This window comes from Daphnia pulex, chromosome 7 (genome assembly GCF_021134715.1).
Source record: "Daphnia pulex isolate KAP4 chromosome 7, ASM2113471v1".
NCBI lineage: Eukaryota > Metazoa > Arthropoda > Branchiopoda > Diplostraca > Daphniidae > Daphnia > Daphnia pulex.
The window spans coordinates 3545539-3678776 of record NC_060023.1 but is presented as its reverse complement, the minus strand read 5'-3'; the positions used below and the strand labels follow the sequence as shown (position 1 = coordinate 3678776).

Here is a 133238-nt window from a genome sequence, read left to right as displayed (position 1 = left end):
TCACCTACCCACCACGGACAGGATCCAAGGGAAAAAATGCACGAAACCCGCAATTTGTCCAAAAAAACGACGAAAACCCAGTCCTAATAACACCCCCCAGGATCCTCTTGGAAGCCAAGAGGGAATCAAATTTTACCTTCGTACTACAATTAAATAATACCCTTAAAACATGATTTTTCCCTATACCTTCTTAAAATATCTCGCCTGGGTGGTTAGCAGTGCGTTGCGACATTCCTGAAAAACTCGCCTCTTTTCTGCAATAGAAGCCTGCCAACCCTAAACCATATTGTAACGAAGACGCGCCTCGGTCAAAGGATGAATTGCACGAATGACAACTGGATTCAACTACAGAGTAACATGTCTACATAATCACTACACAATCACAAGATAAATGCTTCAGCTGTAAGACGACTTCATAGGAAGCCTGAGAGCAAGGCCCTGCTCTCCCGGCTCAAATAAACCCATTTTGCTAACTCAACCCTGCATTTTCCGGAATCGATTATCGTTCTATGGTCTCTAACTCCAGTCCGCTCCTACTCCAGTTTCCAATCACTGCGTCTGGCTACTCCGATGACTACTCGTTCACACGCTCTTGATGCGTGACATCCACAATAAGGCCGGGTATCGTCCCGATACAATGAAAAAATTCTACGTAAAACTAAAATAATTAAAGTAAGTTTGAACAACAATACTAGTCCGAGGTGACCAAGCCGTCGTCATCCATGGTCCGTTCATGAACAGAAAGGCGTTCCTTGAGTTCTTCTAGTTCGGCAGCAAATCCCGCGCATCTTTTGGTTGTCCACCATTGCAAGGCCGTCCTGGTTGACGGCTGGGTGAACCGAGGTAAAACGCCCCCTAGCCCTTCCAGTGTGCCATCGTCGTGATGTACTCTTCTCTGGTCCGTTTTTCGTCTTTGAGGAAGATCGCAACGACACAAGCCTTATGTAAATTCTTTTTCTCGGCTTATTGGGCACAAGGTTTTCATGTCCTGTTCGCGTATACTTTCTGCTGCCGTCATTTTGACGAATGCCAACCCTACTCCTACCCGATTAAAAAATTCTTCCAGCCAAGCGAAGGATAGGCTCACCGCCTTGAATGCTGCGTCGATTTTATCTATCGTTTTCCAGTCCCACTACATCTCACGAGAAAAAGTGGAACGAGCTTGCCCAATGCTGGCCATTTATATGTCAAAGGCCACCTCAAGACGCTTTTGGGGAGCTCGAAAAGGCGCTCTTACTTCGCAGGAAAGTTCAAAGGTTTGGGCCAAAATTTTTTTTAAATTCGCAGCACAAAATACAAATAAAGAACATGAAAGGATTTAACTTACTGTACTTATATTTACTGACTCTTGGAGTTTGCGACGGGAGTTTAAACATTCCCGCGCGGCCAGTGCTACGGCTGAGTGTGTCAACCGTAGAAGGAGGCCATTAAAGGCAGATGAAAGTCAAGTGAAGTCATAGAGAGGGTTGAGAATTGGACACGGTCATAAAAGAAAGTCCAAAGTTGAACACGGTTATCAAGAGCAGAAAAGTGGGACCGCAGAAGAAAGGATTACTGGGGGTGGGGCGACTGAATACACATACAGTAGTCGAAACATACACACTTAGACAGCGAATAAGACTGCTTTTTACTCCACGCACGTCCACCTCAGGCCATCCGTAGTATCCATGCTGGCCCGAACCTCCAACACGGTCTCTTAGATTAGTGTGGTGTGTGCCTCCAGTTCATGAACAGTGGCAGACTCATAATCTAATAGAAAACGAAAAAAATGTTTTGAAATCATTTAATTGTAAAAATATATATAATAACCGGTTTCGTTTACATTTAAATCTTCTAAAATATCTTGCGATCTTTTGATTTTTTGTTCGCCTAAGTAGTATACGCGAGTATATACTTCTGACTAGGAGCTGTAGACGTTCCATCCCAAAGTCTCTTAAGATTTTTTACCAACCAAACGATCCAACTTCTGTTAGAATAATGGCTATCTATTTTAGAAACAAAGTAACAAATTTCAGGCCTACAGCAATATAGCTTGGTTGTAGAAAGACTTTGAACGTAGAAAAAAAAGAATGGGGTAGAGGTTTAATTCCATGTTTTGAACTGGCGTGCCTTTCACGGCCAGACTTGTGCTTTGATCACCAAAAGAGATCAATCGCTCGTTCATTGATCATTCCCAAAATCTGATCAAACGCTCGCTCATCGCTCACTGAAAAAAAAGTGATCAATCGATCGATCAATTCGATCACTTTTCGATCACAACATTTAGAAATTTTCTGTTTACTTTTGTATTAGTGTCCTTCAAAGTTGGAATTCAAATGCTATGTTTAAATAAAGCCCAGTGAATTGCAGTGAACTATTTTTTCGATGTTTTTGTGGGACTATCGATCCAACAACGGCAGCATTCCCCGTTTAATTAAAAAAAAACTAGTATTTCAAAGTTGAGATGTGATAATCGAGTTCTTTTTGTGAAAATCAAGCCAGCAGTGCTGAAGACACGTTCGCATGCAGCCGACGATGGCAATGCACTATTATATTCCCTAAGTAATAAGAAAGAAAAATTAGTACATTTGTAAACAATAAAAAAAAGCAAAGAAAGTTACATGAAGATTTTCTTTTGTAGGGAACCTTTGTAATGAAATTAATTTCGTACTCCCGTCGTTAAGGTAGCTCTCCACTTCATTATCCTCTAAAGAAACTCGTTTTTTTGTATCCATCTAGAAACCTGATTTTTTTCTTTGGCGAAGCATCCAAGCGAACCATCACCATTGTTTCTTTAAAAAAATACAACAAATTGAAAATAATGATATATAAATCAATTACCAGTAGGCTAAGGAAATCAAATTACCCAGAGACAGGATTCAAATTAAAAGCCGTATGACGACGAACTGTTGATTTCAACAAAGTTATCAGCTGCTCCTTCTCATTTTTATCCGCCTAAATAGTTTTAAAGTTTGGGTCAGATACTGACGCAAGTCGCATGTGAACGTTCTTGAACATTTATCCAAATCTTGTATAAAGACCAGATATTATTGCCAGAACAAGAGATTCACAATGTACAATCGAAGAATCTTTTGAAAATTCTTTCATTTTTTCTTGCAACAATCTAATGGTTGGGAGAACGCAGCCTAAAGACATTTTCTCTTCATTCTGAAGAACATCCAAGGCTTGAGTGAAAGGCTCCATGATTCTAAGATAACATATTCCAAGAGATTCTTCTTCGGCTTTGGTAAATGGTACACTGTTGAAATGAAGAAATAAATCTGATAACTCATAATTTTTTGTCTCGATTAACTTCGTGACGCATGTGACAGCGTCGCAAAAAGAGTTACAGGCCGTAGCATTATACAAAACAAAAAGGACTCCCAGCTTATCCTTTATAAAATCTGAAGCTAAAGAGCTACGGGACTGTTTATTCCAGATCTTTTGAAGTTTCGCATCAATAAGTTTCTTCTTTTTCTTCATTGTAACGTTATTGATGTTGTTGATGTCAGTCGTGGCAATCAGATTAAGAAGATGACAGTAGCATCCTATATGTTTTGGTAGTTTGTTGCGTTTCGTATGCAAGGCTTGATTGGCTGCAATATTTTCGTCATCTGAAGACTCCGACGCCGTTGCTCTTGTGCTTCACATTCTTTGGAGTATTTTTCAACACATATCTGCAGTGGTTGAAACATGTGTGGTTTTTTCAATCGCCATGATCAAGTTCGTTTTTGAGTTTGAGTATTCTCTTTGAAGTTTCTCAGTAAAAAATTTCCTTTTTTTTACTACTAACTTTCCAATGAGGCCTCCCATCAATTCGACAAATCCTTCCCTCTCCACTTCATTCAGAGGAAGAGTATCTTTTATGATAAAGTTCTAGAAATATAACAGATGGGTAACCAATTGATAAAATGTTTCGCTTTGCTTAAATTACCATAATTTTGTGTCCAGATCTGCTTGGGTCAAGACCTGTTTTGAAAGAGGGGGATCTTTCAGATCGACTAAGTGTTGGTAAAGATTTGGAGTGTCTTTCCCACTGGCACCAACAGAGGATTGTTTCCCAGCTGCAAATGCAACATTGAAGTCGTTCAATGTGGATTTGTGAAATGTCTACAAAAACCCCAAAATATAACATCTTTACAACCAGCAATATTGTAAAGAAAAACAATGAAGACTTACAGTAATATGTCTTCGAGCATTGTTCAGGGAAGAATGAGATACTGTTGTGTGAGATTTGGATTTTGGACATCATAGAAAGCATTCATACACAGTGCTTTTCTCATTTGAGCTGATTTTCTTAAAGAATGCTGGTGGTAAAAAAACAACATATCCATCATTTATAGATTGAGGTCGTTCCCTATTTCTATGCCTAGGTGATTCACTTGTTTCAGTTTACATCTCATTGCTGTTGCTGAAAGAACAAAACCATAAAATCAGCACTCTTTTATTGAATTGAAATTTTTAATTAATACTTACAGGTTGTCATCATCATCGTTCGTTTCACTTTCAGCAGTATTATCAACTTCAATCAGCTCCAGCCATTATGGCATTATCTATTCAGAAATAAAATTGACTTACAAAGCCAAAATCAAGCAGACTAATCGCTGAGACTGAGTCTGACTAGAATTCTCGAAAAATCTTTTCACTCACGGCCCATCGACGGGAAGTTCGAAAATTACAAACTTATTTAGAAACTTGCTTTTAGAGTTGGCAAATCAAATATTTTTCATAAGATCAATTTTTAACCCATATAAAATCATCACAATATAAAATTCTCTTTCTTACAGCTCCATAATAAACCATAACGCTTAGGGACCAAAAATTTTTACAAATCTTTTGCTCCCACTACCCATTTTTTTTAAATATTTCTCACTGGAAAAGTAGTTGGTTTCCCACGTACGCGTCTTGAAAATAATTAAATGAGATTTACTTACCAAGAAAACTAGACGGGCTAATGATGAGCGTTTCACCGTTGGGATCGTTAATATCCGAATCAGTAGGCAGTATTATGGGCTGTATTTCTTTTTGATAAGAGATTATATAAAATATACTGTTATTCCCCAGTCCCATGTCGTCTGCTAATATCCCTCTTATAAAATATAATTGATTAGGATAATTAGTTGCATTGAAATCACAAAAAAATCACCTTAAGGCGGCTCGGTTTCACGCCACAAGAACCAACTCAGCCCCTACTTTTGGTAGTCATAGTTTTCGGCGTTCGCGTCATTTCTTGGTAGAAGAAGACACGTGGCAAGAACGTCATTGAGTTTTGAATCATTTGAGTGAGTTTTCTTTATTTGGCAGCTTTCTTCTACGGTCACTTTGACGTCTTTACTCTTTAGTAGCTTTGGCGCTAATGGTAGAATTATAAACAGCTGTAGCAAAACCCACAGCAATGCCATCGGATTTCTTAGTCCCCCGTTTTAAAGCAAGTTATACCGACCAGCAGGCCGGATTTTTCAGTGCAAAGGTCTGAAAACCAGAATGCACATAAAAGAGAAAAAATAGTTCAAAAATAGGCTGTATTAATAGAGAGTTACTTTTAGGTGCTTCTGAAATAGAGAACACTTGTTGAAATGATTTGCATTTTGGCATCGAAATTTAAAACAGTGGCTCATTTAGCATTTAAAGAGGTTTGAAGTTCGTAGTGATCTCTGCTGTCTTTCATTCTTTTAATGAAGCTAAAATAACTTTTCCTATCGATGTCTGTCACTGGATTGAATTTAATGATAGAAACATCCGTTTTAGTCTCAAATCTTCGTTCCTTCATTCCTATCGGCTTCTTTAATACAGTAGGCTATGGTAAAAGAGAGCAAATAAATTCTAAAGGGAGTATGAAAAATAAATTCTGAATTTTTGGGAGCCACGAGGAAAAAGTAAAGTTGAGTCCGTGTGTGTTTTTTGTGTCCTTCTATTTATTATCTGTGTTCATATTCTTGTGTTATCTTGAGTAATGTTTTTGTCACCTGAATTATAATGGCGTCATCTGTTCAAAGGTTAAAGGTAGGCTTTTAAATAACCGAAAATTACCACAGCAATTTATTGATTCATATAGCCGTGCTATATAAAGTGTTACCTATTAATATCTCTCGTATACTGAACATTTAATTTTTACCATATCCCACTTAAATGTTTTTTCCATATCCCACTTCAATGTTTTATATAATTATATTTATTTCATGTATGGTTGATGCTGCTTTGAAAAAGGATTGAATTTTGGTAAAATCTCCCCCCCCCCCCCCCCCCCAAAAAAAAAATACATGGGGGGTAATAGCGTTTATGACTATTGCCTCTCAGAAAGGCAGCACCCAATCCAGCAGCAGCGGGGGGGATAGCAGTAGTAGAAACCGTTAGTAATAATTACACTGTGATTTTTCAAATCTTAAATAAGTCAGATTTTTCCAATCACCCTGAAGCCTTAAGGTGGCTAACTAAAATAAGCTCTGTGTCTCTGCAACTACTAGACTTACACACCTGGTGTTGGCTAAGTAATAAAGCCCCTTGGGCATGCACCTTCGAGATTTAAAGTTAGTTTAAGTTTAAGCTTTTTTATTATTGATTGGCTCTCTAACACAGTAACACTAAAAGCGAATGCTATTTTTAAAAATAAACAAATAGTTACTCGATTTCAACATTGTTAGTCAAATTGTATTTTTTCCCGCAGAGTGGGGAAAGGGGTGGCTGAAGGGTCTTAACTACGGCGTGTTTCAGTTAGCTGCTTATGATATTATTAATATGGGATTCCAAAGAGGGTTCTAAAGTTGAAAACTTTGATCAGAATTTAATTTTTCAAATTTTTGCTAATGATGACGGCAAAGACGATGGGAGGTTGGTCGAAAAATGTTGGCAATAAATATAAAATAATTTTCATCAACAGATTTTTTGCCTAAGAACGTTACATCTATACTTTTTGCTATCTCGCGTGGCATTAATGAGGGAATACCGCTGCCCAGCGAACCTCAAGTCGCTAATTTATAAAATTATCAGTGGAATCAAATATCTGTACATTAGTTTGGATTATGCGCATGATGATGTAAACTACTCAATGTTTTAATCACTCAACACCAGCGGATTAAACTTTCTGATTTTGGTTTGAAAATGTTTGTTATTTAAAATGTTCATTTGAGGGTCGGGCAAATACATCGTTTAACATGTCAGTATACCAAACCTGGATATAGTCAAAGGAAATATTGGTTTTTAATGATGAATAGCGATTAAAAAAATTAATTCCGAGGTCATAACCGACAAAACAGGATATGTATATACTACAAAAGAAAATAACGACATATTTGCTGGGGGTTGTTCCATTGTATTCTTGGTGACGAAGGGTGGTCATTCATTTGGTCATGACCTCATATCGATCGATTACAATATGAAAGACAGAAATCCAATCAATTTCAAACGTAAATCTAAAGTAAACATTTATCATATATTCGTATGCGTTAGGTTACATATTCTATAAGTTAAAGGCATTTCTTATATACATTTAACAGAACTGAACGCAAAACATGCTGAGTTGTATTTCATTGCGCAAACCAAAATCATCCAGCAACAAAAAAAAAGAAGTTAAAGTGGTGGCGTGAAGCAGTCGTTCAATTTAACAAGCGATCTCCCACTCAACCGGACCGAAATACCGTCTTTTTGGTGGAGGTACTTTTCGGATCGTAATCCGGAAAAGGACTTTAAAAATCCGGACTAGGTCTATTCTGTTCAAAATCGCAAGGCGATTCCAACGGAATTAAGTCCGGATTTTTATCTTTTCCCGTTCACGAGATAATCACGGTTGAAAATCGTGAAATATCACGAAAACCCAAAGTCTCCCCGTCCGACTACATCGCTTTTAGCCGTATATTCGGCTTGTAAAAAAAAACTAATTGATACAAAATGTAGCCCTTTCATCCCTCTTTCAGAATCCAAAAGGATTTTTTATAATTCTTTGAGATGTTTGAGATATCACGATTTTCGTGATACCCCCATTTCGACACATTTTTCAGGCATTTCATTCGGCGTTGCCGATTGCCGTATATGTGACTTCGCCCCCACTCCTTCGCTTTTTCCATTGTTTCCTATGTATCAAGTCCCATCTGTATCGATATACAAGGCCTTGATACATAGGAAACAGGGAAAAAGCGAAGGAGTGGACAGGAAAGGGGGCGAAAAGCACATATACGGCAATCGGCAACGCCGAATGAAATGCCTGAAAAATGTGTCGAAATGGGGGTATCACGAAAATCGTGATATCTCAAACATCTCAAAGAATTATAAAAAATCCTTTTGGATTCTGAAAGAGGGATGAAAGGGCTACATTTTGTATTAATTAGTTTTTTTTTACAAGCCGAATATACGGCTAAAAGCGATGTAGTCGGACGGGGAGACTTTGGGTTTTCGTGATATTTCACGATTTTCAACCGTGATTATCTCGTGAACGGGAAAAGATAAAAATCCGGACTTAATTCCGTTGGAATCGCCTTGCGATTCTGAACAGATTAGACCTAGTCCGGATTTGTAAAGTTCTTTTCCGGATTACGATCCGAAAAGTACCCCCACCATTTCGGTCCGGTTGAGTGGGAGATCGCTTGTTAAAGATGCGCTTTTTTCGTAAATGGATAATTTATTTATATTTTCGTCAAATAATCTTTTTATGCTAAACGGTAAAAATTGAACCGAACATATTCCTTGGCGAAGGATCTTTTGGAAAAATTTACAAAGGGATGTACAAAGGAGTTTATGTTGCTGTAAACAATTTATATTGAAAACGAATCAAGAGGAAACTTAATCGAAAAAAGAGAGGGAGGATGAAAAATTGGGACACGAAAAAGTGTTGAAGTTACTAACTATATATCCTTCTGATGACAATAAAGCTATGTAAGGAAAATTATAAATCAATTTTTTTTTTTCAAATGAATTTCATATTTTTTAAAATTGGGACTTGGTACTTGAATTGTGCAACGAAACACTTACCAAATTTTGGAAAAAAGAAATACGAGATGCCACAATATGAAAGGTTCCTTTACCAAATCACCAACAGTCTTCATTACGTACACTAGAAATATTTAGTTCATAGAGACATCAAAACGGGAAATATCCTTGTATCCATGAGGAAGCGAGTCACAACTAAACTATCTTATTTTGGACTTGCTAAAAAATCTACTTCCAAAAAAGAATTTTTTCATTAGAAGAAATAAAAGGGACACAAATGTGGATGTCACCCAAAATGATTGATTTTTTGAATGATGCATCCATCATTATATCGTCTAAGCTTAGTCTATGCAAATAGAAAATTCATGAACTAATTTCTCTTTGTTTCTAAAGATTTGAAACAAGGGTACCTTTTCGGTTTACGTTATTTCCTTTATGACCTGATTTATAAAATTATTAAAAGAAAAGTAGTCAAAAGAATTCAAATGCCAGACGTCATGAATGAATCAACGAAAATACTATTTGCAAAGTGTAAATTTATTTTCTCTGCTAAATTAAATCGTTTATTGTCTTTATAATTTCTTTTTTTTTAATGGGACAGTTAAATTTAAGTTCTTTTTTAATACAATACCAGAAATGAAAATGGCGTAAGTTGTTTTCATCCAAAGTTACGGGTTCTTGCTCGTGTTTGTAATGATAAAATGAGTATACTAACTTCGATGATCCCTCTCGAACAGCTTCAATCCCTTTTTTTTAATTTATATGAAAACGAGATTAGCCATCTAGCTCTAAATTTCAAAGTAATTGAAAACATGAAATCGAGCGTAAGTGATATCTTTTTTATAGTGAAATTATTTGTAGGACTGAAAGGAACGTGAACTGATTTGGTTATTAGTCTAATTTAATTGTTCTAAAAATTTTTTAAGTAGCAATTTGCCCTCATCTCCAATAGTGGGTTTGTTGTTATCTGTGATGAAATTGTAGATAGAAGACGTCGTAGGTCTAAACGATCTGTATTTACAAGTATAATTTACACGTTGACCTTCTCTCAGAGAGAGAGCGCGAAAGAGACAGGGGAGATAGGAGCCTCACAGGGTTCAGCTTTTCTAGGTTAGGTCGGGAGGAGTATAAACCATTGCCAGCTGGCGTCATTAAGTCATCGTGTTAAGTTACTGATGCAATGTAATGTAATACAATCAATCAGTATTATAGAGCAAACCAACTACGCGTACCCTAGCTCTGGAAACGCAGATTTTTCATTATTATTTAATTCTCCTGGGGTATTTTAGGCCTCCCAATTGTATAAACTAATATTAGCTATAATTTAGCTTCATTTGAAAACCATATTTTTTGCTTTTTATTCGATTTTAATTTTTCATGTCGGTCATATTTGTGATCATCTGGTTCCAAATTTGCTGCAAATGATTTCTTGCGAGCTGCGTTGCCATAGCTGGGGTACGCGTTGTTGGTTTGCTCTTTTTAGGCCAATCGCATCAGTGGAATTCCATCGAACCCAACGTAATCACTACTTTTCGATTACGTAAGTGTTTCGTTTTTATGAAAAGTTTAGTGTGTAATGGTTATCGGTTAAAATAATAACATGAAATTCGACGTTTTATCTCGTGTACTCTAATTAATACGACGCCCCCTGTGTCCTCTTAAACAACGATTCTTTAAGATTTTCTTTTTCTTCCAGGGAGGAAAGAAAAGCAGTATTTTTTTTTTAAATTGCGTTGTTGACCAAAGAAATTATCAATCCCCAAAATATATCAAGTCCCATTTTAATCGATATACAAGCCTTTGAAACATAGGAAAAAGTGAAAAAGCAAAAGAGTGGACCGAAAAGGGGGCGAAAAACACATATACGGTAATTGGCAACGCCCAAAAACGCCTATAAAATAGGTCGAAAAAGGGGTATCACAAAAATCGTGATATCTTAGACTCACCAAGGAATTATTTAAAATACTTTGGGAATATTGAAGAGGGATGAAAGGACTACGTTTTTCATTAACTAGTTTTTTTTCTTAGAACCGAATATACGACTAAAAGCGATGTAGTCTGAGGGGGAGACTCCGGATATTCGTGTGGTGTGGACTTTATTTCTTTATTCTGAACAGAATAGTCCTAGACCGGATTTTTAGAGTCCGTTTTCGGATTATGATCCGAAAACTACCTCCGGAAAAAGGGGGTATTTAGGTCCGGTTGAGTGGAAGATCGCTTGTTAAATGTGGCTCTGCTAAGTGTTAAATATGAGAAACCAACTACCTCATAGAATATAGAAAAAATAATAGCAATGGGATAGCAAGGGAATTGAAAAGGAATAAAGTAATAAGAAGTTATCCTTTATTTATACTCCATGCCCTTGGTATCACTAACACAGCCGCATCTGCTTCGCCACGCTGCATTGCCAGATAAAACGGCTAAATAAAACAGACTCCAAAGAATCCTATTAGGTCTGTCACTTCGCAAGACCACTTTTCATGGCGCTGATTTCGCAGCGGACTCAATCGCAGATGAGTTTCAGCAACCCCAATTTTGATATTTCCAATACTCCTCGTCCTTAACAAAACATCACCTGAACGCATGAGAGTCCTTTTACAAAACGGTGGTGAACTGGCGATGTAAACGCCATCGTTAAAAATGAAGCAAATTCACTTTGTTTGGCTGTTATCAGTTCAAGCGAATTAAAAATTCAAGTGATGAAAATCCTGCGTGAACGGGGAATAAAATAGAAAATTCAATTGATTTTCTTACCTTTTTTAGGATGATTGTTTCAGAAGACAGCAGGATATTTACCACATGAAATCAGTTGATTCGACAAGGGATGCAAAACTCTTGTCAAAGGTTCCGCGGAAACAGTCAATCATTGAACCCCGACATAATCACTAAAAAAATTAATTTACATTTAGATTGGGATGATGAATGATGGAGGCTGCGCAACAGCGGTTGCATCAGAATCATCATTATAATCAAGAGATGAATCTGAGAATGACTCTTCTCCCTACTAACACAGAGGATCCAAATTACATAATATGAATGTACTTTCATCCGTTTTCCATACTCAACCGTGTGAGATGGCCACTGTATGTAACAGTTATGTATGCAATTGAAGGAAATAAAATAAATAACTGACATTCTACTTTGTACATTCGTACTACGTTCAATGAATGTAAAAGGGCGGATATAGTTTTAACCTTTATTTTTCATCCAACAATCCACGTGATAGATACATACAAATCTGGATTATAAAACAATGAATCCGATGGTATTACTATAGTACATTCTCGTTATGTACGAAATCGGATTATGATTCGATGACCCTTTTGATTCATTTTTGTATATCCTCGTTATATGTTTGGATATGGGTTGTAGTATTCATTCTACGTACCAACTCCCACATAAAAATAGCTCTTGTAATCCTGTTTAGGACAGGGAACGAATATTTAATGTACATACACACCAGTTTGTAGTCTGGATCATACAAGACTAATTCATAGTTGGATGACGCCAGTATGTAAAAATTGCTAAAAAAACATGCATGGGCTTAGTTGTTTAAATAGCGTGAGCCATTATTTAGAAACTGTAAAAAGTACAAATTTGTTTCAAATCACGATTTGCATTCATACAAAGCAGACAAAAATTTCAATACAAATTCAATTTACATTAATATTCATTAAAGGATTTACCAAGAACGATCCAGTTTCTGGAAAAGTGTTTGGAACGTGAACGGCTTTAAATTTTACAGATGTTAACGAGTAACATTCCAGGACATTTGACAGACGAGAAACCACTATTTCGTGAAATTGCGATGAGGGAAGCGGATAAGTATACAAGTCTTCATGTTTCAAGTATCTCCTTCCCATTAAAAGAATCTCCCTGTCACTTGTTCTTATCCAGTTTTGTACTAAAACAACTTTGAATGAATTACTAGCATCATTGATAAACACGCAGTTATCTGGTATGCAGGAACTAATAAAAGTGTTTTTGAAAGAAAGTTTTTTTAATTTTTTACAATAAAAAAAAAATAATGGCTCCAACCTTCTACAATTGGACCGCAACAATGACTGTCTTGTAGTGTAAACCGATCTAGATTAATGCACTGTGATTTTCTTAATGACGATAAAACGCGATTCGCTTCGTCCAACCTACGCACGATTTGCAGTAACGGTTACCGCTTTTTTTCAACATGTTTTTTATTAGTTGTAATTTATTTTCATAACAAAAGGCACTGAATTCATCAAGAGAACCGTGATTTTTAACGTCTTCCACCAATGAATAAGACAGTGCACATTGAATGAAACAAATTTATCACCATAAATTTTAGAGCTAACTCTTACAAAGAGTCGCAAGAGATCATTGGCGTAGTTCGCATATTTATGACAAAAATCCTGATTGGACAGCAAACGAATGGCTACGTGAAGCAAGATGAAATGGTCGTAGCACTTTTGATTAAGGTATAATTTATATACTATAGGTCCTAGATAATTCAGATCAAGTCTATGTTCTGTGGCTTTCCAGCTTGGAAAATCTTTAACGGATCTAGGTTTTCGAACGAAGTCAGATGGAACATATTGGCGAAGCCATTCACGAAACATTGAAATCTTTGAAAGCTGTTCTGCTGACATTCTTACGTTATCGAAAGGATCGTTAAACCATATTCCCACCAGCTTCTTGTGCACACCAATGTACACGCAGTGCATTGGATCTATGACGACAGCTTTAACGATATCATCAAAATAGTCTTCAATAATAGAACGAATACCATTTTTATCGTGATGTTGAATCTGCGACCTATTACGAAAAGAGCAATCTGTTCGTAGAATTGCATCAATATCCGGGTATGTTACTCTACCTCCCCTTTTGGGTGCTAAATCTTTATATACGTTACGAACCCAACTGCCCTTTGTTGTACACTTCCGACAACCATAATACGCATTGTGAGTGGCAATATTTAGTAAGAATGTAGTGGCAGGGGCATCACAAGACATACCGGCTACTGAAACTGCAACTCGTGTACCCATAAAGGAGAGGCCTCTTGATTTCAAGTCCATAATGTCATTCCAAAAAGACGAAAGAAATTGATTAACATCCTTAGGTTTTCCGGGGCCACGGTAGATACCAGCAACAAATACGTTAGGGAATCCTGGTTATAAAACGTTTGTCAATTACATAAGTTTTGTGCAGAAATTGTTATTATGTTCACACTCACCGACTGTACGGAAAAGAATAGGCCAGAAATCACTGGAACTACTTTTACTCAATAGAATGCCATCAACATTGAAGAATAAACGTATGTGCTATGGAATGGGTATTCCTTGTGATTTAAGTTCGAGCAGAAATGAAACCAACAATTGTTCGACTCCTATGTGATAATACTTTCCGGGGGGCGCATCAATGAATGTTAGCTTTCCTCCTTCGACTTTAGCAGAGTACTTGTATTAAGAGGAAGGTATTGTAGGTTTGCTTGAGTTTTTAAAATTCTTAACAAAGAATTCACATGAAGATGTGGAATTCGACAACTGACGACCCATTCTGCGATCTTGTTTTTCCACATCAGTTTCACCGTCTTCAACAGCAACTGGTTTCGTTTGGAATGATGAATCATCTTCTTCTTCACTATCAGAGTAGGAATCCCAGTCAATTGCACTTTGGTATTCTAAGCCGACTTCATCTTCTTCATCATCCGACAATATTATTTGAGAAATAGCGTCATCAAATTCATCTTCACTGCTAGGGTCTTTCTCAAAAAGCTGATCAACATCTACAAAGAAAAGAAGAATTAGTTAAGATTTCATGTTACGTCAAACTTTGATCATGAATTTTAACAGTACTTGCTGACATAGCAGAGATATAGCAAGTATTTTCTTTGGAGGCATTAAAACACAGGACAGGATCAACAATTGCATCTACGTAATCCAGATAGTTCAGCACTGTAGCAGCAGAAGTGTCATATGATTTGCTTCAGATGTCGTAACATCTGCAAAGAAAAGAAGATTTAGTTAACATTTCATGTTACGTCAAACTTTCATAATGAATTTTAACAGTACCTGCTGACATACCAGAGATATAGCAAGTATTTTCTTTGGGGGCATTAAAACACATGACAGGATCAACAATTTCATCTCCGTAATCCAGATAGTTCAGCACTGTAGCAGCAGAAGTGTCATGATTTGCTTCAGATATCGTAACATCTACAAAGAAAAGAAGATTTAGTTAACATTTCATATTGCGTCAAACTTTGATAATGAATTTTAACAGTACCTGCTGACATGACAGAGATATTGCAAGTATTTTCTTTGGAGGGATTAAAAAACATGACAGAATCAACAATTTGATCTACGTAATCCAAATAGTTTAGCACTGTAGCAGCAGAAGTGACAGGATTTGCTTCAGATATCGTAACTTTTGCTTGGGTTGAGTAACTTTGCATTTCTGAATTAATTCTATTTCTGGTTTGTCTTTTTGACACTACCTCTTTCTGCCGCCGCTTCCTTTTTATTTCGATCAGAACACTCATTTTAACGCAATTAATTCAAATATTTCTAATTATCACTTTTTATTTGTCAAAACTTTACTTTCTTTGAAAATGGTGAAGACAATGGTGAAATCATGGGAGGGGGAACAAAGATGGGTGGTGAAATATAAGATATCATTGCAGGAAGGACTAACATCAATGGAGTAGACTTGATTGCATTTCTGAGGAAATGAGGTTGATGTGGGCTGAGAAGGAGAAGAATTAATTTTCTCTGTAGTGGCTTGGTTGTTGGTAGTTGGCATGGTTATTGTTTTCCGACAACTGTTGCAGGAAAGTCAATGCTGCCTTGGCCAAAGACTGGTAAATTGACTTCTCCAATTCCCTTTACTAGCCAAACCCCCTTTTGTATAGTTGTAATTGATGAGAAATAAGAACGCTGGTCTGACATTTGATAGCTAGCTCCTGAATCCGAAAAAAATCGCAATTGCTGCGTGCAAAAAAACAAGTAGATGAAGAATAGAAGCCAATTTCTTTGTATTGTTATCTCGATTCTTAAATACAACATCATTTTTGGCATTCCTCTGTCTGTCTTCAGCTTCATGACGCAAATGAGTTCTACAATTAATCTTGATGTGGTTCGGAAAATTGCAGTAGAAGCATAGTTTCTTATCTGAATTTAGAGTGTCGTATCTGCAACTTCGTCCTTGGTAGTAACCTATTTTTCATTTGTATGCGTGATTGCCTCCTCTTCCGCCACACTGATGGCTCTGGGCTGCAAAACTTTGTTCTGGATGAATGGTGTCGACAGCAAAGTAGGCGACATCATTATTTCATTCTCTTTGGCCATTGTACTTTTCAAGTGTTCGGCGTTCTTCGATCATCAATTTTGAAGTTAAAGCATTAACTGTTCTTTCTTGTATTGGGACGCTGTCTCAGGCTGAGCGAAGCCGGTCGAAGCTTGGTGGCAAAGTTTTCAAAATAACCATCTTCAGTTGTTCTTTCAAGACTTAGCCAGGCGTTCCGAGAAGCTCAACATTCATTCTTTTCAAAGTAGCAATGTGACCAGAAATTGTGTGACTTGGATTATACTTGTACTGGAAGAAATTTCCTAGGCTCATGCGTGATCTGGTCTTCTGGTGCCATCAGGGAGTACTCCATGTTGAGTTGATCCCAAATTTCCATAGCAGTTCTACCTCCTCTAATAGAGACTTGCTGATCTTCATCGACGTTGAGCAATATCATGACTCTTGCGTTAATTTTTCTCTGTTCCCATTAATTGATGGTTGCTTGGTTCAATGCCAAGGTTTGAGCTTCTAGGGTAGGATGGGCTGGTTGACCATCCACCGGTAAATTTACCAGAGTTTGATCATGCTGCACTGCAGTGAATACTTGCAGAACAGAATAGAATCTTGAGTTATTGAGATTGCTACTATACTCGGAAAAGTGGAACACTTGAGATGCCACACAAGATAAACAAAAAAGTCATGAGGTTCCAGTTGTATATCTGTACATGAATACATTTATTGTTTTTTTAGGCTTTTCTCTCATCACCATCAGGTGGATTAGCATGTCAACAGATCTTGATCGACCAAGCTCGAATTCTGTACCCCGTATGTGGGTTTACCGTTCATATCATTAAAAACAACATAGTTTTTGCATATTAAGTTGATCAACAGACACTATGGGTTTGACCACATCATGTTTACAAGATTACAAAGGCCTGCATAATTAAGTCTTAAATAACAATTTTATTACCGATTCATGCTTTACACCAATCTTCTTTACAATCTTGTACAGTTTTCCTCCTGTTCGAGCAAAACTAGCATGTTGGTCTGCCATGATGAAAAATTTGCCGTTAAGCTTTGGAAAATATCTAAACTCATGAGTTTTTGTAACGGATGCCAACATAATTCTTTTACTTTTCGGATTTGAAAGCAACCTGGGCCCATAATCTGATAAAGATAATGAGATGTAGACGAGAGACAGACTTTATTTTAGCACACAGAAATAGCAAGAATGTACACGATACACTAGTTTCACGCGTCACACTTTATGGAGACGGCGGCGAACTGGCGATGCAAACGCCAACGTTTAAAATTAAGCAACTTCACTTTGTTTGGCTGTTATCAGTTCAAGCGAATCAAAAATTCAAGGGACGAAAATAATAAAAAGGAGGGAATCTGAACTATGTGGAATATCTTGAAGGCTTATTAGTCAAGGTGTCTTTCTTGAAGAAAGAATCTGCTGCGATCTTCTGTTGTATTAACAAATTTGGAGATGCTACTTCAAAATGGGAAAAACAAATATTACCGACAAAACAGATTTTTTCACTATGCAGCACAATAAAAGCGTCAGTGAAACAGCACCAGAAAAAATGAAGATCATTCTGTAAAATGGTTGACATGTAAACATAAATGATGCAACCGGAATCACGCCAATGCATTATGTCATATGGGAGGACAGCGCCAGTCCACTACGGCGTTTCTACGGCTAAAACTTTTGGAAAGTTGAATGTGTTAAAACTGCTATTAAAACATAGTGGAAACATCTAACAGGAAGACAAGTTCGGATTGACACTCTGTCGCATAGCTATTCATATAGGAAGCAAACAATGCCATCCTGAAGTAAAAAAAAATCATATTGAAAAAACGCTCCGTGAACTAATATTCCGTCCATGCTGTGCCAATAAAAATGCGACAAATAGACACAAAATTGTCAATTAGTAAGTTAGATTGAATTCCGGTCTAATTTACTCGTTTAGAGTTTACTTCCCTACTTCATAAACATTATATAAATGCGCTTCTGTGACTGAAACAGTTTTCTCTTAAATTTGTAGTGTTCTTGCTGCCTTTTCATTTGTTTTAGCAACAAAAAAACGTGTAATATGGGGAAGTGGGGTGAAGTGGACTAGAGCGTCAACGCTCTGGAAAAAGGCAATGAGGCTCTGGTTTCGATCCCCAGCTGAACCCGTCATAAAACTGTTAGCAGTAGCGCCCTTGAAGTTGCACGCATAACACAGGATCCTTGATTGCTTTTAAGGATATGACGTTAAATATACTGTGATGTGTTTAATCACATCTTCCAAATTGGAAACTAAACAGCGTCATTTGATCATGTAGTTGTAAAGTGCGCTATAGAAATTGAATAACCATAACCATAACCATAATAGTTAATTGTTAATATGTAAGGTTAGCAACGGGGAGACCGTCAAGAAACTGTGAAGCATGCTGTTGATTTATTTGAAGAGTAACGAGATCGTTAAAAAAGTTAATGTTATTCTTATGATGGAAAACACTGTCACTAAGTCACGGTATAAATCAAATTTGGGAAAAAACACCATACAACAAATTAACACATAAAACAATTTTTTCCTTTATCAAATTACAGCAAAATCTTGTGTCTTACAATTAATGTTTGGGCAATATATTATTCAGCGATTTTGTCGTCAGTTCTCATCCCACTGTATGTGTGCCACAATGAAAAATGAAAGCCATCCGACGAGAATGATAAAGTGGCAAGTGATTAAAATGATGGCGATCCTCCTTGTGTTGAGCCAGCTTAGATAACTTTTGAAAATTCAGACAAATCTTTAACGAAAATTAAGATGTAACGACAAAAAAATCCGTAGGTTTTATACAGGTCCTGGTAAACCTCCTTTATCTGTCTTAAGCCACGGAGTTGCAAAAAAAAGATTTACAATACGTCAAGTGTTGTGTTGACTGAAACCGTGTAGGGTCGACAGTGAAACCCAGACGGAACTATTTTCATACAAAATTTCGATGAGGCATCATGATTTGTTGAAGTGTAATGACGCAGTTTTTCGATCATTTTTAGAATATCTTCGAAACTTAACATCGCGTTGGCGTTTTTCTTTTTCCCTTTGACGATAGGCGAATCCGGGCACAAACCAGTCTATTTTATAAACGAGTCCACCACTCAAGGAGGCCAGATTTGGGGGTTTGGGGGGTTTTAACTTTTTGGGAAACAACGACTTGGCATTTCAGCCAGTCACCGAATAAACCATTTCATTTCGAATTTTTCCGAAAATCGAATGGTGAAATCCCTTTCTGGCTATTAAAGTTTTTTTAGTTATTTAACAAAATCTAAGGGGGGCATCTGAAATTGCCCTTTTTTTTCTTTTTTTCCATCATTTTCGGGTGAACCAGAAAAAATTATTTTACGGGATCAAAAATTTTGCCCCGTTTCAGAGAAATCTCACCCGTTTTTTTAATCTGAGCTTTATTAACAGAGATATTCGCGATTGAAAATCTTAGAAATTTTTTTCTAGTTTCTAACGATTTTCGACTTCATCCCACCTCATCCTGCTACCATATAGCGACCGAAATTGAAAAGGCATGAGAAAATTCTTCTCTTTGCTGCGAGTATTTTTTCAACACGAATAACCTAGCAATTCTTCAATGCCTTTTCAATATTTAGCAATTCCCACTCATCCAACATCCCATCAAATAACCACTTCGAAACAAAATTAATGCAGTGATCTCCTCAAAATATTATAACATCCTCAACTGCCCAGTGACGAAAGAAGAGATAAAGAAATGCCTCCTTAGAACCAAGAGCATAGCGGTAGTAATCGACCTCATCCATAACTCAATTATATGAAACCTGTTGGAAGCTCGCTAGCAAGACACACCTCAAACAACTCTTCAAAACACTCCTAGCAAACGCATTCGTCCCTCTTTAGAAAAACCAGTCCAAACAGCAGTAGACCCAGCCTCATATCCAACATCATATCACCCAATATCACTAACCTTCTGCCTATTCAAAGCAATGGACCGTTTACTATCCAATCGCCGCTAATGGTTCTTAGAATCCAAAGGATTGCTGAACTAAGAACAAGCGGGTTCTAGAAAATGCTACAGCACCACAGACGCGACAATAAAAAATGCGACAATAAAAAAAATGCGACAATCGAAAATGCGACAGCACTACAGACCACATATCGAAACTAGCATTGGACAACAAATTAGGGTACGGCGACCAACAATCGACGGTGGTAATCTTCCTAGATGTTTTGAAGGCTTACAACTCTTCTTTCTGGTCACAAGCTCTCCTATACAAAGCCGTCAATCTAGGTATCACGGGTCTCATCCTCTCCTGGATCAAAGATTTCATCAAAGGCCGTACTATGTGCGTCAGAGTTGGCGACAAATTGTCACAATAGCCAGGACGGATAATGGCGTCAACGTGATGCTTACCGACTCTTCCACCCACCCCTCCCAACAAAATCTTGCCTCTATACTGACGATGTCTCCCTCTAAACGATAAGCCAAAATCCAGCCGACACCGAAGTAACGCTCCAAACTGCACTAAACAAGATCGGTCGAGATATTGGGATATCGGTCGAGAATAAAATGTCATCTTAAATTTTCACGAGAAAAACCAGCCATACAGTTGTCTTCGCTAGATAACACAATCCCGGACCATAACCAATGCTCTTCATCAATGGGAATCTCATATACCCAGCAAACCTACTTTTGGATTCCTCAGAGTCTGGTTTGACCAAAAACTCCTCGGGAGGACCCCCATACAGCAGGTCTATCGAAAAACAAGCAGGCGTAAGCGGGAACAAGAAACCTAGGGGGGGGCAACGTCATTACGATAAGGTCATAAGTTAATTTTGTATGAATGCGCTCATTACGGGGGGAGAGGGGAGAGGGAGGTTTTTCGATATTTTATCGGGTAATTAATGAGGTGCGCTACCTTCCCAGCGCACCGTGGATTAAAAATTTAAGATGACGATTTTCCCTTAAACGAAGGAGAAGTAAATATCTGATTGTTACTATAAGTACTTGGGAAGCAAAATCCCCTGTTCCGTGAGGCATCAGCAGAAGAAGCAACGTCGTTAGTTTCAATAAGAGAATATGACACTACTTCATTTATAATTTTTGGCTTCAGCCTTCCTTTGTGTTCTAACGGTAGCCAACAAACAACGTTTTTATTTGAAGCATTAACGTAGCTCATTTCTGTTTTTATTTCCCACGTCTTCCAGAAATAAACTTTCCAGAGCCTTGAATGCAGAAGATATAGTTGAAATGTTTTGCAATTATGAGCGGGCTTCATCTTTTATGATTATCATGGCACAACCTTTGCACGTAAACGCCCAGCCCGTCTTTTTTGGATGGGTTTGAGGGCCTTGTGTCTTTAACAACAGTAAAACATATTATAATTATTTGCATACAACCTTGATTGATGATCTCAATTAGAAGGGACAATAACACAATTAAAAATGGGATTTAAACGCGAGGGGTAGCCAGCTGGACGGCAGGGCTTCCTCTTACACTTTCTGTCCGGTGGGATCACGTGGCTCGACTCAACTGTTCTCTCTGGCTTGAGAGACAGGTGAGCTCGCCGGTGTACATGTGCCATACTACATACGGCCAGTACGCAACACGTCCGCATTTGTTACTTGGCTGTTATAACAACAAATTTACAACATCAGATGTCAAAAATCGGATCGCTTATGTAACATTAGAACTAAGAAGAAATGGTATCTGCGTAGATACCTATTCGGCGGATGGCGATCAAAGAGAATAAAAAATGATTTTTCGTACGAAATTCAAGCGTCTTCGTACTCTTAACTTTGGAACTTGCCCTCTATCTAATAGAATAAGAAGTGAAAATGACTCAAATTTGGTAAGAAGCTACAATTCTTAATATTTGATTAATATTTAGAAACAACATTAATCCAGCCGGAGAACCCTCCATTTCACTTGAATAAAAAATGACCCTGGTTAAGTTTTGACAGAAAAAATTCCCGTCCAAGACACTATTCATCATGGTGCAAAACGTAGGGTGCGTTTTCTGAAGAGAGAAAGGGAAAATGAATACCGAGATTTTAAGTGTTGGGGGCAGGGGGAGAAAAATGACAGGCTATCGGAAAAATAAAAGAAAAAAAATCGGAAACTACGGAGGGGGAAACAAGGGCGTTCTAGGCGTCTTTTATTGGATGGACTTGGACCACTTCCGTGCTAAATTCCGCCTGCATTTTTCTACCTGTTGGTCATTCGACAACGACATTTGAGATTGGAAGAATTTAACTTTCTATTTACCTCAAAGGGCTTTAATCTCTTTTTATTAGTTATGTAACAAGTTTCTTCAAAATTATCTTAATGTATGAGTAACATGGAAGTTAGTGATAACTTATTCCCTTAGTTGTCTTTGAATTATTACTACAAATTATCAAGTCGCAGTCACAAGACATAACCATTTCTTTTACTCAAAATAATGTAAGTTAAGAGAATGTCTGAATGGAGTTACGTAAAAATGTGTTTACTTTGTGATCTCAAATGTTTCTTTAAGTGGAGAGAAAATATTTATTTAAAAAGTGTATTTGCATTAATTTCAAAATATTCTTTCATTTTTTAGATTTCATTTGGGAATTTTCAACTTTAATATTGTTTCAAATTTGTTTGGTGCAAGAAATTTAGTTTGCGATCTAAGCGCTAGATTCGCCCCCTCCTAGTTAGGTTCATCGGGAGGAGATGGGTGGAAAAAGCTATACTATGGAGGAAAAGCTCGAAGACCGGCCTGGGGTTAAGTAGGCCAAGGGACTGGCCGCACGTATAGTCCCGGGATCAAGCGAAAATGGGACGCCGGCGAGCTCACCTGTCCTTCAAGCCAAACCAGGGGTTCGTTAAGTGACAACGCAAATCAGCGTAGCACCATTTTCAGGGTTGCCATACTTTTATTTTTTTCTATGTATGAGAATTCACTGTAAGACCAAGGTAAGACTAACAAAAAAGTGGGAAAGAATTTCACTTTCCTTTGTTAGAGTACGGCAGTGTATGGCGTCTTTATCTTTTCATTTAAGACATCACACATGGGAGGTGGAGTTGCCAATTTTTTTTTATTTACAAATGGATAACAAACCCCCAATTGAAGAGCCAAGTAAAAAATCAAACACCCCACTAAATAACGATGAATATTTTGGTGTCCACTGCAAGCATCATCCATCATCCATGCCCTTGGGGTGGTAAAGAACAGGAAGGTCAACTCTTCCGGCTCCGTCTATTGCTGCAGGGTCGTCATTTACGCGGTAATCTTCCGTTCCTTCTGGCGGAATTGGAGCCTAAGTTTGTCCCTTCTTCTCTGGTACACAGGGAACTTTCTGCACGTCAAACTCAGGCGGCTTCTCTTCAAGCGGAATTTCCGAGCGCACCAGCCTCCGCTCTTCGTGTTGGCCAGGCGGTGCTGGCGCTGGTGGGAAACCGATGGCTCAATGGAATGGTTCACCCTGTCTGCCCCGAGCCGCAGTCATACGTGGTTCACCTGGATGATGGTCGCGATAAACATCGACAACGGAACGGCTACCCCGTATCGCACACAATTGCACATGATGCTCAGTCTGTGCCGTTGTCTGCACAATTCGCGCAGTCTTGCCCAACGTTGGCCGTGTCGAACGGTTGCTCAGAAATAATTATGTGATTATGTCCCCGAGTTTTGGTGGTTCTCGTCCCAGCTCGGCTTGTCATGTCCAGTCATTCCTGTTTTTCTTTTGCCCCGTTGTCGGTCCTGATTGCTTGATTGAATAATGGGTTGATTTGTTCACTCATTGCTTGGTGTATCCATTCCGTGTGTCTCGTTTCGTCATTCTCGTTTCATTGTCCCGTCTTCTTTAATCGTCGTTGTCCCATTTCATGCATTCTCATTTCATTTCTGTGTGTTCCCTCTTCAAAATCAGCATTTCATCTTGGTCACTTTCATTCCCATTTCATTATCGCATCGCTCATCATTTCAGTTTGATACAGTTTTTTTGTTTCTCATTTGTTATTTAGAGGAAAGGGAGATGTTGTAATGTGTTGTACTTAGGCGATCACTCACCAGATGTGCCCACCTATCGGTGCGTCGACAGGAAGGGCGATAGCCAACACGGAAGTCATTACACGGCACTATAGCTTTAGCTCTAGACACTACAACAACTTATAACTGCCCAGTTTCAAGAAAAGCTTATTAGTGAATAGTACAAAATAGATTATTTCAATACTCGGAGGCTCCGTCACCCTCTTCTTCTTCAGCGGAAGAGCAGTCTGGGCTCCCATCGTTTTCATCTGATGAACTAGAGGAGCAGCAGATATCATCATCCACTTTCAACCTCTGAAAGGTTGGAAAAGTTAAAACTAACCTAATATTGGGTTAGTTTCAAGCCAACGTCATGCGCAAACGGCCAGCAGTGGCAAACCACATCCTGAAAAAAAATTGCTAGGCAATTTTCCCAATCGTCCATTCGTCCCATTCGTCATCAATATTCCCGTTTGGGCAATAACTTTTTCCTTGGCTGCATCACTCCTTCCTGCGGTGTAAGATGAACCTCCGCAACTATCATTTTCTTTTCTCTATGGGAAAACATTTAAATAATGTGAACTATGATAAAACCTTGCTGGAGTTTTTTTTTCATTTATCTTATTAACATTTTTCATTACGTCAGAATCTGCAGATATAACATAATCTCTAAACAATGAAGACGCGTCGTACCTTAATGAGGAAAGCATCAAGTTTCAGAATTAAATCATCATTGTGTTTTACACTGTACAACTTTTCCAAATTACTGATGAGTGAGAAGCCATCTTAGCAACTTGAAATTTCCATCCAAATGGATGGCCAAGGGAAGTTTTCGACAAGCAGTATATAAGAGAATCTTTACGTTCCTCAAAGAACTTGGGTCACCATCACTCTCCTCTGCCATTCACAGGGTAAGTTTAACAATGTCCTCTTGAATTTTGTGTTTCAGGAATTCGTATTTCTTACTTGCACGACCAAAGTTAGTCCGATTGATAACACCATTCTGTAAAAATTAAATCGTAATTAGTCGATGTGATCAATCCACCACTTACAAATTTTTAGTTGACTCCCCCCCTCTGATTTTACTAGGAATCTCCAAAGTCGTTCTTAACTAACTGTATCTCAGACGTTCTCGGGGTTTCGTGTTTGAGGATATTCCGAAATTCAATTAGTTCAATATTGAAATAACATGATATGGAATTCGTTGTACTAGGGAAATATCTTGACTCGATACAATTTTCATGTGTGGCTTCGCGAAGGTTACCAAACGATTAATAAAAATATTTTTGTGATGTCCTAGCTATCAGCGTAAAAGAGGGTTTTGTGTTTAGTGAAAGCAGTGAGATACATGTTTTCTTTTTATAGTACCCCATCCTGCACCAACATCTTCGGTTCGTTTTCACAATTTTTTCGGATGATATTTTTGCCAAATTTCAATAGAATCATTTTAAATCTTTCCTTCTTCTCGCATTCTTTTAGATCTCTCTTTGAGCATCTTCAGTCATTCCAGACAGAAAGAAGTGTTTTAGTTTTTGGTAAAACAGAAATAAAATCATCATAACACTTACTTGTTGCTTCCTCATGGCAATAAATTTGACAATGAATTAAACCTTAAAAATGTCAAATCATCTTGCCCCAATGCCAGCATTAGGCCTAAATCGTCTGTTCTCCCTCTGTCGTTCTTTTTCTCATATTTCAGGTCTTTGTGGAGTTGTTTTTCATTTCTTAGTTATCCATCGGTCCTCACTGGAATAATAACTATGAAAATACCATCAGTAAATAATTACTAATTTAGGAATGATACGCAGCTGACGATTTGGCCGTCGGTCCCCCCCCCCCCCACCCGCTAGACCTAGATAGTAGGGTAGACCTAGATAGTATCGACTACGCTAGACTTTGACACCATCAGACGGATCTAGTAGCATCTTTCCAAGTTGAAAAATGAAATCCAAGGCTGATTTTACGGCTAATCGTCGTTCTTCTTTTCTCAGAGTGTTTGTGTTCCCCGTATCTCAATAATATGTGTTTGGAAAGGCTACTTCTCAGTAAAAATCGCCCCTCCCCAATGACCACCAAGTCCTTTGGTGATAATGGAGATAAATTCGTAAGTGATCTAGAATATCTGGGAACTGATAACATGAGATCCCTCAAGTCGATAAAAAATATTTTAACCAAAATGCAAGAAAAAATTGTAAAAATAGACAGCCAATACAAGACTTTGAAAAGAATGGAACACCTACTAAACAATTCAATGCAATGTACGCGGACTATGTAACTAACAAAACGAATCTTACCCAATATGTAAGACAAAAAACGTGTGCTTTTGTGTAAGCTTACCAAAAAATTGGACAAAATGCAGTCTTGTCCTTGAGCTTTTTTTCTTTTTTCTTGTGTTGGCAACTTTACTGGGAAATCAGCATACGTAGACCAAAACGTTTTTTTATCCAAAATCTTAATTTGGTCATCGATTTTATCGTGTTTGATCACCATGCCGCGATGAAAATATTCTTTTTCATCGTTGCTCATTTTCTAGATAGTAAACAATCACACTTAGGTTCTACATAATTTCAAAACGCAATGTTAGTTCAAATAACGGTTGCTACCTTCCAAACTTTCTGTAGTCGTGAAATCATTGGGTGTAGGGAACATCGTTTTTATTTCTTGTTTTCATACATTTTAGCCATGTTCTGCACGAAAGTCTTAAATGCAGGTTTTTTTTTCTACGCAATGTCGCCCAACGACTTGTCAGTAACTCGGAAACTGTTAGATCCTCTTGTTTTTCAAAACAATTTTTGAAATGTTTGTAAAGTTGAAAGAAAATTAAAAGCGAAGTACATCAATCTATGACGAGCCGAGGCTCACAACTATATGATGTATGGTAAAACAAGGGGGCTCAAGTTAAAGTCCATTTCTCAAGTTTCTCCTTGCGAGTGTGTTGTTAACATTTATTTCCATGCGAGTGTTCTGGTGAAGGTCAAGCAGGCTGACCAGACCCTTACAAAACTAGCCAACTGCTCTTAAAAATGTGTTAGTGGGAATGCAGCACATTTACAGTATCTCACAAATTTAAAGAAAAAAATGGTTAACTCGTTGTATTTCAAATTTTACATGTTACAGTCGTATTGCTTAAATTGTCTCATTTCAATTTCTCTTCATTGAGTATGAGTTTATTATCTACGTTTTTCAAATGCAAACTTGCCAACTTCCCCCCCCCCCCAAAAAAAAATTAAATTAAGCCAATGGAAAACATTCCGTGCAGGTTATCCAAGGTAATATTACTTAACTGGTATTTTATAATAATTTAATTAAACAAAATTTTGATTTGGTAAATCTACAAGTTTCTACTATATCTTCTGATATGCAGTATCTTGCAAGTGCTGCTGATGTTGTACACAACTTCGAGCCTGATACAGCTGCTGACCACCCTGCAACATCTTGATACTTTTGATCCTTTAGTTGCATCAAGCACCTTTAATTCTGTTACAGCTGCTGACTCCCGGCATCTTGATATTTGTGATTGTTTACCACCTTTGCCATAGTGCTGCCCATCAGCTTGAAGCGCGTTTCTCATCTAGAATGGGAAGCAGGAATTTTACTCGTGCTCAGGAATAAGTTTTACCTGTCTTTTGAGGTATTACTCTACGTCTCTGATGCCATCCACATTTCTTACCAAGAAAGTGTTCAAACAATCCATGTAAATATTTTCTTTTCTTTATTACCATTTAATGGTGCTTGTTAATTGTAAAGTTGCATGTGTTACAGAATAAGCTAATGACGGCTAAAGAGGAAAACTAGCTTTAGGATAATTAATGGGCAGCCGGGGCTGGGCCGGGGGTTAATCGGCAGGGCCAACAGGGTAATCGCCTTAACCATTCAGTCTTCAGTCCCCAAAAAATTAAATTAATTGGAATTGAATTGAATTAAACTATATCCCACCTGGAACTGCTGGATCAGCAGGTGCTGGTTGGAACTCCAGGGGCAACAGGTAAATGTTAGAGTTAGAGTAGTACTCTCTTCTATGCAAGAAGATGATGACAACTGAACAGCGCTCTATTTTGTTTTTAAGAACAATGTATAAATTATTGTCATTTTATGTTGATCAAATGGCCTTCCTGGACCTCCTGGACCGACCGGCACGGCAGGTATGTTTTGGTTTTTGATTATTTCAATCTTTAATATGGTGTTGTTGTTTTTTATTTTGTTCTTTTTAGCCATCGTGAGTCCTTTATTTAAAAATAATGTAATACCAATATCTTTGTATGTTAGGTTCTGCGAGATATAAAGGTTCACCCCCCTCCCGGGGTCGGTGGCTCCACTGCTTCGGCGTTTCCATGCTATAGATAGGAGGAAAAGCTGGCACAGGATGCCACTGAAGGGTGGCGTTTCACAGTGGAGACCATTTTGACTTCGACCATGCACAATCAGCCACTACAATGTTTAGTGACTATTCCAGCTCTGCAACCAAAGCTGTAACATCTCCCAACCCATCCGAAAACGAAGATACGTAAACTAACCGACAGCCTCAATGCTAGTGGCACACAAACAACTCTAGCATAAATACCCAACCACACGGAAAGTGACAGAAATGAGGAAGCTGACCAAGTAGCGTATCGGACCCAGGCACGAAACGATTGAGCATCAAACTGCAAATATGCCTCTCCCCAAGCGAAAAATTATATCTACTTAGAAAAGAACGGTAGCGCATCTACCGAAAATCACTTAAAACTTGGCAAAAGAAATGCATACAATTGAAATCATCCCTAAAACAACTACGATGGCACCACCACAAAAAAAAATGATGTCTCAGTATGCCTCCAAAACTACAGCCGGCCATCACTACCTCAACTCATTTATCCACAGGATTGACCAGGATACCGATCCCAGCTGCCGTATCGGCTGCGAGACCATCGAAAACCCCCAATACATACTGGAAACATGCCCCAAGAATGAACCATTTTGCAGAAAAATACAACAGTTCTTTGCAGATAAAAAACCTCACCCCAGCTACGAAACGCTACTAGGATTCATCAACACAGCGATTGACATCCGCACGCAGTTCAAAATCAGAAACCTAACTGAAAAAATCCTCCTCCAATCCGCACTAACGGATATCGTATAGACTAGCAACAACGAACTCGCATGCACGGGGATGATATCAACGATGTGCACGAACAGCACACGATCATACTGGAGAACAGACTCTTTTTGAGTTGTGGGGCCTTAACTAGACCGGACAGGGTGGATTTGTCCCACCATTATCTCTAGTTGCTTCAAAAATTGTGAAAATATAACTCTGAAAGCTTCAACTCTGCTAGCAATTTTACGTTGCCAGAGTCGCGTCAAAAGTACAAAAAAGTTAGTTCAGTTAGTTTTCTTTTACCTTTAGACAGATGAGTTAGGTAGCTTTCAGCTCGTCACGTGAAAAATTGGCATTGGCCATTCGCTGACTTTAAAATGCCGAGAGCCTCATTTATTACAAAAACTTGGCAATCTAGGATGAAAGCATCGAAAATGATTTAAATGAGCTTTTTTGTCATTTCTTTTGTTGTTTTCTCTTTTGTTATGCTACCTATCCTACCCTGCTTTTATTTTCTTTCTCTTTGGTTAACTTGGAAATGGGTGTTTCATAGTTACCAGTCAGTTGGAAACAAAATTTCACCACGCTACGATGTCTACAAAAGCTGTAAGAATAAGTATTAAGGGCGTTTTTCGTACTTTTAATTTGACGACTGTTGAAATTAATCGTTTATTAAATGGTGAGTTGTGTAATCGCATTATATTTTGTATTTCTTGTGCTACAATGTGTTTTGTTTTAATAGAGAGAAGTTTTGCTGCAGAGTTAGTGGAAAGATCCAGAAACAATGCCAACCCTGCTGATAGCTCTTCCATTGTTGCAGCTGGAAAGTCAACAATTTCGGACTTAAATTCAACCACTGTTGCTGCAGAAAACTCAAATTTGAAGTGTGGCCAAGGAGAGCATACTAGACTCCATGGTCACAACGGAAATAATGTTGGACGCGATCGCGGTCATGGAGGAGATCGTGGAGGATCTATCATAAAGGCGGCAAATGAACGAGGTGAAGCAAAGCGTGGACGAGGTGGAACGAATATTTGACGTGGCCGTTGCGCTACGGATCTTCTGCTTGTTCTGAACGGAAATGATACCGGTGTCCGGGCGGGAAAAAGTAGACGTGTCCGTGTCGTAACCATATCATCAGCCTCTGCCTCTAGGTCTACTTGCCAAATGAATGCAGGTAAAATTTATATCATTTTAAGTAAAGAGAATATGTATAAAGAAAAATAATGTTTGTGCAGTGATCGAGTTAGAGGAAGAAGCAGGCTGCAGCAATACAAAAAAACATCAAGATGAAGGGGAAGAAGAAGATGACATGACGTGGGCTGGATGGCCCGGAGATGATCCTATACCATATATAGAAAACTAGACGGATGTTGAGAGCCCAGGATTTTATTGGTTTACGAATGCCAGAACATTTTTATTATTGGAAACGTACAAGCTCTTAGAAAAGAAATTTTTGGGTGCCCGCCAGCCATTGGTTTTGTGGGGGAAAATTGATCACTTATGGAAGAAAAAGGGTCTAAGGGAGTTACTGCTAGAATGTGCAAAGATAAATTTAAGAACCTCAAATCTCGGTACAAGGCCATCATTTCCCGTAGAAAAAACACCGAGACAAAAGGAGCAAGCAATTGGTTGTTTTTTTATGCAATGAACGATCTTCTTCGCCGTGATGTAGCTGTTAATCTTACCAACATCATAGAAGCTGGAGCAAGTGGCTATAACGTCATTAAACGACGATGGGTATGCTCTTGCTAATATTATTTCAAATACGAATTTAATTATGCTCATAATTTTTATTCATTGTTGAACAGGAAGACGATGAAGAGGTTGAAGATGACAAGTCTCGCAGGCCAAAACGATAGCATGTGGCGACCAATGACATCATTAAGAACTTAGTGATCAAGAGGCTGAAAGAGAAAGATCCAATAGAAGGTTTATGGAGATTATTGGTGATTTACGCCAGCAAGGCTAATAACAAAAAAACAGCTTGTTAGAAAGACTTGTCCTTTTACAAGAAGCTAAGCAAAAGTAGTGCATATTTCAGTTCATCGTAATGTCTCAATTGAATTTAAACAAAAATAAATTTCTTGGGCATAAAGTCTTCCATGACTCATTAACCCAAATATCAAAAGGAAGCTCAAGCCTGACTTTTTAAAAAATGTTCCTTGTTAGACCAATCTAGACAAACAGTAACAGTATACATTCAAAATACAGTCAACTTCCAGCTTAACACAACCTGAGCCTTATAAGGCATTTGCTATTCGGTCGCGTAAAGCAAAAGCATGTTCCTCGTTGAACAGTCCCTCTTCTTCAAACTCGTCGTGTTCTTCATTATTGTCTTCTTTGTCATACTCAAAATCCTTATTCCATTCTTCACCTTCTACGTTCACAACGTATTTTCGGAGTACACAAGCGGCAATAAGGATATGTGGGATGAGGGAAAGATTTGATACATTTAGATACTTGAGCTTTCTCCATTTTCCCTTTAGAAACATAAAGGTAATCTCGATAAAACATCGCTGTTGGCCGTGCAAATGATTAAAATTAATCTGCGCCTATAAATATATATCAAAGAGATTAGAATTTGAAATAGATGTATACACAGAATATATTTAAAATACTTGATTTAAAAAGCCATTATTTCGGTAAGGCTTCATAAGACGAACTCCAAGGCCATATTCTGAGTCTCCAATTATGTAATAGTTCGTTCCACCTAATCTTTCGTGTATAACACGAGAGAGCGACGACATGTTGTATATCCTCGCATCGTGCATGGAGCCAGGCCAACCAACACTCCCATCCAAAAACATTTTTCTTGAATCGTATACGGCTTGTATTTTCAGATGTTGTAGATTTTCGATCAGTATACGCTGCCAGATGTCTTAAAGGCTGTTGAATTAATACGCTTGTGCTATCAATCATACCTGAAATAAAAGAATTTATACTTGAAATAAGACAACGGGGACCAACATGCTATAAAAATTACAGAAAGAGTAAGACTTATTCCTAATTTCAACTTCAAGCAGTACCTATTGTGTTTGGAAGCGTGTGTCTTGCTGCGAATCCGTCCATTTCGTCAGCCGTTGGCCACTTTATGAATTTGGTAGCACTTTCTCCCAAAACTATAAGTGTCGATCGCACAATATGATGTGCATTTCCTAATTGTAATAAAATCTGTTATAACGCATGCATTACATCAACAACAACTTCTATATCATGTTTAATGTATAACTCAAGTGGTTGAAAATCTATCTGCTATTTGACGAAAGGTTTCTTGGTTCCCAAGCCACCAAATAGTCACAAGCAACTTTAGCTGGAATGGAACTTCGTTATGCTCACCACGATGACCCATCTTGACTGCCTCTCAAACTATGTCAATATGTCCTATTAATCATGGGAATGCAATAAAACAATTAAGTTACAGATTATTTGAATACACATTTAACACTAATTTACCTGAAACGTTGCGCGTGACATTCTAAAATTTTCGTGAAATTGAATGTCAGGGTATCTGGGTATTGTGCGATGGAGGAAATTCACAATACCATTTCTCTTTTCTCTTAAAATACGTTGTAACCATATTCTCTTTTTTCTTAACTACACATGTAACGATTATAACGGCGATGTTCGATTAAGCCACATGTGAATTGCTACCAAGGCTATATCTGTCGCAGTCATCAAACAAGAGGAAATTTAGGACACCATCCATCGTTTCAGTGTTTATCTGTTTTTTTGCAGACGGCAGGTATAATAGTCGCTCTTTTCTAAGTATGTTTGGCAACGCCACAATATTGAATCAAAGACAAGAAGAAAAATATTTAAAATCCATTTTTAATATTCAACTAATAGGAAGCTATGAATTCATGGAAATTAGCTGTCTAAAGGTTCATCTAGCCTACCCAAACCTAACTTTTTTGTTATTTGGATGCGACCCAGTATAGACTGTATAAGTCCTTTCTGGACGGGGGGATATCCGATATCCCATCATTCTTTCATAAAAACGTACGCGGGACATCCAAATGACGTGCCATAGTATAACCCAATGTGGACAGACAATGGTCGTCACCAAACGGACATTGTTGGAACATGCAATTTTGAGGGTAAAGATAAAAGAGAGAAAAGGGCCACCCATGGAACCACTACTTCTAATATCGCTTCACTTATTCCTATACGGCACAACGTGATCTGTAGTGGAATGATTCCTTATCTATTACAAAACATAGTTTTAACAAGCGGTCCAATCACCTAGCTATTGTTGTTTGGGAGATATTGTAAAAAAACTGGGTGTAACCGAAATTTAGATTTTTTTTTGTGCAGCAAGTTTTTTCGTCAATGAGTGTGTATGTGCATGTACAGTATCTACCGAAAGTCTTTGATAGCCCGAGAGGACCTTATGCAAAAACGCTGTTTTTGCAGTCCTCTAATTAGTACAGTTTTTAACCAAATTTTTTGAAATTTGGCGTGGAGATAGCTAGAGATAGTGGGACAACCTCTGATTTTTTATAGATTTTTGTTTACATTTCCTGAAGTACTTTTGGCCGGATGTAAAAGTCTTTGGAAAGCCGAGAGGACCTTATGCAAATTAGGTCACTTTGGTCTTTTTTGGGAAATTGCTCTCCATCTAATAGAATAAGAAGTGAGCAAGACCCAAATTTTGTAAGAAGTCACAATTCTAAATAATTGATTCATATTTAGAAAACACATTAATCCAGACGGAGAACCCTGTATTTCGCTCGAATAAAAAATGGCCCTGGTTTACCGCTTAAGTTGTTACAGAAAGAATTCCCATCCAATACACCATTAATCTTTGTGCAAAACTTAAGGTACGTTTGCTGAAAAGAGAAACGGAAAACAAATACAGATTTTAAATTTTAGAGGCAAGGGTAGAAAATGACAGGCTATCGCTATGACCTTTTTTTGAAATCTCTGTATTTGGAAAATTGGAACCTCGGAAGGGGGAACAAAGGAGGAATATCTTAGATATGAAAAATTTCCATTTTTAAATCAAAATTCGAGTGATTTTTCATATAACATGGTGGTCAAAATTATGCATGAGATTACAGAGATTTTTTTCTTAAGCCCTAATGGACCCACCTAGCCCTATTTTCCGCCCCGTTAAAGAAAGCCAAAGTAAAATCCACCCTATTTTGGGCTTTTCCTCTGCTAAGGCAGGGCAACAATGCAACATGCTCTTGCCAAAGGGAGTGGTTTATCCACTTGTCTAGTGGTAGGCTGTCTAGTAGGCTGCTCTAATCAACCTCTAAATTCTTCACAAAACCCCGATTCCTGCAAAATGAAAAGGAAGTAGCCGCCGAGGAAAGCTTCTGTTGCGGACTCCGTTTTATAATTGGGTAATCCTTGTCATAAAATTTTTCAAAAATTATACTTCAGCTTTCATAAATTTTGTTTTTTGAAATAATAGCATACTTTGCGGTACAAGCAACTCGCCCAGGACCAGTAGATAAGATGAAAGTAAAAAACTCAACATCAATTTCGTAGGTTTTTTTCTAATTCTTTGTTCTATATACAGGCTGTATTCTTTTGGTTTTTCTCGTTTAAGCATTGTATTGCCATCCAAGGAGCAATAGGCAATTCCTACTCTAATGACTATTTTAAATCTTGTAATAAATCGACGTACCCAATCAAAAGATGGTAATAACACGACAACATAATGTACGCATCACCTTGAAAATTGCGCAATCATTTGGCGCATTTCGCCAATAAACATCTCGATAGAGTCGCTGGAGAATTTTATGGTATGTACATATTCAAATCCTTCATCCTTCATTGGAGGATACTTTCTAGGTACCACACAGGGCTTTGATCTTTTTGTATTAGTTATATAGCAAGTTTCTTCAAAGTATTCTTGGCAGATGAAGGTATTATCATAGCTTCTTCCAGTCATTTATCTAAAACTTTTCTCTTTAAAACCACTCTGAACACCAATTAAATTTAACCATTGCGATCTTAATGTAGAATCAGATGGAATTTGATGATAACTACTTCCCTTAGTTTTCTTTGAATTATTGCAACAAGTTATTATGTCACACACAAGACCTAACCATTTCCTTTATTCAAAATAATGTAATGTAAGAAAATTACGAAATTACGTAAGCTTTGTCTGCTTGTGATGTCAACTGTTTCCACTAAGTGACGATAAATACAGTATATTTATTTAAACAATGTATTTGCATTAAGTTCAAAATATAATTTTATTTTTTCATATTTAATTTGGGATTTTTCAAATTAAATATTGTTTCAATTTGTTTTTTTAACTACGAGGAATATAGTTTGCGATCTGAGCACTAGATGTGCAACTTCCCAGTTTAGTTGATCGGGAGGGGATGGGTAGAAAAAGCTATACTATGGAGGAATAGCTCGAAGACCGGCCTGGGGTTAAGTAGGCCAAGGCGACTTAGCAGTGTAGCAGTAGTATAGTCCCGGGATCGAGCGATAGGGGGACGCCGGCGAGCTCAACTGTCTTTCAAGCCGATCCAGGGAGTCTAGCTGCGTTAATGAAAAGGATTGGGTCTTACATTCAGATCCTTCGGTTAAGTTGGCAATTCAATATTTGATTTGCTTGCCTGCGTCAAGGGCCATATCTAAAAATCACTAATATGAAATCACACATAAAAGATAACACAATTAAATTAGAAAATAATAATTTAAACATACCCCCTCGTATCAGTTATAGCTACAGTCTTGATATCCATTCCTTCCTCCTTATATATTAATTTCGCAAAAAACTACGTTTGCATGTGCAACACAGGTGAAATTATAATTGATTTCAGGTTGAAACAACCTGGGTATTATGTTCAGATTTATCGTGAGAAGTAGCAATAATTCAGGAAGAAGAAAGAGTGATAAAGCAGATAAAACTTAGATAATAATACTGTCTTTTGCCTTTGTGCCTTGTTCACATTAAAACTTACCAAGTAGTCTTCAACGGAGCTAATCTAGTAGCCAACTTTACATGCCGGATCAATACTCGGCCATCTGAAAAAAACAATGTGGGTGTAGCATGAGGCAGCACAAGCCTCGTCCGACGCATCCGTAAAAGTATGCAGCTCAATCCGCAAGATATTGTCCTCTTCAGGAAATAAACAGCGAGGAAATTCAATCAACTTGAGATTCTCGATCCCATCAAAATGCTGACACCACCAAATTTTGTCATCGGTGGCGACAGTATCATTCCAACTGAGGTTTTACACTCCTAGCTCACGGAGCTTTATCTTCGCTTTGACTATCATTGACGCTGCCGTGCCCAATGGGTCTAATAGGCTGGCTAAGGTGTAGATAATGTCAGTTATTTTGACGCGAAAGCTCAGCAGATCAATTGAAGGTCTCCAAACGATTTAGTGGGTTCTGTTGTAGATTTTGATGTAGATTTACCTGCCAATATTGCAAAGTTTGACTAATGCTGCGTTTTTTTTTCTTTTTATTGGACTCGTATTCAGCTTTCCAACACATATATTGAATTTAAAAGACGACTACGCTCACGCCAGATAGCTTTACACAGACCAAAATAAACTACACGAGAAGAAACTACTTCAGAATTTCGGGAGAGAAAATACTAAGGGCTGCAATATGTTCAATTTGAATTAAAATATTCAACAAAAGGTAGTTCACTTTGACGTGCTATTTAGGGAAGAAAGTACCAATGTTCTCCCTAAGGAAATCTTTCAAAAGGCAAATGGAAACATAACAGGTGCCAACAATGAAGGATTGGTGAGAAAGATGTCTCAATAATCTAGTGTTTTTAGACTTGTCCAAATTCATTCTAGCTACACGAAACAAAAATACCAAGAACGCTAGACTGAAAAAAAAACTGGAGGTTATCCCTGAAATGCTCAATTTTCCGGATACAAATTCCGTTATTTGTTCGACAATTCCTTCGCTGATGGTTCCGATTTGAATTTTTACTAGATTAGTAACCGAATCGTTGAGTGGGAGTCCATCTATAGCTCTTTCTACATCGGATCTTTGGTTTGTTAATGTGGGCGCCCACATTCGTATGATAAAAGGGAACTTTGATGTACGTGGGATAGGTGGTGGTGGTGGTGGTTGTGGTGGTGTCTCACCGTTTTGAGAATTCACAATTTTCTCATTTATAACAGTCCCTAGAATAAATTCATGGAATTAAAATATTAAATTATAATATTTTCCTTGTAGCCAGATTCTCCACCTCCATGTCCGTACACGATGTCAGACAAGTCTCCTATCAATAAATTCTTCAAAATGGCAAGTTTCTCGCTTGCTTTCTTGCTGGGGATGTGGACTAATGCATACCACATGCTGATCCAGGCGAACCAATCTAACGCCCGTCCTGAATACACCTCCAGCTAAATAGTAACGGATGACTTGTCTCCGTTTCCTCGAACATGAGGTTTCTCTCTTCAAGCCAAATATAAATCGATCCATGCATCTGGGGCTACTCCAGAGGCAAGTGGATAAGGATCATCTTGTTGACCAAATTGTGACACCGAGTCCGATGGATTCAACTCTGATGGATCTGAGATGGGAACTTGATCTCCAAGATCCATAATGGCTTGTTCAGATGCAGATAGCTCGGCTTGAGCATCTCGTACACGTTGCTCTGTTGCTGCCAATGCCTGTCGTCTCGTCATCTCATTTGCAGACTCAACCACTTCTGATATGGGGTATCATCTTTCCGTAGAAATAGATAATTCTCGACCAATGCTGAGGAGTCATTAATGAGTGTGGCATATATAAAATGAAACGGTCTGTTGTTAGATAGCTTCATGGCCATCTAACAACACGATGATACGGTCGTTGAGTTCTTCTAAATTTGTTCTAAGTTCTTTTAGATTTCTAATGATTTTCTATTGATTCTGGGCCATCACCAAAAGGATGCACACCTTTTGTTAGAAAAAAACACAATTAAACACCCGACAGTGAATATGTCAGCCTTTTCTTTTGGATAAACATCTTCCATCGCGGGATCATGTCGCGGGATCAGAATAATTGCGGAATCCGTTACTCTATTTTGTCATCAATAGCCAATATTTTTTTGTAGATATCAGGGTTATCAATCGACATAATGGTTAATGATGAATTGACATGGTCCTTCAATGGGCATTTGGAATAGATAACTTTACTCAATCCTAAATCAGAAAATTTAATCTGCTGTTGCTGAGAGGTGATAACATTCAGTGGATTTTTATCGCGATGCGTATATATATCCCACACTGAATAAATGCATGAGTCCGCTGATCATTTGTTTGGTGATTGGGTTCGCTGGGCAGCATTGACCCTTCATACAGGCCATGACAGCGATAGAGAGTAGAAATGTAAGGTTCCAAGGCAAAATATCTGTTGATTGTAAAGACTATTTGTAAATTAATTAATTTATAAATTATTTTGCAACCTACAGCAATCATTTTTGACGTCTTCATCAGCGAAAATTTGAAGAAAAAAATCTGGGTCAAAATTTTCAACGAATAATAACCAATAATTGGAGCCTGTTTTTCACCACGTGTGGGGACTGCAGAATCTTAAGTAGACTGCACGTCACAGATACTCGCCTGTAATTCCCGCAAAATCGTCTACCTTAGCAGATCTCTGTGTGTGTTGACGTTTGTATATAATTTTTTTGTGGGGGGGGGGATGAAGAAAGAGAGAGAAAGAGAGACGTAGAGAGAGAGAGAGGCCGTCATCTTGGCAAGACGCTCACCAAGGAAGAGCTTCCACCAACTGTTGCAACGACTTCTTCTCCTGTTTGTTTTAAAGGAGTGACCCGTTAACGAGTACTATGCCCTCTACCACAGGGAGTCGTTGAGTGGGAATTTTTTCTGCATGTGATGACTTACGAGACACTTTAAGGCCACGTTTCCCACAGGGTAACTTTTCAGCTCCGCTCTGGCAATGACAAGTTCACTTCCAACATGCAACGCCGTTTCTGTATCCGAAGCTAGTCGACCAAGGGGCAAAGAAAAGACGGGATAGTGTCCATGACAGGGATCTGGTGGAGAACGCTCAATAAAAATTTGCTGTTCGTCTTATGTGGGCAGCGCTGCGCAAGCGATCCTTCATCCTCGTCCTGTTTTAACCGGAGAAGTGTAGCGTCTTCGCCCGAGCAGTAATTGTAGACGTAATCAAATCTGTCGCTGCCGGAAGAGACGTTTTGCCCGTTGGCCAGAGGGATGGCGTTAAAGTAGAAATTTGGCTGCATCCTATCCGTCTTTATCCAGTAATTAGCTCCCGGGTTGCTGATCTCGAGATGCAAGATCTCTGGCAGCTTATGTGGACGTCCTTTCGTTCGCCACCATGTCGCAAAGCGTTCAATCCAGCCGATCACCACGGAGGAAGCCGACCACCCAGACATTCGTTTCGCAATTTTGGATCAGAATTTTGGATTTTGTGGGGTAATTCAACGACTCAATAACCCAAAGTAACGGCCACGCCAAGATGGCAGTCTAAGCCATTAAAGAACTAGTCAAAATGAGACTTGACGTCAGACGAATTCAGGCAAGGCCTCATCAAATTCCGAAACACTCCTCGTGAATGTGGACTTTCCCCTGCCCAGATGGCCGGTATTCGGCCATCCCCAACGCTACTTGATCGCAAGGTGGCAATCAACGATGCCGCAAAGGAACGTAACTACCTTTATTACGCGTTTTTTGTTTGATTACAATGCAAGGCTGTGGTTCGTTTTAGTGCCATATGTATAACTTCAACCCAGCACCTTGGTATTTTTCAGCGCAATATTTAAAGCTATCCACCCAGACCACGAGATTTTTAAATTAAGGAGTTAAATTATGTTTGTCAACTAAGACGCTAACAATTTGATTTATTCTACGCGATCCTAGTGTGGAATTTTGGGGATGAAAAACCGGGACAGGACGTGAATCTGGCCGTAAAGTAACGATCCGCACTGAAAACCCCCAACAGTCAGCCATAATTTAATATACATGGGAGGGAAATGTGCGATGCCTCTTATTCTACACTAGTAGGTAGCCAGGTAGCTATATCTAGAACATATTACTTCGTCACGCTCAAATCTAGTCCAGCTAAGATGTGGAAACATTTTGGAAGGAAGAACATCAATAGCATAAGCGCCGTTGATGCTGACGTCCATGAAAGAGGGAAATAGGGCTAATTCTCAATTTGATTTTTTAAATCCCACAGTTACTAATCTTTCTTTTTCTTTCTAGTTAATCATGGACAATTGCCAACCAACAATACTGGGTTGGCTACGTTGGCTGCAAATTTGAAGATTGCGAAAGTTCCTGAGAGAGAAGAAGATGATCGTTTGGATGAAGTTGCCGGCAACTTTGATCTATGTAGACATTGATAACATTCAAGAAGGGCAGTTCCCACTAAGGAATTTAAGAAATTGATGGAATTGGAAGATCAGCTGAGGGGACAAAACAATTCAAAGCAAAATTTGGTAAGTAAAAGGGGTTTTTATAGCGCACTTTCTGCCTTTTATAGCCTTTCTTCTTCTTAAAAAATTTAAACGGCTAGAAGATATTGTCTTAGGTGCTGTTCAGGGAGCCCTTGTGGTATCTTTACGTTTCCTATCTATATTTATTTAGATTATGTAATTTTAATTAACACTTTTGTTCACACAGAATGAAGAATTGACCCATCGGGAACCGGAGCTGATCTTGTCCACCTCCCATAATAATGGAGAATTTAAATACGTCATGAAGTAGTAAGTTTATTAAAATTTTTCGCTACTCTTTTTTATGATTGAAAAACTTTAATTATCTGCCCAACCTAATCTAACTCTTTTTTCGTAAGTAAATATGGTTTCTAACATTTTTGTTGGATCGTTTAGGAAAGGCCAGGATAAACCAGAAGAAATTTTGGCAGCTGAAGTAAATTTGATTCACCCCCAGATTGTCATCAGCTATTATGAACGAAGTGAATAGAATTAAAACAAATATTATAATTTCATATTTTAATTATATTAATTTATTCTAATGACTCTTATGAACGAGAATTCCCCAGGCGGAAAGGAAGCACCAGCATCATAATCACCACCCATGCCCCGTATGACACTACCAACATCAAACCAAACATCAAATATAGAAACGGGCATAGATGGTCTTCCCTTAAATGATTCTGATACTTCTCTCTTAAATATTTAAATCTGGGCTATCTGCGAGGCTGTTATCGAACAGATAACTGATTTCGTATTCAAAAAAATCGAAAGTTAACCAAATGAGGACTTTTTGTAGAAAATAATTTCCAAATGACCATGAAACCTTCCTTATTGGTATTCTAGAATTCATCGTTTCAAAGAGACTGGCGAAGGGAATTTTTTTTTTTTCGAGAGAGAAGCCGTAAACGTCCCATAGTTGCAGTTGTACGACATTTTCAAAAGTAGAAAATTTCACTAGGGTTGTTGGGCATTGGTAAATATTGGACACATACCGACGTGTACCAAAGAATCGTGGAACTGCACCATGGAATCATTAACTCCTACCCTAAAAGGGTGTTGCCAACTCATGAAAAAATTGCCGACGGTATGATTAGTTTCCATTATCCATTACACATATTTATCATGGCCTAGAGTTGTTTTCCTATATTTAGTATAGGCCTATAACTATTTCACGTTTCATTTCAATCGTGTTAATAAGAGCAGCCATATTAAAATTTTGGATTACCCAATTTATTAACAAAACCATAAGAAAATGGATTAAGCTCCACCGATGAGTCTGAAGCTTAGACGTCAATATAAGTTGAGTAAAAAGTAATCCATTGTTAAAACAATAACGTCTTTGCCATAGCTCTCACCCACTCCTTGGTTGAAAGATCTGAAAGGCAGAAAAAAATGGAGTCCAACTTGCACTCCATACATTTTAACTGGAAAACTACAGAGAGAAATTGCCCCATGTTTAAAAAAACAATTAGGAATCATGGTTTAATGATTCTGTTGATATAAATTACATAATGAGTTGTACTGAAGTTTTACGAACTAAAATCTATGTGAACCTTAGGATTGAACTATATATGGACAGTGACATCTCCGAAAGTGAGAGGTCCATTCGGAATAGCATCGAGTGTGTTGACAGAATCATCCAGTTTGAGAATTATCTGATCTTTCAATGCTACAATCATTCTGTAGTCTGAAGTCTATATGTCCAGTTCTCTTTTGGTTAACAGAGCGACGTGAGTCATCAAATTGATCTGTTTGACAAGCGATGGAATTTCCTGTTAGAAGACATAGGATATTCGACAGATTTCACGTGAAGAGTCATTTTATTAACAATCTTGAAGGCTAGAACACAACCCTTAACCTTGCCAACTGAAGATGTGGGGGCTATACTGAAGGACGCTTATGAGGAGATGCCTGTCAGAAGGACAATCCCATAAGATGAAATAAACATGAAGATGGAGAATAAGGGCGTAATTTGTGACATGGTGAAGTTAGGAGTATTCAAACCTACAGAAGACTTACCGACATGATGAGTTCTGTTCCAAGTCTCAATCTCTGTTCTGGTCTTCAACAATTGAAGCCACAGACAATTGAAAACTTGTGCAGGAGCTCATATCTCAGTCTCAAATGATCCAGAAGAAATTTCCTCACTACCCCGTGTATCTCTTGATTAGACCCAAAAAACCTACTGGCCATATCTTCTACAACATGTTTTGCTACAACAAGGATCTTGTTAATGAACCATTCACCTACAACACAGTTTTTAAGGAATCTAGAACCAATGGAACAATAAACTGGACATAATTCAGTTAAACATCTTTTTCTAAGCTGAAGAACTTGGCCAGGTGCGAGTCAACTCTCTAACGTCATACTCATTTGAGTTCTACCAAATCCCATTCTGAACCCAGAGGTCTTCTTACAAACTTTCTAAAATATTGCAAATGTCTGTCAATCTTGAGTTCTCTAAGATGCTGGCCGTCAGCTTGCTTATCTTTATGAATGGCAATTCTAAAGTTGAAGAAGTAGTCGCCTTTTCAAGATATGTCTTCATGGAGGGTTTTGTTTCTGTCCCTTCACTTCCAAAGCCACATAAGATGTTGAGAAGATACCAACTGTGTTCCGAAGCCGTCTGCAAGCTTGGGCTACAGAGAAATTACTCTCTGTGCCATGAAGAAAATTTGCCAGCAAGATGGTTTTAAAATCATGATAGAGTCGAAAGAAGTGAAGTGACCAGGAATTTTCAACATGTTCACTGGTGCATTCATCAACAACTCCTTCCAACTGACCTCGTTGTTCTACCTTGGTTTCCTTAAAAATAAGAATTAGACTGTCGAGAAGATTGGAACATCTGCTCTCTAAAAGAAGATACTACATATGGAAGAAAAGAGGACTAAGCAGAATCAATTTTTTGGGAGGGATGAAACTGACCCGGAAACAATCCAAACTCATGGGTTTCTTTTCTTTGGTTAAATATCTTTTCAGAAAGTCTACGGACTACTTACAACAGATTCATGGACTTTCATACATGAGGAAGATTGAATATCTATTCTTAATTTCATTGGGGAGAATACCATTGAAGATCTTGGAACCCTAAAAGCTAGCAGCTCCTTCAACGAAAAGTGGTACGAGCATGAAAAGGGAAAATTGTATAAAAGAAAGAGAGCCAAGGAGGTCATCTGACCAAGGGTCAGCTCTGAAGAGTACAACCTCAGCATTCATCTGGTAAAACAGGCCATATGCAAAGTTGAGTCTCAAGGCGTCGTGCACATAGTCTGTCTCTTCTCATAGTCTTCAAGAAATCTCAACATAGGACCGTTAGTGAAATTTATCTGCTAAATATGGACGAGAGGATTATCCAACAATTCATAGAGACGATTGCTAGGGCTATATTTGTAAAATGTCGTCGTATGAGGTCATGACTAACCCGAGATTTTAGGGAATGAAGAACAACCCACATGACAAAAAGGCTAAGAAATTTCTCCCCGAGCCTATTGTCAAGGCTGCTAAGTCAGCAGATGCTCAACAATGGAACCAAGGGCAGTACAACAACCAAATTTGCATTGGTCTTGATGGAGTACACTCTAACTTACATGCATCCATACGAGGGATTTCAACGTTCACTCAGAAGAAGATCATGATCGACCCCAAACTTATGGAGACTGTAGAGAACAAATCTCTACTCCCAACTTCAAGTGACTTCATGAATAAACTGCACAGCATGGTGTGGGACCTTGGAAACAGTGAGTGTGGGATGAGTTGGCTCAATGTACCTCGCTCTCAATTCATCACTGTTGAGACTGGGATTGCATTACACTTCCAGCTTACTACATTGTACTGTAATGAACTTCATGAGCAACTATATCAGTCTTCAGATGATGAAGAGGTCGCGGAAAAGACTATTGACTGGGGAACTGAAAGAACACCCTGTAGTCGTGGATGTGGCGGTGTCATCCGACGATTCTGAAATATTAATCAGCTACGATGCAGATTCCTCACTTGACTTCACAAAATTCAATATAACCTTAGCAGTGGACTTCAAATTTAGTTTTGTTGAGGTTTTGTTGAGTTTGGGGGTATACATGAATCTGTCAAAACGACCTCTTTAACCCTGCTAGTCTCAGAATTTAACTCCGAACCTATCGAGGCATGATCAACAAGTTTCCTGAAGTCAAAGTTGATGCTCAAAAGCAACTTTTCCATTGACATCAATATTGGAGGTTCTTTCATCCACATTCGTGTTATCTGATGGGGTGACAGGAAGATATATAGCAAGCTAGTTGAGAAAATGAAATTAACAATTGATTGGAGACAACAGATTGACAACAACCCTGAGTTTTTGTACAGACCATCATTGAAGTCAAATGAAGGGTTGCTGATGCTGAATTTGCGAAGAAGTTGCACACCACAGGAGTTACTGCAACTTTGAGTGGTCAGGTCAGCATATCTAGAGTGGTTGCCTCTTCCGTTTACATTTCTACTAAGCTTGTAATGACTTAGACAAGCCTCTGAAAAACCCAACTGGGACCAAGGGGAAAATCACACTCTTTATGCAAAAAGGTCTCATGAATTATCACAGAATTAATAAATGTTGACTAATGAGAAGGTGGAGATGATGTTTCCATTAAACCTGGACTACACTTTACTCAATAACTGCACTCAGTCCTTTGGCCACATAGAGGGTAATCTCAGTGGCATAGTTTTCCGAAGACTAACACAAGGATTTATGTGGGTGAATCAAAGTCCGCCACATACAAATTAGTTTATTGGATTCTGTATACTTTGCACAAATTGCCACACATAAGATCAAAATATAAAAAGTAGATTGCAAGTACAAAGGAGAAAATGACTAATCACCCATACAATAACTCAAGATCATCATTTGAACTCATGAAATCTACAACATGAAGATTGTTGACAGCTCCTTGCTGACTGTAGAACGGAAGAGGGACCGGCATTATCATCCCTATCCAAAAGGCTGGCAAAATCTCGATCATCCACCTCTTTTCTAAAGCTAGATTGATCGTCAAAGGTTAGCTCACAAAATGCAATTACAAACGGCTCTAGAAATTAAGGATACAATCTTTTTCTTAGAACTTCTGACATGACAGATTGAGTTAAACTCTTAGTGATCATCTGAAGAGATCGAGTCAACATCTGATGGTTTAAGTGCTTTAGGGCCAGGTCTGAGGGGCCAATGACCAACTTCTTGTCAGCATATTTCTCCTCCAGGGTTGTAAAGCGATAGTCTCCGTAATATCGCTGGTTGTGATAGTGCTATTTAGTTTACCCTGTATCGCCGAGACTGCTACCGAGACTTTAGCGAGAAACTACCACCGCTAGCAATAGCGATACTTAAAGCGATATTGAAAAAAATGCGTGTGCTTGATACAATTATAAAGCTTTCAAAAAAATTTAAACTTTGTTGTGAGAATCTTTCGATTAGATCACAAAACTTAAGGGATTCAAAATGAAATTCTTCAATAAGGGTTACAATTTTTTGTCAGCCATATTTGACTAAAACAAAGGATAAATGAAGTCTCTTGTGAAGCACACTGACAGAAATTAGTTGATTTTCTACCTGAGTTTCAAGTAATGCAAGTTAGTTGTAAAACCTATTGAATGTGTAAAAAAGCATTCAGTCATCCCACAGATTTAGAGTTGTCATTTGAGAGACTACAGAATAATGAAACTTCCAGGAGGCTATGTAGTTGTCAAAGGTTTGGTAACTCATACATTCATTGTCAATGCTATCACCAACAAACTTTTTTTTCTGTGCCACAGGTTTTAAGGTCTTATAGGTATTTACAATCACCTCGCACTTGTTGGAATGTTCTGGAACATCATGCTGGTGCCATCAATTCTGGCCATATAGCTATATATAGCTGGGTAAAGTTTATATTTTTGTTATTGTTCCCCCTGTTGGCGATAGTTTGTACAGTGTATATTATGCTAACAGATTGAACGGAACATGTTCACATGTAGGTGTTGTTTTTTTTTCGGGTGTAGTCAATCTTGATGAAGAAACTTTTACCATGAGTTTGAAACGTTGGCATAATAAGAACCCCAGGAAGTATCCAGTTTTTTATTCAAATTATGTAAAGATCTGGTAACGTGTCACTCGACAATTTCTCTTCCCCTTAATCCATCCTTATCGTTGAACAAAGGAAAAACGTCTTGTCTCCCATGTCGGTGTTTAATCTTCTTCTCTACATTGTGTGCCATAATTTCACCATTCCTATTGCTTGTATTGCAGCGATTTTCCCACTGTAATTTTCGATCTAATGCTTTCGTAGCAGGATAATTTTTTTTGTCATCTCTATCATCAAAATCGTTTGTGGCAGTTTCATTTCGTTACGTTTCCCCAAGTTTCTCTTGACACAGCAGTCATTGTTCTTAACCCATTGTTTTGCAATTAATTTTCGTGGCAGCAGTTTTCCTACTTGGAACATTTCAAAGTTGCTCTCTTTGATTGGCTAGATCTCTTCATCCAATAGCTTCAAGTTATCTGGCTGGTATGTTTTTTGTACTTTAGTGTCGTGTTTTCCATCTTTGTATATGTCTCAACGCACAATCATGTGGACAAGTTTTTGAATGTTTTCTTTTCTATACTTCAGTTCAATTTTTAAAATTTGTTTGCTAAGCTACCGCCGTTCCGGTTCGGTACGCATAGCGACATACATAGAGAATAGGAAAAATGGCTGGAAATCTAGGTAAATTTAAATTTTATTTAGGATTCATTGCTCATGTCTGTAATAATCTCCATTTTGTGTTGAATATTTAACGCTACTAGGTAAAGTTTTAGGCAAAAACATAAAAAACTTTATTCCACTCTGTTTAGTACGTAGTTTTATCACGTAGTAAAGTGTTCCTTATTTCCAGGAAACGAACGTACATGCTACACATGCGGTGAAGTTGGACATTTGCATCGAGAGTGTCCCAACCTCAAGTCCTTGCCTTGCCGTCATTGTTTCCCGATGGGGCACCGTTGGCGACATTGCGACACCCGTTGTTTCTGGGAGGAGATGTGACTCAGCTCCGATGACAAGTCAGAGTTCTTCAGGCTGTCTTTGATCGGTGAGTAGCCATTTCTATGAATTAAGAGGCCCACTTTAAACAAAGTTTTTTTTTTAATATCAGAAAACTCCGGTTTGGTGTTGACGAGTTGAAGATGAGTTTGATCAATTTGAAATAAATCTAATACTCAATCCATTCTTCAAACTCATTTCCAATTCTTAACAGATGTCACTCTTGAGAATTTGGTCGATTTCTCCCTTAAAGCCAACGAAGCAAAACGCGGAGCTCTCTACAGCAGCGTAACAAAGCAAAAGTTGCCCATTTGGCTTGCCATGCTGCACCATTTCAAGAACGTTGCGGAAGGTAGGGAACAGCATCCGCAATACGTTTGATATTCAGTTTTCCCTCTTCCCCGTTAACAGCAACAGTATGTGGTTTTAAAAAACAACAGATATTCATAATGGGAATGCCTAATCCATTTTTCATTTTGAATAGGTACCTACCCGATCTTCGCGAGACTTTTAGGCCATTTCTGCATCGCCCAGATGAAATTTTACCTGGAATTAAAGTTCCTCAAATCTTCCTCGGTCAGCTGGGTAGTTTCTACTGCTGGCACGTGGAGGATTTGTACCTCTTCAGCATCAACAAACTTCACTTTGGCAAACCCGGCCTATAAATAATTCACGTTTTATTTCAACCGTGTTAATAGGAGCAGCCAAATTAAAATTTTGGAACACCCAATTTGTTAGCAAAACCATAAGAAAATGGATTAAGCTCCACCGATGAGTCTGATGGATGGAAGGAGGTAGCTGAGGGAGGCCATGCAAATCCTGCCACGCGTAAAAGATTTTTATCTCCCTCTCCTTGAAAAAGATACCTTACGCTCCAATGTAAAGGTTCACTCGGTTTTCTTCATCCTAATGTTTCTTCATGATGTACAGTACCTACCAACGAAAAGTTGTACACTGTACCAATTTCGGCCGCATTTAACACGGCGTCTTATGGCGCTACGTGTCACTCGTTTTTATTTAATATAAAAAAAACATTTGTTTTTTAGTGTAAGGTTGAAACTAAATTATGAACAGGATGTGGGGATCGGCTTTTTGTTATTTTCAATCCCTTTACTCCTGTACATGGGATCACCTGTACCAATTTCGCCGAGCGAAAATTTTATCGTTCGCCGTGCATTCGTAATGGCGCTACGAAAAAAAGGGCCCTATTTTCTAAATTTTTTTAAAAATCGCCCTTTACAGTTGCAACCCTCTAGTTTTCACCAATAAGTTGGTTGTGTTATCCAAACCTTGTAACAAACAATGACACGGAAATTTCATGATTGATTAGTCGACAAACCAAATGTAAACTTTGATTGCTGTATATCTTACTCGTGTTACAAATACAGTGTTTTATTTGGGCAGATTGAATTTGTAATAGAATTATCTAAAAATGAAAAGTGTTAAAGTTGAATATTACAAAGTAAACTAGAAATAATGTAGAGAAATGCTAAGTATGAATATATGAACATAGCTAAGAAAATTTTTGTCGACAACTTCTGACCACTGACCATTTCTGAGGAAAATACTTCAAGTTTTACGTCGGTTTCAAGGAAAACTAAATAAAAAGAAGACAACAAATTGAGAAGCTGGAAAAAGAAATTGCAGGCAATAGGGCCTAAAAAATCCCAAAAGCAAAAAAAAATATTCCAGAAGAAAAAAGGAAAAAAGTCTGAAACAAGGAACCCATTTAAAGAATTGGTAAAAATGTTGGAAGAATGGCTAGAACAAGAAAAACAGAAAGAAAAACAGAAAGCCATCGAAGAAAAAAGGAAAAGGACAAACTGAAAGCTGTCGAGGAAAGGAAGAAAGTTATGGAGAACCAGGAAGATGAGGAAGAAGTAGACGAACTAGAGCATGCATTCTCCGACTCATTCCTTGAGTCGGATGAATAAGATTCAGATGCAACAGCAGTAGCGCAACCTCCTAGTTTTATTCGTCAAATTTAAAACGTAAGCTAATTTTTTTATTAGTTCTAACGCCCTATCTCTTACCCGAAGGAAAAGGAAAAAAAAGATGACATCAAATCAAAGAACTTGAAAAATCCCTTTCAGATACAAACCTGGAATCAGATAGCGAGGACCCTGATCAAACATGACTGTTGCCCAAACACCCAATTTTTCAAGACAAAAAAAATCGTTACTAGTCCCAAGTAAAAATGGAAAATGTTCACGTTAGCAGAGTGAAACTGAAGAAAGAGGTACAAAAAATCCCTAATTTCCTTCTTCAATGAGCTCTTCCCTAAAATAAAGGCTGGGAGGGCAAAAGGAAAATTTCCACACAATTCGATATATCTTGAATCTTAATCAATAAATTCGGAAAGGTTGTTTTAGTCCTTATCCTTATCCTTATCCTTATACTGCTTAATTTTATTGGAAAAGTATTCAAGTTTGTCTTATTCTAATCTTACACAGATGGATTCAAATGCACAACCAGTCTCCTGAAAAGAAGAAAGTTGTCTGGAAGGACTGGGTGTTCAGCCAAAGATTAATCGAAGAAGTTCAGAATGCTGCGACTAACTTGTCATCTCAATGTTACCCATTTGGGAAATTGGTCGCCCCCCTTCATGGTGTGGAGGACTGGATCATTGGGCATGGGTACCCAGATTTTGTCTTTGCTGAAGATGAACTACGTGAAATGATATTCACTGAAACCATGTAAAGTTGATGCATGTATTTTATGTTAACTTGGATGGAAACTAATCTAAACAATTCAATTTCAGAAATGCTAATATGACCCTATCGCACTATGCCAGTGTTGCATTGGAAAGACTCAAAATTTGCTTGCAATTAAGAAATATATATCGGGTTTGGTTTTTGTTCCGTAGTGTTCGAAGGTTGTGTTATTATGTGTTGTGCATGTTTATACAGATAGTGTTCTTAATTGTATTTTTAACGTTCGACAAGTTTCAACTATTGCCAGCAATCTAGGTGATTCCGATAAGTTAAGATAAGTTGCGGAGCTATCACTTACTGAGTGTGACTGCCGTTACATTCTGCCTGAATGTTTACGGGAATATGTTCCAAGCAGGGCTGCCAATTTTTGAGAAGGGGTTTCCAGAGAACGTTGCCAGTCTAGGCATGGTGTATTAGTATGGTGGGGGAACTTATGGTTGGAATTGGCTATCTCGGCTGAAGCCAGTAGTCGGACCTGCTGATCAGCGCTGCCTTGTGGACATTTGGGTGATTAGGGTGAACTATGAGCTTAAGCCCCAACCCCTGAATGCACATTGCTTGTGTACTTATAAAGCTATAAAAGCGAAATAAAAGAGTCAATCACAGTAAGTAAGTATTATTTTTCCAGCTTAAATTATTTAAAAGGCCTGTCATTCCCGTTTTTTAAGTTGAAAAACGTCAATTTTGAGAAAAAAAAATTTTGTTGTACTTTTAAAATTAAGAAATAATACTTTCAACTTAAGCTACGAGTTTCAAATTTAGACCACACATTGACAAAGTTCTCGTTTACATTTTCACTTATTTTTTTGAACCTACGTCAGTTTTAACTTAACCTTTTATCACATCAAATTTGCTCATTTTTTAACTTTTTAAATTTCGCGCCACCAGGTGGTGCAACCTTTGATTTTGTCGCGCTTGGTCTTAAAAAATAGTTTATCCTTATGAGAACATGTTCTGATAGATAAATGAGCCAATAATCGCATTCCAATATGCTAAAAAAAATGTAATGATTATATGGTCAAGCGGACTTTTTAAAAAATCGAACGTTCGCGCCAGGCGAACGCGCCATTTTTTTTCAAAATCCTTCGAAGAAATTTTTTTTTTATTCATATGAATCGAAAAAGCCTATAGTGGCGATCAAATCCGTGAGATGGTCGCTACAGGTTTTGGTCGTTTTCATATGGAATCACCCCTTTATAAAATGCAGCGAACTTTTCAAATGGCAATGTCAGTAGAAGGTTAATTCACGTAAAATGTATTTATGCGCTAATTCAGAACGATTCAGAATTTTACTAGATGGTCGCAATTACTGAAGTCGGATGATACCAGCACCTCGCCCCAACTTTATTACGCCGTAGGGCTATGCATATTTATAATGCGAATGAATAAAAGCTACATATAAACCGGTGTTTTATAACGATCTTTGGTCTACCGTAAACATCAAGCCGATGAAGCCGACGCTGTAATTATATTCTTTCTACTTTTTGGGGGAAAAGATTTCAAGGACCTATATTGCTGTGCTCGGATTTCTCTTATTTAAATGTCTCACCGTCATTTTACATTTTTTTTCCCGATGCTGCAAATCGGGTCAAAAAGTTCAAATTCAATTCAGTTCTCCTGGAGAAATTAAACTTTTTTTTTAAAAATTTCCATCCGAATATAACAGGCGTATTCGTGAAAATTGTATGTGTAATAGGTTTTATTCGTCAGCGTACATTTAAAATCTGTGAAATATAATTTGGGAAATTAACTGCTTGAGTACTTATATATAGTATATTAGCCTAAGCCTGCGTTATTGCAATCTTCCTACACGAACCATGACCCATCTAAGTGTGATGCAATACTCCAACTATGCTGTGGTATAGATCCAAGGTACATATATTATATACAATTAGAAAGGAGAGTGAGAATAATCGGAGTTGTGTGTCTCCCGTTATCATCAAGTTAGCTATATATAGAGAGAGAGAGTCTACACCATCAATTGAAAAAGAGATGAGGTCTTTGTCTAACACAATCTAGTCATACACCACCAAGAAGAAGAAGAAGAAAAAAGGAGGAAAGGATGCGCTCGACGTGATGCAATGATGACGCAACAGCGAACACAAACGCAAGTGAAAAAAAAGAGGGAAAGTAAAATAGGCCTAGTGTACAAGATAATGTTGGAGCAGAGAGAGAGAGAGACACAGCAATAAACCATGGCAAAAGCCCGTGACTGCGTGACTCTCCATCAAGGTTATGGAGAACAAACGTATATAGCAGGTATATACACACAGGAGAGAAAATAACAACACAACAAACAGCACACACATATAGCTGCGAGGTTCATCCTTCGTCTCTTGTTTTCCATGTTCAGACAATTCCCGAACGATTCCAGTCATTGTCAGCAGATAGGCCATGTCTATATGCATAATACTCGATCCTGTCATTCAATTAGATTCGGTGTTACCAAGTGTGTAGTAGACCGAAGAGAGGACAAGATTGCATTGCATCTAATTGTAATCTATTTAAGTACTAATTAATTATTTCCTTTTTCGATCTCTTGCCTCAAAATTCAGCTATTTTTCTTTATTTTCAGATCCATATTTCGATCACATAAAAATTGACAATTAGAAATTAAATCACGATTAAACTCATTACAACTTTTCCAGATTTCATGTGGGGGATGTTAGATACGATCACAAAATGCATATCGCTTAATTTCAGTGCCAAAGAAACAATAAGTTAAATTCCCGGAGTGGTGGAATTGTATTCGGGGTCACATATGAGTCCGTTTACCGGTTGCGTTGTTGCGGGTAGTTTTCAGCAGGATAGCCATGGGCGCTATCTTCCGGCTGCGATTTTCCGGACCTAAGACAATTAGATGAATTAAGTCAGACAAACTGTCGTGAATCATTAACTAAAAATTAAAATGTATTACAATAAAACTTGGTGTGAGCGTTGTCGCCTGTTGCCCCGCACATCTCACAAACGTACTTTCGCAATACTGGACAAATAATAGCACGGGTGATTGGATGGCGTAAGGTGTGGGACTCAACCTTGAAGAATGAAGACATTTTAGTTAGATTTCCAATTTCAGAAATGGTCTACGAAATTTGAACATACCACGCTGCGAATTTCTCCGTTTTTGGCGCAAAATTGACAATTAACTCGAGATTGCTTGTTCGCAGCAGTGGTGGAGTAGATTGACATTTTGGTAGATCCAAGTTTAAATACACTTGGAGGTTTGACACGAGACTCAGTCAACGGCTGCATATTCAGAACTTGATTTAACTCCTTTTCCAGGGAAGACCATTCATCTTCCGAAACCTTACTAACAGGTGGAGCAGTAGGACCAACAGAAGGCTCTACGAAAGTGAAAATGTTGTTATTCAACTGTGGGCTGTCTATGGTGGGAGAAGAAGTGCCATATCCTTCATCCTCCTCAATAGACTGGATAGTTGTTGCTACAGACTTCTTTGTTAATGCTCTGCCTAATAAATAGAACCAAAATCAAAATAGATATTAACTAAAATTCACTAGTAATTAATAGTTAAAAGAATTCAGAGATCGAAAACAAAAATTCGCATTTCGGAAAAGAAAAAAGTAGGTAAAACTTTTACCCGCAAGATACTGATGTCGAATCATTTTTGCTGATTTAAGAATACAAGTCGTGTATGTAAGATGTAACAGTAGACGCTTACTAAATAATAACACTTGGTGACAAACAGAAAATGTTGGACAATTTCACCTAACGACTTGCTCCTTTCGTTTTAAACCTTCGAATGCTGTTTCAGAGTTTTGAATTCTGTGTCTCACAGGTTACCACTACCCTTCTTTCCCACGTTTCCGACCCTCTAGGGACTGAGCCAGTCAACATCTGCGCCAATCAGCGCGAACGAGGAAACTATTTCCCACCCCCTTCACAGGATTCTGTATGTCTACCTCTTTCTCTTCCTCCAACCTTCTCCAAGAATTGCTTTATCACACTATTTTTTAATCACATTTCCAAACTAAATGTCTCAGAACTAAAAATCAAAATTTGCTATTGATTGGCTATGATATTTTTTACGCATTCAAATACATCCACATAACCAGATATTTTACAATTTTCGATAAAATTGTTCAGTATAAGAATTATTTTCACGTTTAAAGTTTACTCGATGACAATTAACATTTATATCAATTTGGCACTCGAAAATATTAATTAATTTATCTTAATTAATGAATTTTATTCGAGTTCAAATTGGATATACATGAAGGGCTTAAGGCGCACATGTTGAGGAGGAGCACAACGGGAGGATGACCGATTTTGCCAAAGAAAATTACTGCAAGCTGCAGATTAGAACATATAGCAAACAAAGAAACAAAGATATTCATCGAAACGAATATTAACTATCCACAAATCTCACCAAAATATAACAGGTGCAGGGGGGGGGGGAGGGGAGAGGGAGGGCACGGTTAGAGAATACAATATCAGACCGCATTGGAATGAAAATTACAAATAGCTGTGAGAACAGGCGGGAAGGGTTTATGACGATGAAATTTAAACGATCACAGCCAAATGATATATATCAGGATATTAAACTCAAGCGTCGTTCTTCAGGAGAGAAGAAACATCCCAGATCTTCATAATCTACATGACAAAGTTCCAATATAAAATCCTTCCCCATCACTAAAAGAAAAGTATAATGGATGAAAACTTACACGATCATGGCCAAGAGTAAGAAGTCGACCGCGCTCTTCGTCCAAATTAAGCCAGAGAATTGAGTGTTTAGCCTCTTGACAAACGGCTAACGATACTCGATTTGCATCGGTGAGACTCTTGTTGCATTCGACACAAACTCGTACCTCATATTCATAACCGATTGCAGGTAAAACGGAGCGATGTGGTGAGCAGTCATCACATACGGCCCTCCCACATTGCCGACAATGATGTTGTCGAAGACCTACGTATAGTCATGCAATTGAAATAATTTAACTTCTACGTTAACTCAGGCATTGAGATCCTACCTAGTTGACGCTGATCGAACATCCCCCTCAAATTCCAAAAGAATGGACGACTGCACCTTTGGCAAGTACTGGACTCGGTCCATTCAGAAGTCTAAATAAAGTATCGAATTTAATAACCCGATACCGTATTGGAAATTTTAAATCATTAAGGCGTTATTCCACCTCTATTCGTTTAGCTTTCATGTTCCATATCCACAACATGGAGTCTTCTCCTCCGGAAACAAGTTTACGGCCAGTGGGAGAAAAACATACAGCCATGACTTTATTCCTAAATATAAAAAATATTAAAATAAAGCAAAACAATGTCAGTCACAAAACGGAAATTATTCTTTATACTTGTGCCCTTGAAGTTCATATGCCGTCCCTTGCTGGCCTCCAATGTCCCAAGCGATGATGCCTTTATCCTCGCTTCCAGAAAACAAAAACTGATGACCAGCATCCCAGGCTAAAGAACGAACTGGACCAGAATGTCCTTTAAAGACGGTGATTTGTTGAACTCCAACAGCCTGCTGTTCAGTTGTGGTATTACTAGTGGCCAAGTCCGGTTGGGGATCCAACTTTAACATGGTAATCTGACCAGAAGCGTCGCCTACAAATACATGGCGGGATGCGAAATCGAATCTATTACAACAGAAAACCATCGACAAAATCAATATATGAATTTCAGAACAAATCTTCTTTAGTCTTTAGATTTACTCCAAACAGTATGCCCACGCTGGACAAATGTGACCACCAAGGCGTCTGCCTGATACTGCGCAATAGTATTGGAACCATTTATCACGACCAACACTAAGTATCCACGAAGGAGTCGGAGCGTGGTGCACTTGGGTCACACGGGCGTGATGTGATAGATAGTCCCGCTTGTGTGTAAGCGAGTTATAATCCTCGGCCAGTACAAATTCCTGTACAATAACAACCAAATAGATGAGACTTTAGATATGCGGAACTTCAATATTCAAGAAATAATTTTAAAATATTACCGAAACTGTGCCGTTTTCTTGACCAACAAATACTCTCCAGACTTTTTTGGTAAAGCAGACAGATGTTGCTCCTGATGGCATGTAATGGCAAATGCTGGGCCAAAACTGGCCGGAATCGCGTTTCAACCAGACTCTTACAGACCTATGAGACAACTTATTTCTTTATGTACATAAATTATAAACAAAATGAAATAGTATAAAACCTGTCATCACAGACAGCCACAACACCATCCTCGCCTGGTAGTATAACAGCTTGATTCACAGTTTCTTCATAGCCCTCAATCTTGTGCAATAGAATAGGTTTCTTCTGGTTCGATCTAGTTGCTGCAGCTGATGTTGCAAGAATAGGAACTGGCTTGATTTCTGCTGCCATAATGATTGTTTCTCATGAACAACCTGACTGACTGAGTAATACATGAATAAAAAGTTTATATATTATTGGTAAAGATTTACATTAAATAATAATGCAAACTATCCATTCCTATTTTTCCAACCAGTGTGTATACCACTTGAGCAGTTGGTTTGGAAATACACCCCTTTTCTGATTATAAATAGAAACAAGGTTTGTGCAGTTTTTACACATTAACGATGATTTAATACCAATAGCTTAACAAGCATAGATTATTATGACTATACATGAAGGAAAAGTGCAATTCAGCTATGACTCAAATACTCAAAATCAATAGTTTGCCATATTAGATCAAGCAGGTGAATAAAATCCAGATGACAGATCAATAAACAACTAACAAGAATATATTAGGACTAGATTGCACTATGTTTAATAATAGTATTGATCTACTTCATAAAATGAATAAATTTTTACATGGACTAGTTGAATCAGAAAAACGGATGATGAATTTTGTAAACAAGTCAATAAGAAGAAACGAAATTGGTAGACAGTAGACACAAACAGACACGATTTTCTTCTTGACAGACGATGTGGTTGCCGAAACGCATTTCGCAATTCAACTCGCCATCTGGCGAAAGGAATATTAAGCTTTAGGACATATTTGTCGAAACTCCTGGTGAGAAAAACTTCATTTCGGTTTGCTGAACCGACTTGTCCGCTAGGTGATAAAAAGTAGAAAATCCGCCATTATTCCTTCTCAGGTCTAAACAATCAGCTGGTTTGGGGTATACCAATCGAAGAAATGGCATCGAAATTTCTAAGTACCCAAACGGTCAAAGCCACTGTAAGTCATTCAACTTTTAAGCAATTTCCTCAGTGAAATGATCAATTGGATAATAACTTCTTTTTAATAGCGTGGCTTCGCTGCACAAGCCGCTGCTAAACCGGCCGCTACGGAATTTTCTCCCGTTCCTCGGGAACCCGTGAAAACTACCACTCTGAGTAATGGGATTGTTGTTACTTCGATTGAAACTAACGCCCCCCTTTCTCGTGTTGGAATCGCTTTCAAGTAAGAAATAGAATTTGTGTGCTTGTTAAAGTGATAAAAAAATTTCTTTTTTAGAGCTGGATCACGGAATGAACCATCAGGAAAAGAAGGAATCATTCATCTTTTGCGAATGACATCCAGCCTAAGTACTAAACAATCAACCCAGTTTTCCCTTACACGTGTAATCAATCAGGCTGGAGCTGCTTTGACCTGCACTTCTGGTCGTGAACATGTTCTCTACTCCGTAGATGCATCTCGCAAACAAATGCAAGTTTTTACAAGTCTATTTTGCTGAGATTTATGTAATGAATAATTTTTTATCATTGCACAGTGATGGAGTTCTGCCTAAACTGGCTGATGCAGCCACTCAACAAGTATTCAAACCTTGGGAGCTGTCTGATAACCTGTACAAGATTAAGCTTGATTTGGCTGCAGTTCAGCCTGAGGTATTGCACATTTATACTTCACCATCATACAGAATGTTAAACCAAATATTTTAATTCTTAGACACAAGTTATTGAACTCCTTCACAAGGTAGCTTTCCGTACAGGACTGGCCAACAGTCTTTTCTGCCCCTCACATTTGGTTGGGAAACATACAACAGAAGTGCTGCAAAGCTTTGTGGCTGCCAATTTGCGTGCAGACAATGCTGCAGTTGTTGGAGTTGGTATTCCTCACGATCGCTTGGTCGCATACGCCCAAAGTTTGGCTCTTAAAGCTGGTCAGTCTTGCTCGGGGGCTCCTTCGAAAGTACACGGAGGAGAAGTACGTGTGGATACGAGCAGTTCTTTAGCATATGTGGCTGTAGCTGCTCCCGGAGCTTCTCTGGCTGACACGAAAGCCATGGTTGCATTTGCTCTTCTTCAGAGAGCATTGGGTGCAGGTAATCATATTCCCCTTCTTCCCACAATTAAAAAGTCTATCAAAATAACTCCTTTGTTACTGTCTAGGAATCCCAGTTAAATATGGTTCTGGAGCAGGATCAAAACTAAACCAAGCAGTGTTGGGTGCTGGTGCAGTTTCTTCCTTGAATTTGAACTACTCCGATGCTGGTCTATTTGGGTTCGTGGCCGCTGCCCCAGCCTCAGATGCCGGCAAAGTTGTTTCCGCCGCTACAAAAGTTTTGCGATCAGCTTCAGTCAACGAAAGCCAATTGAGCCGTGCAAAAGCCCAACTTAAAGCCGACTTGTTGATGGCCAAAGAGAACACTGGTGTGTTAGTTGAAGAGTTGGCTCTGCAAGCGCTTCTCAACCGGGCTGATCTTCTTTCTACTGTCGATAATGTTTCAATTGCTGACGTCAACGCTGTAGCTTCCCGGTTGGCTTCTGCCAAGCTAACTGTCGCTGCCATTGGAAACCTGAGCAACGTCCCGTTTGTCGATGAATTATAAAATTTTGAATAGGTCTCTGAATTATAATGTAGTCTATATCTATATTTGCACAGTGGCCCATTAGAAAATATCCAGATCGAACGGTTAATCATTCTTAAGAGCTGAAAGAATACACGTGCCCTGTACAGAATATCCACAGTTTCTCTAATCACTCTAATACTGAAAAATCTTACCTCACAATTCCTCTTTATGTTCCTCTTTCGCAAAATTAAGATTGATACGTCATTCATTTAAAAAACGAAGATACATGGAGGAGAAAGTAATGATTCTCTACTCTCGAAAGAAAATTTGTGCTATCTTCGAAAAGACAACAATAATATGTAATTAAAAAACATTTCTCTCTAGTGGGCTTACTTATATTTTAATGAAGTGTGGGGTTTCCGTGATCTTACGTTCAATCTGGTGTAACTTTCTAAAGTAATGTAACATATTTCTTCATCTGAGTCTGAGCTTGACTCTGGAGGGATTTTATAAAAAACACCATATTCCAGATCAGAATACATTTAGTCATTTAGTATTCTGGCCATTTTTTTATTATATTTTTTGTATTTTTTAGCTGATTTAAGATTTTCATACTTCAGTATCTTATTATAATTGCGTCTAAATTAAAAATTTGTGATTGAAATTAAAGATATGCTAATTCGGAATTATTAGGAAAACAGTGGAAAAAAGTAAAGCGGCAGAAAGGTATAAACATCATTTTCAACAATGGCAACAGTGGTATACGTAGCATCCGGTACTAAAATGGCGATTACCATGTTCTAACTTGTAGCAAGCTGTCAGCCAGCCGGTCTAGTGAGAAAGTGCCTACGACTAAATTCTGAAAAGTTATTTTCATAAGGTCACGTTAAATTGTATAACATGGCGGCGCATTTTGTTCCACCAGCGACTCAAGACAATAATGACGGATGGGGACCTTTAGGTATTCCCGACCGCTACAAAGATATGCCATATCAACCATTCTCGAAGGTAACGTTTCATTGCCGAATTTTGTATTAACTTCTTCTGATGTTTTGTTTAATTTATTAGATGTCGGAATGGGCTGGTGGAAGCAGCATCAATTATTCCTTTACAGACCGCAAGTATGGTGGTGGAAAATACTCTGGAGGGGCTGGTGGAAGCCAGTATGCTTATCTGCATGATGAGGAAGAGAACAGCTTTCAGCTTGTGGATACTGCAAGGACTCCAAGACCAATGTATGCTAGAGGAAGATTCCTTCGCAACCAACGGCTTGCAAGAGGCAGACAAAACTTTAGGAATTCTCAGCCTGTGCCACTTAAAGGTAAAGTGTTCAAATAGCAATTAATAGCAACAGATTGTTTATACATTTTCTTTGAAGGTGGCAAGATGAAGGATAACCGAATGAGACAGACTAGGAACAAGTGGAATAATAGAGGACCTCGTCAAGTAAAGCTTCTCACCTTACCGATTATTCAGTCTCATACTCATTTTTTAAAAACTTGTAGGGCCAAATTCAGGTTAAAAACCGTGAATCATCAGTTATTGTTCAGCCTTCATGGAAAATCATTGAAGAGATGGATTTCCCCAGGCTCAACAAACTTTCTCTGCGTCTTAGCAAGGAAGCTTCTGATTTGTAATCAACTATTTAAACTAAAACCTTTCACATGCTGATTTTAAAATAATGATATTATTTTATTTTTCCAGACTTACTTGTGGTGAACTCGAGTTTTATGATAAGCAGTACGACCGCGTAACTGTGAAAAATGAACGAAGACTGCAAAGAATTGATCGTATTTTTCACAAGGTCACCACAACTGATGACCCCATTATCCGCAAAGTAAGAAACAGTAGTCACATTCAAGTCTTACGCGTGGTAGTATGCTAATTCTCAAATTCATTAGTTGGCAAAAACTGAGGGTAATGTCTACGCAACTGATTCCATCTTGGCTACTTTGATGTGCAGTATTCGCTCCAACTATAGTTGGGACATAATCGTCCAGAAAGTTGGTGGCAAACTGTTTTTTGATAAACGTGATGATTCGGAATTTGGTACGTACCTTTTGGCCACTGAGGGAGTTTGCAATGATCTATAATCTTCCCTTTTCCCTAGATCTGCTAACTGTATCCGAAACATCCAATGAACCTCCTCAAGAAGAGGGCATCAATAGCCCACGTAATTTGGCACTAGAAGCGACCTTTATTAATCATAATTTATCCCAACAAGTCCTGAAGATGGTATTTATAATAGGTTTTATAAAATGGCATAAATCCCTAATTTTGTCGTTTCATAATCTTGTAGGGAGAAGAAAAATTCAAATTGGATGAGCCTAATCCCTTCATTTCGGAAGATGAAGTAGGTGAAGTTGCCTCGGTGGCTTACCGTTACCGTAAATGGGATTTAGATGGGGGTGTTGTTCTGGTGGCACGTTGCGAACATGACGCTGTCACCGTTGGATCGGCTGGTGATAACCAATTTATCAACATCAAAGCTCTTAATGAATGGGACTCAAGGGTATGCATATTCACTGTTCGTAATGAAACTGTGTCTTTAAAATGATTTTGTACTTCAAGTTGTCTGGTGGAGTCGAATGGCGCCAGAAACTGGACACTCAGCGAGGTGCTGTTCTGGCCAACGAGCTGAAGAATAATGCATGCAAGCTAGCAAAATGGACTGTGCAAGCTCTGCTCGCCAACTCTGATTGGATTAAATTCGGGTATGTGAAGACTCCTGTTGTCCCTCGAATATTATTGTAACTAATATTGTTTACTTCAGATATGTTTCCCGTATGCACTTACGAGATACATCGCGTCATGTAATCCTTGGAACACAGCAGTTCCGCCCGTCAGATTTCGCATCGCAAATCAACCTTAACATGGACAATGCTTGGGGCATTCTCCGTTGTATTATTGATTTGTGTATGAAGGAAGAGGATGGCAAATATTTGTTGGTGAAGGATCCTAACAAGCCCGTCATCCGCCTTTACAAGGTGCCCGATAACACGTTTGAGAGCGACGATGAAGCATTTTTCGAAGAAGGCGAAGGTTTGTAACCAATCAATATCGTAACGTGCGTGTGTAACTGCTGGCTTGCTTTTTTTGCTTGGGTGTTGGCCTCCCTTTTTTTTTTACTAGCAAAGATTAAATAAACACGTCCAAGCAGTTAATCAAATTTCCCTGCATTTGTACGCCGTGTTACGTTTTGCTTGAATTCGTAGCTCGAGCTTTGTATATATGTATAATATCTAACCACTAGTGGAAGTGCTTGGCTTCTTGGGGGAAAAAAACCTAATTAGATACGCGACATGACTTAAGGTAGCTTTAAAAAAGGCGCTATTAAACGCATGATTTCATAACGTCAACCACGAAATGGTAAATAATAATGTATTTATTTTTTACACATGAATAGAAGACGAGTAACGGCTGATACAAACAAAAGAACAGCTCTTCCACCAATTCCCCAATCTACAACAGTACTACGTTTGTAATGATCGTTACATGGAATAAAGCACTTATGAAGCTTCCAGTTTACTTATACAGCTTTACTTTGTTTGATTTCATCAAAAACATACCCTAATTTGTCTTGAGCGAGTTTGATGTCTTCAGGTGTGTTACTGCAGTGAACAACAATTCTGATGTTCGTTTCAGTCATCGGGTAAGCAAGTAAACGAATATCTTGACCGATCGCGTGAACTTCCTTTTCAGTAGATTCAGCAAATCTTTTCACAATTGAATTAGGGGTAGCACCTGATATGGGCTCGACTTTTAGCATAACCATATTCGTTTCTACGGTATCTAGATCAACTTCCACAACGCCTTTTCCAACCTCTTGCGCAGTAACAGCCAATTGTTTGGTGAAAATATGATCTTGAGCTAACCTGGTAGGTCCCTTTGTAAGTGACAAAATTCCGGCTGCGGCCAAAATACCCGCCTGCCGCATTCCTCCTCCAAGTGCTTTTCGACAACGATGAGCCTGAGTATGAGAATTATGTAAGGTAGAGACATTTTGCAATTATATAAACAATGTTATTGAATACCTCTTCAATGAAATGTTTCGTTCCAATAAGTAGAGAACCAACTGGAGCTCCTAAAAATAAAATAAAAAAGTTAAAAAATAACTACGCATTTGATACACTTAATGCACAGACCTAATCCTTTGCTGAGACACACCGATACCTAGTTGAAGATAGAATGCAAATTAAGTCTACGATTATCTTTTAATAGTAGATAAAATTTTTTTTTACCGAATCAAAAGGCTCTACCAGTTCGGACACTGAAACGTCTAAAGCAACAGCTGCATTAAAAATTCGTGCACCATCCAAATGAAATTTCATGTTGTTTTCTCTAGCCAGTTGGCCTGCCTGTTAAATAAAAATTCCAACTTTCAATAGGACTGAAAAATATTCCAGCTTGAACTGAGTGGTGAAAAAATAACCTTAACAATCCACTTCTGCGGAACAATCCTGCCACCACAACGATTGTGAGTATTTTCAACACAGAGCAAAACTGAGTGGGATTGATGTGCATCTTTGCTGTTGCGAATTTTTTTCTTGACTTCTTCCAGGTCTAAAGTGCCATCAGCAAAAGTTTTCACTGAACGAAGGTTAATTCCTCCAAACTATTGATGATTTGATTTAAAATATGAAATTAAAATATTTTTTCTTCCTTATTATTTACCTGTGCTGCCCCTGTTTGTTCATAGTGCAGTATGTGGCTTTCATCACCAACAATTGCTTCACTACCTCTTAATTTACAGTGGGTCAAGAGAGCAATTAAATTGGACATTGTACCTGATGGAACAAATAAGGCAGCTTCTTTGCCCATAAGCTGTGCTCCTAATTTCTGCAATTCTACACAAGCCAAGATAAGAAATAGTAAAATCTCATTTAATTAAAATTTTTCACCATTGACAGTAGGATCTTCTCCATAGACATCATCACCAACATCAGCATTCATCATTGCAGTCCTCATTTCATTATTTGGTTTAGTTACAGTATCACTACGAAAGTCGATCACAGTAGCCTGTCGACATTAAAGATCATTGTTACAAATTATACTGATGGCCATAAGCATGGTAAAATAGTCATAAGTATCACCCTTAGACATCTTTCAAAAAACCAAACCATAGATCAAATATAACCAATACTAACAGAAGTGGAATTATGGGAAACAGCAGGGTTACCTGATTATACATTTGAAAATAAATATTAAATACATTAGGACTACTCACTTCTGTTGGAATTCCATTTCCAGTTATCAGCTTTGCATTACCATACCCTGTCATGACTGCAGACATTTTGGTATTAGCTTTAGTGGCAATATGTTTCACCAATTGAGACTTTGAACTAAATATCGTCTCCCTTATTAATGACAGCCGGCTCAATGACATTTTCACATTTTCCAAGTTGACGTGAGGTATGCTGCCACCTAGCGTCGACACAAACTACTGCATATCAATACACAGAAATTCTGGCGCCAACAGTCAGATCGAGGAGCATTGTCGTGGAAGTCTGGTGGTTTTCAACCAAGTTGTAAAAATTCAGGAAACAACCCAGATTTGAGTGAAATTTTGGTCCTGATTGTTATTTTTAAAAGTCGAGAATGAGTAAAGCTGCTCAAGTTACTTCAACTGGTGAAAATCATAATTTGTTTATACTCTTTAATACACATTTCTAAATGTTTATATACTCTTTTCGGATATAGAAATGAGCGATGGTAGGAGTCCAAAAACTCGAAAAGGGAAGAACCTAAAACAAGGTAAAGGTCACATTTTGAATGCTTGTTTTTCAAGTTTTGTTTCTAATGTTCTTTAAATATCTTAGCAAAGTTGTCGTTTTCATCCATTGACAACAAAAATACTTCAACAGCCAAAGTGAGTGATAACAATGTAACAAAAGCAAAAACTGTAACTGGCCAGAAAAAGGTGGATAAGGTTGATGGAGTTGACAACAACTCTTCTGATGTGGAAATAATCAAAATTGCTGAAACTGAAACTGAAAAATCAAAATCTTGTTCACTGGTAGCTGATCATTCCGATGAATCAGTTAGTATTCCAGATGCTTCAATGGTTGAAGATGAGCAGGAAAGTGAGCTTGATGTTAGTTGTGTATCGAATGATGAGTTAGGAAAGACTCTGCCAGGCAAAGCATCCACTCCAAGGCAAGAAGACCGAGGAAAGAAAAGGTCTGAAAAATCCAAAGAAACCAAGGAGGTAATAACGAAACTATTTCATTTATTTTAAAAAGTGTACATTAATTTTTTTTTTTTTTTTAATCTGGTGTAGGAGAGAGAAAGAAAAATTGCAGAGGAGAAAGCAGAAAAAGAACGCTTACGAAAAGAAAAGGAAGAGGAAAAGAAAAAGAAAGCCGAAGAAAGAGAAGCTGAGAAGAAGAAGAGAGAAGAAGAAAAGAAGAAGAAGGAGGAAGAAAAAGAAGCAGAAAAGAAAAAGAAAGAAGAAGAAAAAGAGGCAGAAAGAAAACGTAAAGAAGAAGAAAAGAGAAAAAAAGAGGAAGAAAAAGAGGCTGAAAGGAAGAGAAAAGAAGAGGAGAAGAAACGAAAAGAAGAAGAGAAGGAAAATGACAAAAAGAAAAAAGAAGATGAGGAACGGCGGAAAAAAGAAAGACTCTCTCAAGTGTTTACAAATTTTTTCACTCAAAAGAAAACAACCCCGGCCAAGAGTGATGACCAACCTTCATGGCACAATTCATTAACCTGTATCTTAGCGTTCCCACCTTTCCAGGTAAGTTTTCATTAATAAGATATGTTTTGCTATTCTTATTCCAAAGATGTAACGTTTTCATATTTTTGTGTGATACCCGTGTACAGATCAAAGAAAACATGAAATTAGCCCCTACTGTTCGAACGGAATTTGATACTCCCAGAAAGGAAAATTTGGAGCAAATCCTGCAAAAGTCGAAACCTACAACTGAATTAAATCCTCGTCAGTACAGAGAAAACAAAGGAAGAAGTTGTGGTGCTACTTGGCCGCTTGATAAGGATAATGATGTGGAAGTGATTGGTAGGTGAAATTTATCTTCATGTCGGAAACGTATTAAGTATCGTTGAATATAGGCGAGGACGAAGCGGAAGCCTCCATCAACAACGAAGGCATTGTAACGATCGTCCATGCTGTCTCTCAAAAAATGCGGCCCAAGTTATTGAAGTTTTGTGAAAATCGTCGTCCTGCTTATTGGGGAACCTGGAGAAAATCTAGTAATTCAGTGGGCCCAAGACGTCCTTTCGGCAAAGAGGTATACACAATTCGAAAGACAAAATTAATGAAGCAAATAATTTACTCCATCATTACTATAGATCATATTCGATTACGATGTCGATTCTGATGATGAATGGGAGGAGGAAGTTGAACCGGGCGAATCTTTGACCGATTCGGAAGGTGAAGGCGAAGAAAAAGAGCCAGCCGATGATTATGATGTTCGTTTGTTGGAACGAGAATTTTAAAAAATCTTTCACTGGCTCCTTACAAGCATTTTTATTCATAGGTAGACAATGAATTCCTTGTACCCCATGGATACTTGAGCGACGAAGAAGGAGAGAAGGATGAAGATGAGAGAGCTCTATCCCCCTCTGCAGCCAAAATGAAACTCAAGTTAAAGGAAGAGCAATTTGAGAGAGAGTTGAAGGAGAAGACGTGTCACATCAAACCCAGCTTGATCGGTTGTTGCTGGGATGACCTGAACAATGAACCGCAGCATCTAAAAGTTCTTCAGCGCTACACAACTGTAGTATTATGTGATTCACTTCCCATCAAACTTGTTTCCAGTGAATTGAACTGCGAAAATGGAGAATCACCAATGGCCGATGACGTTGCCCGAAGTGAGAATAAAGCATCTAAGCGGCGTGTCAGTGACAGTGATATCCCAGCCCTTATTCGCGTCCTTCATGGAAGCTCTTACAGCAAACTCACGATTGTTAAAGAGTTTCAGTTGCATTTGGAACGCAATAGAGCCGAAGAAAACAAGAGTGGTAATAATTATTCAAATAAAATCTTCGTGCTTTCACTATTATATTAGTATTTGGTATGAATTTAGGTCCGTCCAAAGCACAAATATTAGCCAAAATTACTGAAATTGCGTCATGGAGCAAATGTACAGAAGTCGGAGCAATGAATGGAAGAACGTGTTGGCTCGTGCAATCAGATGTTCTTGATCGTTACAATCTCACTGAATTATCTGTCATTAATACTTGGGAATTCGCTACCGAGACGAAAAAGCGAGGACGCAAGGCCGACGATTCTAGAACTGAGGAGGACACCCCACCAGCAAAGACCCCGCGCGTGTCGCTCATAAAGAAATTTGTTCAGCCAGCTAGTTTATCAGCAAACAGAGTCCCTTCATCGCAGGAGAACGAGCTTCCAGAATCGGAGAAAAATTCAAATGAGCCAGCTAAGCAACCAATTTTCTCAACTCCTAAAGCAAAAAAACGCATCTCGTTGATTAGTCTTCCAACATCTGCAACCAAGAAACCCAAGAGTGATACTAAAACAACTCCATTAACCAATTTCTTAAAGAAAATGAGTGCAAAGGAGGCATTGTCAAAATCATCAGAGAATATAGACGACGACGCAGTGGAAATGGATGGGGTCAAATGTTTTACTGTTGAGTGATTTGTGTCGTTCCTTTTAAGTAATTTTATGTTTAGAATACGGTTTTATTTCCCTGCAAAATCTATATGTTTAAATGTGGGAAGTATCTTTTTTTCTGAAACAACGTTGGATACACAGAAATTTCTACTACGAGATGAAAATCTTCTTTTTATAGACTTGACTTTATTAATTGCCTTCACTAAACCACAAGCACACAAATTACACTTAAATTACATCAACTAATTTAAACTTTGGCTCTAGAGGTTCAGGGATAACATGGAAGTATTTTTTATAAACATTATTCATGTTCTCTTTCCTTGATCCATAGGCTTTATTGGTCCAATATTTGTCAAAATTAGGTTCAAACTTCTCACAAGTTATAAGTACTCTTCCTGGTTGCAGAGCATAGAGAGAACCATCCTTGCCCATCCCAACCTGCAATTAAATGAAAATTAATTTCTTTCCAATTTGGCAAAATCAACAGATTGATATAGTTACGTTGAGACCAGGATGGCAGCGAATATGAAGTTGACGTAGCAAAATTGAACTTTGTGTTACTTTAGACCCATCTTGAGTCTTGATTCCTCTACGCTTACCAGGGGCATGTCCTTTCGGATTCCTTGAGGAACCGCCAGCCTTCTTCGAAGCCCAGCGTACAGCAGAATTCAGAGTTTTACCTTATTATTTCAGAATTGAATATTATTTGGATAAAATTTTTAATTGTATGAATCAAATATATTACAAGGTTGTAAGTTTGTTAAAATTTGTGTTAATAATGACATTTTCTAGACGTCGAAAACTGTTGAAGTTTAAAATAACAATAGGGTAATGTTTGCCACTTTAGAATCTTATTAGAACACACTCTGCAAGTCCGAGTTTCTGTCTGTGCTGAATGCCTGAATCTGACTGTTTGAAGCAGACAACAATAATTACCATGCCGTCTATTGTTACTATATGCTGTGGCCTGCTGAACTCCCCAATATATCTGTGCGAATGGAGCTAGTGTTCGATCAGAGTCCGCAAGGGGCGCTGCTTTATGCAGAGCTATAGACCTGTAAACTGTAGGACCCATTCCCGTTTTTGTTTGCTCCGTCGGCTCCGTTCAAAATAATTACACAGTGATAAAACATAAAAATTTAAACATATATGGGTAGGCTAAGACCAAGATTCGTGCTTGTGGCGATCATGTAAAAATGAAGAAGCCCGAAGCTGCCCGAAGAAACGTCTAATATCTGAGTCAATCAGAGACTTTACGTAGTAGGCTATTTACAAATTATTATAAATAATATGGTTCGTTAGTCTGTCAGCGGTTGGTTATTAGGCCTAAATGAAGTCTAAGCTTTACCTTAGCGCTTAGCCGTGTGTATCTCTCTAATGACACGGCAAAAAAATTTTAACCCAAATAAAAGGCGCAACTTCCTTAGTATGTAGCAAAAGCACACTGAACAAATATGTAAATCATAGAACAAGTCTTTTAACTCTGAATATTTGAGGAATAAAACTTTTAATTATTAAGCTTATTTTTGAGATTATTCATTTATTAACACAAAATAAGGTATTGTAGAGATAGACCTAGCGGATCTAGCAACAATTTAGAACTGGTCTTGTATTGTAGTTTTTATACTAGCCGCATTTTGCAGTCGCTCAGCTAATAATTCGGCCAATGCTTTGTTACTCTTTCCAATTGCCAGCTTCGGTCTCCCACGATTCAACCCTTCTAGAAGAACGCATGCTTTACATATTATGTTGCTGGACACATAACCGCACGAACTGCACAATCCTTGCTTCGGGAGTTTGACTCCATCTTTGATAGCTAATTGTTCGCCTAGATTTTAAAAAGTTTAATTGAATTCTTCAGGAAAAAAAGTCCAATCTAATGTACCTGCGTGAATAATGTCGATAATTGAAGTCGATCTTAATGCTTCGAGGTCTTTCACCAATGCTCTTGCGTGCCCTCGATATGCGTCTGGAGCGTACACACATTCAGTTGCAAAATAATCCAGTTTCTTAAAATATGCATAGAGAACAATTTCTTTTTCGTACGCATACTTGAAGGGTTTAACCCGTGGCAAGGAACCGTCTGAACCCTGATTCAAAGTAGATAATAAAGATTTTAAATATTGAATCTAGATAAATAATAACTTTGACCAAACTTGACACTTACTGTAATATGAAAGGTACAACGTTGTAGTCGAGCGATGTCACCCCGCAAAAGATTCATGAGAATGGTCTCTGCAACATCATCTGCGTTGTGCCCAGTAGCAATAATATCACATTTGAGAAGCATAGCCCCTCTATCTAAAGCCTGTCTACGGAATACTCCACAGAAGGTACAGTTGTTTTTTCTCCCCACTTGCTTCACAATATCATCCATGGTCCAACCATACAGATCTTTATATGACAAGACTGTGAGTGGAATATTGTATTCTTCTTGATTTCTCTTAACAGATTCTAGACTATCATCACGATAACCTAAAACATAGAATAAGATTTTTCAATAAAAATTGTAAAAGTAGGAAAGTTGATAACCAATAATAAGATTTTTTTAGCAACCTGTGATTCCTTCATCAATCGAAAGTAGAACAAGTTTCAATCCATAGTTGTACTTTTCATTCAAATGCTTTAGAACATAAGCAAGAACCGTAGAATCTTTTCCCCCAGAGGCGCCAATTGCAACAAGTTGGCCTGGTTGAAACATTTTGGTGGATGTTATGGTATGATGTACCTCAGTTTCAAATGCCCAGAAGAAACAGTTTTTGCATAGTGCATCATCAGTCTTTGGTCTCTGTAGAAAAAAATTGAGCAAAAGAAATTCTTTGTAAAAAGATAAACAAGTATTGGATTTTCCAGCTCTACTTACCTTAAGAACAGCAGTACTGCCACAACCTGTAGAACAGAAAACCACCATTTCTAAAATATGAAATTAATTGTTGATAAACAATTGCCAACCAATCCAAGCCGTCAATACAGTAATTAAAGTGATAATAAAAGTGGCAGGTAAGAGAAAAATTGCATAAGACAACGAGTTGACGTCCATTTAAAAACAGAATTTAGACGTTGCCATTTCTATTTATTCGTTATCCATAAAATCTGGTAAAATAGTATTCCCGTTTTTTATGTTGAAAATTTAAAACTTTAAGTTGCGGGCTTAATAATTATTTAATGGTATCTAAAAAAATTGAAATTAAGACAAGATGAATTCCCTGGTTATTTTATTCAACACTTGTCATGAAACAATAAAAATATGACGGAATGAGCGATAAGAATGGAATGAAGGTGAACGAAATGTACAGATGAATGAAACAGAAATCCTCGTCAAGTGGCAGATGAAAAGTGAAAAAGTGGGATAATAAATGAATCAGCCAGAAAAAGGAGATCGCGCTTCACTTAACGACAATAAAAAATGGTGACAAGAAATGCATGACGACGAAGACGACAACGATTTACTTCTTGGCTGCAGCCTTTTTGGCTCCAGCAGCGGCCTTGGGGGACTTGGCTGCCTTTGCGGCTTTAGCAGCTGCAGCTTTGGGTGCGGCGGCCTTCTTTGGTGCAGCAACGGGTGAAGCAGGAGCCTTCTTAGGAGCTGCGGCCTTTTTGGCCTTTGGGGACTTGACAGCAGCAGGAGCTTTGGCTGCGGCGGCCTTCTTGGGCGAAGCAGCCGGGACAGCCTTGGTTGTGGCCACTTTGGCCGCAGCTTTGGGTGCTGAAGCAACGGGCGATGATGGAACAGGGGCAGCAGCAGCAGCAGCGGCCGCTTTGGTGGCCTTTGGTTTGTCTGATGCAGGAGCCTTCTTCTTGGCGGCAGCTGCAGTCTTGGCTTTCTTGGCAGCGGGAGCAGCAACAGCAGCAGCGGCGGTGGCTTTCTTGGCTGGAGAGGCGGCAGCGGCCGCTTTGGCCTTCTTTGGTGAAGCAGGAGCTTTCTTGGGTGAAGCCTTTACGACGACCTTCTTCTTGGCAGCGACCGAGGGAGAAGTGGGCGCTTTCTTGGCAGCGGCAGGTGCAGCTTTGGGTTTCTTTTCGGACGAAATGCGGAATGATCCAGCAGCTCCTTTAGCTCCCTGAAGATGACAAGAAGAGTACACGGTTAAACATTTGAATAACATTTTAAATAATTAAAGTAGTTGAAGAAAGGACGCCCTCAATTTGGCGCCAAAATATTCAAGTAGTAAACAACAACTTACTTTGGTGTTCATCAAGGTGCCAACGCTGATGCCGCGCTTAAGGGCTTGTTTCAAATGAACGTTGGCCATTTTCTGGTCGACTCCGAGATTGTAGTTTGACGTGATGTACTTGAGAATGGCCTGTCGGGATGATCCACTGCGTTCCTTCAAAGACTCAACGGCGGCAACGATCATCTCAAGGTAAGGCGGATGAGAACCGGAAGCCGATTCTTTAGCGGCCGGTTTCTTGGCAGCAGCCGGGGCTTTGGCTTTTGGAGACGCGGCTGCAACAGCAGGTTTCGGTGGGCTGGCGGGTGCAGCAGCAGCAACAGCAGGGGCTGCAGCGACCTTCTTTGCCGCTCTTTTTGGTCCAGCAGCAGCAGCGGCTTTCTTGGGGGCAGCAGCGGCCTTCTTCTTGGCTGGAGCTTTGGCTTTACCTTTTGGTTTTTCTGCAGCTGCTGGAGACGACTCGACAGAAGCATCGTCCGATGGAGCATCCGCAGCTGGAGTCTCGACTTCCATACTCTCGGCTTTGGTTTCCTTCTTCTCTTCAGCTTCGGCCGTAATGGCGGCGTCGACTTCTGCGGCAACTGGTTCGTTCGATTGTTCAGATGACATTTTGCAACGAGAAAAAGTCAAAGAGTGAAATTGAAAAATGAATGTGCGAGCGACTGAGACGACTGAGCTGCGTCACTGATTCCCAACGAATGATGGTTGCAGACTACGCCACGTGAGACTATATAGCCTTGGTGCCGACGCTACAGAATTGCATCCCTCCAATGTGCTTTGTTTCATCACCTTTTCAATTTTTTTAGTCATTTCCTTACGCCTCATCGAGATCGCATGCAGATAGTTAAATTCGCAAGGATCTCACCTATCAAATGATGTGTGTTTTCATTCGATTTGACTATTTTTTAGGTCTCATAACTTGAGTTTTCTGCCAAGACTGGGCCATCCCTGGACTAGTCTCCTCTTATTTCGCTCGTCGCAGTTACAATAATTTCGACAATTTCTTTTTTAATTATACTTTCTTGTCGGCAAGAAAATTTCCTATCGAATGGTGTTTTTTATTTCATTTTTGTTCCATTCAATCATCCACTTTTGGGGCTTCGAGTGGCTAGAAGAAACACAACTCACGCGACACCCTCTCGAGAGCCGTTCATACACACCGACGTTAAATATTTTACATTTAATTGATTCTGTTTTTATAGGCCAGTTAGATTTTTTAATATTGTTATTTAAATGTGTTTTCATCATCTGTCGTCGCAAAATACCAAATCAATATTTTTGCAAAATGATTTTTCATTTTTCTCTGCTGTGCTAGGCAGGCGACCGCCATTGAGGTCGGTTCCTTCTCTCTCCGATTCACCCAAAAATGAATTTTCGTTACACTTAAATATTTCATTTTGTAATTGCAATTCACACATTTTATTTGCACCACGTGATGGCCACAATTTTACTGAACAAATCGACTCTTATTTTTGCTTCCAAATCAATGTTTCAAGCCTATTTAATGAGTTGTGTAGTTTGTTCCAGGTTTAAGAGCCCCGAAAAAGCTGCACGAATGCTTCTGATTTTTTTCCCTCTATCGTTCCTCTTTTATTTTTCTTAATTTTTTTAAAAATATTTATATTGAAATTTACCGTTTTTGTTTGATCAGATCGGATCAGATTTGACCCATTTATAATTATGACGACATGTACATTTTTTGTTATTTTTAAAGTGTGTAGGGTACTGGCCCCCAATCGCCCGTCAAAAGGAACAAGCCATGACGTCAGTGTCAATCGCCATTTCTTTATTTTTGGGTTTCAGTTAATTATTTATCGAAGGCAAATAATTAAATTTATGTTTCCATCATTAATGGTTATTATTTGTCAGATTGTGACATTATCGTTTTTTATCTCCTGATTTTAAGAAATAAAAATTCAGCCTCAGCGACATTCATAATGTGGGTCGCTAGCGGTAGCAAAATATATCCAACCAGGTCATCCATTTCACCCAGCAGATTTTAGTCCGTTGTTTGAAACGAAATTTATTCTAATAATGAAAGCGAAATGAATTTTGAACTTATATTAAATTCAAAACCTTCACGTGCAATGTTGGAACACTGATTTCATGTTTGCAACATGAAAAAGTGTCGAATTTCATTTCAAATCTGGAACTGAACGCCTGAAAGTTTCAGCTCAAGTCGTGGCGTCCCACGCTTGTTGGAAGTTAGCATCCGGCGGCCATATTTGATCGGCTGCTTGTTTTGCATTGCATCACTTCAATTTAGATATCGACTACTGCGCAAATTAGTACGTGCAGCAATTTTATCAAAATATGATAAAATTTTCATGAATGAAATAGTTACGTAAAAATATTGTAGAGAAGACGATTTGTATGCTAACGTTCTTTTAAACAGAGAGACACATTCGTCAAACCCCTAAAAATGGTCCTTTCTCTCGCGATTTTTGTGTTCTCGGTAAATCGGTATATCATTTTCACGTGTTATAGAACTGACCTTCATAATTAAGAGGATTGGCTAAAATCAATTTCACTGGGGTAGATTGTACCATCTCCAAGGAATTAAGAAATTTGTTCGTTTCTGTCCCAAATGCATTCAACAACCTTGGCAGTTTTCGAATCCTCCGTGGTTTCAAACTGCCTCAAACAACCTTAACAACAACATTTTTTGGTCTTCCGTAAAAAAAGTAATTTGCAATCAAATAAATATTTTAGTTTGAAAAACATTCAAATCAGAACGTTGTTATGTTAATTAACTACCTGTATAATATGTTGTTGAGAAACGTTTATTTAGATCAATTGATTGAAATTTTAAAAAAATAACTGGAAGCCTAAAAACTCCGTTTGAGATAATTAAATTCTTCTTTTTTTCGGCTTTTTTTAAATGTTGTATTGTAAAATAATAATTTAAAAAATCCCTTTTTATATGTCAGGCATCGTTTTTTTTTTGCCCCGCTACAAGTGCACAATCGAGTTAGTGTAACTTTCTCTATTTTTTTTTTTCAGTTTCAAAACTTTCAAGTGCAATGACCGAAAGAAATTCTATTCGTTGTACAGTAACGGGGCATTAAACGTAAACCGCAACTCTTTACTAACTGCTGATGTACGGCTGTATAGAGCCGTGTAGAAACCCATAGCACTCACACAATGACAGACGCAAATACTCTGCTGCAAAATGGCTTGCCGCCAAAAATGTCGCCTCTAATAAAGGGAATCGAAAAAGCAATTTACACTCTGGCAATGAGTAGTTTTCGATTTTTGCAACGCGTTTTTTTTTCGCCATTTTGTGTAAAATGGTGTCGAGATAGTTTTATATATATTATCAAATATCATTAAACTATGTCACTCGATACAACACGACCATATCTTGGGTGGGTTTTTTATCAGTCCCAGAAAGAAGCAGACCAGTTTGTTATGCAGAACCGGTAATTTCATCGATCCAATTCTACGTTAAGCTTTACTTGCCTACACAACAACACATTGTCGACAATAGTTTTCTAAAACTGATAAAAAAAAATTCTATTAAAATTGCTCGTTCAAAGAGTTTTCCCCAAACGAAAATGTTTATCGGGAACTCGAGAGCGTCTGTATTAGTATTTCCCACTTCGAACAACATTTTCAGACAAAAGATATAACTACACAACTCATTTAATAGGCTTGAAACATTGATTTGGAAGCAAAAATAAGAGTCGATTTGTTCAGTAAAATTGTGGCCATCACGTGGTGCAAATAAAATGTGTGAATTGCAATTACAAAATGAAATATTTAAGTGTAACGAAAATTCATTTTTGGGTGAATCGGAGAGAGAAGGAACCGACCTCAATGGCGGTCGCGTCGCCTGCCTAGCACAGCAGAGAAAAATGAAAAATCATTTTGCAAAAATATTGATTTGGTATTTTGCGACGACAGATGATGAAAACACATTTAAATAACAATATTAAAAAATCTAACTGGCCTATAAAAACAGAATCAATTAAATGTAAAATATTTAACGTCGGTGTGTATGAACGGCTCTCGAGAGGGTGTCGCGTGAGTTGTGTTTCTTCTAGCCACTCGAAGCCCCAAAAGTGGATGATTGAATGGAACAAAAATGAAATAAAAAACACCATTCGATAGGAAATTTTCTTGCCGACAAGAAAGTATAATTAAAAAAGAAATTGTCGAAATTATTGTAACTGCGACGAGCGAAATAAGAGGAGACTAGTCCAGGGATGGCCCAGTCTTGGCAGAAAACTCAAGTTATGAGACCTAAAAAATAGTCAAATCGAATGAAAACACACATCATTTGATAGGTGAGATCCTTGCGAATTTAACTATCTGCATGCGATCTCGATGAGGCGTAAGGAAATGACTAAAAAAATTGAAAAGGTGATGAAACAAAGCACATTGGAGGGATGCAATTCTGTAGCGTCGGCACCAAGGCTATATAGTCTCACGTGGCGTAGTCTGCAACCATCATTCGTTGGGAATCAGTGACGCAGCTCAGTCGTCTCAGTCGCTCGCACATTCATTTTTCAATTTCACTCTTTGACTTTTTCTCGTTGCAAAATGTCATCTGAACAATCGAACGAACCAGTTGCCGCAGAAGTCGACGCCGCCATTACGGCCGAAGCTGAAGAGAAGAAGGAAACCAAAGCCGAGAGTATGGAAGTCGAGACTCCAGCTGCGGATGCTCCATCGGACGATGCTTCTGTCGAGTCGTCTCCAGCAGCTGCAGAAAAACCAAAAGGTAAAGCCAAAGCTCCAGCCAAGAAGAAGGCCGCTGCTGCCCCCAAGAAAGCCGCTGCTGCTGCTGGACCAAAAAGAGCGGCAAAGAAGGTCGCTGCAGCCCCTGCTGTTGCTGCTGCTGCACCCGCCAGCCCACCGAAACCTGCTGTTGCAGCCGCGTCTCCAAAAGCCAAAGCCCCGGCTGCTGCCAAGAAACCGGCCGCTAAAGAATCGGCTTCCGGTTCTCATCCGCCTTACCTTGAGATGATCGTTGCCGCCGTTGAGTCTTTGAAGGAACGCAGTGGATCATCCCGACAGGCCATTCTCAAGTACATCACGTCAAACTACAATCTCGGAGTCGACCAGAAAATGGCCAACGTTCATTTGAAACAAGCCCTTAAGCGCGGCATCAGCGTTGGCACCTTGATGAACACCAAAGTAAGTTGTTGTTTACTACTTGAATATTTTGGCGCCAAATTGAGGGCGTCCTTTCTTCAACTACTTTAATTATTTAAAATGTTATTCAAATGTTTAACCGTGTACTCTTCTTGTCATCTTCAGGGAGCTAAAGGAGCTGCTGGATCATTCCGCATTTCGTCCGAAAAGAAACCCAAAGCTGCACCTGCCGCTGCCAAGAAAGCGCCCACTTCTCCCTCGGTCGCTGCCAAGAAGAAGGTCGTCGTAAAGGCTTCACCCAAGAAAGCTCCTGCTTCACCAAAGAAGGCCAAAGCGGCCGCTGCCGCCTCTCCAGCCAAGAAAGCCACCGCCGCTGCTGCTGTTGCTGCTCCCGCTGCCAAGAAAGCCAAGACTGCAGCTGCCGCCAAGAAGAAGGCTCCTGCATCAGACAAACCAAAGGCCACCAAAGCGGCCGCTGCTGCTGCTGCTGCCCCTGTTCCATCATCGCCCGTTGCTTCAGCACCCAAAGCTGCGGCCAAAGTGGCCACAACCAAGGCTGTCCCGGCTGCTTCGCCCAAGAAGGCCGCCGCAGCCAAAGCTCCTGCTGCTGTCAAGTCCCCAAAGGCCAAAAAGGCCGCAGCTCCTAAGAAGGCTCCTGCTTCACCCGTTGCTGCACCAAAGAAGGCCGCCGCACCCAAAGCTGCAGCTGCTAAAGCCGCAAAGGCAGCCAAGTCCCCCAAGGCCGCTGCTGGAGCCAAAAAGGCTGCAGCCAAGAAGTAAATCGTTGTCGTCTTCGTCGTCATGCATTTCTTGTCACCATTTTTTATTGTCGTTAAGTGAAGCGCGATCTCCTTTTTCTGGCTGATTCATTTATTATCCCACTTTTTCACTTTTCATCTGCCACTTGACGAGGATTTCTGTTTCATTCATCTGTACATTTCGTTCACCTTCATTCCATTCTTATCGCTCATTCCGTCATATTTTTATTGTTTCATGAAGTGATGAATACAGTTTTTTCACTTTTCTTAATGTTCACCAACACATAATTAAAAGGTAAACTGTATTATTTTTTGAATTTTTTTTAACGCTGAACTTTTCATTTGCTGCTCGCTTCCTTGTTAGGTAACAACTAACAAGTGTTCCGAGTAAAAGGCAAATTGAACACCCTAATCTAAATGCAAATGTTTCGGGCGTGTTAAAATGGGAACGAAGAATTTTTAGGTAGCGTAACATTTTATAATTATTATGTTGGATGGATGATGCGGGATGGTGTGTAATTGAGAACGATTTTACGACAAGTTCTTATTTGTGGGGAGGGGGGAGATTTTATACGACCGTCTTCTTGCTTGTCTTGAGCTCCTCGTCTGGTAGATCGAGCACTTCTTTGAAAAATGAGGACACGTCTGTTTCCTGCTGTGCATGGCGTAGCAGGAAGGGGTGCTCCAACAATTGTCGATAATTCGGTCTTTCCAAATAATTTTTCCTTAAACTAAATAGACCTTTGTTACACAATGAACGTTTTTCTTTAAAATTTAGATCATTACCATTTTGATACAAAATCTTCAAATTGGGGAGAAAATCGACCAGAAGGCAGGCGAGGTGGATCACCTACAACCACCTGTTTTACCTAGGTGTTATAAAAGGGAGATTTTTAGTGTGGGTGCATGATTGATAATTTAATAAAATACCTGGTCAAATGGTGTTCTCCATGGACTGTAAGGAAACTTTCCTGTAGCCAACTCCACTAATGAAATTCCTAGAGACCAAACGTCAGACCGGACGTCGTACTTATCGGGACTTCCCGTGGGGTCGATCCTTTCGGGCTGAAAATATACCGTCTTTAACCATGCAAGTAATAAAGTTTGATAAAAAAATTGATTACCGCCATATAAGGCTTGCATCCAGCATCGATTGTCTTGGCAATAGAATTAACTAAATAACCAGATATGCCAAAATCGCATATTTTTACACGCCCAGTTCTGTCAATTAATATGTTGCATGGCTTTACATCCCTGTGAATTACTTTCAGTTGGCTGTGAAGATAATGTAAAGCAGATACAACCTATAAACAAAGAAAAATAAGGTTGGATATGACTTAAAAAGTTTACAACGCATATACCGCAAATGCAATTTGTCCAAGGACATCTTCTTCTATATTTTTCCCATGCTGGTATGCTTTAACATAAAATTTGTCCAAGCTTGTGTCCATGCACTCCATGCATATCCACACATCTCCTTCTCGAAAAAGAGCCCCATAAAATGTCACTGTGTAGGGACAATCGGCTGTTCTCATTGAAACATCAAGATCCGTCAAGAGCCTCTTTTGCTCCTGAGTATTAACAGTTACAGGTATTCTCTAAAAAAAAGTAAATAATGTGACAGAGATATATAATGAATTAAGAAACTAAAAATATACTTTGACTGCCATTATTGTTCCGGTATTCTTATGTTTCATTTTCTCGACAATTCCATAAGCTCCCTGGCCCAGAAGTCCTAAGGTCTCAAGGTCATCTGCTTCAACTTCGAACACTCTGTCCCCAATTGTAATGTTAGTACGTTTGTCCAAATCTCTAGGAGGAGTAACAGGTGGAGTTGTTTCAGCCACTATACTGAACTTAGGAAGTGGTTTCTTCGCTCGTTTGCCTACAAACGAAAACAATAACATTATATTGCACAGCAATGGCAAAACGTGAAATATTTACCAGCCATCATTTTTGTGAGTACCCGTTCTAAACGTCACGAAAATCACAACAGTTTCAGTAAGTAAACAGCAACTGAACTTTAATCTTAACGATTCATATGTTACTTAAAGTATAACAAAATAATAAATGTTTTCCAAAAATTTCTTCCAGAATTCACTCACAACTCCTCCTCCAGCCACAAAAACAGGATTCGACGTTGTGATATGAACTTACAATTTTTCGGATAGATGGTGTCTGGAATTTTAAGTAAATAAATATAATTGTATAAAATTGGGCACTAATATTGGGTACTTACTGCACCAATTAAAAAAATTAATACTGAATCAAAATCTTTCTTAAATAAACTACAGCCGTAAAAATATAAATCAAAATCAATTCCTATTTAAATTGCAGTCGCGTCGTCGACTACCAGGTGGCGGTTGTGTAAGTCAAGGCCATGGTTTAAGTGAAGTCCCGCCTTCTCATCTCAGAGAGTCAGAGGTCTAATCTGTAGGCACATTTGAGTTTTGACTTTTGACACGGTTCACACACTTACTCAATTTAGTGCTTCGTTATGCTCAATTTTGTAACTTTGACTTTACAATTCTTCTGACGCAACAATATGATATAATATTAAATTATTTATCACAAATTTCTCGAATAAAACCTACCTGAATTTGGCCTGGATCGTCTCATTTTATGACTTAACTTCTCTTCTTGGATGACAACAAAGGTAATACAAGTGATGTTTTTTTCTATAAGTGAGCTACAGCATCCAAGGATCAAGACAGTAATTTCACAAATGTTCATTCAATAGATGGAAGCTAAATCTGCCAAAGCAAGCCATGACCCTAAAATTTGTTGGGTAACTCCAGAAGATGTTCTCGAATCTTTAAATTATATTCGCCAATTTGGGGAGGATGACAAACCAGTTCAATTTAGTGAGTGCTTCCAAGTTTGGGGTAGAGGGAGACCAAGACCAAGTGTGGATAATATCATTTTACCCAATGGAACATCACTGCAGTGTGATTTCCCCCAAGAAAAATCAACCAAAGGCAGAGGTCGTGGAAGATTACTACTACTTGAAAACATCTCAGAACAATATCAAGATCCTTGTCCCTCAGCTATGTTCGATTCAAATGATTGTAGCTGTGTTGATAAAAAAATGAAGAAGTTTGGGAAAGGCATAGGGAAATCAAATTTGGCTTATACAAAAATTACACTTAAAGATCTTGAAGATAAATATAACAGAGCAAAATTGTTGGGTAGCAAGAAGCCTATATTTGACATTGACAATGATTTCCCTCCCTTGCAATAAACATACATGTGTGACCAGTGATATTAATTACTCCTTAATACAAACTTGCATGCAATCATTTTGAATTTAACAAGTACAATAAAAGTTGCTGTTGGTCAAGATTTAAATAAGACCACATTGTTTCAATAGATGTTTCATCTAGTTCTCCAAGCTTTAATGCATCAACTGCATATTGCAATGACTGAGGTTGGAATGAATTGCTAGAATTTTCAAAGACATCAATAAGAATTCGGCTTAATTGGGATTCTCCATTTCCACATCTTTTTAGATTCAAAGCTAAAAGTGTTTGTGTCATCAGATTCTTTTGGTTAGATTTAATAATTGAAAGTGTTTTCAATGCTTCTGGAAAATATCCCTGGCGAATGAAAGATGAAGCCAAAAAGTGTCCTGAATAAATAAAAGGTTGTTTTTAAAATGTAAGTTCAAAGTTGAAAACAAACATACCAGAGAGAGATTTCTCTGTTTCATTTTCAGATAGTTTGAATGCTTTGGTAAAAAAGCTAATTGCATTTTGGTAATCATTGAGTTGGAGAGCTGTTTGCCCTGCTTCCATTGAAGTAAACCATGCCAATGAAGCATCATTTGTGCTACCAATGGCTCCTTCATAACATTCATAGGTGGTGGCTTGTTCATTTGATAAGGAAAACGTTCTTGCTGATTCTACAAATAGGTTGTTATACTCCACTCCTGGCCTGACACTGCTTGATCCAGCAATCAATCCAATAGATTGTTCCAATTGAGCGGCTGCCAGCCTACATGCCGCACTTAACTCAGTAAATCCGAGATCAAGTTGTTGCCGACTTAAACTCTCTAAAATAATAGGATTTCATGTTAACAAATCAACATTAGAAAAACAGTAAAATCTTACCAAAGCCATCAACTGCATCTATGACATTTGGCCTTCTAACTTCTTGCCTAAAGCCAACAAACTTCTTTTTCAATTGGGCACTTATACTTCGATACGCCTTTAAAAATTCGTCTTTTTCCAATACATCCATAATTCAGAGTTTTTCTGTCAAATGCGAAACCAGACGACAGCAAAATGTAAACAGTTCGTGGTTGCCTGATCAAAATATAAGTTTTTCTTTTAATCAGAAATATTTTATTTTTTTTTACTAATTACAAATGTATTATACTTTTTTTATGATATTAATTTAGTAAACTAAGCGGCATTTTATTTATTATTGAAAAGTAGTGTATTTTTATGAATGATTCAGAAATCAGTAGACGGAAAATACAATATTGGGAAATTGTGACGTCACCTGCCTTCCTGGGCGAAAAGAAAAGAGTGAAATGGATATATTTGGACACTTAAAAGGCAAAACAAAAGGAGAATGTAAAACCAATGAAATTAGTCTATATTTCAGAGAGGATTCTAACAGAAATATGTAGTTGCATTCTGTCAATGGAGGAAAGATAGATGCCAGTGAAAAGGAAAACATTGACGGACTGGAGCAACAGAATGAGCCAAAAATCCAAGTAGCTAAAGCTGAAATAGCGTTAACTGGAGAATGAACGAGTTTGGGCCGTCAAAAGAGTATAGCGTGACTAGAAGGCAGCAAGAACAAAAGAAAAAAGTTCAAAATTTAAAGGAATTGAATGCATTTTTCAAGTCACTAAACCAAAGCAGTCCTGATGTATGATTGCATTGAAAACATTACAAGCCTAAGCTTAAGTTGTGAAATGTATCGTAGATGAAGCGTACTGATTACAGGAGTGAACGTTGGAAGAACCTCATCAACACGAGAAAATGAATGTAACCCAAAAATATGGCTTGAAATCTCACGACTTCTGTCAACGCGCCCATTAGTTGTCCGCATTTCATCCATAGGTTTTTATGCTCATCAAGAAAAAAGGGAAAAAAGTTCCAGTCAAAAACGCAATGTGAAAATTAAAGAAGAAAAAAAATGTGGTTTCAGGTATCATTCCTGCCGAATTCAAAATTGAAATTTCCCGGTTTTTTTTCAAATTTGGGAAAGTGGCGGAATTCAGGAGCTGAATTGCACAGCAAGACGAGCAAGAGGTCGTGTTGTGCAGTGGCACGATGCTAGCAAGAACGCTAACATCAGATAGAATTAGTAAGGTGAAGCCATTTCCTACAAAAAGGTACACTTCCGCTGACGCCTTTTCTGCGGTTCCGGCCGGATGACTGATCGTACAGCTTCATCAAAGACCTACACAACGTTGATAAAACTTATATATGTGACAGAAGTGAAACAATAATGCTTATCATACTGATTCACTTATACTCGCATACCTGTTTAAGCCCTCTTTGTGTTAGAGCGGAGCATTCCAAATATTTGACAGCTCGAATTTTAGAAGCCAACTTTAGACCTTGTTCTCTCTTCATAGGAGACTGGCCTTGTTCAGCTAACATAGCCAATGTTTCTCGATCTTCTCTAAGATCGATTTTGGTCCCAACCTAGTAAAACAAATTTTACCTTAGAATTTACATTCTGCGATTTACTAAAGAAATTAATACCAAAAGAACTGGAGCATCAGGGCAATGATGCTTGATTTCAGGATACCATTTTGATGTGACATTCTCAAATGATGATGGGCTGACAACACTGAAGCAGATGAGGAATACATCAGTCTATGTAAAAGAAAAATTAGCAATGAACAATTAATAACATCTTCAGATTTATCACCTGTGGGTATGAAAGCGGTCTTAAACGATCATAATCTTCTTGGCCAGCAGTGTCCCACAAGCCTAAGCTGACCTAGACATTGAAAATCAGAACATTTTTACTTATAGCGAATTGTCGAATGACTTTTCACTCTGCTCTGGCACTTACCGGAATACTATCACAAACCATGGGTGCAGAATAATTGTCAAATCTGTGGGGTAATGGAACAATCAGGATCGCAAACCAAAAATTAACAAGAATTTAACATATATAAACCCGACTTACACAGTAGGCACATATTCTCCTGGAAAGGAATCAGTTGTGTATGAAATCAACATACAAGTTTTGCCAACAGTACCATCTCCTACCACAACACATTTGATAGGTCGTCCAGAAGACATTTTGATGAGCCTAACGATGAAAAGAGAAAGATCCGAATTGTGTGCGAGTCACAACTGTTGTAATCTTGTAATTTGAGACACGGCTAGTAATGAGTACGATGTGTCATCTTCACTCGGGAAGCCGGGTATAACAAGAAAAACTTGGCGATCGAAATTAGAAATGTCAGAGACGTTGTGAGAGATTGATTTCCAAGGAAAATATTTTAGCGATAATGACGGGATGAGATAGAAGTTTCAAAGTCCACAGATTAGATGAAGCCTCACTTAGTCTCTTGTTGTTTCCCAGCAGATACATCTGGTTCTGGGATAGTTTTCAGTTGAACGCCATCATGGGTATTCAGCGCCGCCCAGGGACGATTGAGTCAACTGAGCGAGTGAAGCATTCGACGCTTCAATTGATTAATTCTGGGGGCCCACGCAAAATGACGTTGAACATGCACGCTCTCTAATCATAAAGCATGCAGCCAACTGATGTGCTTGTTCTCAAGTAGAACGAATTCCTCAATCCTATTATATAAGGGCCTTTTTATCTACATGAGGCTTTTAATGGTGAGGTTGCTGACCACGTATTCTAGCGGAAATTGGTCTGCGAAATCTCATCACCCAACTTCCTTTAATTAACAATGGAAAACGAAAATACCGTTTCTGTCTGTTGTGTAGGGGGAAATCAACATTCCGATTCCGGTTGATTGAACAGAAGCGAACCAGATAAATGAAAATGATAAAAGAAACACTGATTTTTTCAGTGCTGATTTTGGATTGCGGGAAATTTTATCTATTTTTTTATAAAATAGTTAATTATTTTTAGTCACGCAAATTCGCAATAATTGTAAACCAAGTTTATAATTTACTAACCCTACTAGACTATTAAAACAGGGTTTATTTTGATTGACGAATCGTGACATCGTGTGTGATAGCTGATAAAATCTTCAGGAAATATGCGGATAGAATAATGCAATATATTTTTATTTCATATTTTTATTGTTATTATTTATTCAAATATTTATATGAACTGGCGAAGAATTATGTCAATCAAAATTTTAAATTATATTTCTTGCGATGTACGGTAGATGGCGAATGAGATGAAGTAAACACGTGTGTTATTCTGAAAAAGCACACGCTTAAAAAGAAATGTTGACTCAACTTTTGGTGTAAAAAAATTGTAATTTAAATAACACAGTTTCGAAAGCAATTTTACACATATAGTTATGGAACCTACGAAAGCTGCAGCACCCGTTCTTTCAGCAGCCCAACAAAAGAAATCTATTAATGGATCTACCAAAGTTCAGAAACGAAAAGTGTTAATCAATACGCTCGATTCTCCTTTGGATCTTGAATGGTATTGTTTTTTTAAATTGAGATGTTGAGTACAATTTAAATATACTTTATTCTTTAGGCCGCGAATAGGAGCAGTGAAAGAGGAAGAAGTCACAAAATTACTTGCCGAGTATAATGTAGAAAGTTTACAGAACTCAGGATCAAATTTAACATGAAAATTTTGTTTGTCATTTAGATACCTTTCTCCAGTGAGAGCAAATCATGTTTATACATCCAAATCTTCGATTGAGGCCATGTCAAAAGAAGAAAGAACTGAGTGGCGGAAAACAGAAAAAGCAAAAGCAAAGGAAGATGTAGAGGAAAGCAAATCTAAAATGTATCTAGTTCAATGTTGATGGAAAATTTCATTCAATAATGCTAAAAATTTGAATTTTTCCAGGTGTGACTTGATGGTTGGTTTTCGAGATGTGGTAAAGGCAGCTGGAAATGGTCAGACCTGTGCAGTTTTTTGCGAAAAGACTCCAGATCCCCCAATGCTGACAAGAATGCTGGCTCCTTTGTGCCAAAACAATGGCATTCCCCTTTTTGCTATCAAAAACTTTAGCACAGCTGTAAAAAATCTGTTAAACATACCTAGATGTTTGACCATGGCTCTTAAGGTAACATACTTAAATAAAATCACTATTAACATCATTAACTTAAAATTTGTTTTCCTAGTTAACAGCAAAGGATGAGACTAGCCCACTCAACGCCTTTTACAAGAAAAATATGGAAATTTATGAAAGTTGTGGGCTTGCAGTTCCGGAAAAAAGTTTGGGATCCATTGGTACTGATTCAGCTGCAACAGTAGCAATACTACCCGTAAAAGACCAAAAATCTTATACCAGAAAGGAGATTTTGCCCGTTCCCACCAGTTGCAACAACGAACGGTTTTATTTAAAAAAGAGTGACCGTGGTTGCCGCTTCGTACCGGGAGTGAACACGAATCCTTTGAAAGTGAACAAGGACGCAGATGATACAACGTCAACCGCCATGGAATTCATTGCTTTGAGCGCCGATCCAACCCCTCATTTGCCGGCATCGACCAAGATACTCCGATACCACAAAATCAAACAAATCCAACCCAATGAGAATAAACAAGAAAAGCGAACAAAGAAAAATTCAAACCCCGGCGAGTCGGCTCCAAAGAAGAAGAAGAAATGAATCGTCTGCGGCAGTCATCATTCAAGTAACGTGTCAGATTCGATCACAGACAAAAGCCTTTTTTCCTGGTACAATCATGTGAATACAGCAGAGAAGAAGAAAAAAACAAGCTACGTGGTACCTCTATTTTTTTTCTAGTACGTATGTATCCGATGAATACGTGCATTACATTAAAACACTTGAGGGGAAAGGAGAGACAGGTGTATTCGAGAACGGCCGCTAGGGAGAAACTCACGTATAAGTGTGACGGTTATGGAGTCGAGGCTCTCAGTCGTGCGCACCAACCGGTTGTCTTCACACGGCCGCCAGCAGCACTTCGTGCAAGAGTTGAATGAAGTTTATTTGAAAACCGTTTTTCATCCGTTTTTCTTCCTGGTGCGATCAGTGGTGGTAGTGCGGTCTCATCTCCTTTTGCCGATTCGCCCCGTTTCTCACGTTGGATTAACAAATATTCTAGTTGACCTGACAGGTAATTCACATCAAGTGTTAGATTTTTCTTCTAACAAATTTTAAAAAAAAGAGCTCTCATTTCGAAATGAGGGCGTGTTCGCCCGACCTTTTAAAGCGTTATCCGCTTTTTTCCCGTCCATCGTGATTGCTCGTATATATACATACCCACACAGTTTTTGGTCTGCACCGTTTCGGGTGCCGTAGGCGACCGACGTAAAAGAAATAAAATAAAATCGCTGCTCATTGTAGCAGAATCAACAAGCTCAGTGCAGTAAATATTTGAAAGGATTCTCGCAGCCGATTCAAACGCCGTTTAAAACATCAACGAATCCCGAGTTGAATCGGGCGTGGTTACAGATCGTTTCACGCGCGTCGTAGTTCGGGATTTTTTTAATTTTTTCAAATCTTCCCCCCTGCAGAGTATAAGTCACTTATTCGGTAAGGTGTTTCATCCGCCCGAAGGTAAATCGTCTGTACCGCTAAGGTTATTTTAGTTTGACCGCATCCTGAGGCAGCCGATTTGGGAATTACATGCTGCCGACTCGATAAGGGTGGAAAGCGAACAGGGTCTTAGTATGGAGGAGGAGTATGTGTTATGAAACGTCCACTGTTGTTGTTGATGAATTTTCGTTGTTCTTCCTTTGGTTGGCCAGGAGAAATCTTCACGATTGCTCCTTGTTTCGAGACGCAAATCGAGGGCGCCACGTACGAAAAAGGAGTTGGAAAAAGATTGGCTGTTAAAATAAGAAGAATGTCTCTCCTCTTTTGTTTTATTACTTTGGAATTTTTTTTTTCGCAACTTGCTTAGAAAATATTGAAATATTAAATGTAGCGCACTTGCAATTTCTCAATGTCTTGGCACACTTATTATTTTTCTATTTACCCGTCCTGTCCATCTTTTCTGCTGGTAGTTAGTTAAATTTTTTCAAATGTCCTTGTGCGCGCGCTGTTTGAAAAAGAGACGCGCCCTTGAGTCTTTTGGTTCTATTGTGAAGGGCTTCGTGATTTGCATATGGAATGAAGCCAGCCGACTTTGATCCGTATTAGGCCGTTATGGCCCGTGAGTCAGTCCCAGAAGGCTACAGACGTCTATAAATCACTCAGCAATGCAGTAAAAGTGATTTTTCTTCTTTCTTCTTCATGCCTCAACAGAGATATTTTTATATATTTTTATTATTTTATTATTTTCTTTCTTTCTGTTAAGGTATGGCGGCTAGAAGTCAAACCACCATCCAAAAAAGGATCCGGACCGGATCGTTCAGGCTCCGGTGTGGCATACAGGTATGTTACGTGGTGTAGGCTCATTAATTACTCTAGTGCCACTAAATTCTTTCCAAACAAATGGCCTTGACGTGTCGATTTTTTGTTCTCTCTCTCTCTCTTGAAATAACATTCAAGGCAGTCAATGAGGTCGCCATCGATAACGCCAAGGTGACAGGCTGCGGAATTGCTTTAGATCCTCATCTCGTCGTCGGCAGACGGCTCCTAAATAATAGAGATTCTTCTCCAAAAACTATTCTTCCGGAACGATCCACTCGGATGGCCATCGCCGGTCGACAGTCACCAATCGCCACTCAATGGTATAAATAGCCCGTCATTTAATCACCGATTGAAACGCGAACATGATACGCCAAATTTTCGATTAGCCAACATTTTGTGTAATACGAAGAAAGTTGCTGTAATTTAACCGACAGGAAAAAAAAAAGAAAACTTTAGAATTTAAGATGACAGTGTTATTACATTATATCGAGTCCCGTTTTTTTTAATCAAATTATTCGTGTAGAAAAGCGGCATGTGGTCTTTAGAGTAGAGCAATTGAGAATTGAGGAAACAAGTGAGGAAAGTTGTCAAGATGTTGTTAACCTCAATATTCCGCCTTTCAATAAAAGATGATGAAGTGGTTTTCTTTTTATTCCTTTGATGTATGTACGCACGGACACAGTCGAGATGGCGAATGGAACGAGAGGCTGAATCCAGAGCGGAGAAACCTACGGCCCGACGTCGCCATTGAGCGACGCCCGTCTATCATGAAAGCCGCAGTACAGCAACAACAACAACAACGACGCCCAGGCCCTACTAACCCCATTGCGGTAGGACCAGCCAAAACAACTGCCTCAACAACAACAACAACAACAGCATCTTCGAGAATTCCTCGGCTGCTGTTCAATGTGTCGGCCGGCACTCCGCATCGAGTCGGTGCCTACGTCGGAGCTTCGCCGGACTCTTCCGGCACGATGATGGATCACAACGATTCGTCGCTGGATTTGAGTCAAATCGGCCATAATCGGAGCAGCACTTGCAGCAGCCAGAGCAGTAACAGTAGTCTGATCGTGCCCAGCAAACCAAGTCGCCTTCTTCCGCCCGGAAGTATTGTCTCGGCTAAATTGGCCGCTCACTACCAAGTAGGTCGTTCGCATCTTGTCCAACAACAATCGAGTGTTCGTGCTACCACTGCCGTTTCCGCTCTACACAAACCGACAATCAAATCGAAACTGCCCGTGGCAACGTCGTCCGTCAGTAAACGCCCGGAATGTCGGAGTACACGGTCGCTTCCGGAAGGATCCACGCGGACAAGAGTGACAAGTGCGACGACTCGTGGTACTCCTCCTCCTCCTGCTTCTATTACACAACAACAACAACCGAATAACGGAAGACCCAAAAATGTTGCGCGTTCCGTCGTTCCATCGACGTCGTCGCTGCGGAAGACGACGACGCCCGATCGTGGAAGCGTGTCGAAGAAAAAACCCAACAACACAGCCGGAGGGCTTCAAAAGAAGGAAGATGAGGGTGGATTGGAATGTGTATCCGCCCGAGGCGGGGGTGAAATATCTAGGGGGTCTCAAGGTAAACCGGAGGGTTCTTTGTCTGACCCCAGAATAACCCCACCGCCACCACCGCCACCACCATTACTACCTGACGGAGTAGACAACCACCTGGAAAATAATGTAACCGACTCATTGCTCAGTCAGAGTGCCAAGAGTGAAGAGTCTACTACTACCAGTGCTAGTGCCAGCGAATCTTCTGGATTATCATCAATTCCGTCCTTCCATTTGCATTCAAACTCTCATGGAACAAAAGTTGAATCAGTTGTGCTGATCCGTCAAAGTGAATCGATGGCAGGACGTCCGGTTTCTTACCACGAGTCGTCCGAGGAGAAGTGGACAGTGCGAATGAGCGGCATTCCGGCGGCTGAGAGCAGCGAATTGCTGACGCGATTGGAGTGCGAGCGACGCAGCATACGTGGAACCTATTTGGATGAGGCGCCTTCCGTGGCCGCAGATGTCGAGTTGATGGAGCTCCTGGAACGCGACATTCTCATAAGCCAACAGCCAACAACGCCGCCCGACGAATCCGTTGAAAATCCGCAACGTTCTCTTTCCTTGCCCAAATCTTTCCTCGCCACCAAGTACGGACTGATTGGATTCAAAGCGGCACTGCCCAGGTAAATACTAAATAATAATAAACGACTGGACAAAACGTAGTACTAGGTTTTGTCCAACAGGTTTTTTCCCACGACTCCCCCGTTGCTTTTCCATCCGTTAGAGTATGGACGCACGCCTCCCTCGGAATTGTTTTTTGATAGAATTCATTTTGAGAACAAAAGGTCGCGGCGAAACTTTCCCCCCCGACCTTGGAGTGACAATTTCCAAAATGCTAAAAGTGAACGTTGAAATTGTAGATAAACTACTGCTGGCCAGCGAGTTATATGTCACTTTCACTGCGATGGAATCCCGTCGGTTTCCATGGCGACGGTGATAAGCGCAATTTTTTTATTTTTTCAAAAGTTTTAAAGTCTGAAGGAGTTTATCGGTCGTCAGTTGATTGGTAACATTTGCCCGGTTTTCACCTATGAACGTGCCCGTCGGTTGGAAAAAAGGAACGGGCGTGCCCAGGCATTAAGTTAGTTCAACCTCATTAAACAGAAAATGGTATATCCGATTGACCAACAACGTCAGCGGTTAGGAGCGAAAAAAATTTCGTAGGGGGGAAGGTTATTGAGTCAGTTGAGAAATGGACGGCCAGGCTGGCGAAAGTGTCGTCCGGAGACGGATCAAAAAGAACGGTGCTGTTGCAGCTAATCATCATCGTCAACGCTGGAGTTTAGCCGATCCCCAACAGGTGGCCGGTCGAACGGATCGGCAATCCATTTGTTTCAGTGCTGGATTCCTATCTCTTTCACCAGCCCGAAAACCGGCCAGCAGCAGCAGCCAGCAGCAACCAGTCCGTCAGCCGAATAATTGGCGACACAGTTACGCTTGCGATGGTGATGCAAGTGAACAAGTGAACAAGAAAAACAAATTGGATTCGATTCGGGAAGAGGAGAATGATGTCGCCGCTCGCAGCGCCACTCTACGGGGCGATTCATTCGCAGCCTTGAGCCTGTCATCGTAAGACCAAATTCAACGCTAAAATAACCTGCCGTCTCACCCATAACAATATTTTTTCTTATGACGGAGAGACGTGTGTGTGTGTCTGTCTGTCTGTCAGATTGGATCAAGACCTTTTTCGGGATTCTCGAGGTTGGGCGGGATTAAAAGAAAAAAAACGTTTAGATTTCCAACGGCGAACAAAAAAAAGTCTTTTGATATCCGCAAATGAGTCATGTTTCCTTCCTGTTCATAGCGTGGAAACTTTCTTTTTTCCCCCTTTGATGTTGTTTGATAATAATTCAACATATTTTATTTCTTTTTCTTTTTTGGGTTATTTCAGCGTCCGGTTCCCTTGGAGGAGGACCGAGGGGAATCGAGTCACGACCTCGCAGACGGCCGCATCTTCTTCCCATCAGCATCCTCCTCCCGAGGTAAAAATAACACACGACTTGGAATAATAATTCGTCTAGCCCATAGGCGAAGAGATGCTGAGTTCTTTTCCCCAATCTGGGACATCATAATTGCATTAGCCGATGGCTTTTTAATGGCCCTTCAAGATGAGATGCCTAGATGGCGTGTCTCCCGAGAGGAGACTTTTCTAATGGCCCATTGATTATTATTAACTGGATGGAAAATTTTTTGTTGATTTGATAGCAGACTACTACGTCGAATGCGGCGCATACCAGTTTACCTCCAACCGGGCCGTCTACCTCACCTTCTATTTTGACTCGACGGCCTCCCGGAAGCGCCTCGATTACGCGGACAGCCCGTCGTTTCAAATCGACTTCATCGCCAGTTTTTATCGAAGATGACGATCGCGTTAATCGAAGTCACTCCGCATGGGATCTGGCAAGGTTACAACCGTTTTCTTTTTTTAAATTATTATTGTTATTATGGATGACTATCTCGACGTGTTTTTTAATTAAAAAATTTCCTTTTTATGGGCCGGACAGTCGACCTTGGTCGCATTTTGGTGAAATGTCGGTCAACGGGTCGGAATTGGCGGAAACGATCAGTGTGGCCAGCATAACCGAAGTGCACACGGAAGTCAGAGAAACGACGACGACGTCGTCGTCCAACAATTCGACATTGAGAAAATTCAGGAAAAGCTTCTCGCTGCGTTTGTCGCGACGGCCCTCGCAAGACGACACCGCCAACAACCAAGAGGTAATAATTTGACTTATTTCTATTGATCATCCATTTTGACTCCAGCCCCGCAATAAAAAACCCAACAGGAGGATCAAGATGGCGAATCATCTGAACAGCAACAACAACAACAGACGAGTCCCAAATTTCGTTTCGGTCCGCTGGTCTGGCGTGCCAGTCGTGAGCGTAACAGCAAAAAAGGTGCTGCAAACAAGGCAGCCCGCAACCTTAAATGCAATAGTGGCGATAGCGGCGTTCAGGTGAGACGCCATTTAAGGATTATTAACATTGGAAAATAACTCTAGTTTTACTATAACACATTTTTTTATTTTTATCTACGTTATACGTACTGATACCGGCCATCATCATTATTTACAGTAGTAGATCAAGTAGAGATAGTAGCTTTGGATTGCGCAAAAAGATAATGACCATTGCACGATCGTTAATCTTGCACCTGGTCTCGATTGTTTTTTATTTTATTTGTTCCAAATGGGAATTTAATGATTTTAAGATTCGATTTTTGGGTGTAAATTTCTTGTGGCAGATGGAGACAACGTCGCAACATATGGACGAGACGGACACGAATGTTCGCCGGACTCAATCGGATTTGGGTGGCGAGGCGGTCATCTCAGCGGCCCTTCGCTCGACGCAGACGTGGAATCAGGCATCCGCCATTCCGGAAGCGGCAGCTAAAAATCGCTCCCGTAAATTGACGCGACATCTTGCCAAAACACATCTGAGACGCTCCGCCAGTCAACCGGTCGTCATTCTTCCCGCAGGTGCAGGAAGAATCCGACCGGACGGCCCTAGTGATGAAGATGCCGGCCTCTGTTTGTCCGAAGATGATAATCTCTCCGATTGTGGCAACAGCCCCCAGGTAAGCCAATCTAACGGGACGAAATGCGTATGACATCAAACATGACGCCCCAATTTTTTTAAAATTTAAATCCGCAGGCGGAAAATGAAGTGGTCCGTTACACGGCAGCGACGGAAGGCGTACTGGCCATTGCGCTGTGGGATCACAACGCTGTCGAATCGGAAGAACTGAGCCTCCAATCTGGCGACGTCGTTCACATCCTCGATTTATCCGATCCCAATTGGTGGTGGGCAGCTAGGGGGCAAACGTACGGATGGCTTCCGGCGTCTTACGTTCAGTTGTGCGAGCAGCCGTTCCATCGGCAACAGGGATTGGCCCAGGGCCAGAAATTTGCCAGGACATTGACTCCGGCCGGAATCGCTACTTTGCAGCATTCGGTACGGGCCAACGTGATCAATGAATTAGTCACGGCCGAGCGCGATTACGTGAAATTGCTCAGTGATTTGGTCGATGGCTACTTAAAACCGATGAAGAGCCGACCGGATTTGTTCTCCCATCAAAGAATCCAGTCCATCTTTGGCAATTTGGAGGCACTTTATCAATTTCAAAAGAGTTTTCTCGTCGACTTGGAACATTCGCTCAACTGGAACGCACTGGAAGACAGCGTGGTCGGCGGCTGCTTTTTGCAACACGTAATTTATTCATTTCCTTCCTTCCTTTTTTTATATTGGAAAATGTAAAAATTTACAAACATATTATGTCACAACCACAGATTCAGGAATTCGCCATCTATGCGACGTATTGCAACAATCAAGACCGCGCCGCTGCCGAAATGCAATTGTTGTGTGACGACATGCGCTACCTCCGCTTTTTTGAAGCGTGTCGGCTACTCCGGCGGATGATCCGACTTCCCCTGGAAGCTTTTCTACTTTCACCCGTCCAAAAGATCTGCAAGTATCCGCTCCAACTGGCCGAATTGCTCAAACACACTCCGGTATGTAATAATTTATTCGTGAAAGTTTAATTTCAAACGACATTGAACTATAATCATTACTTTTTGCCAATTTTTTGAAGGACGAACACCCTGACCGACGCTTGGTGTCGCTAGCGCTCGATTCCATGCGCTCCGTGGCATATTTGGTCAACGAAAGTAAGCGACGTGCCGAAATGCAACAGTATCTGGTTCATTGGCAATCCGGAGTCGATCATTGGATGGTAAATCATGAATTAAAGAAAATTGACCTTCAATAATATTCAAATTTAATTTTTTTGTTATTCAGGGAAGTGATATTACCACATTCAATAGCCGCTTGGTTCATCAGGGCGAACTTTTTAAAATATCGTCCAACGGATGGACCAGAGAAGTGACCTTGTTCCTATTCGACAAGGAGCTGGTCATCTGCAAGAAGGAGCTGATCAAACGCAGTTCGCTCGTCTACAAGGATCGTTTGACTGTCGAAGATATTGAAGTGCTGGAACCGCTGATGGCAGCCGTTGACGTCAGACCTCATTCATTCCAACTCCGGTCGTTCAGCAGGGCCAAAGCTTATTTACTGGCCTGTCGTTCGGCCCAGGACAAGAACCAATGGGTGTCGGCTATCCAACATCTCCAGCAACATCATTCATCGGATTGGCCCATTTTCCCGGCGCCGAATATGAACTTTGGCCGTCAGAAAATGTCCAGCAAAAGGAGTAAAGGTAAATAAACTATAGCCATCTATTGAGGGACAGTACGACTTTTATTATTGTTTGTGTGCAATTATCCGAAAAAGGAAGCTCGGTTGAACAGAGATAAACTATTTTTTCAATTTGTTCATAGCTGTAAAAAAATATATATACAAGCGACGTAGGTGGGCTCCATGCCCGAGAGCTGATTACGTCGTTCATCTACTAAATTCTTGGTTTTATTATTTTCATTTAGTCAAACAAAATCCGGCTCTTATTTTAACACTGGAGGAGGCTCACCTGACCCTGGAAGGTCGCGACCTACCTACAAAGCGCAAACCATAACATGTTGTAATCCCCCCATTTGATCCACATACACATATATAAATTAAATATATAAATAATGTATATGTAATCCCCCAATAATTGTAAATGTTCCATCCAAGAATAATTGAACCTTTCCCCCGATTTTTCCTCTAATCGTTTCCACATCGGCAAGTTGCAACTAGTCAACGTTTTGAGTACTTCATCAAATAAATAAAATAATTTTCCCTCTTGTTATCAATACGGGTTCTATATTTTTGTGTGTGTTAGGAACAGTATAAAAGAACCCGACAGAAATAATGTGCTCGGCGGAAGAAAATTACCCGTTGTTTTTGGTGTAGTAACTGAGAAAATGATGATAAAAAACCTACACATGTGATAGAGGTTTATTCGGTTTCCGTGCGATATGGTGTTGCGTCAAGTAAAAACTATCGGTGGAAAATGTAGAAGGAAATGGCGGTCTCTGCACCATGACGGCGGTGATTAGAAAAACAACACACACAGGCTATGGTGGTTTGTGCGACGCGGATCACGGCCCAACACCTTGAGATAAGATTATTTTTTATAACGGAGAGACCAATGTTCAGATTTCATATTATTTCACGTTTTTTGACACTGCGACAATTATTGGGCTATAGCAGTAACAGGAGGTGTGAACGATAATGGGATATCGTGTAGCTAAACTTTATTTAATTTAGTTGAAATAAACGGCCGACTGGATGCGTATAGTTACGCATGGAATGATGTCTCCAGTTGACCACCGCCAGAAGTTTGCTCTAAAATATGTAACGGTTGATTGTGGTTGCCCATCTCGTCCAGCAGCAACAGTCTCCCCCCTCCTAAGTAGTCCCAAGTTGTTGAAGGGTCCTAGACTTCCGGTTGGCTGGTAGATATGCGACAGCCCATCCGTCGTTAAGAGATGATGCCCGTCAACGTTGCGTGTTTTGCATGATCCGCCAGCTGCCAGATAAGATTATGATTTTCTCTGTTTTCACAGGGGAACCCACCTGCTGGGAGATTCTAGACTGGTAACCCTATCCGCGTGAAAATATCACGAATTCGTGGATGACGTCGCCGAGATCAGACGGCGTCTCGTATATTTTATTCTACTCCGTCGTGGTATGCGGTGGTTTATGTATTACTTTTTTTTGTTTTGTTTTTCCCGGTCATAAGTTGTGGTTGTTTTTCCTAAGACAACTCGGAATCCTTCCGTCTTTTCTTGTAGAACCACCGTTTTCCGATTCACAACTGTTCCGTGATCAATCTCTTCTTCGAGGCCGTAGAAAAGGAATAGACGGTTCGGTTGTTCTTTTTCGAATAGATATCAACTAGCGCCACCGCCAAGCCTTGGCAACACGAAACCGGACACACGACGAACTTTTTGGCATGTCATAAATTCCAATGATATTGCGCTTGAATTGCCAGAATAAAGTATCAGCTCTCGTGTCATGTATGATTCATTATTAATTTCATGAAAAGACAATAGAAATGAAAATGGAATCAATTATTACGTGGCTAATGCTAGGCTCACTAGTAATGGGGCAAATGGAAATTTCTAGAACTATTTTATTGAGAGGCGGAGCTTGGCGGAGGAATTTCTAAAAATGGCAATATATTTCCGTTAACTGATTTATATTAACGGAAACTGTAAATGTAAATTTTTTTAAAATTGGAATTTATTTTGAAAACCATATGCATTTTTTTAAAAGGAGGAAAATAGTATATTAATTATTATATAGTGTTGTAACCGGTGTGTGTGTGTGAAAGATGATGAAAGAAAGGGAGAGAAACTCCCCCTTGGCCAGACAAAATGGCCGCCCAACCGGAAACCGGTGTATCCCTCTAGCGGGCTGTGTCAGCTGTTACCCCCCCCCCTTTCCCTTCGCTATTATCACAGCCAGCGCGCGCGTTTCTATAGTAGTACCCTCCCTCTTGGCCACCCTCTATAACATAGCCCACCCCAATCACCGGCTGCCTCTCTCTCTCTCCACCCGGCGTCTGGTTCGCAAAGCCTCCCAGCCATTTCCCCCCACTCTGCTAGTCTCTCCCGTCTCTTGACTGTACTCAGAGACGATTTTCGTTATCGAGACGGTTGCAGTGTGTTTCTCTCTCTCTTGCTCTTTCTCTTCTTCGTCCTGGCTGACACACACTGCAGCGGCACAGCAGCACAGTAAAAAAGCTGAGTTTGTATCCACATTTGCCATCAGTCTCCCCGGTTTCGCTCGCACAAAACTAGGCCAGTTTTCTCATCAGTTTTTGCGACTTTGGCGTCGTGTCCACTTGAAATCCCTTCGCTCTTCAAACACATTTTGTCCATCCTTTCATCATGAGCTGGCAAGATTACGTCGACAAGCAGCTCCTGGCTTCGGGTTTCGTCAACCACGCCGCAATCATCGGCACCGACGGTTCATTGTGGGCCAAATCTGCAGCTTTCAATGTAACTATTTGACACTCTTTTTTGTCTTTACTTTGTGTCAGTTTCGACTTTATTTTGGCGTTCGTACTGTCGTGTGTATGTGTGCCGAACTGGCGTTGAGGAGGGGCTGTGTGTCGTGCAATGTTAACCAAGAGACACGGCAGTCGCCATATATGGGCACGGTCTTGGCCAAATTTTTCTTGCCTTTTTCTCCTCTGCCAGACTACCTACTTGTCATTTGGGAAATTTGAAATTTCAATCGGCAGTTCAGACGATGAGTTTCAAGAGACACGAACGACATGATGACACGCCTTCCTCCCTATGCACGTACTCCAATGTGTCACCCTGCGTGCGTGAGTCAGTTGTGTAGGGGATCTCGACAGTCTTTTGGGCAACATCGGCGTTTGTGTGTGGGTGGAGATGCATAACATGCCATCCACACAACCTTTTGATTACTTCTCTGCATGTGTCCCATTTGCCATGTGATAAGTGACTCATCATTTTCCTATCTATTGTTTTCAGGTAACACCTTCTGAGCTGACCACCTTTGCAAACAACTACTCGTCTCCAGAATTTTTCCAGGCCAACGGCCTTACACTAGCTGGCATTAGGTTCATCTTTCTCTCAGGCACCGACAGGGTCTTGCGAGCCAAGAAGAACAAGAGTGGATTGCACTGCATGAAAACTGAGAAGGGTAAGTTTGAACACTTCTGATGCTTCCACAACCCTCCACCCCTCACATGCATGGCATTAACCATTGATTCTCTTTACAGCTATCGTGGTATCAATTTATGAGGAACCAACAACACCCCAGCAAGCTGCCAATGTAGTCGAAAAGCTGGGTGAATACCTCATGGGCCATGGATACTAGACAAGCAGAGGAAAGGGCCAGCACACAAAGGGAGCGGGGATAAGACCAGCCAGAAGTGAGAAAATCCGGACAAAATTTTGGATGCTTCAGACCAATCAATGGAGATCATTCAGCATCATCACCACTACTTCAATCTTATTAAAAAAAATTAATTTCCACTCAGTTTGTTAGATGGAGTCCAAGATTGATTCTTTCCCTTTCTCTTAAGTGGCATTTTTTTTTATTATTCTCTTTTCTTTGCTTTTGTAGAGATGATACATTTGCCCATTCCTTTGCGTCACTTCCCAATTTGATAAAAGAAAAGGAGGGAGTGGGTGTCATTTTGTCTGCGGTCGATTATTTCTTCTGATTCGTTTGAAATTTGCGAGCTAGCCAAGAGTTGGGAAGATTTGGGAATGTCTGGGGTCCCGATGTGGCATAAGTGTCGCTCCTTTTTGTGTTTCAGATCGTTTTCCACCCAGTCGTATTCAAAGCATGTTTTTTTTTGTATTTTTTTTTCTTTATGTTAAACTAAACAAATTACTCTCCCAGCCCTCCGTCTTAATTCTTTTTCTTCCATTGGAAATTTGATATTTATTTTAATTTTCTATTCTTTAAAATTCCGGCACTAATAAGAGCTAAAACATTAATGTACTCCTATTTTCTAGTCTGGTCTCCAGCCTCAAAGCCATCTGATGGGATTTGTATTCGTCAGATTGGAAGGAAAAGTGTGGAAAATTGAAATTCCCCGTCTCTCCTAGCTTCTGTCCTTTTTTCTAATTTTTTTCTACTTTTATTTTATTTTTTTTTGTCACGAAAGAAAAATTCGAGCGTCTGGCTTGATCTATAAATCTGTGGTTATACCTCTCGTCCAGCCCAACGAAGAACAAAAGATACGAAAAGAAACCAGTATGAAAACGTCAGCTGTAAATTTTTGTTTTTCAATCGCTGCGAGATCCAGTGGAAATTGAAACAGGATTTCCTTGAATATGATGAATGATTTATTACCATTGGGGTATTTTTTTTGGTGTGCTCAATACAGGTTCCAGACAGAACGCTTAATGTGCATGTGAACTCTTTTATCAGAAGGGCTAGAAGAAGAAGAAAAAACAAACTCGTTTGTCTCGCCATCCGTCTTTATTTTTTTTCCGGGGTAATCAGATATATTTTTGGATGGGCCGCTGTGGTTGTATACAGGCATGGCAAATGTCTGAAAGTTTAGTTTCAAATAGTAGCGACGACTCGATAAACTACTACCACAACGTCACTCATGTCCTCACCACTCGACATTGAAAATTTCCAACCGGCTTTCCTCCCCCCTCGTCTAGCTTACATGTCACACCTTCCAACTGTTTGTTTAGATCGTTAGCTCTTCTTCCTGTTGGGTTCACTGATCTTCTTCAGCTGGAAAGCAACTTCTAGCGCCCCTCCCTCCTTTATCTCTCTCTCTCTCTCTCTCTACAGCTTCACGTGCCCGCCCAATCCCCCCTTTATAGCTCCTCTTTTTTTTTCACTTATTCCAGCCATGGAATGCATCGTAACCGAGACTTCTTTTTTTTTCTTTTTTCTTATATTACTAATGGGTCCTCTTGTACCATCTTCTTATTTTCGTCATCAAACTGTGCTCCCCTTTTGCAATTAAGAAATAATAAAAGATTCGCGCGCGCGTGTTTGTGTGTGTATCAGTATCCAAACTATTTTTTCCTTTGCTCTGCCAATTTGAGAAAAAAAATCCCTCTTCTTCGGTGGCGGATTCTTCCTGTGGCAGAACCCCACCGATTTTTTTTTTCTTCCTTGCCCTCTTTTCTTATTTTTTTTATTTTTAATTTTTATTATTTTCTTGTTTGTCTCGGTTTCCTGTGGCTGTAACAATAAAAAAAAATTCCACCATTTGCTGAAACATAAGCGATTCCAAACTGTATTCTTTTCCGTTTGTTGTGTGTGCTCCTCGCCCTCGTTTACTTGTGTGTGATACCATCTGGTGTGTATGTGTGTGTGTGTGTGGCCAGAATGTGGTAGAGACGTGTGTGTCATTCTCCGAAGGGTGATTTGCACATAACCTCTATTTTTGGAGAGACTCACTAGTATACGAAACCTGGGAAAAAGCAAAAACAATATAGATCCATGTGTGGAAGTAGGTGAGCAGCAAGGCCAGAGTTGTGTTGCCCGGCTCGGACTTCAACTGCAGACAGCGTAAACATCTGTGACGCGTCCCAAGTGCGTTCACGTATAAGTGTGAGAGGGATTTAAAAACGAGGACGTCGTCCCGGCCAACGACCGCCGACCAGGTTCGTCTCGTTAACCAGGTATTTGCTCCCACACACACACACAGGGGCACGCAGGGGTAAACAGTCGAATTCCCGATCGGTCTATACGACAACTGGCCACGAAACGACGGCTGTTGGATACCGCTAGAAGGCAGATTGTATTGAATACCAAAAAAAGCAAAAGTTGAACAACATCCGAGGGAACACGAAATTTGGAAAACTGCACCACCAAACAGCAGTCGAATCGTTTCATTTCAAATTTTTGGATTTCTTCTGGTTCTTAGACGGCCTTCGTGGAGAAGTCGAACGGCTTCGAGAGCGGCGAGATCGTTTCGACGAGTCATCGCTTTTTGATCTTGACCTATAAAATGTAATCATCATCCATTTAGTAGTAGTAGTAGTAATGGTAGTATTCGGTAAACGCTATAAAAGGACTCTGCACGCAGCAGTCCTTTTAATCACGAAATCTATCGACACGCTGCGGATGAATCATCATACCTCCGGGGGGTTCTTCGTAAAGTGTGACTCGGACTGGACGACCTCGATGATCTCGTTCGTTTTGATCGCGATGACCTAAAGGCAGCATAATTACACGGATGGCCAACAAATCATTCATTTGGGGTGGGGTCAAATGTCAAATTTGGGCGTGTTCAAATGTCAAACGAAGTTTCGACTTACTTTCTTGGCGATCTGGAACGAGACCTTGATCTGGAAATTGAACGTCGTCTATCTTTTTCTTTATAACGTTCCCTGTCAGTTGCCTGTCGACCAGAACCACGATCTGATTTCTCGGTACTGTGAGGCGTGCGCCGTTCTCTAGATTCGCGATCTCGACCGTCAACTGTTTCTTGGGAACGATCCCGTTTTGACTGTAACACGAAATCAAAGAAGGGAACCAGTGATTAACATCGCCAATTTATACCAAGTATTAGATATAAAGAATCTATTCTTTTTAACCTTGCGTAAAAGATGTTCGCGGTATTGTTGAACTTGTTCTGAAACTGACATGCCCGGAATCTGATTATGTAGTCCGGCTTCGAGTTCATCTTGGTAGCGAACGACTTTCAGTTCAAGCTCTCGCAGTTTCCCACGTTGATCCTCATTCCTAAAACATTCAGACAAAATTGGGAGTCGGTCAAGCAAAATGTATTGTAATTAACAATTACTACCTAGAACCGGAGCTGTGTCGCGTTGCCTCTGGTGACGAGTCAAGGGGCGCACCGTCGAGATCTTCATCTGAAGCAGCTCCTCTTTGTTTAGTGCTCTCCAGATCCGCAAAGATGTCCTCATTATGTTTGGCTCTACTCTTTTTTCTTGACGGCTCATTTGACTCTGAATCGGGGTCGATATTGTCCCACTTGCTAGTGGCTACAACCGGCGCCGGTGTTTCCCATTTGGAAGTTGATGATGACTTAGTTTCACGTCTCCGGTCTCTTCGCACTACCGGTGAAGACGAGCTTTTTATCGGGACTCCGTCCAAATCTTCAGACACTAATAACATTTATAAAAATTTTAATAGGTGAATTAATTAATTATTATAAAAATCAATTTTACTAGGCACTCCATCAAAATCAGCGTCATATTTGTTTGATTTCGTAACTGTAAATGAACGAGCTGGAGAACTAGTTTGGAGTTTGACTGCACTCCTCAAAAGAGCCGCACCGTCCAAAGGTACACCTGAAAAAAGAAAAAATTATTAAATTACTTGTACTTCAAAAACTTGTATTTGAAATAAACCATCCAAATCTTCGGAATCACTGAGTGGAGCTCCGTCGATTGCTTCTGCATCGTCAAGTGGAATGCCGTCGACGTCTTCAACGTTGCCTGAAGTCCGTTGAGAAACATCTTGATCGGCCTTTAAAGAAATCAAAATAATTAATGAAGTGTTGGAAAGATTTAAAAATAGAAAAAAAAAAAAACTTACAGAGACAAGGCCCAGAAAGACATTTTGCAAATGAATGAGGAATTCGGCTGGATAGACATTCCATTCTTCCCAAGCTCGAAAGCAGAGCATAACTCGTTGTCGAAAAGCTTCGGCTTTCAATCGGCTCTCGGTCGCCTCGTACGCTTGATGCATATAATTGACTATTTCCACCATGTGTGACTGGAATCCCGAACGGAAACTGGAAGCATTGACCGCCTTTGCAGACGAGTTGTAAAGGACGTCTGATACCAAAAAAAATCTTCCCAACTGAAAAAAACAAAAACAAGATTAAATTAAGTAGGTTTCTTCCAACTTGGAAGTCACGACTTAAATTACCTTTTGAGGAATATAGGTTTTGACACTATTGAGTGACTCGGTAACGAAATCGATGATTTCCTCGTAAGCTTCGGCGTGCTCGATGCAAAAAATCATAGCTTCCGCTACTTTGGATTTTTCAGGAGTCAATTTTCTCAACATCAATTCTAGTCGTTTCTTTTGACTATGGATTTGAACGTAAATTAGAATTGCTTAATGAATTAGAAAAAATAATTGTAGTAAATACGATTTGCTGAGCGATCGTCGGCGACTCTCATCATCTTCCTCGTCGGACGAGAAAAGTTCGTCTGGCATGCCCTCAGAAAACGGGTTCATAGACGGGGGTTTCCAGATGGAACCGCCTATTAATTTTTAAAAATGAGCGCTGGATAATTTACAGAATAAAAAGAAATTTTACCTTTAAACATGCGAAAGTCTTCTGTGGACCACACATTACCAGACTCGCCTTGTAGGATTGAGAACAATTTCCAGCGATAGTAAATGTGAGCTGGACTCCGGTTTTCAAATAGAAACCTGATTGCAAAAGTAAAAAAGAAATAATAATTACTATCCAACAACATTTTTAGAAAAGACAATTTAGGTACCTGAATTGCTGGTTATCAATTTCCTTGTTCATCACCATGGCCTCAAGCATTGGGCCCTCTCGAACAACAGATTCGATCATTCGATGAATCAAACACAACAAATTTCTGTGTACGCCAGTTCCAGAAAACCAAGTTCAACATACGTATGACACGCACAAATGTCAATCGTACAGATTTACGTGGTGATAAAAATGAAAATGTTAAGATTAGCTACCGACTTAAAAAATTTTGTTCGATGATTTAAAAGAAGTGGGTCAATTGAAAAAGCAAAATTTCTTTCTTTTTTTTTTTGGTCAAGCATTCCGAGTGTTAGTTAAAAGTTTACAAAGGAATTAAATAAGACTTAAGGAATAGTCGCATTGGAAGAATGAAAAGAACAATGTGTTGTTCCTTCGTGACAAAACGTGTATACTCCCTGGGGCTCGGAGGGAGCAGGGTAATGTCACACAGCCGCGCAGCTTCAAGGTATTATGAGGCTTGATCTTTGTTACATACCTGTCTGTAGGGATAACCACTTTGACAACAGCCCTGGATATAATCTGCGAGAGAAGCAGCAAACCCGGGTGAAACATCAACATATTTCCAAACACACAATAGTATGAGAGCAGTGAGACACGAACAACGGTCTTCACTAGCCAAACGAATGCAACGCATGAAAACAAATTTTTGGCTGGGTTTCATCGCTTTCCGCCGAAGAACACAAATAGAAAAGATGAGACCTCCCAACGAAGCGACCGCACACAAAGCACTCGCTTCTTTTTATCCGCCGACCATGAGTAACAATGCCGGAACAGGCGGATAAAAAGTCTCGAGTCTTGTGTCAGTCATATTGCTGGGTTGATTGAAATAGCTTAGCCCATCCCCCAATACCTTGTTGAAGTTCTCCAACGCCTCGCCGTGTGTTGGGTAGGGTGTTCCGGGTGGCGGGATCTGTGACAAGGGAAATATTAATTTCAATTATGTTTGAAAGAACATCTAAGGTACTGCATACCAGCCATACCTGATCAATATCTTGTGGGGAGGGTATTGCATTAAAAGGCAAGCCGGTTGGTGGTGGAGGAAGCGTTTTTTCAAGTAATGCTGGCGGTATGTAAATCGGTCGAGCAGGAATTGGCAAGGCCTTCCCCCATCCGAGTTTCATTTCAAAAGACAGAATATCTTTACCTGTTGAAAAATAAACATTTGATATAAATGCATCGATGCAAAAAACGGAATATAAACTGTCAAACCGTTTAATTTTTTCATCGCTCTCTCTGCGTCTTTTCGGCACATAAAGGCTACGAATCCGCAATTTCGATTCCTTGCTTTCTCTTCCTCAGTTCGAGGCCACATGATTTTTACGCTGGCTAAAGGTCCATATTTTCCAAATGTGTCCATCAATTGTTGTTCTGTCATCTGCAAGGGACATTAAATTTATGTTAATAAAGTTGATAAAAACATGATTTATTTAAAACTTGCCTTAGGGTTGATATTGCCTAAATAAATGTTAGTGGTATTGGGATCTCCTACATCAAATGATCCTGTCTTTTCTTCTGAAACAAAAAAAGTGTGACAAATTTGCTACAAAATGCAATTACAATTTACATACCTATCAAGATTGATCCAAGAGCAAGAGAGCTTTTGCTAGTACTTGGAGAACTCACATTGACAGGCTCAAAGCGACTTGGTTTCAAGTGAGCTTTAACTTTGTGTCGTTCCTCTCTTTCTTCTTGGATACTGTAAGAAAATTTAATTGTAACATTATTTTTTAAATAAGAGAATAATCTAGTTTTACACTCTGAGTTCCTCTTTGAACATCTCAAGATTGCTCTTTTTCTTCTCCTTTTTTTGTAAACTTTTATCTTTTGATTCTTTAGATTCCTTAGATTCATTTGCCTTGGATCTTGTGGAGAAAGATTCTGCTAAGCTCGCCAATTTAGATGTTGGTTTATACAATTTGCCTTTATCTTTGGCATCTTCCTCTGCAAATTAAAATGAAAATATTAAGAAAAATGGCTATATTATAGCATTAAATGTGTAATCTGTTACTTCTTTGACCAGCATCATAGGTACCCGCTTTGACCCAAACTTTACTGACTTTGCTGGCATCTTCTTGAAATGTGGCTACAAACTCCTCAAATACCTAATAATAAATCCAATGAACAATAATATTGAATTATTTGAAGTTCAGCTTCTCCAAACAAATGTGTATCACCTCAGCAGCAGCTTCAATTTCTTCGCGCTTCTTGATTTCTTCGAGTTCTTTACGAGACAGTCCTCTTTTGGCCATTTTGACACAATACACTAATGTTGCAAGAATGTTAAAAAGAAGTTGAGTATCTTCTTATAATTTCACGTCATAGAAGGTTTAATTATATTTCGATCAATCCATCCCACAAGCACTTCATACTATTTCAGCCGATTCCAGCTCGCATCGGCCAAAACAGCGATGCCAATCATTATTATTTTTCTTTTTTGGTCGAGGAATAACATAACACAGAATCAGATCGGCCAATCGGCACATCGCCAACATGAGTCATGAGTATATGAATATGACAACTAAAATTTCGTTGATTTTCGCGTTAGGAAAAAAACATGTAGTATATGTCGTAAAACTGCACCCAATTGTCACAAATGTTTATTACATTGTGTAACAGGCGAGGCCGGCAGTCAGTAGGATCAAATCTGGTGGAGAAGAAAATGCGCATGAGGGCAACACGCGAGCCATCGGCCCCAAAACATGTAAAATTTGTTACAGCCTTATTACAGGGATGATAAATTCCATTGTTTGATGTCACCGTGAAATTGAATGGACTCCAATATCGTCGTATTCCATTGTCGAATCTTTCTTGATTATTCTTGCATAAAATTGCGTTTAAACATTATTACAGAAAGGAACAAGAAATCACAATTTATTGTATAGCGAAAGTCCCAAAAATATTCAACATCACCACTTTTTGTTACTAGGGTAATTTAAAATCAGAAGAAATTATAATGGAATCACCGTAAAATTTTTCCTAATTTAATACTCATTATCCCTAAAGTTTCATTGTTTTACACAATAACTGTTTAATAGCGGAAGTTTTCACTAATACCTCGTTAAATATAACGTTATGTTCTGTTAATTGTACTAATTGTAAATTTCCGTGCATGGCCTAAGTCCCGGCCGAAACAAAACAGATCCACATGAAAGGGTTTTCCAACTTATATAATATACATGCTTACAGAACATCAAAAGCATTCCGTTATTTTGTTATTTCTAGTTTGGGAAATTTTCATTTTGGGTACAACTCGATAGTGACGTTGGGTTTTTCCATATTACATTGCAGTTTTGGCTAGTATATGCATGTATCGTGTATCCTAATTTCCCTTTCCATTATCCCTGAATACAATAAAAGAACGACATTTTTTTCTATGCACGTGTCAAATGAATGGGAAATTTTGATTACAAAACGAATTAACTATTGTGTGTCGAAATTCATACAGCTCATTCAGGTAACCCAAAACTTATCTAATCTTGCAATTAACGAACAATTTTGCTCTATTGCTCATATATTCTCTCCCAAAATTTTTTTTTAAACTTAAATTTAAAACAATTCCGCCAAATTTTTTTTTTTTGCTGATGACCGGTTGATGGCTCTACACTTGGGTTTGCGGTGCCAAGGTGTGTTAGCAGAAGCTAAAAAAGACCTTGAGCTTGACTGACTGCTTTCTCTCCAAAAAATAGCCTTGAGGAAAAAACTGGGGAAGGATGAGGGGAAACCGGAGAACCTCAAACTATAAAGCGATAATATTGATTCGAAATATACGCATGCAGCCTAATGCAACTACAACAAATAGTAAAGCAAATGCCATATGGAAATGACTCGTCATTTAGCTATTGGCACATCCGGTTGATGATAACAAAGGCTTTATAAGTGAACCGCACACATGGTTGAACAACCTAAATTAAATCACCTGATGAGCCGAGAGGGAAAAAAAATAACGTGTACACTCACCTTGGGAAATCCCGACAAAGTCACGTGACCCTCCAACTGAAAAACCAGTTTCTATTGGTTCCAGGAGTTGGTAACTAGCTGGTCTCTTGTGTTAACAGTGTGTGCTGGAGGATAAATCAGCCAGTATATAAAGCAACAGCCAGAGTCAGATCATTCAACAAGTTTCTTCTAAGAGAACTTGAACTCGAGGTAAGACAACTTTAAGTGCTAAATATCTTTTTTAAAAATTATTAACAACAACATTTTCATAATCATTTATTTAGACAGAATGAAAGTAAGTGCTGCGTTAGTATTCGTTGTCTTTGTGTCGTCGGTGGTAGCCAAGCCACAAATTTCATTTGGGGAAGAGGAAGAGCCAGTTCCTGTAGATTTACCCAACACGTCTGTAGATGCGTTGGGTACTGACGATGAGTTGGTCCACACTCGTCTAGGTCTTCTCGCCGGCTATCTCAGTAAATTAATAATTTGATTTCCCATTTTTCGTTTATGAGATAGTACGAATTCTATAAGCCTAATTTAATATGTTTTTATTTGTAGATCTAGAAGCTGTCCCCGGTTCAGCTCCTATTGGTGAACAGAAGAAAGATCCAGCTCTAAAACCCAATCCTTACATTCCCGAAGAAGATGTTTCTGGAAAACAGTCTGGTCAGTGCTTGTGCGTTCCTGTAGGGAAATGCGCCAATCCTGCACCGGGAAATATTCCTCTTCCACCACCTGGCTCCGGACCACTCCCTCCCCCACCCATACCTGGACATTCGCAACCTCCCCCTAACAATATCCCACCTGTCAATACGGACGGTGCCGGCCTCATCGACGTGCGCATCGTCAATAAGGTAAGCGAGAATATTAAATTCTAGACAGAGGAATAAAAACGGTTATTGTAAGAATCTGTTCAATTTTTAGCCAGCTGGAGTTCGTTGCCAGAATTCATTCCAATATTGCTGCGTCGCAAATAATCCATTCCCTGTTGCTCCACCTGCTGCCCCAGTGCAAGGAAGTTGCGGACGATCAAATATTATCCCTACTCCTGGATACAATTTAGACACTACTCAGGTAATAACTGATCAGTAATGATTTATCAGAAATTTGAAAACTATAACTATTTTTCTCTTTAGGCTAAATTTGGCGAATTCCCATGGTGAGAAAGCATTCCTTCAATTACAAAGGAGTATGATGTTATAAAGAAAATGTTGATTAATTGTTTATTTTCCCTGTAGGATGGTTGTTATTTTAGGTCCAAACAACAACTATGTCGGAGGTGGTGTGTTGGTCAGCCCTCGACACGTTGTTACAGCCGCCCACAAAGTCGCTAACTTTGGGTAAGAATTTTGATTAAAATTTGATATGCTAAAATTCTGACTGACTCTTTTCTTTTCTAAAATTTATAGTGCTGGAACTGGCCTGAAGGTTAGGCTAGGAGAATGGGACGCTAAAGCTAATGTCGAGCCTCTGAAATACGTCGAATTGGGCGTAACCCGCGTCAAAGTGAATCCATTTTTCAACCGTGCCAACCTGCAGAACGACATCGCTGTTTTGACTTTAGAGCAGCCAGTCAATTTGGCCTCAACACCTCACATCAACCCAGTTTGCCCATCAAATTTCCAAGCCAACTATGTTGGCAGAAGGTATGTAACGAAGAGTTATTGAAGATAACTGACTTCGATAAAAATGGATTTTAATTTTGATATTTTTTAATAACTAACAGATGTTGGGTGACCGGATGGGGCAAAGACGCATTTGGACCACCAGGTAAATTTTTTGAGTTTTAAAATTCAGTTAAAGTTCAAATTTTTTAAATGTTCTGGTTATTTGATTAGGAAATTTCCAATATATCTTGAAGAAAGTTGATGTCCCAGTTTTGGATGCCAACGATTGCGAACAGCGTCTCCGAAGAACTCGCCTTGGTCCTCATTTCCAGCTAAGCCGATCAAGTTTCGTGTGTGCTGGTGGTGAACAAGGAAAAGACGCTTGCACGGTAATTATAATTGATACTTTGAACGATAAAATATCGACAGCCTTCTTACGTGATTTTATTGTGTTTAGGGCGATGGCGGCTCACCTTTGGTCTGCGAGGTGAACGGAAGAGCTGAGCTCGTTGGACTCGTCGCTTGGGGAATTGGATGTGCCGAACAAAGTCTACCCGGTGTCTACGTAAACGTCCGAAGTTTTGCTGATTGGTTGAATTCCGAGCTCGTGTAATCATCCTGATGATATTGCCGCTGTCCACCTACATTTTGCTTGCCTATGCTGTTTCACGTGCCTATTATATTTCTGCGAATTTTCAAAACGTACACACCTTCCTATGAAAATGGGGCAATAAATTATTTCCCCACCATACATATGCGTTTGGTTGATTTAATTTTTTTTTTAATGCGGAAAAATACTAAAGATCCAAGAAAACTTCGATTCGATGCCATGTATTTCTCTATAGTGTGCTAAATAGCTAAATTAAGAGTGCTAATATTCTTAGTAGAACAAAAAATTATTGCCGGAATTCAGCAAAATATATATTTTTTATTTTTCTAATTCGACGACCTTATACGCGATTATTCAAGAAAAACATTTTTTGAGTCTATTCCCTTATTGCTACAATTTCCCGTCAGTAGGACAACAGAAATATGCCATGAAAAAGGCACTTGTATTTTCAAACTTTTAAAATTAAGTGAAAGGAAAGATAAAGTTAGATGTAATGTATAGGCTACCTTTAATTCGAATGCTAACTTTTGCAATGAAGTATACATTTAAAAAAATAAATAGATACATATACATCCACTAAAAGCTATATTTTCGGAAAGAGCTGGGAATATTTGCTCATTGATTTATACGTCAAAAAAGATCACATGATGTGATTAAAGCTATCACCACTCCTTTGTTTTTGCGTGTATTGCGGGAGTTTCAGACAGGATAATCGAGAATGAACTGATTTTCGAAAATCGGTTGTCACATGCTATGTTGACGATTCATCAACACGTGATGGCCATTAATTTTTCTTGTAGTAATTGCGACAACCATAACATTTTATCCTCTTTAAAAAAATCGACAGATTGCTACGCTGGCACAAATTTAAGCCAAGTGTCACTTTTGAGTTTTGACGATGCAAATAACCAATTAAGTAATTGTCGCAAGGTATTAATTTCTTTTGTACATTATTTGTTAAATTGTAAATTAACGAAAAACGAAATTTAAAAATAATTTTGTCAAGTTAATTTTCCCCAAATCTACAATAAATGGCCAGTTTAACAACTGCTGGTGAAGTTTCGGTTAACGGAGTGCATATACAAGTGCATATATAGACTAGACCAAGCGGATATTCAACAAACTAAAAACCCAATTTCACAATGGCAAACTTCGAAAAAGTGAAAATGGCCACTTCAAAATCGATCAGATTCTTGTCGTCCAAAAGAGATTCGATCGTATTCCTGATTCTGTTGATTGTGTGGACGTGTTTGCTCTTCGTTTTCAAGAAACCTGACCATCAATCAGACACGGTTCAAATAATCTGCAACGACAAAATTTACATAAACCACCCGATGGCATCACCGGAAAGGATAGAATGTAAACAATTATGCCTCTTCTTTGGACTCATTTGGTCTTCTGTAAACTTTGCCAGCATTGATTTCCTCAACGAATGGGGCAAAATAAAAAAAAGGACGACTTTTCTCAAGTTTTGCTATCGCCCTCTACTTTGGATCGCAACATTATTGACTGGACTCGTTCTCGTCTGGATGTGGAGTAACAATCGTTATTATTCCGAAAGATTGGCTCCGAACTTCTTGGCCGCCTGCCAACCACTCGATCTGTTTTGCAGTCCCGACAGTATTGTTCGGGTGAAGTGTACAACACCTGCTGGAATGTGGATGCCGGCCCTATCCGATTCGCTGCCCAAATTAGCAGCAATACAAGCTTACCTGATGGTAATAACATTCGTCAAGATGGCACACTTCGTGCTCTTGGCGGTATCAAACACACAGATGGAGTTCCGCGTTGCATCGATTGTCTGGGGCCTGGTGGTATTAGTCATCAATGTAGCGGTTACCTTGGCCAGTGCTTGCTTGATTATCAACTGCAACGATGCAAGTGTCAACATTGATTTCGTTTCCGGCTACATCAAGAGCGCTATTGTTGCTGGCTTTTGGCTACTGGGGGAATACTATTGGAGGCAGAGTGGAATTGAAGATCCAACACTTCCACGTCATTGGAATGACCCCATCCCACCACAAACTGGTCAAATTCCTACCAACCTGACACCAGAACCCGCCACAACTTCGTTGGACGAACCTCTTGCGGCAACAGGATCAGCAACCATTTACCCGAATCTGCCACCAGAAGATGAAAATCCCCCCCGTTACGAGGACTTGGTCACCCGATACTAAACGTTCGGGAAAGCTATACCAATTATGATCCATATGTCGCCAAGAAACGTTATATTGTCTGAATTTATGTGTGACGATCGAATTCAATAAAATAAATTTCAAGTTCATTTAATTTGTTATTTCGAAATTAGCCTAGACTTACTTATTATTGCAACAGAAAGATTTTGTTAAACATCAAATCGCCATTGATCGCTATTCCGTTACAGAAGTAAAACTTTTACACAATTCAGAATAAAACTGAAGGAAATAAAAAGAGAAAGTTAGTTTTTCTTTTTATGATATTCTAACTTGCACCCATACTCACGCACTAAATAAAATAAATACATCGAAGAACTACATGCTGAATAATCGGAAAGAACTGGGAATATCCGCTTTCGGCTTGTTTAAATGTTGTTATTGTGGCTCTAAAACGCGCTAGATCACATGATGATGTGTTTACAGGTATCATCACGAGTGCGTTTTGTTTTTGCGTGTATTTCGAGACAGGATCATCGAGAATGAACTGATTTTGGGAAATAAGTTGTCACATGTTGACGATTCGTCAATACGTGACAATACTCATTCATTTTTCTTTTACATGCGATAGCTATAAATTGTTTTTCTTCTTTTAATTTGTGTTGGCGGATAGTTTTCTTAGTCTTTATGTTTATTTTCACGAGGCAGAAGGATGATCGAGCTGCCGAAATGGATTTCTCTTTGTCGCCAATGCAAAATAAAAGAACTTTCGGCTGGAAGTGGCTGAACAGTTTACACATTCACCACTTGAATAACGGATCACCTGACTATAGTCGCAAACAGGTATTGTGCAACCAACAACTCTTCTCCAAATCTTCTCTGGATAATTGAGTAAAATAGAAATTATGTGACGTGTTTAAAAAGAATTGTCAATTGTCAAAAAAACATGAGTTCCAATGCGCTTAGTGGTGGTTTAGACAACCCTTGTTTCGTCATCGACTCGCCCGAACTGTCGATTCAATCATTACAAGAATTGGGTACGCAACATATTCAGATCGATTCTGGTGATGATGCTCAAGGGGAGAATTTTGATTGTGCATCATCTTTGTCCAACGGCAGTGAAAAGTATTCGTTGGAAAATGCGCCTCCCGTATTAACTAGGACAAGTATCAGTACAAGTACTACATCTAGTGCTCCGCTGGAACATTTGGAAAACTTTCTAAGCGATGCTCGATCCAGCTTGGACGATTCTCCAGTTGCTGCCCTAAGGAGACTTAGCGTGGTGAAATTTGATCCACCTGAAGAGGGTTACTTAAGGTATTAACTTCAAACTATATATTTTTAAAAAGTTGCATGAAAGAATTATGTGTGAATAGTGTTCAATAGATAAACATTTTCCTCTGCAAGGTACAGATCGCCAATAATATGGAAACTTGATCGTCTAATGCAAAGCTTTCCAGTCAACCTTCTGACCACTCTTTGCATTTTGTCTGATCTCGGAGTCGTAGTTGCAGACGTCATTGTGAACAGGTATTATATAATTTCAACAGCAGTTGTTGGTGTCTGCTGATTCACTTCGTAAAATCCCTCATGAACAAAAAGCAATAGCCTTTTCCTTGCCATTCTGGAAATTAAAGTACATCATCTTTCACGCACTCAAACATGCGCGCGTATATTTGCAGTTTATCTTATATTGAATTAGCGCGCATTCGATTTGGTTGTATGACACTGATTGTTGTTTTTATTTATTTCGTTTTAGTCTGGTATACCAGATAGAAGTTTCAGGAAGCGCTGACAGCATCACAAATGGATCGAACGTCATCTACGTACGAGATAACTACGTCATAACGGATTTCATTTTGTCTGTTTACTTGCTTATTGAGCTTCTTCTACGTATCGTCGCTGTAGGGTAAACTTACGAATTATTATGGAGAGCGTGGAGACACCGAGACAGCCTCTTTTTTTCTAATGTAATCATTTGAAAGAATTTACAATTTCCTTTAAATCTTACCCAAGCGGTTCATTTCGGGGAAAACATATTTAAAACCCCGTTTAGTAGATTTTTAGTTTATTACTGGTATTTTATTGTTATATTAGCCATTTAATGACTTTCAACTGAGAATCCTTTGAAGTGACTAAAAATTATTATTTGAAAAAAGAATTATCGCAGATTATAAAAAAAAGAAATTATGGTTCCATTTTTTATTATGGTTATTAACCATGATAGCAACCGCTAGGGTAACGACAGCGCAATAAATAATCAGGTTAATTTTGTAGCAGATAGGAAAAAAAAGTCTTATAGAAATAAGTGGCTGTCTACGGGCTCCGTTACGATATTAATATTTTTTTTCTTTTTGTGTGGAATGGAATGAAGGTAAAAGGTAAATGGACGACTCTGACGATTATGCTTCCAAAGTAACGAAACTGCGTTTGGAACCGCACACTGAATTACAGTATATATGCACAATCGTCAGAGCTCTTCCTAACCTTTAACTTCAGTTTCTAATCAAAAAGGTGTTGAAATGACTATATATATTTAAATACATCAGATTAATCCCTTTTGTTCAACAATGGCACAATGACTTGGATGCCTTGGTGACTTTTTCGACCTTCATTTTCTCCTTGGTTGATTTGATCGTTGATGACACCCCGACATCCAACGGCTTACAGTAAATCTCCCTTATTGTAGTTTATTCATTAGATTTCATATAGAGTTGGCTTCGGAACTTCGGACGTTAGCCAACTCTATTGAATTTGCCTATAGTTTTGATCCATTCAGTGCAATGAACAATTTTACGTTTTATTTCCAGATACCGGTACTATTTTGCTAGACAAACGACGATCTCTGTATAGAGGATGTTGCAAAGCAGGCACAAGAATTTTTCTGATCGTATTATACTGTGTGTGATGGATTGCGCAGGCTGCTGCAAACCGCTAGATTGTGCCGTCTGTTCAGAATCGTGCGCGTATTCAGAATTTTTACTATGCAGAGGCGCTTGGCCAATGCTGCTAGGCTAATGGTCTCTAGAAACAAGCGCAGGTAAGACATGCGAATCGAAAATTAATTGGTTCATTGATTCACGCTTATTATTCCGAGTAAAGATACCAGTACGACGGATTTGATTTAGATTTAACATATGTCACAGGTAACTCTAATGAGTTTGGAAATATATGATTATTTAAGTTCTGTTCATGAAAAGTTTTCATTACAGATAAAATCATTGCGATGAGCTTCCCATCTTCAGGAAAAATGTCCTTTTATCGGAACCCAATGTCTGTATGTCAAAACATACTGTGGTTGTGTCTAATTGCGGAGCTATTAAATATTTAAATTTTTCAACAATTACACACCGATGTTCTTCAATAGGAAGTCGTCCGACTTTTGGACACAAAACATCCAAATCGCTACAAGGTTTACAATTTATGCAGTGAGCATAGCTACAGCCCGTCCTATTTTCATGGGAGAGTTGCAAATTTTCCGATCGACGATCACAATGTGCCAACTTGTAGGTAAATACGACTAGTTTATCTTTCTTTTCAGCTAATTACCGTGTGATTAATGTACAAAAATTCAAATACTAGAACCTTAAATAGGAAAACAGAAGTTGAGTTTCTTACCTCTCAATAATTTTTTTAAAATCCTGCTATTCCATTTATACATACAAAATAATAATAAGATTGGGGCCAAAGAAAAATTTACAAAAATCATTTGGTTTCTTGAAACTCAGGGAAAATGAATTTTATAAGGTTTCATAATAATAAGACGATTATACTAAATTAATTAGGCAAATGATTGAATTTACTACGAGTGTTCGCAACTGGTTAGAATCTGATCCCAACAACGTGATTGCTGTTCATTGCAAAGGTAAAAAGTTCGTTTTCATTCGCCAACAAAAACTAAATCAATAATCTTCATTTTTCCGCGTTCAGGTGGAAAAGGTCGTACGGGAACCATGATATGCGTTTGGCTTGTGGAAGCGGAACTTTTTCTGAAGGCAGAGGATTCTTTGGTTTACTTTGGATCACGCAGAACCGATACCCGATACGGACATTCGTTTCAAGGCGTGGAAACCCCTTCGCAGTGCCGATACGTACACTATTACGAAAGGATTAAAGAAAACGGAGGGGATTTACCACCAGATAAAAAAGTCCATCTACGAAAAATACGGATGGAAGGTGATGACTAATACTTAAATGCGAGCTTAAATGTCTCATATTCTCTCCGAAGAAATTAAGCCAATTTTTACACGTATCAAAACATTCGTCTAGCAGCTTATTATTTGATGTGACATTTTCTAGGTATTTCACAGCTGGGAAAGGGGGACGGCTCAGATTTTACCGTTGAAGTTTATGATAACCGAGGCACATCTCCCGTGTTCCAGGCCGATTTTCGGAAACAACATTGCTGCCAGGTTATTGGATTGCTTCACACTTATTTTAAACTTCAATCCATAAATGCATAATTACCATCGCTCTAAAGAATGCAAATTTCCTTTATTTTTTAAAATAATGATTTCATAAATATTTCAGACTATTTTCCTAGCAAGAGAGGAAGCCGTCGAATGCTTATTAAGCAAGGCACCACCTATTCAGGGGGACGTGCAGATCATAATCCGTCATCGATCGGTAAAGGAAATTTTACTTAGGGTTCCTGAAAACAAAGAATGACCTTGTGCGGTTTCACATTTTTATTAAACCACATAATATGGCTGGACATAAAAAATATGTCTTTAATTTATTTAATCTTTTTGCTTTTTACTTTCTCACCCACAATAATCATCTGCATTGAAATCAACGTGGATACGCTGATTAGAGGAGCGTGCCTAGAGGCTACATGAATGCTGTTCTTTACTTCTGGTTCAATTGCAGTTTCATAGAGAACAACAGGTGTGCATAATCTTCATTTGAATAATGCAAGCTTAGTAACAAAATTCACTTTTCAAATGACTACAAAACTTAAATTTTCATATTAACTTTTTGATTATCAACGGACGGAAATCTTCCAGGCTACGGTTAAAACGAGAAGAACTGGACAATCCACACAAATCCAACACTTGGCGGTATTTTACACCTGATTTTGTCGTTCAGCTAGACTTTAGCGAGTGCAATCGAATAGATGCGGATGCAAGTTTGTCCGTGACATCACCCGAATTCTTATAAAATGTGATGAAGTGCTTTTAATAAATTTTAATGAAATATTGATCATTATTTTAAATCGGAAATCCGGCTACATAATAAACGATATGAAATAATGAGTCAGCAATTTGACGCGTGCCAACATTGATTGAAATTTTTTTACCCTTGGGTAAACTGTGCGGCCGTAGGGTTATTTGGGATCGTCCCATCATCTTTAGTTTATATCTGGAACTGGAAGGCAGCAAATATGTTTGGATGACCAAAATTAATGTAACGGGACAGTTTTGCGTAAATTATTTTGTTAACTCCTCGTAATTGTAAGTCAATTTACCCTTAAGAGAGTTTGCAGACTGTGTGATACGTTGTAATAATTCATTAATTCTTGAAAGGTGCCGATCGGTGTTCTTCGTGTAATACATAACACACCCGCGAGAGGCTCTGATTAAAGGCTCCGATCAAAAGTTCCATTTTTCATGAGGAAAATTTACTCAGTGCGGGAGCTTGCGTAGAGAAACCCTAGAAGTCTATTGAACCTGGGTTGCTCGTCTGCTAGACGTCAGACGTCTGTTTTCAAATTTCATAAAAAAAAATAAATAAATAAAAAGCTTGTGTTTGGTTGTCATGGCCACGAATCTAACAGTTTTGAATAAATTTCTCAAAAATGCCTGATAAAATGTTAGACACGGAAGAAAAACTACCAAATTGTTATCCTATAAAACCCCCACTTGACAAAAAGTAAGTTATTCATACATCCACTGTTTGTCTTTGTTTAAAAAATTTATCTAAAATGAAGATGTTCACCTTTTTACACAGGTTCAGACCAAATGCAGTGAAGTCTATAATCCAAACCATACTTAATGAAGAACTAAGTGGAAAGCAGTATGACGCTGAACAGAGTCCAGTATGGTGTAGATCAATAGCAGACAAAATAAAGCATAAAATCAAAGGTTGTACAAAGTCAATTATACATAAAACAAAATAGATTGTGTTAATGTATTGTATGATTCAGATCTTAACTATTCTAGGTATAAAATAATTGCACAAGTTCTTATTGGAGAGCAGCGAGGAGAAGGAGTTCGCATGGCTACAAGATGTTTGTGGGATGCAGAAGCAGATAACTATGCAACTCAAACCTTCATGAGTGTATAACATTTTATATCCACTCTCAATATTTTTTTTTGTTAAACATTCTCATTCTTTTACTTTACTAGGATTCTCTGTTTTGTGTGGCAGTTGCCTATGGAGTATACTACTATTAAAAGAAAAGCAGTGAACAAATAAAATTTATCTTTGAATAGTCAATTTTACTCCTTTCTTTTTCTACCAGTATGACCAATACAAAAAATTACATGTGTAGAAATGCTTATCTTATTACAAGGAAAATCATGATGCAATCAATACTGGTGTGCATGAGCTGAGAGAATAATTAATAATAATGATCAATTGTATCAACTGCAAACAGAAACAACTAAATACCTTTATTAATGCTTGCTAGTAAGTATGGCCAGCATTTTGTAACATAAAATTAATCCACTTTCACCACTGAATAAATTTTGCGGACAAACCAAAAGCAAGCAAAGAAACCAATGGTCCCTGTAAAAAAAAAAGAAAAACGCATATTTAGCTAAAAATATTAACAAGTTAAGTTAAAAAAAAAATGTTTACCGGAAAGAAGGAAGAACATGAAAACCATGATGAAAGTGTATCCAAAGTAAAGGAAAGTGGATGTGGCATCTTGAATTTCCAGTTTGGTGACAAAATAGTGGACGCAATAAAGGAACAAGTAAAAAGCTGTAAACCCGCTTGTCAAAAAACTGCGCCACCACCAGTGATAGTCCTGTAAATTAATGAAAATTTAGATTTTGAAACATTTTTCGAACATTCGAAATTTAGACAAACCTCAGCACACAAATGAAAGTAGCAGAGTAGAACGGTAGTTTCTGAACATGTGATGACCAAAATGATGAAGACCAAGAAGAGAAATCCAAACATGTAGTACATTTGGTTGGACCACAGTGAATTTAGGATGAAAAATAGCTGGATGAAGATGCAACCAAACGGCAAAACGCCTCCCATGACGATGCCTGGTGCCGGACGGGTGTAAACACTTTGGTCAGGAACCTGCCGTGGGATTTGATTTGTCCGAACAGGGTGCTCAATGGGCTAAATGTTGATCATTTTAAAAAATTGATTAAAGGCAAGTTATAATTAAAAATATATAACTAAGTTGAGTTCTAACCCTTTTACGAAAACCAAAAAATGCACCGACGAAGGTAAGTGGAACCGAAATGCCAAACCAAAGGGCTAACAATGCTACCAATATGCCAAAGGAGATAGCGCCAGAGCTACCTTTGCTCCAAAGAACTAAATTTAAGATGAAAAAGACTCCAAAGACAATCCTACCAAGGTTGTATATATGAAGTCATTAATAATGTAAAAATAAGAAATTTATGAATATGTTTAAAATACCCAGGACAAAGCATGGACGTCAGAAGAACATTCAATTTCCATCTCTCGCCCCCGAATGATTTGTAGATTCGTGATGACACATATCCGGCTGGTGTCCCTAAGCACACGTACAGAACTAATGCACATGTCATTAGAGCACCCCTGTTGGCCGGTGAAAGGAATCCAAGACAAGCAAAGATCAGTGTGATCAAAGTCATGATGAAAACTTGAACACCCGATCCCACAAAAACTGAGAGCAACATTCCCTTTCGCGGAGGGCGGAAAATATCTCCATGAACAAGTTTCCAACCAAACTCTTCTTGTGCGTCTTCTCCAGAATCAATCTATCAATGGCATAAAATTTAATTTCCCCATTTCAAAGTCTTAGCTTAAAAAAATTACTTGATTGTAGCGGGCGATATCTTTGTGCAGGGTACGTAGCAAAATCATTGCTACCATGCCAGATAAAAAGAGGACAATAACCAACGAATTCAAAATGGAAAACCATTGAATGTTAGCACTCGGCATCGATTCGAGTAAATAATCCCAACGAGATGACCATTTCGTCATAGGATCATCCTAAAAACAAAAATAAACATTCTTGAGAATTTCCAGATAAGGTAAGATTATGTAATCGATTCTTACAATGAATTTTACGGAGTAGGTGTACGTGATTGTAAGCGGCTCCTTTAGTTCTTTAGGAACGATCATTGGAGGCGACGTAGGATCTTTTTCTACGCTAAGAGAGCGTAATCCAACTTTGACACCTAATAATCGAAAATGTTAATAATTTATACATATTTTTGTCATACTTTATCTATTATATACTCAAAATTCGCCCAATATTATCATCCAACTCGGCCCCCCAAGTTTCTCCTTTTCCACCGTGATAGGTAATGGTGAGATCAATATGGTTAAAAATGTAATAAGTATCCGGTTTGCTGAAGGCAGGCTAAAAAACAAAAAAACAAAACAAAAACATTATGAGTTAGTAAAAAAAAACTCAAGCATTATGAGAATTTTACATTCATAACACAGGCATCTTTTGGTTTTCCAGACTTGGGAAGATAACAGCCCATTGGGAAACCAGTACTGCAGAACTGTTGGCCAGGTTCACCTTGATAACACCATGTTACAGGCATGTTGTCTATTGAAATAAAATGTTATATTTCAACATAAATTTGACACACACTGAATAAAAATTAAATGATTTACCAACAATCCAATGGTGTTGATAGTTCAATGAAATGCCATGAATTAGTTCCTTAATTTTCTTCAGATCATCTTGGTTGCCAGGTTGATATGATTTCTTGCAAGCATAATTCCATTCTTGATTGTTTTTGAATTCCAACTGAATGTGTAGAAATAGGCCATGTTAATAAATTGTGTAACTAGCAATAAGTTGCACTATTCACAAAACCTTGTATGGACTAGAACGAATTCGTTCACCAAAAACAACTTGGCCCAAGTTTTCAACCGGGCCTGTTTCATGGTCATCAGTGCAGAAGTCAAAACTAGTACACAAAAAATGTTAATAAAACAGTTGGATGTTGTAAAACTTGAATTCTACATACTGATGGTATTCGTAAGGAATTATAGCTTCTTCTGAATTGAGACGATTAACAAAAACTGGTACATCATTCTGAAAATACAAGAAAGCATTAGAATTTTAAAATTTTAGATAAATGAAATTAGAAAACTGCTTTACTTTGCATGAGTCACTTTGTTTATTTTTAATACAGTAATTGACGGGAGCCAAACCAGGAAGATAAAACCCATAACTTAAATGTAGCAGCAACAATATACTGCTAAAAATTTGTTTGGTCGACATGGCAATCCTCCTCAACTAATCAGTTCAATCCGAACTATAAGGCAATAAATATGGCAAAGGATTTTGTAATCCAACACCGAAAATGATTCGGACTTCTTCTCTTGGAATTTTTTTTGACACGTCAAAGTTTTGCTTACGTATTTCAGCTATCCCAAAGATAGGAGACTACTATACTGCAGACTTGCCAGTTGGCAGTTACCACTAGCGCCGCCAGAGTACGGTTGAGTACTAGTACTGCTTACATGTAACTTGAGCCAATCAGAGAACCGTCATTTAAATTCTGTTATGAGAGTTGCCAGGTACTGCCAATATAACAACGTCGACAAAATTTAAACACTACACATTCAGTTGGTCGGCCCTAGCCCTATACATGCATACTGCCTAAAGTGCCACGTTTTTAGAAAATACAATACCCTTTATCTCTATGCCACGTTGATTAAACCACGCTGCACAAATATACGGGCGGCGCCGTATATTCTCTGTATACGGCGATGAAATAAGATGGTCACAAACTTCTGTTTCAGGATTTCGGGTGAAGGAGATAAAATTACCTTAAAAAAATAAATAATACCACCAGTAGGTAAAAATCCATTAAGCCACAATATTTAACTTTTCTTTGATTTACAGAATTATAGGCGTAGGATTCGGGCGTATTATTATTACTGACGCATTTATCTATTCAAATATCAAATATGTAGACAGAGACCCCTATAATTTTATTGGAGACATTAGGGTGCGTCTGAAAATGTATTTTTAATTTACGTTTTTTTTTAGAGTACCACGCTATATTAAGGTATAGAAAAGCCATCAAATCATGCCTATGATTGATTATGTGCGAGATTGATGTGCGATATTCATCCCGGACTTACGACAATATTTGTTACGTAACGGTAAGGCATAGGCAAGGATGCAATTATTAAAACCATTTATTTTCTCGTCGTACAAATGTTTATCAAATTTCGTATCAAATTTAAATCAGGCAAAATATGCAAATCTTTTTTTTTAGTATAATACCTTTAAAAAAACTATTAAATTTGCCTCAGGGCACATTGCCACATACGACTAAAGCTATTCATTTTTATGCAGTTTCTAAGGAAATACCAAGGCCGCAGTTTGTTCCTTTTTTTACTGCCTCAGTCAAAGTTTCGTCCTTGGAGCATCCTCACTCCACCCCACAGTTTTGCTTTCATTCGACTGCTGTTGCGTGTTGTCGATTGTTGGTTAACCTGCTGTCAGTTTTGTGTTTTGTCTGCCAGCCTGTCACAGATCAGTTACTAATAAACAGGTTAAAATCCAGTTTTTCGAAACGACATTCGACGACAGCTAGCCTTCTTAATACATACATCTGACCGGTAATTTTGAAAAGGCACGTAAGTATTTCTATGTTTTTTATTTCTAGGAATTTGTGCTGTGGAATTTTGATATTGGTGTTGCATTATGAATCACTTAGAAAATGAAACTGTTTCTATTTTAACTGATTGGAAATAGCAGTTGATATATGGCAGAAACTCGATTTTTTGTTCTTATGCATAATTTATTAATTTGCCCTTAAGGAAAAGTTAAATCGTGCGGCCTTCGTACGACCTTAGCTGGCAAAAAGCACTTGTAAATGGATGGATTTTTTTTTTAATTAGGTTTAAATTCAAAAATTTCTTTAGATTAGAAAACATGCGTCTGTGGGTTAAACATGCTCACCAAGTCGTCCGTGTTGTTTCCGATGCTGATCCGTGCCGAGAATATTTGGCTGGGACTGCTCAAAAGAACTGCACACTAGCTATTTTGGAGGAGGAAAATGGCAATGGACTTTCTATTATCGTTGACCAGTAAGATGTGATTTTTAATTTAAAGTGTAGATCGAAGCGATTTCTAATCAGCCTACCGCAAGCCTCCGCTTTTCTGTTTTTCTTTTTTTATATATAAACCTTGTGTAACAATTACGCTTTGTTCTAGGGATGGACTTATTGCTGATATTGGCTACGACGACGTGATGGAACTTAAGTACAAGGATCACATAGTTGAACAAATCATTGACGCTTCAGGTCGCACTGTTCTGCCTGGATTGGTTGATGCTCACACACATCCCGTCTGGGCTGGTGATAGAGTTCATGAATTTTCCATGAAGGTACATTAATACTTGTTCTTTTGAACTTAATTCTTTTATAACAACCAATACGTTTGATATTCATTGGCTACGTTGATTTCACAGATTATAAACTAACAGGTTATCTTTTACACATATTATTACAGCTTGCGGGAGCGACGTATATGGATATTTATGAAGCTGGAGGAGGTATTCATTTTACCGTCAATCATACTCGACAAGCCACCGAGGATGAGCTATACAGTCTTCTTAAACAGCGGTTGATGCGCATGCTCGCCAACGGTATACTTATTCTTCTTTTTACTTTGTTTAAATTTTAAAGTTTTCATTTAAATTCATTGAGATTTTAGGGACTGTGTTGGTTGAAGGAAAATCTGGATATGGCCTGGATACTGAAAACGAAATTAAAATGTTGCGCGTCTTGGAGCGAGCTAAACGCGAATTACCCATCGATATTTCGTCAACTTTTTGCGGAGCTCACGCTGTGCCCAAGTAAAGAAAAGTTACATGTCAATATTTCAGTTTGAAAAAATTTGATTGTCAGAACGTTAAAGAAATACTATTGTTAATGGTCGTATAGGAATCAAACGGCAGAGGAAGCCACCGAGAATGTATTAACTCAGCAGATACCTGAAGTGATGCGTTTACAAGAAATGGGAGAGCTACACGTTGACAGTAATTTTTTTTTCTCTAATTTTCGAAAGTTGTTAAGGTATTACATATCGAAAAATTCCACGGCTTGGTACTAACTCTGGCATCATTAAAAACATTTTAGAATTGCTAACCCATTCCATTAATTTATACTATTAATTTAACTTCATTGTCTACAAATTCAGGTATTGATGTCTTTTGCGAGAAAGGTGTATTTAATATCGACCAATCACGCAAGATCTTAGAAGCTGGAAGGCAGGCCGGTTTGCGTCTTAATTTTCATGCAGATGAACTGACGCCAACATGCGGAACAGAGGTTGGAATTGAAATATTTATTTAGGGAAATAATATAAATTGCTAAAGCGGAACCATTTTATATAACCACAGATGGGAGCTTCTCTGGGTGCCGAAGCCATGAGCCATCTGGAAGAGATCAGTCAAGAAGGAATTGCTGCAATGGCTGTGAAACCTTCTGTTGCAGTCATCTTGCCTACTACAGCATATCTTCTTCGCTTGAAGCCTCCGCCAGTTCGACAGATGATAAACCAAGGCGTACCGGTAGCACTTGGCTCCGATTTCAATCCCAATGCTCACTGCCTTTCCATGGTTTGACGATTTTATCATTTCTGGTCGTTAACTTTACAATGAATTCATTTTATTATGTGATGCAGCCGTTGGTGATGAATCTCGCTTGCGTTTTGTTTGGGATGACTTTACCTGAAGCTTTAGTCGCTGCGACAATTAATGCAGGTAAGTTTTATTAATTTGGTTCAAAAAAGAAAATAATCGTACATAGTTATCCATCTGTGAACTTAGCTGCTGCATTGGGTAAACAGAAAACCCATGGCTCTCTTGAAGTAGGGAAATACGGAGATCTGCTGATTTTGAACGCACCGAGGTACAACCTAACACCTAGATATTAAATTTCCCATAGTATTTTCTTTTTACTTTATACTTCTGATTTTTGAATATGTAGGTGGGAACACCTGGTTTATCAAATGGGGGATAATCAACAGATAATTGGACAAGTTATAAAACGCGGTCGCGTAGTTGATCGCGAAGTTTATAATTAGCTGCTAATTAGTTACCGGTATTGGAATTATTTTAAATTTTTTTTTCTGTTGAAATTTGACGTTGAAAGAAAATTCAAAATCAACATTTCTAAGTAATTTTTATCTAAAATAATGTTTCAGTAGTTAAGAACAAAATCCAAATCCAGAAAATGACGAAAATTAAAGGCTGAATATGGATGAAATATAAAAAAACTCTGTAAAATCTGAGAAAACAATAGCATTTGGATTTTCGAATTATGTTATTTGGCTTAACACAGTTTCCGTATCACACGAACTTTAAATCTAAAAAAATATCTTTTAGGATGCACGAACGCTTAATTATATTAAAGAATTGCTCCAAAGCTTGTATCAATTCTTTAAAATATTTTGTTTATCTTGTTAATATAAATAGCTAGAAAAAGTAATAATAAGTCGACAAGAATAAGGTTTTTGTTTTTTAAAGTGGTTGAGAAATCTTTTTCTATAAGTAAATGGTGGCCTTGAAAAGGGCCGATTGGATTGAAAATTCGGAGTTTGAATATGAAGATAACATTTAGCCGCCGAAACCGTACAGAGTGCGGCTCTGGCTTTTCAGTGCGTCCATGGCCGTCACAGTTTTCCTCTTGGTGTGTTCAGTGTAGGCCTTAATAATAAAGAATACTCTTACTTATTGCTAACTACTGGCTCCTTCTGAATGTCCTTCCTTTTCAATGATTTCAATGTGCAAAGGAAGTCTGCTAAATTTTTTGGTAAACAAGAACAGTCATTGAATTATTGTGCACTATTTTGGAACTGCACCCAAATAAGTAAAGTCCAAACTATTGAACAGTAGGCAACGAATTAGTACCATGGGAAACTGAAAACTTTTGAACGAACCTGGGTATGCAAACAAGAATTGGCAGTCGGTTTATTCTTGTGATCCTCGCGACTCATTCTTTCAATCCAAACACTTTTATTCAAATTCACAGCCACATTCCAAATCCCTAACTATTTGTTTCCATATTCACAGAAACATAATAACAAAAAGGTTGAGTCTATTGCCACGACTTTCCGTCTGCTTTTTCGTTACGCGACGACCACACTGTCTATTGCCACGAAATAGTTTTCTTGTCAATAAACAACAGATTGTCTATTGCCACGAAAGCCTAGCGTCCCTCTCTTTTCTTGGCAATTGTTTTAGTTTTGTCTTTTGCTACGACATACTCTGACATCTTTCGTTACGTTTAATAAACGCTTGTCTATTGCCACGAAATTATTTAAAATTAATTTTTTCGATATTTTCTAATAACGTGCTTACCTAAGTTATTATTAGCATTATTATATCCTTCATAAAATAAAAAGAAAAAAACGGCAAAATTTCTCGTCTCTGAACAAGAAGTTGCTATGCCTACCACTAGAGAGACTCATCATTCGGGGAAAATTTTGCCGTTTTTTTCTTTTTATTTTTTTTTACACCCCTAAACTTTAACAAAAAAATAAATTGAATTACCTAAAATGAAGATTGGCTTATTCTTCATCTTTTAGTAAAAACTAGAAGTGCGTAAGTATAGCGGTTATTTTTTATGATTTTTTAAAAACAGGGCCCTTTTTTTGGTAGCGCCATAAGAAAAGCACGGCAACTGCCCAAAGTTTCGCTCGGCGAAGCGGTTACGCATGGCACCAGTTCCAGGGGGTAGGGAAATGTACATAAAGGGGGGGGGGCGTATTTTTTTTTCATGTTAACAGTTATATAGTGACCCACCTCCCCAACAATCTTAACACTACAGCAACTAGGTTGCTCATAAAAAAAATAAAAACTAAAGTTGCGTAGTGCCATAAGACGCCATGTAAAAACGGGCGAAGTTGGTACGCAGTACCAACTTCGCCCGTGACTGAAAACCGGTTCCGGGAGATAGATGCCAACTCGATCGAAAGTCTGTCCCTGCGACTTGTTGATGGTCATGGCAAAGGCCAAAAGTACAGGAAACTGCAATCTTTTGAGTTTGAATGGCAAGTCAGAGTCGGTGGGTGACATGGACATCCGTGGGAGGAATACGGATTCGCCTTTGTTTTTCCCAGAAGCGATCTCTGCTACAATCAGGTTGTCGGTAAGGTTTTTGAGGATGAGCCTGGTTCCGTTGCAGAGTCCCTGGCCGGCGTGTGTCAATGTTCTTGAGAAGGATGACGACTGCACCAACTTTGAGATGTAGTGCATGAGGAGGAAGGCCAGAGACATCAAAGGTGTTGAGAACTTCCGCGGGATAGTTTGCAATTTCTTCGGCGTCTTCTGAATCGATAGTGTCGATACTCTTGTAGAGTTTGACGGCACCAGGCATTTTGGTAACGATGGTGTTGTTGATGCGGAGACAATCAATATTGGGCAGAGAATAGCTCTTGAAGAAATTGTTTCTGCCACTTCTGGGTTCAAGAGTTGCGATGGGTGACCAAAGACGTGGTCAATCAAATTAGTCGGCAACTCGAGAAAATCTTGCGGAATTTCAATGAGCTCTGGAGTGGATCGTTGAGGGTCGGTATCGAAAGCAAAGTTCCGTTTCCCAGTTTTAAAAGCCAATCGGCATAGTCTTGACTATCAGCTGCTGTTCTCATGTTCTGCACCAATCGAAGTTGACGGAAGAGTGGCCAAGATTCGTTGGTTTTGATGGTAGATTCGATTATTTTCACCCGGTTTCCATGCCTAACAACTGGTAAGCACTGCCTAAAGTCGCCACCCAACAGGAGCACTTTATTGCCGTACGGATCATTTTGGTTCTTGGCCACCATTTGGAAGAGATGATTGATTCCGTCGAGAGCGTAGTTTAACTTCATCGTGGCTTCGTCAGAGATGTTGAGACTTTCTTCTCTGATTATCTTGGCACTGAAGTTGCTTTCTTCAATTTTAGATCTTTTGGTTTAAGTTATTGGAGGGTATAACTTGTACTTTGAGTGGTACGTTGAACCATTGCTCAGCAGAGTGGAAGCAATGCCTGTAGAAGCTACTGCAACGACTGATTTCCCTTGACCTTGGAGAACGGTGATGAGGGTGTTGTAGAGGAACATCTTACCCGTTCCACCTGGGCCGTCGAGGAAAAATAGTCGTGGCTGATTGGTGTCTTCGATAGAGGCCATGATTAGGTCAAAGGCTGCTCGTTGACCATCGTTGAGTTTTTCCAACATCATTTGCCCCAACAATCGCTTTTCATGCGTGTCGACTTCATTGTCGGCTGCAATCTGAGCTTGGATGAGCTGGTTGATGAGATGGAAATCGGGAACTGGCAAAGAGAAATTTTCCGTCAGTTGATTGTTGAGAAGCAACTTGTCCTGTATCCACTTTAACGTCAAGTTCTTTGCAACTTCTTCTTCGTGACCGCTTCGGACATAGTCTTCCATGAGATGAGGAAGATTGAGTTCAAAAAGTTGCAGAGCGTTGGTCGGGTTGCAATAGAGACAAATGTCGACAAAGAGCTGCCTCAACTGAACAGGCATTTGGAAAGTGGCCGCTTCTTCCAACGTCTTTTCCCAAGCTCTGTCGTCCTCTAGCAAATTAAATGCAATGGCTGCAGCTTTAAAGGTGGGATAGACAATGTCGTCGACGGTCCGTAAATGTTCGAAACTGGTTGCACCCTTAACGTTGATGAGAAGCATTCGAAGACAATACCGTTCAACTTGTTTGACGCTCACCGTGTACTGCCGGCCGATGATTTTCGCTCTCTTCTTCCTGGGATTCCACTTTTGCAATTGCTTGTCAAACAGGTAGTGATGGGGAATTTCCCGATAGAAATACTGCCTGGCGCCTCTTGTTGCTCGTTCAACTTGAAACACGCAGTAAGAGTAGTGTTCCTTGTTGCGGCGTTGATGACTGCTTGCTCTTCGTTGCCCGTTTGAAAAAAAGACGGATTGTCCCCCAGGCAAATGAACAGCCAGTCGGCTAATGGAGTGAGAACGGTCAGTGAGAAGGAACTTTAAGATTCGCCAGGTGGCTTCAGGCGCACTAACGAGACTGGCATCCAAATGGCTCGTGATTTCGTCGTAGACAACTGTCGGTACGTCGCCTTCAGGTCCTGCCTCTTGCTGCTCTTGGTACGTTCCTACTTTGTTGTCCGTTAGCACGCAGTCGTAACCCTTGTGAACATACTTGAAGATGTACTTAATGCAGAAGATCAAAGTGTAGTATTCGAGGTTGATGTGCGAATCGTACTTGAGTGACAACCAAGGGTTATAAGGGTTGACCCAACGGTTATCTACCTCAAAGTCCGATTGCCCTCTTTTCAAACGATGCGTCACTCCTGTATCTCTTCTTCTGTAAGTTGGGTAGCCGTTGTCGTTGACGATAGTTTCTTCACAGAATGCCTTGGGAAACTTTTTGGCGCACTTATCACCGTCCATACAGGGGGAATTCTTGTTGATGGCTCCGCAAGGTCCATGAATCATGTGGGACATGACAATTTCATAGAGGCGAGGATGGGTTCTCTTGTCTGGTATTTCTGCGCAGATGGTCAAGTCATTGTCTTTCTCCTGTCGTTGGGACGTCACGTTTGTCAACCCAGAGAAGCAAGTGACAGTGGGGAAGGCCGCGTTTCTGAAATTCAATGACATGAATCCTCGCCAAAGCGAAGCCCAAAACCTGGCGCCTGTCGATGTCGTGGACCGACTCGTTCTTCTTTAGACTGTAGACTCTTGCTACCATATCAGGCCGATCCGAAGCCGTAAGGTAGTTTGGGATGTTTGCCGTTATCTCCTTCCACTTCGGGTTACAGGTGAACGTAGAAAGAAGATGAACAAGATGTTTTCTTGGTTTTTTTTGAAGTTTTTTATTTATTTATTTATTTTTCTGATCATTTTCGAGGATAAAAGTCCCTGTTTACAGGTTAAGCAATCCTCATATGGTTAAAACCATTCTTCTTAAACACCCATCAACCTACTCTGGTGGTAGGTCATACGTCCTCGGACGAAGGACACCATTACGACCAACATAGTTAATCGTAAAACTAGCAATAGGCAAGCCTACTGCCCCACTCTGAGCCCGCATAGCAGCACACACCTCATCCAGAGCCGGTCCAGCGTCCTGGATCCCAGGCTCAACCCTCTCAGCGTTTACCACCGGTACGACGGGAAAACGTGCGCACGCGGCCCGATACGCCTCCACAAAGGCGGCGTCCTCATCCTCTCAAACTGCAACTCATCCTCCAAAACGGCAGAAGGCGAACCGGATATGACGACCCACGGACGACGCGAAACGTCTGGTTTCGGTTGTTCAAAAATGTACCTAAAGGCACGATTACGAACGTCATATATGCGCCCAACATCCAAATTTGGATAGTTCGGAGCGTACGCCCCAAACACGATGGTAAGGATATCGAGCACCTTCGGCTTACGCCTAAGTGCAGGGAGGGCACCCCGATCAAAGAGATCACAAACAATAAGCCTAGCGTCCCGTAAGGCATGATGGAATTGGTATATTAAAGGCGTAGGCGTGTGGATGCACGGATTTTCTGGGGTACCATAACAAACGTCACGCAGGATCGTCTTACCATTTCAATCCACAAACACACGATTGGCGGCACAGTATAAATACTCACGATTTACACCGTCCGCGGGATCAGCACCCATCCGCCAGGAGTAGACATACCCTTCCGTGTGCATGAATATCGCGTGCTTCGCGTCATGGACGGGAAGCATGCGAAATTCAGGCCCAAGTTCGGGATCATTGTCAATACCTAGTGGAAAACGCGCTGCCATGATAGAGAAAAATGAAAGAATTAACGAAAAAATTAGGACGAACAAGAAACCTTCAGAAAGAAGGTCGGCTTGCCAACTTTGCTGCAAATCGACATGGCATCTTGGTATGATTGCTTCATGGCTCTTGGACTGTCGATGAAACTGGATGGGAGAATATGAATTGTGCCGACAGTCTTATTTTCTCTCTCTGTGCGATTAGAGACATAGTCCATGAGTCCGTCGTACTGGGCAACTCGCAGCTCGGCTTGATGTTCCGTGCGTACATAACACTAATGTACTTGACACGATTCCGATTGGCTTCAATCTTCACGTACGAATCTACTATCCATTGCTGTGTGAGGGGTCCTCCGGCCAACACTTGGTTGAAATAATTGCGAATGGATATGAGATAGCTGTAGAATTCGCACTGAGTTACTCTCTTCCTTTTGCCACTGCCTCGGTTCAATCGATGGGGATCGTTGTCATCATCACCTTCAATTTCTTCTTCGGCATCAGGTTCTTCTTCTTCGTCTAAAACTTGCTGCTCATCACCTTCGTCAACATCCATGGCTGCAGCTTCCTCTCTCTTTCCGTGTAATGGTGGTGTAAGGCATATTTGAATGCCAACCATCCTCACCGTTGGGGAAGAGCAAGGGATAAGTCATCGGATCGCACATTGGTTTCTGGGGATTGATCTGGATGAATTTTCTGCCTCTGCTTGGAATAAGAAGATGGCCGCGAATGTCCCTGTCTACCGGTTGCTCTACGTTGACGCTCTTGGAAATGATGGCAATATCATCCGTCGTTGAGCTGTTGTAGCGTCTCTGATCCAGATTTTTCCGATCACTGCTGATGAACATGCCCACAAACTGATGAGGACGATTTTCAGCTTCGGCTTTAAGGTACTCTTTTTCCAGAACTTGCCGCATTTTCTTGTAAATGGCTGCATAGGGATTGTTTTCTCGCAGCATCTCGTCTAATTCTTCCATCAGATCCCTACAGCATCCTCCATTCGCTTCAACATTCGCTCTGTAACTACTGGCCTGTGCCGCATCCATAAAGTAGAGGTCCGCGTACTTTGGATTTTCAGTAGTACCAACGGCAGCCGTGTTGTGATACACTTGGCCATGGATTCTGAAGCAGTAGGGACCACGACCAGGAGGTGAGTTCATGCTGGCTCCCATCGAAGCAAAGGCATGAGCGCTGTTATAGATGCGGATTTTCGACATGAAGTGTTTTGCTTTCGGGTGATCGTTCTGCAAGAGTTTCGCCAGAGGTTCAGGGCACTCTTTTTGAGGTGGAAGAATGACTCAGCCCTTTTTGCAACATTTCTGAAATTTCTTGTCTTGCGGCCGTTCTCCTTTAAATGCTTTGCGCCACATTCCTCGCAAATCAAGTTCATTTCTCCACAGTAGTGGATTGGAACATTGGCTTCAGACTCAATCTTCTTGCAAGCTGCGCGATGAGTCCTTGGAACACCGGCCCGGTTTCGCTCTTCCAATATCTTTTCTCGATGGGACCGTTCTTCGACAGTTTCAAGGGGGATCATTTCGGCATGCTCGAATGCATCCATAGCTCGCATCATTTCTTCATTTTCTTCTCTTTCTACACGGAGAAGTTCCATACGAATTCGACTTTCTTCGCGATGTTCCTCCGTTTCCTCTTCGTTTTCTGTCTCTCTGTAAGTTACCGTCTGTTCTCTATTTACTCTCCCCTTCGCACTTCAGCTTCTTCCTGGTATTCTTCATTGAGATACAGTAGGTGACGCAATCTATCTGCTATTGCAACTCCAATTCTCTCTTCTCCTGTTTGTTGTTCACGCAGAACTCGATGCCGCTCCTTGTCTTGAGTCTGCCTTTCCCTTCTCTCCTCATCTTCATTTTCCTTTTCACGGAGGGCATTCTGCCGCAATGACTGCTTGTCAAGTCTTGCTCGGGTCTCTTTTTCATTTTCTTTTTCACGTAGAACTTCCTTGCGTGCTGCCTGCTCTCGTAGTCTTGCCTGTCTCAAGTCTTCTTGTTCTATCGTTCGCCGCTCCCTATGACGCTCTGCTTCATTTTCCAGCCTTGCCTGTCTATCTACTGTACTTTGGCTTCGATGTAGTTTCTTCTTTCTTTCTGCCTCTTCTTTATTCGCATCTTCTTGGTCTACTTGTCTCTTTTTCTCTTCACGAAAATACTTCGCTCTTTCTCTACGCTCTTCTAATCTCTTTGCCTTCGTCTGTGGATCCTTCTGTGCTCGCTTTTCTCGCAATTTTCTATTCTTCTCTTCTTTTTCCTCTTCCGTAAGTGCACGACGCGGTGCCATTCTTACTCGCAAAACACCCTAATCAACGGAAATTCGTACCTATTAGTCGTAAGCTTCTAGGTGTTGAAGTCTT

At 39.3% G+C, this 133238-nt stretch overlaps 24 protein-coding genes and 1 long non-coding RNA gene across 34 annotated transcripts; 12 read left to right on the top strand and 13 right to left on the bottom strand.

Moving 5' to 3' along the window:
- Positions 1-52945: 52945 nt before the first annotated feature.
- Positions 52946-54434, bottom strand: LOC124196569 (nanos homolog 3-like). The gene is made up of 4 exons (XM_046591697.1): positions 53995-54434; positions 53498-53865; positions 53313-53430; positions 52946-53242 (listed from the first exon to the last, which is right to left on the bottom strand). The coding sequence occupies exons 1-4, from the start codon at positions 54017-54019 to the stop codon at positions 53151-53153; spliced, it is 603 nt and encodes a 200-aa protein (XP_046447653.1). The 5' UTR covers positions 54020-54434; the 3' UTR covers positions 52946-53150.
- A 148-nt stretch (positions 54435-54582) lies between these two features.
- Positions 54583-57361, bottom strand: LOC124196567 (WD repeat and FYVE domain-containing protein 2-like). Its single transcript, XM_046591696.1, has 9 exons — positions 57188-57361; positions 56568-56768; positions 56365-56506; positions 56081-56286; positions 55721-56005; positions 55547-55652; positions 55385-55475; positions 55079-55320; positions 54583-55007 (listed from the first exon to the last, which is right to left on the bottom strand). The coding sequence occupies exons 2-9, from the start codon at positions 56735-56737 to the stop codon at positions 54960-54962; spliced, it is 1290 nt and encodes a 429-aa protein (XP_046447652.1). The 5' UTR covers positions 56738-56768; positions 57188-57361; the 3' UTR covers positions 54583-54959.
- A 26-nt stretch (positions 57362-57387) lies between these two features.
- LOC124196566 (cytochrome b-c1 complex subunit 2, mitochondrial-like) lies at positions 57388-59281 on the top strand. The gene is made up of 6 exons (XM_046591695.1): positions 57388-57557; positions 57628-57782; positions 57837-58028; positions 58093-58207; positions 58269-58644; positions 58712-59281. The coding sequence occupies exons 1-6, from the start codon at positions 57516-57518 to the stop codon at positions 59149-59151; spliced, it is 1320 nt and encodes a 439-aa protein (XP_046447651.1). The 5' UTR covers positions 57388-57515; the 3' UTR covers positions 59152-59281.
- Positions 59282-59866: 585 nt separating this feature from the next.
- Positions 59867-62640, top strand: LOC124198442 (eukaryotic translation initiation factor 3 subunit D-like). Its single transcript, XM_046594277.1, has 11 exons — positions 59867-60120; positions 60181-60433; positions 60491-60558; positions 60618-60745; positions 60817-60949; positions 61014-61161; positions 61223-61347; positions 61412-61624; positions 61684-61826; positions 61886-62154; positions 62519-62640. The coding sequence occupies exons 1-11, from the start codon at positions 60013-60015 to the stop codon at positions 62527-62529; spliced, it is 1599 nt and encodes a 532-aa protein (XP_046450233.1). The 5' UTR covers positions 59867-60012; the 3' UTR covers positions 62530-62640.
- On the bottom strand, positions 62477-64523 carry LOC124198443 (L-allo-threonine aldolase-like). Its single transcript, XM_046594278.1, has 8 exons — positions 64340-64523; positions 64014-64131; positions 63787-63959; positions 63545-63727; positions 63354-63470; positions 63258-63285; positions 63147-63196; positions 62477-63082 (listed from the first exon to the last, which is right to left on the bottom strand). Exons 1-8 carry the CDS (start codon positions 64496-64498, stop codon positions 62642-62644), a joined length of 1269 nt encoding a protein of 422 aa, XP_046450234.1. The 5' UTR covers positions 64499-64523; the 3' UTR covers positions 62477-62641.
- Positions 64524-64564: 41 nt separating this feature from the next.
- On the top strand, positions 64565-67864 carry LOC124198441 (chromatin assembly factor 1 subunit A-B-like). Its single transcript, XM_046594276.1, has 9 exons — positions 64565-64741; positions 64813-64866; positions 64932-65320; positions 65393-65848; positions 65935-66127; positions 66181-66359; positions 66421-66540; positions 66609-67092; positions 67158-67864. The coding sequence occupies exons 1-9, from the start codon at positions 64711-64713 to the stop codon at positions 67730-67732; spliced, it is 2481 nt and encodes an 826-aa protein (XP_046450232.1). The 5' UTR covers positions 64565-64710; the 3' UTR covers positions 67733-67864.
- A 10-nt stretch (positions 67865-67874) lies between these two features.
- Positions 67875-68638, bottom strand: LOC124198446 (50S ribosomal protein L27-like). Its single transcript, XM_046594282.1, has 3 exons — positions 68454-68638; positions 68210-68388; positions 67875-68146 (listed from the first exon to the last, which is right to left on the bottom strand). Exons 1-3 carry the CDS (start codon positions 68491-68493, stop codon positions 67937-67939), a joined length of 429 nt encoding a protein of 142 aa, XP_046450238.1. The 5' UTR covers positions 68494-68638; the 3' UTR covers positions 67875-67936.
- Positions 68639-69228: 590 nt separating this feature from the next.
- Positions 69229-70772, bottom strand: LOC124198445 (cytoplasmic tRNA 2-thiolation protein 1-like). The gene is made up of 5 exons (XM_046594281.1): positions 70572-70772; positions 70265-70496; positions 69876-70183; positions 69594-69798; positions 69229-69536 (listed from the first exon to the last, which is right to left on the bottom strand). The coding sequence occupies exons 1-5, from the start codon at positions 70617-70619 to the stop codon at positions 69304-69306; spliced, it is 1026 nt and encodes a 341-aa protein (XP_046450237.1). The 5' UTR covers positions 70620-70772; the 3' UTR covers positions 69229-69303.
- Positions 70773-70906: 134 nt separating this feature from the next.
- LOC124198444 (histone H1-II-like) lies at positions 70907-72586 on the bottom strand. The gene is made up of 2 exons (XM_046594279.1): positions 71893-72586; positions 70907-71769 (listed from the first exon to the last, which is right to left on the bottom strand). The coding sequence occupies exons 1-2, from the start codon at positions 72487-72489 to the stop codon at positions 71155-71157; spliced, it is 1212 nt and encodes a 403-aa protein (XP_046450235.1). The 5' UTR covers positions 72490-72586; the 3' UTR covers positions 70907-71154.
- Positions 72587-76328: 3742 nt separating this feature from the next.
- On the top strand, positions 76329-78004 carry LOC124197468 (histone H1-II-like). The gene is made up of 2 exons (XM_046592960.1): positions 76329-77022; positions 77146-78004. Exons 1-2 carry the CDS (start codon positions 76426-76428, stop codon positions 77758-77760), a joined length of 1212 nt encoding a protein of 403 aa, XP_046448916.1. The 5' UTR covers positions 76329-76425; the 3' UTR covers positions 77761-78004.
- A 233-nt stretch (positions 78005-78237) lies between these two features.
- On the bottom strand, positions 78238-79885 carry LOC124197469 (dual specificity mitogen-activated protein kinase kinase 6-like). Its single transcript, XM_046592961.1, has 7 exons — positions 79683-79885; positions 79397-79623; positions 79100-79336; positions 78863-79042; positions 78669-78803; positions 78525-78607; positions 78238-78469 (listed from the first exon to the last, which is right to left on the bottom strand). Exons 1-7 carry the CDS (start codon positions 79690-79692, stop codon positions 78307-78309), a joined length of 1035 nt encoding a protein of 344 aa, XP_046448917.1. The 5' UTR covers positions 79693-79885; the 3' UTR covers positions 78238-78306.
- A 268-nt stretch (positions 79886-80153) lies between these two features.
- LOC124197473 lies at positions 80154-81034 on the top strand. The gene is made up of 2 exons (XM_046592966.1): positions 80154-80394; positions 80479-81034. The coding sequence occupies exons 1-2, from the start codon at positions 80383-80385 to the stop codon at positions 80977-80979; spliced, it is 513 nt and encodes a 170-aa protein (XP_046448922.1). The 5' UTR covers positions 80154-80382; the 3' UTR covers positions 80980-81034.
- Positions 80923-82027, bottom strand: LOC124197471. The gene is made up of 3 exons (XM_046592963.1): positions 81848-82027; positions 81424-81789; positions 80923-81366 (listed from the first exon to the last, which is right to left on the bottom strand). Exons 1-3 carry the CDS (start codon positions 81975-81977, stop codon positions 81035-81037), a joined length of 828 nt encoding a protein of 275 aa, XP_046448919.1. The 5' UTR covers positions 81978-82027; the 3' UTR covers positions 80923-81034.
- Positions 82028-82316: 289 nt separating this feature from the next.
- Positions 82317-84512, bottom strand: LOC124197472 (ras-related C3 botulinum toxin substrate 1-like). Its single transcript, XM_046592965.1, has 6 exons — positions 83895-84512; positions 83778-83820; positions 83631-83702; positions 83462-83575; positions 83237-83401; positions 82317-83153 (listed from the first exon to the last, which is right to left on the bottom strand). Exons 1-6 carry the CDS (start codon positions 84008-84010, stop codon positions 83076-83078), a joined length of 588 nt encoding a protein of 195 aa, XP_046448921.1. The 5' UTR covers positions 84011-84512; the 3' UTR covers positions 82317-83075.
- A 118-nt stretch (positions 84513-84630) lies between these two features.
- On the top strand, positions 84631-86600 carry LOC124197470. Its single transcript, XM_046592962.1, has 5 exons — positions 84631-85349; positions 85407-85457; positions 85524-85664; positions 85728-85947; positions 86006-86600. Exons 1-5 carry the CDS (start codon positions 85219-85221, stop codon positions 86489-86491), a joined length of 1029 nt encoding a protein of 342 aa, XP_046448918.1. The 5' UTR covers positions 84631-85218; the 3' UTR covers positions 86492-86600.
- Positions 86601-86711: 111 nt separating this feature from the next.
- On the top strand, positions 86712-95504 carry LOC124197466. Of its 4 annotated transcripts, none has more exons than XM_046592954.1 (14): positions 86729-86960; positions 88146-88222; positions 88340-88521; positions 88884-90383; positions 91652-91742; positions 91969-92165; positions 92265-92478; positions 92547-92717; positions 93002-93334; positions 93412-93966; positions 94047-94268; positions 94349-94489; positions 94555-94972; positions 95196-95504. In XM_046592954.1, the coding sequence occupies exons 1-14, from the start codon at positions 86744-86746 to the stop codon at positions 95282-95284; spliced, it is 4407 nt and encodes a 1468-aa protein (XP_046448910.1). In that variant the 5' UTR covers positions 86729-86743; the 3' UTR covers positions 95285-95504. The 4 variants fall into 4 exon arrangements, with proteins under 4 accessions (XP_046448913.1, XP_046448911.1, XP_046448910.1 ...); XM_046592953.1 differs by having other exon boundaries at positions 91966-92165; XM_046592957.1 differs by lacking the exon at positions 92547-92717 and having other exon boundaries at positions 86712-86960.
- A 1666-nt stretch (positions 95505-97170) lies between these two features.
- On the top strand, positions 97171-99080 carry LOC124197474 (profilin-like). The gene is made up of 3 exons (XM_046592967.1): positions 97171-97700; positions 98202-98373; positions 98453-99080. Exons 1-3 carry the CDS (start codon positions 97590-97592, stop codon positions 98548-98550), a joined length of 381 nt encoding a protein of 126 aa, XP_046448923.1. The 5' UTR covers positions 97171-97589; the 3' UTR covers positions 98551-99080.
- A 1855-nt stretch (positions 99081-100935) lies between these two features.
- Positions 100936-106072, bottom strand: LOC124197467 (U2 snRNP-associated SURP motif-containing protein-like). 2 transcript variants are annotated; one of them, XM_046592959.1, is made up of 21 exons: positions 105835-106072; positions 105669-105762; positions 105415-105601; positions 105229-105356; positions 105099-105169; positions 104870-105035; positions 104641-104804; positions 104511-104570; positions 104136-104179; positions 103641-103745; positions 103454-103569; positions 103283-103397; positions 103057-103219; positions 102721-102987; positions 102534-102651; positions 102351-102473; positions 101966-102287; positions 101754-101901; positions 101475-101665; positions 101295-101369; positions 100936-101157 (listed from the first exon to the last, which is right to left on the bottom strand). In XM_046592959.1, exons 1-21 carry the CDS (start codon positions 105907-105909, stop codon positions 101046-101048), a joined length of 2844 nt encoding a protein of 947 aa, XP_046448915.1. In that variant the 5' UTR covers positions 105910-106072; the 3' UTR covers positions 100936-101045. The 2 variants fall into 2 exon arrangements, with proteins under 2 accessions (XP_046448915.1, XP_046448914.1); XM_046592958.1 differs by having other exon boundaries at positions 105099-105172; positions 105835-106069.
- A 1591-nt stretch (positions 106073-107663) lies between these two features.
- Positions 107664-109954, top strand: LOC124197464 (phenoloxidase-activating factor 2-like). 2 transcript variants are annotated; one of them, XM_046592951.1, is made up of 10 exons: positions 107664-107806; positions 107885-108069; positions 108155-108450; positions 108521-108670; positions 108733-108755; positions 108835-108936; positions 109006-109242; positions 109323-109366; positions 109435-109592; positions 109661-109954. In XM_046592951.1, exons 2-10 carry the CDS (start codon positions 107886-107888, stop codon positions 109814-109816), a joined length of 1350 nt encoding a protein of 449 aa, XP_046448907.1. In that variant the 5' UTR covers positions 107664-107806; position 107885; the 3' UTR covers positions 109817-109954. The 2 variants fall into 2 exon arrangements, with proteins under 2 accessions (XP_046448907.1, XP_046448908.1); XM_046592952.1 differs by having other exon boundaries at positions 107672-107806; positions 107881-108069.
- Positions 109955-112626: 2672 nt separating this feature from the next.
- LOC124198542 (phosphatidylinositol 3,4,5-trisphosphate 3-phosphatase TPTE2-like) lies at positions 112627-117147 on the top strand. 2 transcript variants are annotated; one of them, XM_046594415.1, is made up of 15 exons: positions 112627-113262; positions 113353-113475; positions 113705-113854; positions 114495-114614; positions 114756-114761; positions 114866-114985; positions 115048-115091; positions 115158-115222; positions 115313-115455; positions 115731-115810; positions 115876-116121; positions 116245-116357; positions 116476-116571; positions 116759-116832; positions 116952-117147. In XM_046594415.1, exons 1-15 carry the CDS (start codon positions 112892-112894, stop codon positions 117103-117105), a joined length of 1905 nt encoding a protein of 634 aa, XP_046450371.1. In that variant the 5' UTR covers positions 112627-112891; the 3' UTR covers positions 117106-117147. The 2 variants fall into 2 exon arrangements, with proteins under 2 accessions (XP_046450371.1, XP_046450372.1); XM_046594416.1 differs by having other exon boundaries at positions 112628-113262; positions 113359-113475.
- Positions 117148-117588: 441 nt separating this feature from the next.
- Positions 117589-118383, top strand: LOC124198543 (dynein light chain Tctex-type protein 2B-like). The gene is made up of 4 exons (XM_046594417.1): positions 117589-117816; positions 117895-118028; positions 118091-118224; positions 118293-118383. Exons 1-4 carry the CDS (start codon positions 117743-117745, stop codon positions 118338-118340), a joined length of 390 nt encoding a protein of 129 aa, XP_046450373.1. The 5' UTR covers positions 117589-117742; the 3' UTR covers positions 118341-118383.
- LOC124198541 (transmembrane 9 superfamily member 2-like) lies at positions 118365-121606 on the bottom strand. Of its 2 annotated transcripts, XM_046594414.1 has the most exons (14): positions 121238-121585; positions 121104-121171; positions 120950-121043; positions 120745-120880; positions 120555-120676; positions 120358-120481; positions 120175-120296; positions 119932-120108; positions 119551-119873; positions 119321-119480; positions 118981-119244; positions 118747-118918; positions 118558-118674; positions 118365-118495 (listed from the first exon to the last, which is right to left on the bottom strand). In XM_046594414.1, the coding sequence occupies exons 1-13, from the start codon at positions 121358-121360 to the stop codon at positions 118607-118609; spliced, it is 1953 nt and encodes a 650-aa protein (XP_046450370.1). In that variant the 5' UTR covers positions 121361-121585; the 3' UTR covers positions 118365-118495; positions 118558-118606. The 2 variants fall into 2 exon arrangements, with proteins under 2 accessions (XP_046450370.1, XP_046450369.1); XM_046594413.1 differs by having other exon boundaries at positions 118365-118674; positions 121238-121606.
- Positions 121607-122139: 533 nt separating this feature from the next.
- On the top strand, positions 122140-125402 carry LOC124198539 (probable imidazolonepropionase). Of its 3 annotated transcripts, none has more exons than XM_046594411.1 (12): positions 122140-122250; positions 122447-122726; positions 123019-123183; positions 123311-123482; positions 123608-123743; positions 123812-123953; positions 124042-124136; positions 124298-124428; positions 124500-124718; positions 124784-124862; positions 124929-125010; positions 125089-125402. In XM_046594411.1, exons 3-12 carry the CDS (start codon positions 123029-123031, stop codon positions 125183-125185), a joined length of 1308 nt encoding a protein of 435 aa, XP_046450367.1. In that variant the 5' UTR covers positions 122140-122250; positions 122447-122726; positions 123019-123028; the 3' UTR covers positions 125186-125402. The 3 variants fall into 3 exon arrangements, with proteins under 3 accessions (XP_046450367.1, XP_046450368.1, XP_046450365.1); XM_046594412.1 differs by having other exon boundaries at positions 122160-122250; positions 122447-122712; XM_046594409.1 differs by having other exon boundaries at positions 122234-122250; positions 122447-122730.
- On the bottom strand, positions 124301-126410 carry LOC124198540. The gene is made up of 3 exons (XR_006876596.1): positions 126041-126410; positions 124905-125024; positions 124301-124844 (listed from the first exon to the last, which is right to left on the bottom strand). It is a non-coding gene; the product is annotated as an uncharacterized LOC124198540 (long non-coding RNA).
- Positions 126411-127603: 1193 nt separating this feature from the next.
- On the bottom strand, positions 127604-129736 carry LOC124197771. Its single transcript, XM_046593319.1, has 2 exons — positions 128094-129736; positions 127604-128045 (listed from the first exon to the last, which is right to left on the bottom strand). Exons 1-2 carry the CDS (start codon positions 129734-129736, stop codon positions 127604-127606), a joined length of 2085 nt encoding a protein of 694 aa, XP_046449275.1.
- Positions 129737-133238: the final 3502 nt, after the last annotated feature.

Excerpts from the sequence above, each read along its gene's own strand:
- LOC124197468 (XM_046592960.1), top strand. The coding sequence starts at position 76,426 with ATGTCATCTGAACAATCGAACGAACCAGTTGCCGCAGAAGTCGACGCC. Across the intron at positions 77,023-77,145 it reads GCACCTTGATGAACACCAAA|GGAGCTAAAGGAGCTGCTGG; the intron begins GTAAGTTGTTGT and ends TGTCATCTTCAG.
- LOC124197470 (XM_046592962.1), top strand. The coding sequence starts at position 85,219 with ATGGAACCTACGAAAGCTGCAGCACCCGTTCTTTCAGCAGCCCAACAA. Across the intron at positions 85,350-85,406 it reads TCTCCTTTGGATCTTGAATG|GCCGCGAATAGGAGCAGTGA; the intron begins GTATTGTTTTTT and ends TTTATTCTTTAG. Across the intron at positions 85,948-86,005 it reads GTTTGACCATGGCTCTTAAG|TTAACAGCAAAGGATGAGAC; the intron begins GTAACATACTTA and ends TTGTTTTCCTAG.
- LOC124198541 (XM_046594413.1), bottom strand. The coding sequence starts at position 121,360 with ATGTCGACCAAACAAATTTTTAGCAGTATATTGTTGCTGCTACATTTA. Across the intron at positions 120,881-120,949 it reads TTCGTTCTAGTCCATACAAG|TTGGAATTCAAAAACAATCA; the intron begins GTTTTGTGAATA and ends CTACACATTCAG. Across the intron at positions 120,297-120,357 it reads TAATATTGGGCGAATTTTGA|GTGTCAAAGTTGGATTACGC; the intron begins GTATATAATAGA and ends TTCGATTATTAG.
- LOC124197474 (XM_046592967.1), top strand. The coding sequence starts at position 97,590 with ATGAGCTGGCAAGATTACGTCGACAAGCAGCTCCTGGCTTCGGGTTTC. Across the intron at positions 97,701-98,201 it reads CCAAATCTGCAGCTTTCAAT|GTAACACCTTCTGAGCTGAC; the intron begins GTAACTATTTGA and ends TATTGTTTTCAG. Across the intron at positions 98,374-98,452 it reads CTGCATGAAAACTGAGAAGG|CTATCGTGGTATCAATTTAT; the intron begins GTAAGTTTGAAC and ends TTCTCTTTACAG.
- LOC124198442 (XM_046594277.1), top strand. The coding sequence starts at position 60,013 with ATGGCGGCGCATTTTGTTCCACCAGCGACTCAAGACAATAATGACGGA. Across the intron at positions 60,559-60,617 it reads ATAATAGAGGACCTCGTCAA|GGCCAAATTCAGGTTAAAAA; the intron begins GTAAAGCTTCTC and ends AAAAACTTGTAG. Across the intron at positions 60,950-61,013 it reads ATGACCCCATTATCCGCAAA|TTGGCAAAAACTGAGGGTAA; the intron begins GTAAGAAACAGT and ends CAAATTCATTAG.
- LOC124196569 (XM_046591697.1), bottom strand. The coding sequence starts at position 54,019 with ATGATTCGACATCAGTATCTTGCGG. Across the intron at positions 53,866-53,994 it reads TCGACATCAGTATCTTGCGG|GCAGAGCATTAACAAAGAAG; the intron begins GTAAAAGTTTTA and ends TCTATTTATTAG. Across the intron at positions 53,243-53,312 it reads CGCTCACACCAAGTTTTATT|GTCCGGAAAATCGCAGCCGG; the intron begins GTAATACATTTT and ends TAATTGTCTTAG.
- LOC124197464 (XM_046592951.1), top strand. The coding sequence starts at position 107,886 with ATGAAAGTAAGTGCTGCGTTAGTATTCGTTGTCTTTGTGTCGTCGGTG. Across the intron at positions 108,671-108,732 it reads ACAATTTAGACACTACTCAG|GCTAAATTTGGCGAATTCCC; the intron begins GTAATAACTGAT and ends TTTTCTCTTTAG. Across the intron at positions 109,593-109,660 it reads AAGGAAAAGACGCTTGCACG|GGCGATGGCGGCTCACCTTT; the intron begins GTAATTATAATT and ends TATTGTGTTTAG.
- LOC124198446 (XM_046594282.1), bottom strand. The coding sequence starts at position 68,493 with ATGTCATTATTAACACAAATTTTAACAAACTTACAACCTT. Across the intron at positions 68,389-68,453 it reads TTTAACAAACTTACAACCTT|GTAAAACTCTGAATTCTGCT; the intron begins GTAATATATTTG and ends TGAAATAATAAG. Across the intron at positions 68,147-68,209 it reads GCTGCCATCCTGGTCTCAAC|GTTGGGATGGGCAAGGATGG; the intron begins GTAACTATATCA and ends ATTTAATTGCAG.
- LOC124196567 (XM_046591696.1), bottom strand. The coding sequence starts at position 56,737 with ATGGCAGCAGAAATCAAGCCAGTTCCTATTCTTGCAACATCAGCTGCA. Across the intron at positions 55,653-55,720 it reads TATGAACTTCAAGGGCACAA|GAATAAAGTCATGGCTGTAT; the intron begins GTATAAAGAATA and ends TTTTATATTTAG. Across the intron at positions 55,008-55,078 it reads TTACTCTTGGCCATGATCGT|ATTATGAAGATCTGGGATGT; the intron begins GTAAGTTTTCAT and ends TTTGTCATGTAG.
- LOC124197467 (XM_046592958.1), bottom strand. The coding sequence starts at position 105,909 with ATGGCCAAAAGAGGACTGTCTCGTAAAGAACTCGAAGAAATCAAGAAG. Across the intron at positions 105,357-105,414 it reads TTCAAAGAGGAACTCAGAGT|TATCCAAGAAGAAAGAGAGG; the intron begins GTAAAACTAGAT and ends ATTTTCTTACAG. Across the intron at positions 102,288-102,350 it reads TGATTTTGATGGAGTGCCTA|TGTCTGAAGATTTGGACGGA; the intron begins GTAAAATTGATT and ends AAATGTTATTAG.
- LOC124197471 (XM_046592963.1), bottom strand. The coding sequence starts at position 81,977 with ATGGATGTATTGGAAAAAGACGAATTTTTAAAGGCGTATCGAAGTATA. Across the intron at positions 81,790-81,847 it reads AGATGCAGTTGATGGCTTTG|AGAGTTTAAGTCGGCAACAA; the intron begins GTAAGATTTTAC and ends CTATTATTTTAG. Across the intron at positions 81,367-81,423 it reads AACAGAGAAATCTCTCTCTG|GACACTTTTTGGCTTCATCT; the intron begins GTATGTTTGTTT and ends TTATTTATTCAG.
- LOC124198539 (XM_046594411.1), top strand. The coding sequence starts at position 123,029 with ATGCGTCTGTGGGTTAAACATGCTCACCAAGTCGTCCGTGTTGTTTCC. Across the intron at positions 123,184-123,310 it reads CTTTCTATTATCGTTGACCA|GGATGGACTTATTGCTGATA; the intron begins GTAAGATGTGAT and ends GCTTTGTTCTAG. Across the intron at positions 124,719-124,783 it reads ATGCTCACTGCCTTTCCATG|CCGTTGGTGATGAATCTCGC; the intron begins GTTTGACGATTT and ends TATGTGATGCAG.
- LOC124197472 (XM_046592965.1), bottom strand. The coding sequence starts at position 84,010 with ATGTCTTCTGGACGACCTATCAAATGTGTTGTGGTAGGAGATGGTACT. Across the intron at positions 83,576-83,630 it reads GACCGCTTTCATACCCACAG|ACTGATGTATTCCTCATCTG; the intron begins GTGATAAATCTG and ends TCTTTTACATAG. Across the intron at positions 83,154-83,236 it reads CACAAAGAGGGCTTAAACAG|GTCTTTGATGAAGCTGTACG; the intron begins GTATGCGAGTAT and ends AACGTTGTGTAG.
- LOC124197469 (XM_046592961.1), bottom strand. Across the intron at positions 79,337-79,396 it reads GAACAATAATGGCAGTCAAA|AGAATACCTGTAACTGTTAA; the intron begins GTATATTTTTAG and ends ACTTTTTTTTAG. Across the intron at positions 78,608-78,668 it reads GGAGAACACCATTTGACCAG|GTAAAACAGGTGGTTGTAGG; the intron begins GTATTTTATTAA and ends TATAACACCTAG.
- LOC124198542 (XM_046594415.1), top strand. The coding sequence starts at position 112,892 with ATGAGTTCCAATGCGCTTAGTGGTGGTTTAGACAACCCTTGTTTCGTC. Across the intron at positions 113,476-113,704 it reads GCAGACGTCATTGTGAACAG|TCTGGTATACCAGATAGAAG; the intron begins GTATTATATAAT and ends ATTTCGTTTTAG. Across the intron at positions 114,986-115,047 it reads GTCTCTAGAAACAAGCGCAG|ATACCAGTACGACGGATTTG; the intron begins GTAAGACATGCG and ends TTCCGAGTAAAG.
- LOC124198443 (XM_046594278.1), bottom strand. The coding sequence starts at position 64,498 with ATGTCATTGAGCCGGCTGTCATTAATAAGGGAGACGATATTTAGTTCA. Across the intron at positions 64,132-64,339 it reads GAAATGGAATTCCAACAGAA|GCTACTGTGATCGACTTTCG; the intron begins GTGAGTAGTCCT and ends TAATGTCGACAG. Across the intron at positions 63,083-63,146 it reads CGAAACATTTCATTGAAGAG|GCTCATCGTTGTCGAAAAGC; the intron begins GTATTCAATAAC and ends TCTCATACTCAG.
- LOC124198445 (XM_046594281.1), bottom strand. The coding sequence starts at position 70,619 with ATGGTGGTTTTCTGTTCTACAGGTTGTGGCAGTACTGCTGTTCTTAAG. Across the intron at positions 70,497-70,571 it reads GCAGTACTGCTGTTCTTAAG|AGACCAAAGACTGATGATGC; the intron begins GTAAGTAGAGCT and ends TTTTTTCTACAG. Across the intron at positions 69,537-69,593 it reads TATCGACATTATTCACGCAG|GCGAACAATTAGCTATCAAA; the intron begins GTACATTAGATT and ends TTTAAAATCTAG.
- LOC124198444 (XM_046594279.1), bottom strand. The coding sequence starts at position 72,489 with ATGTCATCTGAACAATCGAACGAACCAGTTGCCGCAGAAGTCGACGCC. Across the intron at positions 71,770-71,892 it reads GCACCTTGATGAACACCAAA|GGAGCTAAAGGAGCTGCTGG; the intron begins GTAAGTTGTTGT and ends TGTCATCTTCAG.
- LOC124197466 (XM_046592953.1), top strand. The coding sequence starts at position 86,744 with ATGGAGTCGAGGCTCTCAGTCGTGCGCACCAACCGGTTGTCTTCACAC. Across the intron at positions 88,522-88,883 it reads TCACCAATCGCCACTCAATG|TCGAGATGGCGAATGGAACG; the intron begins GTATAAATAGCC and ends GCACGGACACAG. Across the intron at positions 93,335-93,411 it reads ATTGTGGCAACAGCCCCCAG|GCGGAAAATGAAGTGGTCCG; the intron begins GTAAGCCAATCT and ends TTAAATCCGCAG.
- LOC124198543 (XM_046594417.1), top strand. The coding sequence starts at position 117,743 with ATGCCTGATAAAATGTTAGACACGGAAGAAAAACTACCAAATTGTTAT. Across the intron at positions 117,817-117,894 it reads AAACCCCCACTTGACAAAAA|GTTCAGACCAAATGCAGTGA; the intron begins GTAAGTTATTCA and ends CTTTTTACACAG. Across the intron at positions 118,029-118,090 it reads AATAAAGCATAAAATCAAAG|ATCTTAACTATTCTAGGTAT; the intron begins GTTGTACAAAGT and ends TGTATGATTCAG.
- LOC124197771 (XM_046593319.1), bottom strand. The coding sequence starts at position 129,736 with ATGTCATTGAATTTCAGAAACGCGGCCTTCCCCACTGTCACTTGCTTC. Across the intron at positions 128,046-128,093 it reads CTGCTGAGCAATGGTTCAAC|ATCTAAAATTGAAGAAAGCA; the intron begins GTACCACTCAAA and ends TTAAACCAAAAG.
- LOC124196566 (XM_046591695.1), top strand. The coding sequence starts at position 57,516 with ATGGCATCGAAATTTCTAAGTACCCAAACGGTCAAAGCCACT. Across the intron at positions 57,783-57,836 it reads CGTGTTGGAATCGCTTTCAA|AGCTGGATCACGGAATGAAC; the intron begins GTAAGAAATAGA and ends TTTCTTTTTTAG. Across the intron at positions 58,645-58,711 it reads TCAGAGAGCATTGGGTGCAG|GAATCCCAGTTAAATATGGT; the intron begins GTAATCATATTC and ends GTTACTGTCTAG.
- LOC124198441 (XM_046594276.1), top strand. The coding sequence starts at position 64,711 with ATGAGTAAAGCTGCTCAAGTTACTTCAACTG. Across the intron at positions 64,867-64,931 it reads AGGGAAGAACCTAAAACAAG|CAAAGTTGTCGTTTTCATCC; the intron begins GTAAAGGTCACA and ends TAAATATCTTAG. Across the intron at positions 66,360-66,420 it reads GACGTCCTTTCGGCAAAGAG|ATCATATTCGATTACGATGT; the intron begins GTATACACAATT and ends TCATTACTATAG.